Source organism: Spinacia oleracea, chromosome 4 (genome assembly GCF_020520425.1).
Source record: "Spinacia oleracea cultivar Varoflay chromosome 4, BTI_SOV_V1, whole genome shotgun sequence".
Lineage (NCBI taxonomy): Eukaryota > Viridiplantae > Streptophyta > Magnoliopsida > Caryophyllales > Amaranthaceae > Spinacia > Spinacia oleracea.
The window spans coordinates 4048613-4182676 of record NC_079490.1 but is presented as its reverse complement, the minus strand read 5'-3'; the positions used below and the strand labels follow the sequence as shown (position 1 = coordinate 4182676).

Below are 134064 nucleotides of genomic sequence, written 5' to 3'. Positions count from 1 at the left end.
TCCTATATTACCCATTTGTCAAGCCAGAAATAGTAGATTTTCCATTCCCAATTTTTCACCGGATTCCTTTGTGAAGGATTTCTCTCTGATTAAGGATATGCCGCCAAATAGGTGTATCATTCGGTTTAGGTATATATTAAAAAAAGGACGAATTAGAAAGATATTTCTTTCTAATAAGAGAGACCCATAAGCATTGCTGATTTTGTAAAATCTTCCATCCAAGTTTTGCATGGAAGGCTTGGTTTAAGGTCCTGTTTTTCGGAGACCCAAGCCTCCCAAAATCTTAGGCTGACAGATATTGTTCCAAGAAATAAGTAGAGTATTTGTTGATGTAGATGATTGCTTTCAAAAGAAATTGCGATGGATAGAGTATAGATTAGAGCAAAGTCTTCTGAGGAAGGAGGAAGGAAGAACATACATATGATGGCAATGCTTCCAGATTACTTTGAATGACGATTGTTCTACCTGCTTTTGAAAGAAAGTTAGCATGCCATAAATTGATACGAGAGGTATTCTTTTGAAGGATAATACTGTAATAATTTTTTGTTGGTTTGAAGGACGAAAAATGTGCACCAGGATATCTCTCTAATTAAGGAAGTAGATTTAGTCATGGAAAAAATTAGAGGTTTATATTGAGTTTTAGACGTTTGTAGACAAATCTTGCTGCTGTTAGGAAAGTTACAAAACCCAAGGTTATTAAAGAGTAAGTGGTTTGACTTTGCCATGTATGCAAAATATGTTGACTTTCGTTTTTTGTTTTGTTTTTCCTTAAGTACGTTGAATGATCATAGGTATCACTTATAAACCTTTGTATAGGTTTATCTATTGTTGGTAGAAGGTTATTACACTTAAGGTTTTATAAAATGATGACGTGGAATGGAAACAACCTTGTTGAAGTTTCTTCTATTGCTATTCCCTAAAGAATAAACTTGAAAGAAGTAACTCGTACTCACAAGAACCGATTGCGACTCAAATCGAAAATAACATGTTTAGTGTTTCGTATCGATTGTTTTGATCCAAAAATGATAATTACGAAGTACTACGTATATGTTAACTCGTATATAACTCAAATAGGGTCTATTTATTTCAACCTATTTTACTTTCGATTTCTTTTAGAAAAAAAATAAGATGGTTATATGGGGTGACGGGAAACCTTCCTCTTTGCTTTCTGAAGTGTGTAAAGTATGTTATAGAGGATAATAACTCAATGTTAGTTATAATACAAGTAAGAAACTGATGTTAACCAAGAAATATTTATGTAAGTAGCAAATATAGGGAAAATCAAAGATGGATTGAGATTATCAATCAGAAGTCAGAACTACGAATAATTCCTGTAATCAACTTCGATAGCAGATAATGTGATCATCAAATCAGATTGCAAATAAGTCGCAGAGGCCAATAGCTTCTTACATTAGCTATTTTGTACAAATTGTCTGTTGGTTCAGTGGTGATTGAGACTGAACTTAGTAGGGAGGACCATGTGTTCGATCCCCCGCAACAATAATTGGGAGAGGAATGAAACCTATCCACTCAGAACTCGACCCGAATCCGGATTAGCCTGGGTGATACACCAAAAAAAACATTAGCTATTTTGGGTGTATTAAGTCCAGTAGAGCCCAAATAGTTAAAGCCCATTATCTTGCCCAACAAGAGAGAAAGGGCTAATGTTTGTTTTCTTTGTTTTAGCAGTCAAAAAAATAAAAATTAATATTCTTTTTTCGTCTACATAGGATAGGGCCTTAGTGACTATAATGTTGATGGGTTTTCGACCCTTTAAGACTTTAACCAAGTGAGCTAGTTACCACAAGACCTGCAAAACTGATTCTGATTCGATTACTTGGTCAGATTTCTGATTCTGATCCAAAATGACGACTCGAAGTTAACACGAAACCCGAAAATGATCCAAACCGAATTCGAAATAGACGCGAAATTGGATTCACCTGAATCATGTAACCTACTGAATCGATCCGATCCGAATCAACTGACCTCAAATGTTAGCTGGTTTATTACTTCGTATATCATGACTTAATTAAACCCAATAAAATGATCTAACCCGAAAAAAATTGGTCCGATATGAACTGATCTGATATGACCAAACCAAAACTGACCCAAAATCTTGACTCAAACCAAACCTGACATGATCTTGCATAAATAGTACTATACCTGATACCCGAATGAGCCCAATCCAAACCCGTACTCAACCAGAAACAGGAGTGACCTAAAATGACCTCACCTGGATTGATCTGATCCAAAACCAATCCAAACGCCTCGTTTGTAAGGTCTAATTGACACTCACTAACTCAAATTGAGTATTTTTATTGTATTGTATTGTCTTTCTGACTCATCGAACCAAAAATATCTACATTGTGTTTAATCCCAATTAATAACCTACCTAGGTGTGGAGACCCGATATGCAACGCTATATTACGTAGGTTAGCCGCTAAACAGTAAATTAACTTGGCATTTAGCTAATTAATCATGAGGATTACTTGATGAATGTATTATGCACAAGTGCACAGCTCGAACAACCATGTCTTAATGTTTGGTTTGTCTTTTTATCACTGAAAACCTGGGCACATCAACCTGTTTCTTGACTTTATTAATCCCAAGTTCTGTCAATTTTATTAGCACAATGTGAACGTAGGTCAGAAGATACGTTTTATTCATCTGATTTTCATTTATTTGAATTTACTTTAGCATTTATTTTTGATATATAATACTACAAGAATTTGTATTTTTAACGACAACCTAATTACGACGGGTCAAAAATCTCGTCGCAAAAGCCTTTTGCGACGGGGCTAACAACCATACAATGACGGGAATAACCGTCACAAATGTCTTAATTTTACGACGGATTTACGACGGGATTTCTATTAACGACGGCCCCCTTTTATGACGGGTTCGCAACAGGAAATCCCGTCGTTAATGAATGATTATTGACCTTTCGCGAAGGGATTTCCCGTCGTTAATAGTACAATTTTTTGTAGTGTAAGAACACAACTAGACTTGCTATTAGAATTTGGATCATTAATGACAACACAATAATGACATGTCAAAAATTTCGCCGCAAATGTCTTTTTACGACGTGCTAACAACCTAATAAAAACGGGAATAACCGTTGCAAATGCTTTATACAACCCCTTTTATAACGGACTCGCGACATGAAATTTCACAATTTTTGACCTTTAGCGACGGAATTTATGATCTTAATAATACAATTTTTTGTATTGAGCTATTGCCCAAAACAGAACCTAAGCCCAACTGGATTACTATTAATTGGTTAGTAACAAAACTGGTATATAACCCACTTTTGAAATATAAAGTTGAAACTCGTAACCAAGGACGTAGGCGTTAACGAGCTGAGTCTGCTCGTGAACTACTCGGTGCTCGGTTTTGAAAAAATCTTGGTTAAAGTTCAGCTCAAGCAGGCTCGACTTGAGTTCAGGTTCACACTAGATCTTAACGAGTCAACCTTGAGCTATCACGAGCTCGTCTTAAAAGCTTGTGAACAAGCTCATTTTTGGTTATATATTGAAAATATAAAATAATTTTTAATTGAAATTTATTTTTATCCAACAAAGCATGAAAATTTTGATAAACATGTTTGGACCGTTCTTTCTTATATTTTCGAGCGACAGACAACTTTTTGATCGAATATTTGACGACCGAGCCTCGACCGAGCCTATTAAGCTTCGAGTCAAGCTAAGCTTGGTTTAAAAGTTTCGAGCAGCTCAATTTCCTTGGCTCGACGAGCTTCAAGTTCGAGCCGAGTCTGCATTGTATCTGTATGTCTCGGATCGGTTCATTAACACCCATATTTGTAACTTCATCTCCACCTATTGGACAACATATATACTCACATTTGCATCTAACTCGATGCACTATGGACATTATGATCAACATTCAAACAATGCCAAACTTATGATACATCTTAACAAAATTGCACAAAATCAAATTCACAATTATCTCACAAATTAACATTATAATTTGAATTTGATCTCTATGAATGGATAACAAAACTTGGCTTGTAGATTTAATTAGTGGGCAAGCTGCATTATGGAACGGATCTAGCACACGTGATAATCTTTATCTTAAATCACACGCAATTGAATGTATCTAATTAAGCTAATCCCCAATTAAAATTTCTAATAATTAATTAATTAATTAAGTTTGTGGTTCTTGTATATCAAATGATCGCAAATTGCATAGAGAGCTCATATGCCAAGGGAAATCAACTTAGGCCCCGGGATATTCAACAACAACATGTACATATATGTGATACGTAATTACGTAGTATGAAGTATAGTATAGTATAATATAATATAATATAATATAATATGTTGGAGATATACTAGTACAATTGATCTAAGGCTTGCAAGATTCAAGATTTAGGGTTCCTACAACAAATATTTAAAAGTATTGAATTGAAAACCGTATGATCGATATTGTCTTGAATCCCTAAACTTTATGCGCGGTGTTATATTCTCTGTTTCTTAATGATCTTCCTGTTTGAAATCTTACAACTATTCGGAATTTAAGAGAAACTGCAATTATTCTCAATATAAAATGTTTTTATTTTCGGAGGGGGTGCTTGTTTTATTCGTCTCAGAGAGTGAGTGTTTTAATATTATCAAATTTTCATTATTTTTACTAATATGAAACTAAAAGTGTTGTTGGTCAAAGATGGGTACCGACAAAAGTGCACAGTCAAAACAAGACGATCAATAAGAAACAGAGTGATCAATACCATTTTGGAATATACGTAATATATTTTTAGCTTGTTTGTAAATTTAAAAGGAAAAGGATGTTTACTTTGTGCAAAAAACTTCTTAACAAAGTAACGAATTGAAATTTTCCAAAACAAATTGAACTTTAATTAATGGCATGCATACAGTCATACAGAGGAGAGATTGACGACATATAAGTCACATATTTCGTATAATTTATTCTCAAACAAATTGGCAATAGCCATCTATATGCTAGTCATCTACCCTCTTCTCGGTCATCAATGTAGGTTTCCAACAAATATAATTAGGAGAACGTAATTCTTGGGGAAAAGCCCAAGCCTATTTAATTCATGAAAAAACCCTAGTAATTAGGAGGTTTGAATCCCAATTAGTGTTTCCCGTTGGATTAAGAGCATTTCTAGGGCTAAAATGAGAGGGAATGAAGCAAAAAGACAGGCCTAGACAAGCATGAGGCAAAGTGCATGTTATTTGATATTACCAAGAAATTATTAAAATATAAAAAATAGAGCTCTAATCCCACACTAATTTAATTTAATTTAATTTAATTTAATTTAATTTCCTTTAATTAATTTTGTCTCTTTTTATCTTTCATAGAGCCACAAGACAAGACCTACCCTCTATGAATTAAATTACTAATCTTGACCTCAGTAATTAATAAGGGTAATATTATAGTCATTTTATGCCCTTTAAATATTGAAAAATCAAATAAAAAATATTGTATTTTTTGTGATAAACTTTAATTACTTTGTGTCATCTCCAAGTTCTTATACCTTTTTGATAGGATGTGACAGAGATTGTTCTTTTATGTGCAGAAGATTTGGTGTAATTGTTTGACCATACCTTGGCCAGCTCAATACGATCATGTATTTATATGCCATGTTTTCCGAAAGGTGATCGGCCATGTTCCCACCATCCCGCCAATCGAGCATCGAATAGGAGGTAATTAAGTTATAATACGGGTTTTAATTGATAACCAACGTAATTATAAGTTAGTAAGAAATTCACCTTAGATAATAGTATGTTAAGCGCATCAGATACGAAATATTTGGGAGTGACTCAAGCGTTGATTTTGCGTAACTAAGCTGGCTAACATGTGATAGATATTGGTTCAATAAGGTCTCTTTTTCTACCTAATTAAAAAATGCGTCTCGATTATACAAGCGAATCTGTTTTAAGATTTGAACCTTAGCTGGACAACATGTATACATTTCTATTAGGCCCCTTACTCTTTACCTACTGAACTATGTGTTGGGTACTTGGGTGGCTATGTCATGGTTTCATTAACGGTGGTAACTTATTTATCATTAAATATTATGTAGGGACAAACTTAATGTTTGTGGAAATTAAAACTCAAATACTAATGAAAAATGTCAAGGAGCTTATAAATCATTTTGATAGTTTTTTTTTTAAATTATCGACGCATCTATCGGAAAGTCTATCACGCAACATATGTGTTTTCGTTTAGGTCATCACATTCATACCCACCAAAAATTTGATCTATAGATAGTAAAATTTTTAATATTTTTAATTTTATTATCTTTAGATAAATTATAGTACAATTTTTCCCAATATAATTGATAACATAAATTATAATTAAGTAATTAAAACAAAACTATTTACGTACTCTATAAAACTCATAAAATCGACAATCACTACAAGAAATTATATCATTAACGACGAGAAATCCCGTTGCTAAAGGCCAATAATCGTTGATTAAATACGGGATTTTCCGTCGCGAATCCGTCATAAAAGAGGGTCGTCGTTAATATAAAATCCCGTCGTTAACCCGTCGTAAAAGACATTTGCAACGATTATTCCCGTCTTTGTTTGGGTGTTAGCCCCATCGCAAAAGGCTTTTACGACGGGATTTTTAACCCGTCGTAATTAGGTTATCATTAAAAATACAAATTCTTTTACTCCTGAATTAATCAATCGAACTTTAAACACTTTGTTCAAAATTAATTATAAACTCATGATCTACTTTAAGCCGAGCTCAAATATATAGTTCATGATCGAACCAGCTAGCTAGACTCAATAACACCCCTAAGTCTATAATTAACAAATTAAACTTTTTTGTTTGGGAAGCAGAAGCACTTGAGTTATGGAGATTGTGTAGTTTAATTTAATTAATTAATTAATTATGCATGTAATTAAATAATAAAAAAAATTAAGCATGGATATAAGTGTAAAACAAAAGGGGGATTGATGATAATATTCGGTAATATTGTTTCCCAAGAAGGCACGGGTGCTCCGCTGATTTCTCCCATGCAAATCCCACTTCCCACTAGCCTCTCTCTCTCCCTCACTTTTATTCATTCTCTTTCCTTTTTTTTTTCTCCTCTATTTTCCTCCTTTTTTTGACCATATTTCATAGTCTACTTTTATAATTTTAGCTAATATTATCCCCCTTTTATAAAAATATTTACAATTATTATTCATCAAGACAAAAAAGAAGAAAAAAAATGGTTAAATAGTAAAATATTTACAATTTATTTTTCATCAAGACAGTAAGATATAGATAAAGTAAGAGATATGCATAAAAATGAAGTTGAGTGTAAGAAAAAAAGGAATAAAGTAAGAGAAAGTAAGTGGGAAATTGTAAATATTTTAGTGTAAGAAATGTAAGGTAGTAATTTACATGTCTAAAAGTAGAATAAAACAGAGTGCAAATAACATTATGAAACAGATTAAAACGAAAATTGTAAAGATCATTTTGAAAAGGAGGTAAAAAATTTTCAATCCTTTATTCATACGAAGTATAAATTGGCGAAATTTGCCTTAACAACATTAATTATGGCTTGTTTGCATCATATCCAACAACATAATCTTTGATTAATAGGCAAAACAACACCAACTAAAACTATGCATGCATAACACGCCATTAATGACGTTTGAACCCAAAGAAATTTGTCAAAGACACGAGATTCAGTCGGAGACCCAAGATTCCGTCGGAGTTAATGTACTACGGAATTATGTATGATGTCTTAATTAGTTTTTTTCCAGTGTAAATAAACTATAAAGGAAATTACAAATTACAAATGAAGGAAAGAATGCAACTATAATCTATTATACACAAACACTTGATTCAACTATTAGACCAAGATGTTTTAATTAGTTAATGTGCATTCCAAAGCAAACATAGTCAAAATTAATGAAAAAGTCAAAGTGACAGCTAGGTTGTTAATCTGAAAAACAGCGCAAAAATGAATGGCAAACTTTATAATAAGCCAATCCACGTTTAAGTCATGCATGCAATTCCAAAAGTAATGTCCATTGCTTCAGAATTAGGGCTACACAACTAATTATGGTTCATTATACTACTCCACCCCACAATCAAATTAGCACAAAAGTAAATTGAATTACTGATATGAACGATCTCTACAAACAACCAAGTTAATATTTCAAACCCCCCACACACTACAAGAATTTGTATCTTTTATGACAACCTAATAACGACGGGTCAAATATCTCGTCGCAAAAACCTTTTGCGAAAGGGATAACAACCAAGTAAAGACGGGAACAACCGTCGCAAATGTCTTTTATGACGGATTAACGACGGGATTTTTCATTAACGACGGCCACCTTTTATGACGGGTTCGCGACAGGAAATCCCGTCGTTATTCAACGATTATTGGCCTTTCGCGACGGGATTTCACGTCTTTAATGGTACAATATCTTGTAGTGACACCCAACCTCCATTTTAATATAAGTACTTATGGTTGAATTTATAGGTATGTATCATGATACAAGTTTAAAATGCACAAGTCTGTAAATTATTTTCATGACAAAATAAAATTTGTCTCTAGTAAAGTTGTCGAAGTTTCGCAGATAGACTCGGGAATTTAACAATTGCCACACATTTTTCCGTCGGCGACGTTAGCTTCGAAGCGGTGGCTGAATCATATCCGGAGGTGGCGGTGGCCGGACAAGGTGGCACCTGGAGGTGGTGGTGGTCAAAAATGTGGTGGGAAAGTTAGAGGTGGAAGAAGGTAAATGGTGAAAGGAGGATGGCGGTGGCCGGACGAGGTGGCACCTGGAGGAGGTGGTGGTGGTCATAAATGTGGTGGGAAAGTTAGAGGTGGAAGAAGGTAAATGGTGAAAGGAGGGGGGTAAAAATATAGGAGCTGAGGGTATGTGGCCGGGCAACTAAATAGAGAGTAGACCTGGTTATTGGACAGGGTAGTCCAATGGATATAGGGTTAGGGTCAAGTTAATAGGGCTTTTATTGGACAGGGCTCTTATTGGACAGGGCCTTTATTGGATATGGTCATTATAGGGTCAAACTTATACTACAATTATTTTGAAAATTAAAATAGTAATGATACAAAAAATTACGTGTATAGCTTCGTATTTACTTGTACTTGCACATGGCTCTTTTGTTTTTCATTTTTCATTGCTCGTTTATTGACCCGCCCACTAATGACCCGCTAATGACCCGCGACCCGCTTTTGACCCGCCCATTATCGACCCGCTAAAAATGACCCTTTCAATACCCGACCCTCTTTTGACCCGCACCGACCCTGACCCGCCCCGCCCGATAACCAGGTCTAATAGAGAGTAATATGCGGCGGTAAATAGTAACCCCATTTTTTCCCAATCTAATCTAGTATGATCTAATATAAATAAGTACGCGTATTGTTTTCGGATAATCAGAGTGAATAATGTCGTACGTAAGATGATACAATCACCATACAAATGCAAGTCCAGATGTACCGTATGCCTGAAGGTTTATTAATGTATATTCCCCGTATAACCCTTAATAATCCCTCTTATATTTTCTTCCCACATAAGAAAAAAAAAGAGAGGCCAGATGCAAGCGTACACCCGACACTACAAGAAATTGTACTATTAACAACGGGAAATTCCGTCGCTAAAGGCCAATAATTGTTGATTAACGACGGGATTTTCCGTCGCGAACCCGTCATAAAAGGGGGTCGTCGTTAATGAAAATCCCGTCATTAACCCGTCGTAAAAGACATTTGCGACAGTTGTTCCCGTCTTTGTTGGGTTGTTAACCCCGTCACAAAAGCCCTTTTACTATGGGATTTTTAACCGTTGTTATTAGATTGTCATAAAAAATACAAATTTTTGTAGTGCGAGTGAATCTTAGATGTGCTTTTGGCCGGATTGTAAATGGCCTGGGCATGAGGTGGACCTATATCACTGTATGTTAAGTCTGTAAGGCAATCAATATATAACAATAAATCATGCATATATACATTACTTGTATAAGATTATTATTGGGGAAAAAAGGGGGCATGCTGAAATCACATGGCACAATGCATGGAATCAGAAAGTTAGAGCCCCACAATTGTAATATCATCTTCTATCTGGCTTTGATGAGCCGTTTATTTGATTTGACATTCCTTATCCTACCTCCTTTGTACTACTATCGATCATTCAGCTGATCATATATATGCATGATTCACAATATGGGTCTTTATACGCAAAAGGGAATATATATCCATCTTTTAGACTTTAGATCGAGTAGTGTTCTGGTCGCTAACTGTTAGTTACCCAACACTTTAATTTATCACGGAAAAAATGAATTACCCAATGACACGTACTTGTACGTACTAATCAAACACTTGATCATACGTACGGTCGATAATGGCCGATGAACTTGTTGGTGAAATCGTTTTTCATAGGTAGGTGTATGAGCTAAATGCATGTGTTTCTGCGAAGAAATTACAAAGAGTGAATTACGGGGAAGATTCGTCTACTAGGTCATCTGTTTCCTTCAGTCGGGCTGTTGTATTTTCTTACAGAAAGACAAATATTGTAAAATGGCTCAGAAGGGGTTTTCCATAAAACCCTATCTAATGCTCAAGTCAGCTTCTCGTAGAAATTAAGAGTAGTAGAGAGAGATTGTGTTTAATACCTGAGTGATGATTGGGTAGACGTAATTATAGTAGTGCGTGAGAGAACTATAGGTAAACTACGAGTAGTTCTAGGAGTATGAAATCATTAGCCTTCTAAAGGTCGGGATTTAAACCCCGAGATTCCTATGCATGTAAACCCATTTTAGGTTGCTGCGGAGGACATTACAGTAATTTTCCTTAAAAGGTATTTTGGTAATTTCATTGTAAGAGTGGGTACCACCGAAGAACCCGGACAACATGCATTATCATTCGAAAGCAAATTTAATTATCGAATTAGCAAGTCGATCTGCAACACAAGCCGTGCGGCAACAAAATAATATAGCTAGTCGATCACATTCACCTACTACTACTATATATTAGTCGAACATGCAAATAATAAGCAATAATGAAAAATGATGTGCATGCACCTCCCCTCTATCGGCCTCCTTAAAATGGACACACAATTGCGTCGGTGTAAAGCGACATTCAAGCAATAGAACATTATTGGCATGGTACCCGCAAATTAGAAGTGCATTGGAAGATTTAAATGCATTTTCTACTCTAATTATGACATGGAATATTGTCGAGAAACCTAGTTATTATAGAAAATAGAATATCATATGAAATAGAGAGTTAACTATGTTTAATTTGCAAGTTATAAACAAGAATTTTTTCATGAAACTTAAACAACGAGGAAATGGTATAACGTGATCGATATTATAGTATCAGTGGCGGATCTCATTGAACAGTTTAAATAGGTGTGTCAATAGAAGAATTATGTAATACTCCGTATTAATATATAATACGTACGTAGTACTAGTTACATCCGTTCCTTATATTTCTTTACAGTTATTATTTGCACGGACTCCAATGCAATATTTAAATACTAATCACTACAAGAATTTGTATATTTTATGACAACCTAATAACGACGGGGAAAAATTCCGTCGCAAAAGGGCTTTTGCGACGGGGATAACAATCCAACAAAGACGGGAACAACCGTCGCAAATATCTTTTACGACGGATTAACGACGGCCCCCTTTTATGACGGGTTCACGACGGAAAATCCCGTCGTTAATCAACAATTATTGGCCTTTAGCGACGGGAACAATTTCTTGTAGTGAATATATCCAATTTCGTATGTGAAAGATTTATAAAAAGTTGATATTCTGAAGATGTATACCAGGACCTATCTAAAAAGATCTTACATGTAACGTTTTGATGTATATAATAGAGAAAACTTACGGCCAAAGTTTTCATATTTTGAACACATTTTTCAAAGCGTAAAGAACTTTCAGAAACGAATGTAGTATGAGAATTAATTATGCAATAATTATACTCAAATCGTAGGGAAAGCCGAAACTAATACAAAATTAAACCTCTCACAAGTTCGAGGAGGCCTGGCCTGACCTACTTAATCCAGACTAATTAATCCGTCCCTGATATGAACATATACGTATTACGTAGTACTACCTCCGTTTCAAAAAGATATTTACAGTTACTATTTGCACGGACTCCAATGCAATATTTAACTACTAATATATCCAATTTTGTATGTGAAAAAATTATAAAAATTTGATATTCTGAAAATACATCCCGAGACCAATCTAATTAACAAGATCTTACATGTAATGTTAATGTATATAATGGTGAGAATTTACGGTCAAAGTTTTTATATTTTGGACACACTTTCCAAAGTGTAAAGAACTTTCTAAAACGAAGGTAGTATATATGATGATGACCAGTGAAAACATTAAGCACACTTGTTACGGATCGAATCGAGTACGGAGTTAACTAGAGATATTTTACGGTGGCCGGTGCAACCATGTAATTCTATATACTTATTGACTTTTAGTGCCGTTTTATTAAATTACATCAAAATAATTGTCAAGTCACAATATTAACAATTTAACATCAATGAGGACACAAAGAAAAGGGACAACATAGTAGATTCAAAAACCTGCTAACCTTCTCTGTATGAGGACATTATGCATAAATGCTTCATTTCTTTCGTAATACTCGCAACGGTTTGATTGTACACGCTTGTCAATGCACAACTTTGATCATCAATATCTTTAATTATATATTATAGAAACTTATAAAATATTAATTTTTTGAAAATACATATTGAGATGAAGCTATATATTATATGCTAACACTATGAATAAAATAGGGTCAAGTAAATTATGTGAATAGTGCAAACAATCAAACCGTTGCGAGTATTACGGGACGGAGGAAGTACATACCAGGTGACTTGCCATTTTTTACTGCTTAATTATTATTGCCAACTAGGCAACTATCTAATGAAGTAATAATAATGTTAATAGGACAGTGAAAAATAAAATTACCAACGGTAAAAAGTTTAAAAGATAAAATAGGGTGAAAAGAATGGTCAAAAGTTGGTGCAACTGATCTCTTTTTTGTCTATAATGGCAAGCTTCTTTGTTCCCTCCAATAGGCTTAAGTTTTGGGGTGCATGATTACAATGAGATTACCAAGATTTAACTTTAAGTTTCCATATAGTACAGGGGTTACTCGTATTTGTGTTTGTTTGGTTGACATGAAAATTAAAGTTCTATTTTATAGTCACTTATATGTTACGGTCCTTTGGAAAAAAACTGTGTAGTCATTAACGTGTTATTTTCTTCTTATATATTATGGAGATCGAAGTCCTCAATTTGTTTGATTAATGGTATAAAGAAATTTGTAATATTTATGAGAATATTAAGTGATCAAATGAGGTGAACAACTATTTTTACATTTTAATTAATTACTCTTTCCGTCTCAATTCGTTTATTCAATTTGACCAATTTTTGTGAGAGTTTTTTTTGTCATATGGACAATTAAAACGAGACATAGAGAGCATGTGGAATCTATGTGCCCAAAAGTTAAATTTTCTCATCCATTTAACCCTTTTTTTAGGAAATGAAACAATTACCTAATTCACAAATACCTACTTCCTCCGTTCCTAAATAGTTGCACCGTTTTGACTTTCATGTTTGCCAACGCATAACTTTGACCATCAATACTTATAATTATGTATTAATATAAATTATAAAAAGTTGATATATTTAAAATATACATTAAGACAAACCTGATAATACTTTGTATAATAATTTTTAATTTTATTTATTAGTAGAAAATTGAGGTCAAAGCAAGACAAGTGAATAGTGCCAAAAGTCAAAATGGTGCAACTATTTAGAAACGGAGGAAGTATTAAATTTCATTTCTCATACTGTTGAAGTTCAATCAAACAAGCTAAGCAAACGGGGTGCATTTTATTCATCCAGTGTTTTACTTTTTTTTTCTTAAAATTATCTGAACTATAATACGATCTTACCATAATTTATTTTAATAGTAAATTTTATTTATCTGAACTTATTTTTTTAAAAAATATCTAAACAAATTTTTGCCAAAATGAAGAAAAATGAAAGGCAAAGAGGTCCGTCCCATGTGAAATTTACCGTGTGAGTTTCCTTTATTGACGGTCAAACCAAGTGAATTTGAAGGAGAAGAGTGCGGGGTTGGTCTTAGTTTGCTCTCATCGAGGTAAACACCTTTAACTAATGTTTTAAGCCTAATCTACCCCCAAATCAAAACTTTTAATTTTCTTAAAAAAAAACTTAAAAATGCATAACATTAGTGAGAGAGGGAGAGGAAGCTAAGGTTTAAATCCATTTAGAAAGACCAAATTGGTGTAATTAGAAGAATCGATCAAATCAAATCAAATCGGATTGGATCAGATCAGATGATTGTTTTTTCTGCCCTAAATAATACGGGTAAGACATTATTACAATGTTGAATAGTACAATATCAAATTAAAATGCAAGCTTCACATTAAACCGTCTCACATGTTCATTATTCGTTAATTTAAGATTTAATGACATATGTTGCCAAATTCGGCTATATGAAGTTTTAATTTTATGGTAACCACGTAACTCTAGTTAGAGCGAAACCATTGAGTTAAAGTCCTCTATCCCACCAATTTATATATACTACACTATCTATATATGTGTCATTTTTTTTTTCCTATTAGTTGATATTTTTAATTAGTCAACAACTTTTAATTTAATATCTTAAATAATATTAATACCAACTAACAGGAAGATGTGTACATAAATTGCGAAACAGAAAATTCACGCTCATATTTCATAACCAATAATGCATGCTTTGTGGGTTTTAATTTCCCCTTTCATCACTTGTAGAAAAAAGGTATGTAAAAGAAAATACTAAGTTTCATTTACCTTAATATTTAGAAAAATGATATATTCGATCAGCCCTAAAGACTACTTACATATAATTAAGAAGCTAAAAATAAAAATATGAAGTATGTAATATTATTTATTGATCTATGCTCTACGAACATATATGCAATCGAGAAGTATAACTATTTAGCAAATACTAATCGTACTTCATAAAATCAATGAAATTAAGTTAATTATGAAGGCTAGTTACTATAAACCTTAATTCAAGGTTTGATGTTCCAAAATAGGGGCGCAAGCCCCCTGGTTTAATACTCTACATTCAAGTCGTACTTCTAGTTTCCTTCCTTTCCAACTAGCTAGGGTTGTTACTTCTTTTTTTTTTTTTTACTCTTGTCCTAAATAATGAACCTTTTGTCCCCCTGAGAAAAAATACGGATATTTCATGAAATACCCCCTGATAATTGACTTAATGCCCATTAAGTTCCAATAATTCACCAAATACCCCTGACAATTGACTTAATGCCCAACGACTACTTTTTCAAACGAAAAAACTAGCCGTTGGAACATCAGAATAACTATTTTAAAGTTTGGGGCATTTGGTGAAATAAGTTTAATAATAGGGGTATTTGGTGAAATATATTTTAAAAAAGGGGCATTTGGTGAATTATGAAACTATCTAACGGCGGACTAACGGACCGTTATCAGTAAGGGTATTTTGGGAATTAAGTCAATTGTCAGGGGTATTTAGTGAATTATTGGAACTTGATGGGCATTTGGTGAATTACTTCAAAACTCGGGGGTATTTTATGAAATATTCGAAAAAAGATAATATGATCGGATACCTGACTTGTGGAAGTTAACTAGTGTAATTGGTTAAAGTTTTTCAGTATGTTATCTATTTAAAGACATGAAGTCCGATCCGACGTGTTCTTTTCAACTGGTTAAACTTATCTAAACTTGTTAGTTTTAAATTAACTAAAAATTTGCGAATTTACTTCTTTCGAAGAGAGCGTTGTATTTATTTACTACGTACGGGGTATATATTTTTCAAAGTAAGATAAATGGTCTTATTGGGTTGGATTTCTATCGAGTCAACATGTCTAGCTAGGCTCAGCGGATTAGATACCTTAAGGAGTTAAGGGTGAAAGGATCCTACTTTTCAACATGTCCCTAGTGAAAATTGAACCCCAAACCTTGAGCTTGATCTAAAAATTTCCATGGGTTGGGCCAAGATTCGGGTAGAGCCCACGAGCGGTGGGCATGAACGAGTCCGACCCACGCCAATCCATTTTGTATTGACTCGGTCCAGGCCAAAATGTTCAAAATGGGGCCCAGGTCCTTGGTCCGACAGTCGTGCATAAGTCTAGTTTTACCAATTTAGCGTGCTTTGTCGTGCTGTATCAGACCGTGTCGTACCTTGTTGTGCTTTTCTCAAAAAGAGTGGCTCATAGCCCATGACTTTGTACCTATTTTTTTCGTACCCATTCCGAATCGGGCTTTTTTCGTGCCGGGTCGGACCACTACAAGAAATTGTACTATTAACGACGGGATTTCCTGTCGCGAACCCGTCATAAAAGGGGGTCGTCGTTAATAGAAATCCCGTCGTAAACCCGTCGTAAAAGACATTTGCGACTGTTATTCCCGTCATTGTTTGGTTGTTAGCCCCGTCGCAAAAAGCTTTTGCGACGAAATTTTTGACCCGTTGTAATTAGATTGTCGTTAAAGATACAAACTCTTGTAGTGGACCCATCTTTAGCAGAGCATTGTATTTACCTGTTTTGGCAGTACATTTACTAAAAAGAGTATGTACTAGTTGAAGTAGTAAAGTACACGAAGAAAAAGATCAGTTAAGCATAGTGAAGAAGTGTCAGTCATGCATGCATTCTTGATATGCGTGCACCTGGCCAGGCCATGACATATCAAATTACAGGAGAGAGAAAATAGCCCCCCGGTTGAAGCGGGGGAGCCCTGAGCACACTGCAGAGACCCAGATAGCAGGTTGGTTGATGATGATTAGGAATGACAACAACAACAAAAATATAAAAGCATTTATAGAAAGAGATAGATAGAAATGATATGGTATGATATGGGAAAGAATGTGAAAAAGTTATGGGGTTTTTGAAGGCAGTTTCTGTATTTCTGTACTCTTATAATTAGTGTCCATCTTCTGCATGCCCTTCAGGAGAGGGATGGACTCCATGGAGAGAGGTTGGTGGAGAGAGAAAGAGAATGAAATTATTCAGATGCGTTTTATTTATCCGATTTTCACTTATCTGGTTGAATTTGGGGGGATTTATCTTTGCTGGATAAAATCTGAATTTATCCGAACTTATTAATTGGAACACATTAAACTTGATTGTATTGACCTGATCATAGGAGTATAGGACCAGTCAAACCTGGATGATCTGATCATAGGACCTATCAAACCTGATTGTCCTGACCACATGATCTATCAAACCCGATTGACATGATAGAATCTGACCCGACTTGATTGGAAGAGAGTAAATTTCAGATAATCAACTTATAGAGCATGCTTGAAATTCATTAATCTAATAAGAATTTATTGATTGACCTGATAGAATTTGATTGCAACTTATCTTAACTTATATGAAATTATAAAAAGGATCGATAAAACTTAGTTTTATAAGGTAAAGATTACTCACCTTTCACTACAAAAATTTGTATCTTTTATGACAACCTAATAACGACAGGTAAAAATCCCGTCACAAAAGGGCTTTTGCGACGGTGATAACAACCCAACAAAGACGGGAAGAACCGTCGTAAATGTCTTTTACGACGGGTTAATGACGGGATTTTCTTTATTAACGACGGACCCCCTTTATGACGGATTCGCGACGGAAAATCCCGTCGTTAATCAACAATTATTGACCTTTAGCGACGAGATTTCATGTCATTAATAGTACAATTTCTTGTAGTGTTTAGAAATATACGCTCATAATGTGAATTTTTAAACATATTTTAACGAGGAAATAAGGTGAACAAAACATGACCTAAATGTGCACGGAATAGCTAGTATCATCATCAATGAATGCATGCAGATTCCAGAGATTAATCACGATCATGTATGTTGAATTGTTGATGGTATAAGTACTGACAACTGATCCAAAGTAGCTAATTTAAGAGGCTAAGAAATTAATTGATCTTTTCCAATGAAATTTCAATTTAATAGGCGTGGGAAGATTTTGGTTTTTTGCATTTTGCATTCCCCCACCCAACAATCATACTCCATGACCATGACTAATAGAGAGTAGTTATTCTTCTCAGATGTTTAGGATATACTATTACATTTTTTTTTTTTTTTTTAACGACAATCTAATTATGACGGGTCAAAAATTCTGTCGCAAAAGCCTTTTGTGACGGGTCTAACAACCAAATAAAGACGGGAATAACCGTTGCAAATGTTTTTTACGACGGATTAACGACGAAATTTTCCATTAACGACGACCCCCTTTTAGGACGGGTTTGCGACAGATTTTGCGACAGAAAATTCCGTCATTAATCAATAACTCTTATTTATATATTTTATGTAAATTTTCCAAAAAAATAATACGAAGTACATTTTTATGTAAAGATCGATTATCATGCATGTCAGGTTTCCTAATACAATTAATCCCAATAAATTACACAGTAGTATGAAAGCATATGTTTTTTTTCCAGATAAATTAACAGAAAACACAAATTCTTATTTACAAGAGGTGTACAATATTTATTGTACACCGGAGTAAAAGTTGACTCTAAATGTTTAAAAGTTACCTTTATATAGGTAAAAGTTATCTATTTTTTAGTGATAAATTTTTTCATTTTAATAAAAATTATTTCTTCAAAATTACTAATAATGTATAAAATTAATCATTTAACCATTTAAAATGTTTATCTATCAATTTTTTTTTATATAATATAAAAGTTATATAAAACTAGGTTAAAGTTACAAAAAACTGCATAAAAGTTATCTTGGTGTACAATAAACTTATTGTACACCTTATGCGCGCAACATCTTTTAAACAAAAAATACTCTATTCGGTCTATGGATCGAGCATTGCTACCCTTCTCGCCATCATCTCAATTTTCATCAACAAAATACTTCTACGGCGTGCCCTAATCCAACTTGACCCGTCAAGTAAGTTGATCTTGCCGGATCCGTCTAATAGTTGGCCGAGTCTATACTGGAGAGACATAGACCCTCCTCTCGAAGATAACACCTTGCACTATAAGAAGTTGTATCTTTAAAGACAATCTAATTACACCGAGTCAAAAATTCCGTCGTAAAAGTCTTTTGCGATGGGGCTAACAATCAAACAAAGACAGGAACAACCGTCGCAAATGTCTTTTACGACGAGTTAACGACGAGATTTTTCATTTATGATGGGTTCGCGACAGAAAATCCTCCCATTGATCAAAGGTTATTGACCTTTAGCGACGGAAAATCCCCTCATTGATCAACGGTTATTGACCTTTAGTGACGAAATTTCCCGTCGTTAATGGTACAATTTATTGTAGTGTTGCTACTTGCTTCTACGGTTTTAAGGTTTAAGAAATCACAAGATATATGCATGGTTATTGTATAGCTTAATTAAGTTGCATGTTGAGCAGACCCATGACGTGTTAGCTTAGGCTTACTAATTATTAAATTAACCTCACCAAAACATATTCTAAAACGTCTAATACACATACTTAGTATAAATTCGGCATCAGATAAGCTCAAACTTTCTCTTTACACAAAACTAAAATATCTTCAATACATACCTATCTTCAATATCATCGGCATACTTCTCAATCGGACCGTTTTCAATCATATATTTTTCCTGTGATCTGATCTTTTAATGTTCTTTTCACCTGATCTGGTCTGATTCTTTTATTTTTGATCTAATTTTTTTTTTTGAGGGGGGGACAAGTGATTTGATCCTATATGAAGGGTAACAAGTAGCCAAATCACAAAATATTTAATTGGTTTGCAAATGCAATTAGAATGTACCTTGCCTTTTTCCTCATTTTTTTTAGAGTACACGTACCTTATTTTCTGATAGACAGAAAGTCTCGTTGCACTTCTCTCAATATACATATAGTAGTACTTAATTAATTACTTAATTCTTTATCATTTGCCTCCCTTTCCCCAATCTCTCTCTTCAACCTCCTTTTTCTCCCCTTTTATTTTCAAATCCATTGAATTACATGCAATTGACTAATTAAGAGAACACAAGAGTATTAAACATACTACTCCCTCCATTCCTTTTTGTTGTACCCATAAGGAATGTTGGGGGTTTTTTAAGAAAACTGAATCTTGGGTTGTATTGGGATATGAGTAATGATTGGGTGTAAGAATAATGATTGTGTGTAAGAAAAAGAATAAAGTAAAGAGAGAGAAAGTATTAAATTAATTGGGGAAAAAGTAGATATTTATTAAAGTATTGAATTAAATCAACAAACATTTCAGTCACATGGGCTAGGGGACCCAACAGAAATTACATGGACCAATCAGATTACAATGAGTCACGTTTTTTTTGGCTGGAATATTTGCCCAAAAAACAGACTCCCAAATTTCCCTCCAAAATTTCCATGAAATTTTCCCAAAAAATTAAACATTGACTTAGTGTTTCCCTCCAAAATTTTGAGGGGTAGAAAAAGTGATATGCCTTTATAAATAGGCTGACTTTCCCCACAAAACACCAAAATTCTGATCCAACTCAAGTTCAATAAATACAAACACACACCAAAATTTATTCCTCAACTCAGCATTAAATAGCTAAAAAACAGGGGACTTAATGGCTTCAGATCAAGAGGAAGACGATTTCCTCGGTTTTTCTGATGATGAAGGCGACGGCATTAACTCCGATTCTGACTCGGAGGAAGGTGATGATGCTGCTGACTTGGTACAAGCTTCTCAAAATACTGCTGCTGAATTTGGGGACATTGGGTTTAATGAAGATGTACCAAACAGCACTGAATATGTACAGCAAGTACCAGAAGTAGAAGGGGAAGGGCAGCAGCAAACTACCAACTTTCAAGAGGTACCATTTATTTTTGATTTGAACTTTCCACCACCATCAGAAAATGCATCACCTCATCATCATCAAACAGCAACACACACAACAGGTCATCACAAGCCAAGGACTCCAAGAATAAATAATGAATTGAGGCTAGAAATATTGGTGTTCCTGCTCAATAGAAAGATTCCAGATTCAGAAACTTTGTTGTATGGGGCAATAAGGGATGCAGTCATAGAATATGATTACACCAGAAAAACCATAGGCAAAATATGGGACAAAGCAAAGAAACAGAAGGCAGCAATGAATTCATATATTGTGCAAAGCCAATATCACAGATGTGGAAGGAAAAAGGTTCAAGTCTCCTATGACTCAATTGCAAAAATAGGCATGGGGGACAGAACATGCATCGTAGATCTTGCAAGAATGCTGAATTTGGGACCAACAACAGTATGGAGGCTCATCAAGAGGAAAATTATAAAGCCACACTCAAATCCCTTGCATCCAGGCATTTCAGAAGCATGCAAAATGGCAAGGATAAGGTGGGCAATCAGACTGATAATGGACTACACTATACCACAGGAACCAACATATTACAGCATGTATGACTTCATTCATATTGATGAGAAGTGGTTTTATTTGACTCAAAAAAACCAGAGAGTTTATCTTGCAAACAATGAACCCTATCCACACAGAAGTGCAAGTTCAAGAACCAAGATACCAAAATTCATGTTCATGGCAGCAGTAGCCAGACCAAGGTGGGGTGAAAATGGGGAATGTGAATTTGATGGTAAAATAGGCATATTTCCATTCACAAATGCAATTGCAGCCAAGAGGACATCAAAAAACAGACTCAAGGGGACCATTGAAACAAAGCCAGTGAAGTCTGTAAATCAAATAGAGACAAGGGCAATGCTGATCAACAACCTCCTTCCAGCAATCAAGGCCAAGTGGCCACCACATGAAGGGGAAAAGGTCATCTATATCATTCAAGATAATGCAAAGGCACATATATTGCAAAGTGATCCTGAATGGCAACTACACTACAAACAAGATGGGTTCACTTTTGTGTTGACTCAACAGCCAGCAAACAGTCCAGATTGCAACATCTTGGACTTGGGATTTTTCAGGTCAATACAATCACTTATGCACAAGAAAATGCCTAAAACTGTGGAGGACTTAAGTGGAGCAGTGTATGATTCTTTTAATGAGTTGCATCCTAAGACATTGTCTAATGTGTGGATGACATTACAGTTTGTTTCTAATGAGATTCTAAAACACAAAGGCAACAATGATTACCAACTTCCACACAACAAGAAGAAGATTTTAGAAGATGAAGGCAGACTGCCAGAGCAAGTCAAGGCACCTATATGGGCAGTTAATGAATGCATGCAACTCTATGATGAATGGAAAGCAAACCAGTGAAGCAAAGTGAAAACAATTAGATAACTTTTTGTGTTTTGGGGACATGTTTTTAAATTGACAAGTAAAACCAATGTGTCACTTTTGTAAGCTTAAATGCAAGCATAACATGTAGGCAAAACATTTTGTAAGCATATCTTTTGGAAGCATCAATGAATGAATCTCATGTTTAAGTTTAGTAAAGTTTGTTTTCTTCATTCTTATTCACATCAATATAGAGTAATCAAGGCAAGGCAATAAAAAAGGCAGCATTGGCAGAAAAAGTACAAGGCACAAGAGGTAAGGCAGCATTGGCAACACTATAAACAAGGCAGCATTGGGTTCTTAAGAACAAGGCAGCATTTGCAATATCACAACTCTAAACACATCGGCTTCAAAATGGAAATAAATAATAATATCACATCATTTTCAGATGGAAATTATTCCCATTTTGAAACCGATGCGTCAAAAGATGTAATTTTGACAAAAACAATCAATTCATCATTGATAACACATGGAATATGCCTCACATAAACAAAGATTCATAAATATCTCAGAATGTCCCCAAAAATCATTGAATCAAACCCTTTCCAATTAAACTTAGCTCCTGAAAAACATCATGGATGCTAATGGTGCATGAGTTTGATTGAAAAACAAAGGGTTTGACACTCATAAAATGAAGACTCATCACAGATCACAAGGCATAAGTACAAAAACTTTATCACATCACATCTCTAAGCACATCGGCATCCAAATGGAAAGAATGCATATCACATCATTTTCAGATGGAAATTCTTCCCCATTGGATGCCGATGTGCCAAAAGATGTAATGGACAAGGAAACAAGAACAAAGCAGCAAAAACAAGGAAGCAATGAACAAGGCAACATCATTGACTCTCAGTTAAGTTGTTTTACATCATTGACAGATTTGTTTCTAAATGATTTACAACCTCACCACCAATTCACCAAAGGGGATACTAGATCAATCAATGATGTGACATGATCTGTATTCCCTTTGGTGATTGGTGGTGAGGGACATGTTTAGAATCAAATATCTCAGGTTATCAACACATACATCACAGATCAGAAACACTAACTTCATTGAATATCAGAAACACATTATACATGTTTTGCAATACATGAATTGCCTCTCCTGTCTAACCTGACATAAGATCTCAGAATGTCCCCAAGCATCATTGACACAAACCCTATCCCCTAACACTTAGCTCCGGAAGAGCATCAATGATGCTAATGGTGCACAAGTGTTATTGGAACATTGGGTTTGAGTCTCAGCAAATGAAAGACTCATCACAGATCAAGCATAACAATATCAATCAACAATGCATCAGATCACCATGAACTGATCAAAACATAGGGTTTGAACCTCATCAAATGAAAGACTCATCACAGACCTCCACTGATTCATGGGACATGAAGCATTAAACAGATCATTAACATGTAGGGTTTCATTTCTCAGACATATTGACACACATCATTGATCAAGTAGTTTCAATACTATCATATCTTTAACATTCTTCTGCCGAACGGAATGATTGATATTCACATTCCATTGTGTGAAATGACATTCACTCCATTCGACAAAAGAAGTTAAAGGACAATTATCAAAACAAAGATCTCAGAATATCAACAATCACATCATTGAAGATCACAAACCTCCTAATATTGATCTCAGAATGTCCCCAAGCATCATTAAAACAACTCCAAACCACAAACACTTAGCGCCCGAGAAATATCATTACTGATACTAATGGCAGCACGAGCATTTGTGGTTAGTTGGACTTGTTCCTCAGCAAAAAAAAGACTCATCATCGATCACAACAAATAAAGGGACATTATTGTATCCTAAAGGGACATGCTTGGACATTAAGCATTCAACACCAGGCCACACTGAGAGGACTGAAATAACCCAAACCCTATCCCCAAATTATGATCATTTCATGCCCTTACTAATCCAAAACATAGTTATACTGATCAAATCTCATACTCACCAAAGCATCATATTTATCATACACAAAACATACCATAAAACAGGGGACATTAAGCCATCAAATCATGTTCATCACACAGACAACATTCCACAAAATTTCATAACCATATGGAAACACCATCATCCAATCATCATTATCAATATCAATTTCATAACATCATTATCTAACATCAACATCCATACAACTAATCACAACATCATCATCCAAACAACAACACCCCTGGCCAACAACAGATCACAGTTGTTGGCATCCACCTTATGACTCCACAGCTAGCCAGCATTCAATAAAATGAAAAAAGGGAGAAAGGAGACAGACTTATCTAAGCATCATCAGACGCTGAAGCCGATTTTTTTCCCTTCCCTCCTTTCTTTGAGGAGGGATAACCAGATGAAAGTTGTCCTGGAGACCCAACAGCATCACCATTCTCATTTTCACACTCTCCAACATACACCAGATCAAATGAATCAGACCCACTTGGTTCCTTGCAATCAACAGGGGACAAACAACATGATTAGTGCCCTCATAAAATAACAGGGGACCATGAATTAAAATCAGATTTAATCAAACAACTCAAAATAAAGTTCCAAATAATTTCAGATCACCATGGTTACCACATGCAATGAGATAAATGAGAGCAAATCACACAATAATTCCATTAAAATCCAACTAATTATCCGAATACATCCAGATCCCATTTTTACCCAAAAAATGTGAAATAATATCCCAAAAACATCCAGATCCCATTTTTAACCACATGCAATGGGAAATCAGATCAACAAAACACAGGAATATTCCGATTTTCTTCAAATAATTTCCAAATACCTCCAAATAAAATCAGAACTCAATTTTAACAACATGCAATGAAAAAACAGAGCACAAAATACCCATAGAACTCAATTTTAACAACATGCAATGAGAAAACAGAGCAAAGAATAACATAAAAAAGCCCGAATGAATCCAACAGATCTCCAAAAAATTCCCAATCATTTCGAAATAATACCAGATCTGCATTTTTAACACATGCAATGGGAAATCAGACCAACTTATCCAAAAAATAATCCGAGTTTAATGAACAATACTCCAAATAAATCCAACATTTATCAAATCCCACTTTTTTAGACATGCAAACAATCATCAAACCATTTTATTAAAACCGACATCAATAACCCTTAAAAAATCGCAAAAAATCAAAAGTAATACCTCATCGGAATCTCCTTCACCGAAAAAACGCAGATCTGAGGGAGTGGGTTTCCGATCGTCATATTTTGACTCAACCTCCTCTCCTGGCTCCACTTCCCTCTTCCGAAACCATTCTTCCAAATAGTTTCGAGTACTCGTATTTTCTTTTTGGGCCAAATACAGATTGTTTTTATATTCGGCGGAGTAGGAATGCTCGTTATTGGGACAGTTGCACTTGGATCCCCAATCACAGTTGGAATCGGGGATTCTTTGACCAGTAGTTCCCATCCCAGAATCACCTCGAGTTCTAGAAAAAGAAGAACCCATAACGTACCAGAAAAACAAAGATCAGCGACGATTAGGGACCAAAAAGGGGACAAAAATAGAGGGGATCTGATCGGAAAATCAATCCGAGTAATTTGTATGAAAGTTTTTCGGCAAAAACGTTTCAGATTTGTGAGATTTGGAGAGGAAAACCTAGATCAGAGGCGGAAAACCTAGGGTTTTCTCAAGAACAGGGGAGGGATTTTAAGAGAGAGAGAGAGTGAAATAAGAGAGAGAGAGAGATCCGAAGAGGTGAGAGAGAGAAATCAGAATGAGAGAGAGAGAAATCAGAATGAGAGAGTGAAATCAGAGGGATGAAAGGGATGGGTAATAAAGGGAGGGGGGGTAGGGTTAGGTTAAATAATTAAATAAGGTGGGTGGGGTAAAAGTGGGTGGGAAAGGGTAGAATCTTAGGGTATTTTTTGTAAATATTGGGGAATCTTAGGGTAAATTGGTAAAAAAATTATGGCCAAAAATAGTAAAGATTCAGTAGGGGAACAACAAAAAGAAACGCCAAAAAAGGAAATGGGAACAACAAAAAGGAATGGAGGGAGTACTACTACTACTACTACTAATAATAATAATAATAATAATAATAATAATAATAATAATAATAATTAATCAAGTTCAAATCGGCAATTGATAATTTGATATAATATTTCACAAAATAAATAGTCATGTACTTCAATATTTTTCTTCAATAAAATGTACTTCAATATTTAAAACAAAGACGAAATTAATCTTGTACATAGTAAATTAAACTTGGATATATAATCTATTTTTTTTTAATGTCTAAATGATTACCGTTATGGAGCTACATTTGTGAGTTTAATTTAAATAACCGGATAAATCTTGAGCTCGCCAACTCAATATCACAAAATTATGATTAATTGTTTAAATGATTAAAACATATACTCTATATACACGAATTACGTACTTCGTATGTGCCCAAATGACTCAATTATAATGTTCATACATAGACTCTATATTTAGTATCTTCTTCTCTATTATTAGTACTTCTAACCAATAGACAATATCTAGTGATATACTAATCTATATGCTACCACTATAGGGCGAATTTTAGGCTACTACTTGTACATACAAATATCATTTTCAATTACACTTCACTTGTACGGATTCTACACCTTCTTTTAATTTAATTTATTTTCTTTTTGAGGGAATTTCATTAATTTTAATTTTCTTATTAAAAAATCTTTAATTTAATTAAGATACATAGATATTATAAATACTCCGTATATATGTATAAAAAATTGAAGAGAGAGAAAGAGAAAGAGATTATATAAATGCTAGAATTGCTTTGAAACAAACAATTTCTTCTTCATAATTTTGACCATTCCTATTCTTCTCCTCCTCCCCCCTTATATATTATCTCCCCACTTTTTTCTTTCCTTTTTTTTTTATTTCCAAACTTTGTTCAAGTTCAAAATAGTTCATGCATGAACTCTTTCCATCCAAATCTAATCCCTTTTTAAAGACTCTTAACCAAGAAATTAAACCCTAATCAAGTTTTTATTATTATCACAAAAAAAAAAAAAAAATGGGTTCAATGAATTGGTTAGGTTTTTCACTATCTCCACAAGAAATTCCATCTCAAACTCATAATCATCAAGATCATCTTACTAATAATAGTAATAATCCATTTACAAGTACAACGGGAGAGTGTTTCGATCTCGGGTCATCCGACTCAACAACCGATCATTCTTCTCTTAATCATCTTCCTCCTCCCTTTGGCATCCTTGAAGCTTTCCATAGATCAACTAATAACCAATCTCAAGGTATGTAATTTAAATTTTTATCTTGCTTTTTTTTTTTTTATAAAAATAATGTGTTTGTGTCATCAACTTATAACTTCATATATACCCTAACTAGCCAAAAAAAAAAAGAAAAAAGAAAGAAAGATGTTAGATTTGTTGAAAATTGTTTATTACTTCATCCGTCTCATTTTATTTGCTCCACTTTGATCAGAAATCTCTCACAAAAATTAGTCAAATATAAGTAAGTAAAATGAGACCGAAAAAGTATTCTCTATATTGTACTTCTAAAACCCTAAACCAACAAAAAGAAAGTATAAGAAAGCTTAAAATTGGTGTAAAAAAGTTTTGATTTTGATTTTTAGTTGATTTTTTTTTTGTAAAAACTAAAAGAAAGGGATAAAATGAAGATTAAATAAAACTAACATAAAATTTGTGATTTTTTTTCATTTTTGCAGATTGGAATTTGAAGGGAAACTCAGAGATAAGTATGTTTATGGGAGGTCAAGAAGTTGAAGAAGAGCCAAAACTAGAGAACTTTCTAGGGAATAGCCATTCTTTTAGAGAGAATCATCATCATCAACAACATCATCAAACTAGTAATGGAGATCACTACATGTTTAATACTACTAATACTAATATTAATACTACTAATGATAATATTAATATTAATACTAGTAGTATGGCAAACCCTAATAATAAGGATGATACTAATGGTAGTAATAATAATAATGGACTCAATGTTTCAATGATCAAGACATGGTTGAGATCAAACCACCCTCAACAATCAAACATACTCGAAAGCGGTATCGGTGGCGGTAGCGGTGGTGGGGGTGGTGGTGGTGTTGGTCTAACGAATGCGCAAACGTTGTCGCTTTCGATGGGTACCGGTGGAGGCGGGGCTCTCCCCGCCTTACCGTTACTAGCAACAAGCGGCGGTGGCGGTGGTGGTGGTGGTGGTGGTGAGATGGATAGTAGTTTGTCTGAGAATAGTAGTAGTAAAAATCAAAGTGATGCAACTACGACAACGGCGGCGACACCAACAACGGCGGTTGTTGAAGTTCAAAGTAGTGCCGCACTTGAATCTGTTCCTAGGAAATCTATTGATACTTTTGGACAACGCACTTCTATTTACCGTGGTGTAACAAGGTACATTTTTTTTGTTAGCAAATTTCCAAATATCTCCATAAAATATTACTTTTATTTAATTATTATTTGGTGTTTTTAAAAAATTTCTTAAACTTTGCACCTTTGGTATCCAATGTACTCGATAATCGATCACTAAATGTTTGTTTTCGTACTTAATTTCTTCGTTGATTATTAGGTTATTTTCTCCCTAGAACTTTGTTATTTTATCAAATTTTTCGTAAAAAACTATATTTGTCCAATAAATTCGATAATTGATCTCTAAATGTTTAATTTCTTCGTTAATTAGGTTATTTTCTTCCTAGGACTTTGTTATTTTATTTAAATTTTCAAAAAATATTAATCCAATAAATTTGATAATTGATCTCTAAATGTTTGTTTTCGTACTTAATTTCTTCGTTAATTAGGTTATTTTCTTCCTAGGACTTTGTCATTACATCTATATATATATATATATATATATATATATATTTTTGAAAACAATATTAGTTTAATACAATATTATGTAATTTTCAAAATTTCAATTTACTACTCCGTATATGTTATTTATTTATTTGTAACAAATGGTTACAGACATAGGTGGACGGGAAGATATGAAGCTCATCTATGGGACAATAGTTGTAGGAGAGAAGGGCAAACTCGTAAGGGTAGACAAGGTATACTTTTTCCCGATTTATCGTGAATTTGATATTAGAAACGTCTACCCGTACACCTTTTGTAGGTGGCCGGGTAGACAAGGTACAAATTAAATAAAAACACATTAATGTTGATTATTAAGGGATTATAAATTACAATCTCTTTTTGTCTCTACTAATTGGATTTATTTTTTCTGATTAATCAGTATATATAATTAATGAAACTAATACATGTTTCCTTTTTTGGTGTATTACAATCGTGTGTTTATTATTGATGGTGGGCAATCTGCGGAATGTTGCAGTTTATTTGGGTAAGTAATTTATTTAGTGTAGAACAAAAAGTTCCTTTTTGAGCTCTTTTTAATTTATTTAATTTAATTAATTGTTAATTATAGTACTTAGATACTCTTACAAATTTATTTAATTTTATTAAATAAAAATAGAATCTAATAGATTTTATTCTTGTGGTATATTTATTTTTAGGGGGTTATGACAAAGAAGAAAAAGCGGCTAGAGCTTATGATTTGGCTGCATTAAAATACTGGGGTACTACTACCACCACCAATTTCCCCGTAAGTCGCCTAATTTATAACTGTGATATGCTTATTACACGTAATTTGAAGAATACTAAAAACTTGTACAATGATATATTTTGGTATGTGACGTATATCGGGGTTATACTCTTGAATTTACTCGATCTCGTATGGATTGAAGTTTAATCTACTCATACATACTTCGTATACAATATATAATACTCTGTAGTCTGTACTCCTTAAAAAAATACGTATTTGTTTTAAGGAAAAAATACATGCATTATAATTATATTTTGGTAAATGTTAAACTATATTCTAGCATGATTAATAATATTGTTAATTATAATAAATATCCCGGGTTTTTTTTCTTGATGTATAATATAATATAATCTTTCATGAGACAATTTAATGCACAAGCTTTACTCAAAGTGCATGAAATCTTTCATGAGACAATTTTGTACCATAATTAAGGATTTTGTGTCTCTATTATCTTAAACAATAATTAATTTAATGTGATTAGGGAACATGCTCCGGTGCTAATGGTGAATTAAAGTTTAATTAGCACTATAAACTCATTGTTAGTGGAAGCACGGCTCACTAATATTTGCATTTCATGTCTTGTGTTTATATAATCATGTACTTCGTATTATTAATATTGTACTATGTTATACTTCGTATTAATTACTCCGTATAAACTAGTACTTCGTACTACGTATTATATACATTGATTATTGTATTAAACTTTTTTTTTAAATAATTTTCTTGAATAATTCAGATTACTGATTATGAGAAGGAAGTTGAGGATATGAAACATATGACTCGTCAAGAATATGTGGCATCTCTACGAAGGTAAGCTCGTCTATTTATGTACTCCCTCCGTCTCAATTTAGAGTATTTTTTTAATCACTTTTTCATAGGGGCAAAAACTGTATTAATTAATTGGTGAATAATGGTTATTAAATCTTACTAAATTCTCTTTCCCTCAAAAAAAAAAAATCTTACTCTTAATGCAGGAAAAGTAGTGGATTTTCTCGTGGTGCATCTATTTACCGAGGTGTAACAAGGTACGTATTGTGACTTTTATTAATATACTCGAGTTAGAAGGAGATCAAATTAAAGTCGGTAATTTATTTGAAGTTCTTTTTTTCATACTTGTTTTACTTAAAAAAAAAATACCTGTATTTTCTAGAAACATTGAGCATATACAAATGTACGTAGTGTGTTGGTATAACGATATAAAGTACTCCGTATGAGTAAGTTCAAACATGTTAGATAAGTTCAGATAAGTACTATTTTTTTTTTTTTTTTAAAGTTTGGAGGTACTTCAAATAAAGAGATAAAGAAGCCATAGTATTTCTTCTCCCTTTAAAATTTGTGGTTAGTGTATAATATAATTAAAGGCTAATGATACGTAACACTTAAATGCTACTAATGAAACTTCTACAATTAATCTTCTGATATCGTTTCTTGTTTTTAGTTTTTCGGAAAACTAAAGACAAAATTAATAAAAACACAAAATATAATTTCTATTTTTTAAAATCAATACGGTTATAATAGGCGGAGTATGACTTATTTCAAATTCATTATTCACGATCATGAGTTCAAGATTATAAACCCAAAAACTAAAAACCAGCGAGGAACATATATGTTTTCACTTGAGACTATTAATCGAGAGTGAGGGATAGCTCAGTTGGTTAGGTTTTCCATCTCGATTTCAGGTGATACTGTGATCGATTCTCATCCCAACCCTTGTGGCTCATTCGCACCCAAAAAAAAACCTGAGACTATTAATCCATGTTACAACTTGCAATTAATTAAAAGAAGTACCATAAAGTGTGAATATTCCAGAATTAGTAAGCAATTCATTAAATTTAATAAACAATGGGATCAAAATGATTAAAGAAAATCTAATGACCCAATCAGAAGCTTCATCTTCATCTTTAAGTTATATAAATAAATTGATCGAATTTAATTTCTTCAAATTTTGACCACATTCTGCAAAATGCAATCTTAAGTTGGATGTATGCATATAAGAATGTCATACCCCCCTTATATCCAAATCTTAGTTAATATATTCCTAAAATTAAAAATAATTATTAAAATGAATGACCAAATCTTAAAGTTCACATTATTTTAAATAATTAAGGTTGTTTGTATTCTACTCTACAACAAAAATACGTGTGGATAGGACATAATTTATTCACTTCTTCACATGTATTTATTTCAATAATTTATTCTCCCACTTAAATAGTTGCATCCATTTGACTGATACATGTACATAATTTGGACCTGCAATATCTCATATTAGAAAAAGTTATAAAATTTAATATTACGGAGTATGAAAATATATATCGTGACTAATCAAACAACATACTTCGTGTTACATAATACATGTGTTTCATATACCAGAAAAATATAAAGTCCATATGAATAATGTAAAAGTCCAAGTGATGTATCTGTTCAGAAATAATTTATTATTTTAATGTGAAGTATAATCTAATTAAAATTTAATTTTTGTAATATAATTAATATGAAATTCTGAATTGACTGGAATAAAAAGACCAAGTTAAAAGGATACAGTCTCATGTGCCCATGTGAACTCTGCCTGCAACTGTTGCAGGAATTTTGTAACCTAATGTGCCTACTTTTAGCACCAAACATGCACATAAATATGTTTAATATCATGTTTTTTATATTTAATGAATCAGTACAAAGTTAATTAATGTCATTTTAAACCATAGTTAATAATTTATGATAAGATTATGCATGTCATGACTAATTAATCAAATTTATTTTGTTTAATGAAATAGGCATCATCAGCATGGTCGTTGGCAGGCAAGGATTGGTAGGGTTGCTGGTAACAAAGATCTTTACTTGGGCACTTTCAGTAAGTCACAATTATCTTTTCCTTTTTTTTCTCTATCGTAAATAGGTAACGGGTCAGGAATAAAGTTTTACATATCCGAACCTTTTAAATTTATACGTAAACAAACACAAAAACGGGTTGAGATAGAAAATGGCAACGCGCGACGGTGTGAGGGAACTCGGGGAAGTATGCTGCGATGTGTTTGTTTGGTCGAGTTTTCGGATCTTCACATCCGGGTTCAAGTTTTTAGGACCATTAACACGAAACTCTTACCACTAGTTAAGTGTTAAGATCCTCTCCATTTCTTTTCAACTAATTAGTTAAAATTCTTTAAGCTTAGGTTTATTTGTAATGATATGCAAGATTAACCATGCTTTATGTACTAATTACACTATTAAATAATAGCTGATCACATAATTAAGGGTGGCAGACTGTCTGTTTCAAACTAGACTTTTCCTATATTCTCTGCATGTAAAAAGACAAAACCTAAGTAATCAAAAGTAACACCAAAACATAGTACAATGATTCTGCAACATTATGCTAAGGTTTAAATCGCGTTACCTAATTCTCTAATCACTCCCACGAACAGACAAAACCAGATCATAGTACAATGATTCTGCAACATTATGCTAAGGTTTAAATCAGTGTTACCTGATTCTCTAATCACCCCACAAACCGGAAAAAAAAGAAAAAGAAAAGAGACACAGTTTTGGCCTAATTAAGCAAATTAGGTAGCTAATTGCAACCATATCCATCTCATACTAGCAGACTGGCATGTAAATAGACAACCTAAGTAATCAAAAGTAACACCAAAACATGTTAAAATGATTCTGCAACATTATGATAACGTTTAAATCCGTGTTACCTAATTCTTTGATCACCCCAAGAAACCAAAAAGGTGAAATGTAACACGAAAGAGTCACAATCTCGGCCTAATTAAGCAAATAGATAGCTAATTGTGAATCTGGTAAGTAACAGTTTCACTTTTACAGGCACACAGGAAGAAGCAGCAGAAGCATATGACATAGCAGCAATAAAATTCAGAGGATTAAATGCAGTAACAAACTTTGAGATTAACAGATATGATGTCAAAGCCATACTAGATAGCACAACACTTCCCATTGGTGGAGCTGCAAAGAGGTTAAAAGATGTTGAAGATTTAACCACAGCACCAGATAAACAGATAATCAGAGCAATTGCTGCTGCTGAAGATCATGCAAATTCTCATCAGCTAATTACTAATAATCTTTATGGTAGTAATAATAATGGGACTCCTAACTTCCATTCGTGGCCTGGGATCGCGTTTGCGACTCCGGCGGCTCAGCCACTTGCAATGCACTACCCTTATGCTACCACCACCGCTCCCCACCAGCAACAGCAGCAGCAGCAGCAAAGGGTGTGGTGTAAGCAAGAGGTGGAGGATAGTAGTGATTACCAAGATCATCTTAATCAGCAGCTTCAGTTGAATAGTGGGACTCATAATTTCTTTCAGATGCATAACTTGATGGGGTTGGAGAATAATAATTCCGGCGTGTATGGGAATGGAAACGGGAATGAGAGCGTTGGTGGTGGTGGTGGTGGCGTCAATGGTGGTGGTTATGGGTTGCCGTTCGGGATGTCAACAGTTATAGCTAATGATGGGAATGGGACAGGAAATGAGCAGCAAAGTGGATATGAGAATTACTACTATTTCTCAAACCAAGGAAATGCTAACAATGCTTCTTCTGCTAGTGTGAGGGGGGCAGTTGGGACTTATGATCAAGGGTCAGCTTGTAACAACTGGGTCCCAACCGCGATCCCGGCACTAGTTCCCAGGCCTAGTACGATGGCGGCGGCTGCTGGTGGTGGTCACGGAGGAGGTTCAATTCCTACTTTTACTGTCTGGAACGACACTTAAAATCCTGGGTACAAAGATGGAAGGAAATTAAAGAAGGTTTGGGATATTTTTACCAGTATTTGTTTATGATTCCTACCATTTTGTTATAGTACTCAATTTAACAGAATTAACTAACTAGGAGGATCGAGGTTAGGGTTCTTTATTTTCAGTTTATATGATAAGGAAATTGCACAGGGATCTAGCCTGGAGTTCATTAATAGCAAAGGATTTGAGTGGTTTGCTCACTTTTGCTATGATTTTGGGAACTTTGGGTGAATTAGATCCTCGGAAAGGTTCTTTTTTTTTTAATTTTTTTCTCTCTCACTAGTTGACTACACCAGACTTTGTAATTTTGGAATCACTAACATTATGATACAAAGAATGGGAGTTCTTGTTTATGTATACATTCTTATTTTAGTAACTTATTTTTGTTGTCTTTGTTGAAAATGGTAATGTTCTGCAGTTCAGAGATTATTTTAGCAGAAAGAATTTATAGCAACCTGAAGTAAATTTCTACTGTTATTCTGATTTCTGACAATCTGAAACAAAAGGTGTAAAATAAGGTTAAAACATTCTTCAATCATGTAAGGTTCTTAGAAGAATGTCTTTCACAATTCATTTAAACTTCTAATTCCTAAACTAGCCTGTTCCTACATGCTACAACAACTCCTACTTCAGGTCAGTGGGCACTGACTCGACGTACCACATGGGCTATGCCTATGCTGCACGTAACATACACAGTCGTTGTGCCGTGCCCCAGCCCACCCATGGTCAGGCCTAGTCCTTTTGCCTACTTTTGTAGTTTCTATTTTTGGTTCTTTTGTATAAGTATGATCAATTGATCACGACTGACAGCTAACATCTAACAGCCGTGTCCATGTTGATTTCTGCAAAACCCAGCACTAGGCTTGCCCTGGGGCCTCAGGCCGAGCCAACCTACCTGCCAACACGGCTAAATATGGCTGTGGGCCGGGCCGGGTCAGGCTTCGGTCGAGCCTATAGGCTGCCTGAACGATACTGGTCCACGCAAAGCCCATGTTGTACTGGGCCGGGCCAAACTTTTCAAAATAGGACCCCGGGCCGGTCGGTCCGTCCTAAGCCTAATTATACTATAGTTAGCGTGTGTCGAGTCAAGTCTTGCCGTGCCTTGTCGTGCTTTTTCAAAAAAAAATGGGGACCAGGCCCGGCCAACGACTTCATGCTCATGTCGGGCCGTGCTTTTTTCCGTGCCGGGTTGGGCCTCAGGCTGGCCCGGCCCACAACCATCATTAAACATGTCCCAATCCGATCCCTACTACTGCAGTCTGCAGGTGTTACAATATAACTAATTTGCTGAGTTTATTTGAGTATTAAGGAACTATAATATTAATTGGACCATTAACACTTAGCATTGACAAAGGTCAAAGTTTAAGGCTATATCAGGTTTTCAAGCTATTGATAATCTTTTATCACAATAATAAACCTCCAAGATACATGATAATCTTTCACAAAGCTTCCCATTAGAGCTTGTCAAATACAGAACAGGGTCAATAAACCAAGTTTAACGCGTAATCTATACGTTTCACTACATATGCTCATAATAAACTAGACGACTCAAGCCGATATAAATTGTGCAATAATCTCACAAAGCACTACAATCAAGTCAATAGTGGTACAACTTGAAGAGCCAGGTTCTAGTTTTTTTACAAATCTCTCAACTTGTTTTTCTTCCTAAAATACCCTCTTTGGTTACTACGCGATAAATAATGGGAAACAAAATAAATAAATCTGTGGATGGACCATTATGTGTAATCAACTTGCTTTCTGTTTCATTTTTATACCAAAAAAGAAGATCAAAGCTTATGATAAGAACTAAAAAGGGTGACATACAAAATAGACCTGGACCAGATATCATATGTCCACATCTTAAGCAATCTTCAACGGATCTGCGTCAGCCCGGCCGCCTAGCCCGACTTATTATGACGAGGGAGCCCAAAAGTACCATTAGAGTAGGAGTGTAGGACCCCCCACTATAATCTCACATTCCCACCTGCAGCATGATATAGAAGACGATTAGATTAATATGTAGTGCCATTTTAAACAAAAAAAGGCCCAAGATAAGATGTCATGATTCCATACCTACTACACTAAATTAAGCCATACAATAGCTAAAAAACACATGAAACTCATTATTAAACAAAAGGGACAAAAAGAATAGAATTTGGAAAGGTCTTTGTTGAATCATGAAACAGGGTTGAATTTCTAGGAATATAAGCATTTAATTGAACAGCAGAAGAAATTCCAAATCCCAAGAAAACAACAGATACAGGAGGACAGGAGGTTCTTCTTTCCTACAATGAGAAGTGAGTGAAGGTTCTCCAAATTCCAGGTAAAAGTTGCTTCTTCTGTTTTCCTGCAACTTTTAAAATTTTAACCTGCCATGGAAAACAATAGGAACTTTACCATCTTGCTATTGTTCTGTGTTACCACTGTTTTGTTCAGTAATTTATCTGCTTTGAGCTCTGATGGGTTGGCTTTAGTATCACTTTTAAGCGAATGGGCGGTACCGAAAACTGTAAAACATAGCTGGAACTCTTCCCAACTTACCCCTTGTTCATGGGAAGGTATTGAATGTGATAAAAAGCAGAATGTAATTTACCTGAACTTGTCCAATTATGGCATTTCTGGTCATTTGGGGCCTGAAATTGGTAAATTGGGTTATTTACAGACCCTTGATCTCAGTTTAAACGCACTATCTGGTTCAATTCCTGTTGAGATCTCCAACTGTATCCTTCTTCAGCAGTTGGACCTTTCAGGAAACAATCTCACTGGTGAAATCCCATCAAATTTGGGAAACCTGCAAAATCTGCTGGCCCTTAGCCTTTATGAGAATTCATTAGTGGGTCAGATTCCTGAGTCTTTGTTTCAGATCCCAGAACTTCAGTATGTTTACCTCAATAATAACCAGCTTAATGGGTCCATCCCTTCAAATATAGGGAATGCAACTGAACTGGTGAGCTTTTGGGTTCACGAAAACCAGTTGTCTGGTTCAATACCGCCTTCGATTGGAAAATGTTCAGCACTCCAAGAAGTGTATCTAGAAGAAAACCTCTTAACCGGTTTGTTACCTTCGAGTCTGATCAACCTCGAAAATTTAGTTGTTCTAGATGTAAGCACAAACAATCTGAACGGTACAATTCCTTCTCTGAATTCAGGTAGCTGCAGGAATTTGCAGAGTTTAGTCTTGTCAGAAAACCATTTTACTGGTGTTATTCCACAAGGGCTGAGCCACTGTACAAACCTGTCAATCTTCGCCGCCATGACTAACAAACTAGTAGGGACAATCCCATCTTATTTTGGTCTGCTCACTGAACTGTCACTTCTTTACCTAGCTGAAAACTCGTTGTCTGGAAATATACCCTCAGAACTCGGAAACTGCAAGTTTTTGACGGAGTTGCTACTTAACGACAACAAACTCGAGGGTGAAGTTCCAACAGAACTCGGGATGTTAACTAGTTTAACCCGCCTTCAGTTACATAATAACCGCCTAACAGGTGAGTTTCCACAAGTTATTTGGAAGATACAGACTCTTGAGCTGATTCTTATTTATAATAACAGCTTATCAGGGGAGTTGCCTGTTGAACTAACAGAGCTCAAAAACCTGAAAAATCTTTCAATATATGACAACCTGTTTTCTGGGATCATACCTCATGGCTTGGGGGTGAATAGCACCAGTTTGGTGATGATTGATGTCACAAACAATAAGTTTACAGGGGATATTCCGCCTCACCTTTGCCTCAATAAACAACTACAGCAGCTGGAAATGGGGTACAATATGCTGAGTGGAAACATACCGTCTGACGTTGGAACTTGCTCGAGTTTGTTAAGGTTAAGGTTTGAACAAAATAACCTTACAGGGGTAATTCCGGAGTTTAAAGAAGATCATAGTCTCTCTTTCATTGACTTGAGCGGAAATAAGATTCATGGAAAAGTCCCTTTAACCCTTGGCAACTGTCAGAGTCTCACCTGGATCAATTTCACCAACAATAACCTTTCTGGTTCTCTACCTCCAGAGCTCGGAAACTTGACAGAACTCCGTTATATTTTCATGTCTCGCAATAATTTAGAGGGTCTGTTACCCTCTGAACTTGGGAAGTGGAATAAGTTACTTAAGTTGGACCTGTCTTTCAACTCATTGAACGGAACAATTCCGTCAAGTTTTGGAAGTTTAACATCCTTATCTTACTTAGATTTGAGCGAGAATCATCTCATTGGAGGAGTTCCATCATTTTTGTCTGAACTTCAGATGCTTCAAGAACTTCATCTTGGTGGGAATTCGCTAGACGGACCAATTCCTTCCTCGATCACTGCATCGGAGAATTTGATACTGTCTGCCTTGAATCTTAGTAACAACAGGTTAACAGCTCATTTACCCACTGATTTTCAGAGATTGGCCAGTTTACAGCGGATAGATGTTTCTCACAACCATCTGACAGGTTCGTTGGAGTCTCTTGGTGAAATGCCGGGTTTAGATACCGTGAACATCTCATATAATCTCTTCACCGGTCCAATTCCTCCATCTCTGGTGAAGCTGTTTGACATATCGCCGTCATCCTTTCTTGGGAATCCCGAGCTTTGTGTCGACTGTAATCACTCTGGTGGGTCCACCTGTGTAGGGAATGGGCGAATCAGAATGTGTAAAGCTAAAAAACAGGATAATAATCAAAAGGAAAGACTTCGTGGCATTCAGATAGCAATGATAGTTCTTGGATCATCACTCTTCACATTACTCGTTGCACTTTCTCTATGTTACGTGCTTGTCAAGTGGCGAAAACAACAGAAAAAAGACGTTGAAGCTTCAACCACGGGAAAATCTGCTTACTCATTTAGCAAGATAATGGAGTGTACAGGAAATCTTGATGACCAGTACATCATAGGAAGGGGAGGCCATGGAACCGTTTACAGGGCTGTATTAGGCCCGAATGAAGTTTATGCTGTCAAGAGAATCGAAATTGGAGAAGAAAGAGGCACGAGTATGAGCATGATGAGAGAAATTGAGACATTGGGGCAGATCAAGCATAGGAATCTAGTGAAACTGAAGAACTTTTGGTTGACAAAGAATTATGGGTTAATACTGTATGAATTCATGGAAAATGGTAGCCTTGGGGATGTTCTTCACAGGAGGAGTCCTCTGTCAGTAATAAGGTGGGATGTTAGGTACAATATAGCTCTTGGAATAGCACATGGATTATCTTACCTCCACTTCGATTGTGATCCTCCTATTTTACACCGTGATATAAAGCCTGAGAACATACTCCTTGACTCAGAAATGGAATCACACATCTCGGACTTTGGCATTGCGAAGCTTCTACATCAAAGTTCTATTTCAACACAGTCCTTTGCTCTTCCTGGGACAATAGGCTACATTGCTCCAGGTAATACTTCATTTTTTTATGTAATTATTTTTTTGATAAATTGTTTTTTACCCCCTATAAAAATCGATTTTCTTTTTTACCACCTAAAAAACTAAAATCGCATTTTACCTTATGAAAAAAAGAAGTTAAAACGTTTTTTACCACCTGAAAACGGGAAAATAGAAAAAACCGTTATGTGGGGGCCCACTAATTCAATTTCCCTCCGACTTTTTACACTTCCTCTGCGGTTTTTTTTTAAAATTCTTGCATCCTCTACTCTTTAGAGCCATTGAATTTGTCAATTTTGGAAATTAATGGGAGGAAAAATTATGTGAATGCATGGAAGAGAAAGAGGTAGGGGGCGAGAAGGGAATTAAATACATGAAATCATGGAAAAAAAGAAAATATCATAAATATTACCGTTATTTTGGCCCCCCACATAACGGTTTCATCTATTTTCCCATTCTCCTTCTCCTTTTATCCTAGCGCTCTCAAGCTCAGGTAGAGGTGTTAAAATACAAGTTTTAGTTTTTTAGGTGGTAATAAACAAATTTCCGGTTTTTTTAGGTGGTAAAAAATAATTTTTCCTTAATTTTGTCAAGAAAATCCCCTCCCCCCTTGCTTGTGAAAATCAACTTAGTTAACTTATTTCAACAATTTAAACGGTACAGAAACTGCCTATAAGACAACATCAAGTAAGGAGTCGGATGTGTACAGCTATGGAGTGGTTTTGCTCGAAGTGTTAACAAGAAAGAAAGTTGTGGATCCATCTTTTCCAGAAGGGATGGATTTAGTAGGATGGACAAGATCAGTGTGGCACTGTTCTGAACAGATCGAAAAGGTGATCGATGCCACCCTTCTAGAAGAGTTTCAGGACTCGAAAGTCATGGAACAAGTATACGATGTATTGTTCATAGCCTTAAGATGCACTGAAAGGGAGCCAAGAAAAAGGCCAACCATGAGAGATGTTGTGAAGCAGTTAGAAGATGCAAATCCTGCAGCAAGGATGAAAAAAGAGTCCCAGCAGTCCTTCACCCTTTCCTAAACTGTAATTAATGTCCTTCCACTTCTTTTTTCCTAGCATCTTTGTATATTTACATACATAGTGATGATAATGTGTCTGAATATAAATGACTTAACAAGAAAACTGACATGGCAATATGAATACATGATGGTGACTAGAAAGTAGAAATAATTATGATGAATATCTCCGTTCCTATTTACTCCATAAACCATCAAACTGATCCGATTTTAGTAAATATTGTTGTGGCCTGGCCCGGCCCAACCCGACAGAGCACGAAGTTGTGGGCCACATTTTTTGGAAAAGACACGACAAGGTACGGCACAACATTTAAATTAGGTTTAAGCACGACGGCCCGTGGATCTGGGCCCTATTTTGCAACTTTTGGCCCGTCCCGACACGATGCAGAGTGGCTTGGTGTGGGCGGGCCCGTTCAGGCCCACAGGCTGTGGGCTCGTCCGGAAGACCGACCGACCCACAACCATCATTAGATTTTAGTCAAATTTCTCCACAGAAAATAGTTGTCACAATAAAGGTATTGGTAAGGTAATTTGCTGAAGTTTCACTTTTACTACCCACTCATAAACATCTCTGCACCAAGCGTCATTGACACCAGCCACTATATTATCTATGGTTCTTATGTCATCAACGTCTTGGTATAATAGGGCACGTATCTGTCCTTGAAAGAAGCAAATGAAACGGCGAGTCTAAGACTTACAATCTTGTTGAGGAACAACAATATTCACTCTACATTGACAGTTGTGGTGTTCATAGGACAAAGTTGTTCCGCCCTTTCTCACAAAGTCACAAAGAAGCACATTTGACAACGAATGTTTGGAGACAAGCATTCAATCAAAGTAGGAATGTTCTTTTAAATCAAAAATATTGACAATGGAAATCAGCATAACATTTTTAAGGTAAAGTAATACCTCCGAAAAGACATGATAGCAGTCTTCCACAAAACTTCCAGTTAGAGCTTGTTGATTGCACAACGGGACCAGTCAGTCATAACTACATAACATTCCAAATCCATAAGCCTGTTCGAATTCATAAACTGGATTAGATAAGAACTTGAAAAACATTACAATAATTCAATAAAAATTAAGTGGTACATATTGAAGATCTAGGTTGTCTTACACTTTTCTTCAAGTGACTAAACAAATATTACTCGTTAGTCATTATATCGTTCGACTGCAATAAAATCTTATAAGAACCAGTTAATGTATATACATGCTCTCAAATGTACAGTCAACAATTGGTGCGGGAAACAATTTTAATATAAAATCCCCCAGAACTTAATGTAGATTCAATCTCACGACCACGAAAACCGGGGGTAAGCTTCTACCAACTGAGCTCCCCCTCCCCATGACCGAGAACGGAGAGGCGGCACACAACTATGTTTTTATAAACACATCACATGGGTATGCTGGTAATTTCGCATCACACAAACACGCCATTTTCACATTAAAACGTCATTTTTCACATAAAAACACCATTGTTCGATATACCATTGTTCTTGTTTTTTATACAATTGTTCTTTTTTTATACCATTGTTCTTATTTTATACCATTTTTTCATTTCCATACCATTTTTGATACATAACCGCTATGGACTTTTACTTCCTCTCCCCATGATCAAGCTATATACGTACAAACTCCATAAACTAAAAGTTAATGAACCAAGTTTAACAACAGGTCAATAGGTTGCAACAGATACAGAAATTTCAGCTTTGGGTTTACCATACTTTAAACATAAATTTCAGTTCCACTCAATCTAATCTACTTATTCAACCCCAATTTAGAAAAACCAATCCCTAAAACCTGACCATATATTGAATGTAATAGTACAATCAATTCCATTCAATCTAATCCACTTACTCAATCCAATTCAGAAAAAACAATCACGAAAAGCCTAAAATTTTTCAATTTAAGCATATAATTCAATTCCATTCACCCTAATCTACTTGCTCAACCAATTTACAAATCAATCGCCGAAAACCCTAACCGTATATTGAATGTAATTGTATAATTCAATTCCATTCAATATAATCCATCCACTTACTCAGTCCAATTCAGAAAAATCAATCACGAAAACCCTAAAATTTTCAATTTAAGCGTATGATTCAATTCCGTTCACCCTAATCGACTAATTCAATCCGATTAAGAAAGATCAAACGCAAAAACCCTAATTTTACAAATCGAATTCCAATTGGTTAACGACAACCTTAAAGGATAAAGAAAATCATCAGCATTCAATGAAAATAAGCACAAAATGATTCAATTCCATAAACAAAATAAGAAAACCTTAGGCGTTTCGACGTTACCTAGGGTTTGAAGAGCAGGAAACGTTTCGTTGACAGCTTCGTGTTTGTTTGTTTTTTTGGCGGGTAAACTGTTTTGATCAGTTGAGCAGAAACGCGAACTCTTGAATTACCGCCACAAATCGCACAACTCTTTCTTTTTTGTCCCAATGAGCCTAGCATTATAAATTAGAAAGGAGATTCGAACCTGTAACTTAATGAACACATTGATTATTAATGGGGTCCTTGTGGCCTCGTCCTTTAATATTTGCCAAGACCTCGATCATTTGTATTATTGTTAAGGAGTTAAAAAGGACCTTATCCATTTTAGCCTAAAGTAACTATATTTAACTGGTTGTCAAATCGGTTATAATCGAATAACTTTTTGTGCGCGGTTATTGTGCTCATGAGTATTAAAGAGTCCCAGCATTCCTTGTCCCTTTCCTAAGCTGTCATATCCTTCCACTTCTGTTTTCTAGCTAGCATCTTTGTATATACATACTAGAGGTGATCCAAATTCGGGGCGGGCCGGACTTTGACACAAAAATCATGCCCAAGCCCATAAATTTGGTGCGGGCTTTGCGGGCGGAAAAAGACTTTTTCCGGACCTGCCTCGGCTTTTGGTCTACAACATATTTTATGCTACCCAAACCCGTTCTTTTTCGGGTAGGGTCGGACCAGCGGGGCAGCTATAGTTGATCAGGTCGAATGCATACATAGCCTATGTTACTTGGACTCGGGTACTAGCTAGTGTTGGACATGGGTTGTCCAAGTGTCCGACTCGACTTGAATCTGAATTTTCCCCATGATTTAAGTCAAAAAAAGAAGTGTCAAAGTATGTGTCCATGCCCATGTTAAAGGGTCGATGATCCGACACATGTACTTGAGGTGAAATAAAAAGTCCAAATAACATAATACATAGCGAGTATAATTTGTTTGGATATAAATGACCTAACTAGAAAGTAGAAACAATTAGGATCACTCATTTCCTATGTTTGGAGTACTCCATAAACAATTCCAAATTATTTTCTAGATTTTAGTCAAATGTTACCACATGAAAGAGTTGAAACAGGAAAAGGTTATGATTTTGTAAGGTAAATTACTGTTTTTTACTTTTACTTCCCACTCATAAACATCTCTGCACCTAATCCCACCTTCCCAAAACATGTTCACAAAATTATGTGTTAGAGTTCAAAACTTGAAATGTTAAGGAAGTTTACGAATTCACAGTTTCACACAATTGAGGAGACCTATATAACATTTTCATGATCCCACTTTGAGTCTTTTCTATACCCACGTTCACATTACCTTGAGGAGACCTAAAGTATATATACCACGTTCACATTATAGCTTGAGGAGCTAAGAATAGTACACTAGCTAAGATTGTTATTAACTTTATTTTCCCTAATATTCCAATTTTGTGTATAATTTAGGGTTCAAGCCCGTTTATTAAATAAAATAACATGAGTGAGATTTTATGGAGCGATTTCCTTTAATATTGCATAAAGATTCAATAATTCCCTAAATACGCTACTTTCTAAGTTATTTCCTACCATACCGTCCACGTAAGCAAAGGAGAAAGAGAAGTAATTTTTTTTTCCTGGTTCAGCATTGAACCGCCATATGAGATAGCGGTTTCGTTTTAAAGCAAAGATGGCGGTTCAATGTTATAAACCGCTATCTGAGATAGCAGTTTGCTTTAAAACAAAACCGCTATCTCAGATGGTGGTTTGCTTTGTAAATTATTTTTAACATGAATTACGGTTTAAATAGAAATATAACTTAGAGGTAACCTCTTGTGACATCAATTGTGTCTGTAGCTCAGTGGTGGATAGATTGTGTTTCTAAGCAGAAGGTCTTGGGTTCGATCCCAACCTAGCGCGCTTATTTCTTTTACCAAATTTAACTTATCAATATAATCGTCTGTAGCTCAATGGATAGAGCGTTTATTGCCTACGCAGGAGATCCTAGGTTTGACCCCTACCTGGCGCACTTGTTTTTTTTACCATTTGTAAATAGTGATTATAAACCGCTATCTTAGATAGCGGTTTACTTAAGTCAACCGCTACCTGGATTGGTTCCTTAGGAGTGCTCTCATCACTAGACCTCACCGCCCCTGCTACTGGAGGTGGGGTTTGTGAAGGAAATAATGCCCTTGGTCCAAGTATGCATTCTATGTTAAGTCTAATAAATGCGGTTCAGTATTAATTAACAAGTTAATAATTCAGTGAGATCAAGTGAGCTGAATGCCTAGCTAGAGGCCGCTTCAGTTCAAGTGGAATTAATGATATTAATCCACAGCTTACTCTTGACTGAACCCGTAGGGTCACACAAATAGTACGTAAACGGATCAAGTATTTAATGGTATTAAATACTCCATCTATGAATATTCGGAACCAACGGATCTTGGTTTCAGTGGGAGCTAAGATCGTCACAGGCAAGAAATGAATACTCCGGAAACGATGATATTGCCGGAAACGGAAATATGGATCGTATCGGAAATATAAATATTATCCAAGTCGTAGATGTTGCCGGAAACGGAAACATGGTACGTATCGGAAAATATTATCGGAAATGGAAATATTGCCAGAATCGGAAATATTGCCGGAAACGGAAATATTGTCAGAATCGGAAATATTACCGGAATCGGAAAAAATTCCGGAAACGGAAATATTAAATATTTGTTCGAAACGGAAATTAATTCCGGAATCGGAAATATTAAATATTGTTCGTATCGGAAATGAATTCCGGAATCGGAAAATTTAATCGGAAGCGCATCGTACGAATAAGCATCGGACGAGGCCTGCCGGACGAGGCCCAGCACGAAGCCAGGCCATTGCCCAGCAAGCCAAGCGCGCCGCACAAACAGCCTCGCCAGGCCCAGCGCAAGGCCAGGCCCAGCAGGCTGCGCAGCGCGCACAGCGCGCACAGCACGCGCAGCGCGCAGCGCGCGCGGGCGCTGCGTGGGCTGCTGCTCGCGCGCACGCATGGGGGCCCATCGTGGCTACCGTGCGTGTGTGTGCAAGTGTTTGTGTTCGTGCACGTTTCCTAAAACATGCAGAGTTCGGTTAATGATTAAATTCCTAATTCTATTTGATAAATTAATTAAATTAGAGTTCTTGTAGGATTCTAGGTTTAATTAATTTGTATCTGAGTAGGATTTCGATTCCCTTTCCATACCCCTATAAATATGAGGCTAGGGCTCACAATTTATAACAAGTTTAAAAGTATTCAAAGTGAGTTTTTGAGAGAAAAATTCAGTCACACATTTGCCTATAAAGTGCCGAAAATAATAGTACCTTAAGGGCGATTCTAGTTGGTCAATCTTAAGGCGGATCCGGACGTGCTGTGGACTATCTACGGAGGGACGACACTTGGAGTCCTAAAGACTTGTTCTTGTTCGGTTCGGGCGCAGCTAGGGAAGGCACGCAACAAAGAGTATGCATCTAAACTATGCTAAATGATTATGTGTAAATAATATGTTTTCCTGGCTTTATGGTTTTTCCGCATGATTTATGAATTGTCATATGTATCATAACCTAACAGTGGTATCAGAGCCCCTTATTATTTTCATAATCTAAATTGCATGAACATGGTTAAATATTACAAATTTGCAAAAATTAAAAGGGGTGATTAATTTTCGTAATTGTTAATTAATTGCAAATTGCGTTTATTTAATTATACGTACGCAGTTTTTCGGCAGTTTCTTCGTTACTCATCCGAATTGAGTGATTTTTGTATCAATTCCGCATGTAAAAGGCATTCTAAAATTTTGACAAAAGTAGTATTTTTCTGCCGAACCCAGAATTCTCAAATTCGAAGCCTAACTATGACTTTTCGAAGGTTTTAGTTTTTCGAATGCAAAATTTCGTAAATTTAAGATGTTAAATTAAATATTTGCGATTCTTATTGATAAATCTTGAATCTTTGATTGACCTACTGCATATATTTAACAAGTTTGAATGCCTAGTCTTGTTAATTATGCAATCTAATTTGTAATTATGATTAATTTGTTGAAAATTAGAATAATTTAGAATTAATTTGATTTTCATAATTAATTGTAATTTAATTAGAAACCTATGATTAAAAACCACCATAAAAATTGTAAATTTATGATAAATTTTAAATTTTTATGACCTAGACTTGAATCCATAACAATCGGAAATCAATTGGATAATAAATTTTCGATTTTTCGATTTTTCGCCCTAAAATTATGAAATTAATAATATTTATTAATTTGTCATTAATTTTATAAATTTTAAATTTTTTTTATGCGATTCGTTCATATAACTTGCACGCACAAAGCAATGGACGCTTCGTGTTACCCTTAAGGGGTGTTGTATAATGCGGGCATGCGACGACGAGCAAGGGAGCTCGTCGCCCGTGCGGCACGAATGCAATGAGCAAGGGCGTAGTGCACGAGCACAAGGCAGCAGCCCTGCCTTGTGTCGTGTGCCACGAGCAATGGACGAATGGGCATGGGCGAAGGGCGAGCAAGGCAGTCGCGTGTGGGCAGCAAGCGAGCTGCGCCACAACGCGCGCTGCCTCGCACAAGAGCGCGCAGCCTCGCGCGCAGCGAGCGCAAGCTCGCGTGCCACGAGCGCTGCGCCCAGCATTGCTCGCGCGCACAGCGAGCGATGTCGCGCGCCCAACAAGCGATGTCGCGCGCCCAGCGAGCGATGGCTCGCGCGCCCAGCGAGCGATGGCTCGCGCGCCCAGCGAGCGATGTCGCGCGCCCAGCGAGCGTTGGCTCGCGCGACCAGCGAGCGATGTCGCGCGCCCAGCGAGCGATGTCGCGCGCGCACTGCGAGTGATAGCTCGCGTGCGATGAGCGCTGGCGCGCGCACTGCGAGCGATAGCTCGCGTGCGATGAGCGCTGGCGCGCGCACTGCGAGCGATAGCTCGCGTGCGATGAGCGCTGGCGCGCGCAGCGAGCACCAATGCGTGCGGAGGCTTGCGATGGGGATGCAGCAGCTATGCGACGAGCGCATGGGTTGCGCGCACATGGCCAACAATGGCTGTGTGCGTGCGGCCCATGGGCGTGCAACGCGTAGGGTGTTTGCGTTACGATTAAAGATCGTTTTGAATGTTTAATTTGAAAATTCCAGTTCACGTAATTTTAATTAATTTTAAAATTAATAATTTAAATTATTTTCTTGGATTTTAATTTTGAATATTGTAATTATAATAAATTTTATTTATTCTAATTATTTTACTAAAATTAAAATCATGAATTAATTTAAATACGACTGAAATTAAATTAAACTTTTTGGATTCAATTATAAGTTTATATGAGCTTTAAATTTTAATTAAATTTGTATGTTTCCGGTTAGACTAGAAATACATTTTTATGTTTAAAATTAGTAAAGCATATGAATTTATTGGTTTAAGTGGGAGCGTATTTTAGTCATAAACTCTTGATTAGGTCTACAAATCCTTAAGGTTAAAACAACTTGATTAGAATTAATAAGGACTGAATAATTGGTAGATTATTGGTGCCCTTGATTAATTGCTGCAAATGTTTACGTGATGCATAATGTGTTTTACTAACCAGCTATGTGGGCCATTCATGATAATGAATGGGTGAATGGTATATATTGTATATGTACTGTTTTGCAGGTTATGAAGTGACTAGTATGGCCCAAATAGGATAGAAAATATGGTCTGCGTGCCATTAATTTGAATGTAATTGGTCTAAAGTACCAAAGTTATTTTTCAATTCAAATATGGTCTGCGAACCATCAAATAGTTGTAATTAGTTATAGCTTATTCTATTTGAAGAAAATGGTGCCTCCCACGGAGATTTTCAAGACGGACTTTGAAGTCAAAGCTTCAAGATGAAGTCGGGCCATACTAGATCACAAATATCTTATGCATGTTTTAAGTTATTTATTGTTTTAAATATGTCTTAAAATGCATGAGATCAAAAGCTTGATTATGTTGCATGATTAAGGATTTTAGTTCACTTAAAATCTAACCAACATAGTAAGAGCCTTAAGTTCCAAACTTAAAAATTGAGTTAAAAGGTGCCATGCCAAAATATACACTTGCTTGGATATCCTTTACATCAATCTAGTAATAGTTTTCGCTCAGCGAGGTGTTACTTATTGGTCCTAAAGGGGCAAGGTACACAAATAATTGTGAGTACATGTTAGTTTTGGTGAAACTCAACGATATAAGTAAGGAGTCCTTTTATGTCGTGGCAAATTCGATAGGTTTACCTAATAAGTTCTTAGACGTACCTATCAACCAAGAATAGTTTCTAGACTATTAGCAAAAGGCTTTTGCTTACCTAAGATGTTCTAGGATTAAGTCGACAAACTGTGCTTAGTTCTTCAATGATTTTAGGATCTTGGAATCATTTTATTCACACCTGCCGGAACACATAATTTGAATAAAATGCTTAATAAACATTGAATTATGCATGTATGCTAGAATTTAAGTTTATTAAGAGAAACTGTAAATGGTTATTTATTTGTTTATTCTTTTCAATTGTAGTTTTTAATATGGCAAACAACAATTCATTCAACATTCGATCAATTCTCGAAAAGGAGAAGTTGAACGGGAAAAACTTCCTTGACTGGAAAAGGAACTTGCAAATAGTTCTTATGCAGGAAGAAAAGGAGTATGTCCTAGATGAGGCGATGCCCGAAGCTGCAGGCGACGGGGTCACTCAGGCAGCCCTCAATCGTTGGATTGATGCCAACAAGGATGTGAAATGTCTAATGCTCGCCACCATGAGTGCGGATCTGCAGAAAACGTTCATCAACTCAGATGCTTTCACAATCATCAGTGAGTTGAAGAACATGTTCCAAGATCTGGCTCGAGTCGAAAGATTCGAGACTCATAGGCAAATTCTTGAGACCAAGCTTAAGAAAGGCGAGCCCGTAAGTCCACATGTTCTCAAAATGATTGGACTCATTGAGAATATGAGTCGGCTGGATCAGCAATTTTCTCAGGAAATGGCTATAGACACCATCCTCCATTCTCTTCATAGCAGGTATGATCAGTTCAAACTGAACTACAGTATGAATAGTCTGGACAAAACGCTCACTGAGCTTCACGGTATGCTGAAGACCGCTGAAAAGACGCTCAAAAGTGATAAGCAGGATGTGCTTATGGTGCGTGGGGGCAAGTTCAAGAAATCTGGAAAGAAGAGGAATGCTAAGAAAGGTGGCAACAAGGCCAGCCCAACTAAGCAAACTGGCGCCAAATCTGCAAAGAGGAAGGTCAGTCAACCCACTTCTGAATCCGAATGCTTCTACTGCAAGAAGAAGGGGCATTGGAAGAGAGATTGCTTGAAGCTAAAGGAAGATCAGAAGAACGGAACAGTCGTTCCATCTTCAGGTATTTTCGTTATAGACTGTATACTTGCTAATTCAACTTCTTGGGTATTAGATACAGGTTGTGGCTCACACTTATGTTCCAATCCACAGGGACTAAGAAGAAGTAGAAAGTTAAGCAAGGGTGAAGTCGACCTACGAGTGGGAAATGGAGCACGGATTGCTGCATTAGCCGTAGGAACTTACTATTTGTCGTTGCCCTCCGGGCTAGTTTTGGAACTGGAAGAATGTTTCCATGTTCCAAGTCTTACTAAAAACATCATTTCAGTTTCTTGCTTAGATGCTAAGGGATTTTCCTTTTTAATAAAAGACAATAGTTGTTCGTTTTATTTTAAAGAGATGTTTTATGGATCTGCTAGATTAGTCAATGGACTTTATTTATTAGATCACGACAAACAAGTATATAACATAAATACCAAAAAGGCCAAAAAGGATGATTCAGATCTCACCTATCTGTGGCATTGTCGATTAGGCCATATAAACTTGAAACGCTTAGAAAGACTTCAAAGAGAAGGAATTCTAGAACCATTTGACTTAGAGGATTATGGTAAATGCGAATCATGTTTACTTGGCAAAATGACAAAGCAACCTTTCTCTAAAGTTGGAGAAAGAGCAAATGAACTATTGGGTTTAATCCATACAGATGTATGTGGACCAATGAGTACAAATGCTAGAGGTGGTTTCAGCTACTTTATCACTTTCACTGATGACTTCAGTAGGTATGGTTATGTCTACCTAATGAAGCATAAGTCTGAATCCTTTGACAAATTCAAGGAATTTCAGAGTGAAGTAGAGAATCAATTAGGCAAGAAGATTAAGGCACTGCGGTCTGATAGAGGCGGTGAATATCTGAGCTATGAATTTGATGACCATCTGAAAGAATGTGGAATTCTATCAGAATTGACTCCTCCTGGAACACCACAATGGAACGGTGTGTCGGAACGGAGGAACAGAACCTTGCTAGACATGGTCAGGTCAATGATGGGTCAGGCCGAACTTCCATTAGAATTTTGGGGACATGCACTAAATACAGCTGCACTCACTATAAATAGAGCTCCGTCTAAAGCTGTCGAAAAGACTCCATACGAATTATGGTTTGGAAAGCCTCCAAATGTGTCTTTTCTTAAGATTTGGGGATGTGAAGTATACGTCAAACGATTAATTTCAGACAAACTTCATCCAAAATCTGACAAATGTATCCTTGTGGGCTATCCAAAGGAAACAAAGGGGTATTACTTCTACAATACATCTGAGAACAAAGTGTTTGTTGCTCGAGATGGTGTCTTTTTGGAGAAGGATCACATTTCCAAAATGACAAGTGGGAGAAAAGTAGACCTCGAAGAAATTCGAGTCGAACAACAAACTCTAGAGAATGCTCAAGATGACATTCAGGATGAAACTCATAGATCTTTAGAAGAATCTGGTGAGAATCATGGTCAATCTAGAAATGTTACCCCGCGTAGATCGCAAAGATATAGATCTCAACCGGAAAGATACTTAGGTATTTTGACGAACGAGAGCTATGACGTTCTATTACTTGAAAGTGATGAACCTGCGACTTACAAGCAAGCTATGACGAGCCCTAGCTCCAAGCAGTGGCAAGAAGCCATGCAATCTGAATTAGACTCCATGTCTGAAAACCAAGTATGGGATTTGGTCGATTTGCCAGATGGCTACCAAGCCATTGGAAGCAAATGGGTTTTCAAACTGAAAAAGGACAAGGATGGGAAACTTGAAGTTTACAAAGCTAGATTGGTCGCAAAAGGTTACAGGCAAGTCCACGGTGTGGATTACGATGAAACCTTTTCACCAGTTGCAATGCTAAAGTCTATTCGGATAATGTTAGCAATCGCTGCATATTACGATTACGAAATATGGCAGATGGATGTCAAAACTGCTTTCTTAAACGGCGTTTTAACAGAAACTGTGTTTATGACACAGCCTGAAGGTTTTGAGGATCCAAAGAATGCTAAAAAGGTATGCAAGCTAAAGAAGTCAATCTACGGATTGAAGCAGGCATCCAGGAGCTGGAATATACGTTTTGATGAAGCAGTCAGTGACTTTGGTTTCATCAAGAACGCGGACGAATCTTGTGTATACAAGAAGGTCAGTGGGAGCAAAATTGCTTTCCTAGTATTATATGTCGACGACATATTGCTTATCGGAAATGACATTCCTATGTTGAACTCTGTCAAGATTTGGCTTGGGAAATGTTTTTCGATGAAGGATCTAGGAGAAGCACAGTACATATTGGGCATCAAGATTTACAGAGATAGATCTAAAAAGATGATTGGACTTAGTCAAAGCACTTATATCAATAAGGTGCTTGATAGGTTCAAGATGGCGGACTCCAAGCGAGGCTACCTACCCATGTCTCATGGAATGACTCTAAGCAAGACTCAGTGCCCAAAAACACTTGATGAGCGTAGACGAATGAATGGGATTCCATATGCATCATTGATTGGTTCAATAATGTATGCTATGATATGTACACGCCCGGATGTTGCGTACGCACTCAGTGCTACGAGCAGATACCAGTCAGACCCAGGAGAGGCGCATTGGACTGCTGCCAAAAATATTCTGAAGTACCTGAAAAGGCACAAAGATGACTTCCTGGTCTATGGTGGAGATGATGAATTAATTGTTAAAGGCTATACGGACGCAAGTTTCCAAACCGACAAAGATGATTTTAGATCACAGTCTGGGTTTGTCTTCTGCCTCAACGGAGGAGCAGTAAGCTGGAAAAGTGCTAAGCAAAGCACCATTGCGGATTCTACAACTGAAGCGGAGTACATTGCTGCACATGAAGCAGCAAAGGAAGCTATATGGCTAAGGAAGTTCATAGGAGAACTTGGTGTAGTCCCCTCCATTAAAGGACCAATAGCCCTGTATTGTGATAATAACGGAGCTATTGCACAGGCAAAAGAGCCTAGACACCACCAGAGAGTCAAGCATGTACTTCGTAGATTTCACCTTCTACGAGAGTTCGTTGAAAGAAAAGAAGTCGAGATAAGCAAAATTGGAACTGATGACAACATATCAGATCCATTAACTAAACCTCTGCCGCAGGCGAAGCACAACTCGCACACTGCAGCTATGGGAATCAAGCATATTGGAGAATGGCTTTGATGTCTCTGTTTAATGTTTTAAAGTTTTAGAGTTTAAATATTTGTAAAACATTATTGGTTAATCATTCACAATAAATGAAATGAATTCATTTTTCCATTTAATTTATGGTTTATTAAATGATGAGTCCCTTCAATTTGACGATATATTCAAGATAGACTGTCAGGACCAGTCCTGTGACTAAGAAATGTCTATCAAGTGAACTTGAATGTCAAAGGTTGAAAATGGTCCCTAATCGGAGTTTTCTATAAAATTGGACGCATAGAAAACGTTAGACGATTAGAATGCAAGATGACTAGTAGTTCTGTTTCTTGAACTATGTGGACATGGCAATGTCATAATCATTTGCATAGATACTTACTTTGGGAAGACTAGTATCGGACAAGACCTATGAAACTTTACTGTAAGAGATGAAAATCTGTCATAAGTAAATTTCATTAAATTATTAGACACTAAATCCTCAATACCTGAGTGATTTGAGATTACTTGTTTGAGAACTGGTTGCTTTGACGTTGACCAACCGTCGCACCGTAAAAGGAGGCTATAAAGGCAACGCTCAGGTAATCACCTATCAAACGAAGTCTAATCTCAAGATCGCAAGATTGGGATTGTCCTCCCATAAATCGGGATGAGATGCTTAAAAGTTGTACAAGGCCACTCGGAGAGCTAGAAACTGTGAAATGCATGGCCGTGCTCGGATGAATCATAGGCTATGATTATCTGTTTATTTGATCAGTTGAACTCTGAAACCGAGGAACACCTCTGGACGTAATAAGGATGACAACTCTTACCTTATGTTCAAGAGCAAGCATCGAGCGACAAAGGAAATAGGAAATGCACACTTGTCCCTAAGGACAAGTGGGAGACTGAAGGAAATAATGCCCTTGGTCCAAGTATGCATTCTATGTTAAGTCTAATAAATGCGGTTCAGTATTAATTAACAAGTTAATAATTCAGTGAGATCAAGTGAGCTGAATGCCTAGCTAGAGGCCGCTTCAGTTCAAGTGGAATTAATGATATTAATCCACAGCTTACTCTTGACTGAACCCGTAGGGTCACACAAATAGTACGTAAACGGATCAAGTATTTAATGGCATTAAATACTCCATCTATGAATATTCGGAACCAACGGATCTTGGTTTCAGTGGGAGCTAAGATCGTCACAGGCAAGAAATGAATACTCCGGAAACGATGATATTGCCGGAAACGGAAATATGGATCGTATCGGAAATATAAATATTATCCAAGTCGTAGATGTTGCCGGAAACGGAAACATGGTACGTATCGGAAAATATTATCGGAAATGGAAATATTGCCAGAATCGGAAATATTGCCGGAAACGGAAATATTGTCAGAATCGGAAATATTACCGGAATCGGAAAAAATTCCGGAAACGGAAATATTAAATATTTGTTCGAAACGGAAATTAATTCCGGAATCGGAAATATTAAATATTGTTCGTATCGGAAATGAATTCCGGAATCGGAAAATTTAATCGGAAGCGCATCGTACGAATAAGCATCGGACGAGGCCTGCCGGACGAGGCCCAGCACGAAGCCAGGCCATTGCCCAGCAAGCCAAGCGCGCCGCACAAACAGCCTCGCCAGGCCCAGCGCAAGGCCAGGCCCAGCAGGCTGCGCAGCGCGCACAGCGCGCACAGCACGCGCAGCGCGCAGCGCGCGCGGGCGCTGCGTGGGCTGCTGCTCGCGCGCACGCATGGGGGCCCATCGTGGCTACCGTGCGTGTGTGTGCAAGTGTTTGTGTTCGTGCACGTTTCCTAAAACATGCAGAGTTCGGTTAATGATTAAATTCCTAATTCTATTTGATAAATTAATTAAATTAGAGTTCTTGTAGGATTCTAGGTTTAATTAATTTGTATCTGAGTAGGATTTCGATTCCCTTTCCATACCCCTATAAATATGAGGCTAGGGCTCACAATTTATAACAAGTTTAAAAGTATTCAAAGTGAGTTTTTGAGAGAAAAATTCAGTCACACATTTGCCTATAAAGTGCCGAAAATAATAGTACCTTAAGGGCGATTCTAGTTGGTCAATCTTAAGGCGGATCCGGACGTGCTGTGGACTATCTACGGAGGGACGACACTTGGAGTCCTAAAGACTTGTTCTTGTTCGGTTCGGGCGCAGTTAGGGAAGGCACGCAACAAAGAGTATGCATCTAAACTATGCTAAATGATTATGTGTAAATAATATGTTTTCCTGGCTTTATGGTTTTTCCGCATGATTTATGAATTGTCATATGTATCATAACCTAACAGTTTGCACCGTGGTGGTTTTGGTTTGGCGTGGTCTTACAGCAGGGGATAGAGATACCACCTGCAGCTTTTCCACCACTTCTCGGACACTCTTCCTGGCTTCCGCATTCTCCTTCTTTGTTACGAACAATTTTTTGGCACATGCATCCTTCTTGCCCGCTGGACTTGCATTGACCGCTTCTCCTTTATTCGCCTTCCACGGAGAAGCACGGAGATTGTCATTGAAGGACCTCTCTACCTCATTTTCATCTGTGTTCAAATCGCAATCTTTTTCGCCATGCCCTAGCTTGCCGCAAACGTAGCAAAACACTGGTAGCTTTTCAAACTTTACCGACAGTTCCACCATACCTCCCTTCATCTTCAAACGCACATTGGTAGGCAAAGGTTTGCGAACATCCACACGAACCCTAATCCTGAGGGATTTATTTATACCAATCACGTCCGTTTTGTCCATGCTAACAAAAACCCCCCAACTTGTTTCCGATTGCTACCGCGTTCACTTCATTATTCCTCCCCTTCAAAGGCAAATCATAGACCCTAGTCCACAGAGGGAGATGGAACAAGGGCAATTCAGAAGGTCTAGAATCACCTTGAACATCCCCTAAAATCAAGGCATGGTGGTCGAAATGCCATGGTTGGGCATCCATGACAAAGGCTTTATCTCTCCAGTGGTGAAACTGGAAAAAGAAGAGGTTTTTATCTATGCAATTTGCGTCCATTCCATGCCTGGGATTCCATATCCTCCTCATGGTTGAGATTAGGGCATTTACGTTCACGTTCCGTTCCGTCCACATCCTCCCAACGACACCCAAAGAGATTTTTGCTTCTTCCTCCTCCGCGCCGTCCTCTACCCATTCTACCTCCTCCTCAGTCACAATCTTCCCAATGGCCTCATCACTGGAAGCCATGAGGACTCACAATCTTCCTTCGAGAATGAAGAACAAAGGCTAGCAAGGAGCTAGAGCGAAAACCCTCCCAAGAGAAACCCTAGAGAAACCCTAGAGGGAACAACTTCAATGTTATGTACTTTTATTAGTTCTTTATGTGTTTTCGTGTCTCTCTTCCACCTATTACCACTACGTACATACTGGTCATTGTGTTAGTGGAGGAGAACTAATTCAGTAATTCCCACATTTCCCAACTATGACAAGGGTGAAATTTATCGGGTATTGATTTATGCAAATATGTGTAGACAATATATTTCTAAAATCATTTTAATAGTTTTGTTATATAAAATGATATAATTCTATAATGTAGATAATCTCTAAAACTCAGTGACGGATCTAGGAATTTGAGTATGGGGTAAGAAATTAGAGTAAAAAAACAAAACATTATTGAGCTTTTTTTTTTTTTTTTTTTTTGCCCACTAAAACTTGAGTTTTTTTTTTTTTTTTTTAGGGGAACTAAAACTTAAGTTATTAATTAATTTCAATATCGACCTTTTAACCTTAAACTCGGTTGGAGATGAAATTTATAAAAATTATAAATGATATGTATTTCAAGTAGCAGTGGAAAGAATTAATAAGTCAAGTTAATAGATCAGGCGTCTCATACAACCGGACTCTTAGTGTTTAAATTTTAAATACCAGGCCTCCGATGAATATAAGAGACCACTTGTCCCAAATTACTGGTCTCTTACTATTATTAGGAATTTCACAGTTGCACACTGTGTTGTGTTAGGTTTTTCTAGTGCTACCTAAGAGAGCGTTGTTTGACAAAACAGGTCTCTTACTTTGCAGTTTTTATTTTTATTTTTTGAGAATAGGGGTACAATGTACCCCCAACGTACCCCTTAGATCCGTCCCTGGTAATGCTAGTTACACATTTGGACTTAATAGGATATCATTTATCGTCGACTTACAAGTTACTAAAGTAGCCATTGTGTTATGTTAATAAGGTACTAGTCTTATATGCACGCATGCGTGCGAAGATAAAAAACATATTTGTGTTATTACCTTTAAACTTAAAATAACATGTAAAAAATATAATATAAATGCGATGCGTGCAAATATAAGAAACATATAAGTTAGATAGAGCCGAATTCATATAAACAAATTGATTTAAATGGTAAGATTTTTTTTTAAGAGGCTAGATTGATTAAAATGCTTCTTTGGGCTTTTCTTATTGGGTAGTTTGTCATTATATTCTCTATTCTATAAGTGTGAAGGTATTTTAGTAACCTAAGGGGATGCCAAAAGTGGATTTACTAAAATAAACTCAGTTCTTCACTTATATAATAGAGATTTATTCAGTTATATGTCATTATTAAAGCCGATTGATTTTTTTTTTTTAAACAGGCTAATGCTTCGTTACATATGAATAACGACAATTTCTCCATGAACTTTCTCCCAATGAATGTTCCTTAAGGCATCCACAACAGCAACCAATACACATATTGGTGATCATCCCTCATTGCATACAAATGATGATATTCCTTTCAATCCTGAACAAGATGTGATTGGTGATAATTTAACATTGCATACATCTGATGATATTCCCGGTCCACCACCGCGTAGGAAGAGGGGGAGGCCTCCCCTCGCGGAGGGACAAAGTAAGTCGAAGAGAAAGCCGGGAAAGCCTTGGGTTCCCGGCGGATCAGGAAGACCACCAAATTCAGTGAGGGGTGGGGGTACGCCAAGAGTGAAGGTATGTCAGTCAATAGTTGTTTATTTGAAATAGGCAAATTTGTCAAAAAAATACCTTATAAAATTGAGTTTTTATGAAAAACTACTTTATAAAAAAATATGTGGTAAGATACTACCTATTGACCAATTTTGAACATTGATTCTAGATTCCGGGATTGACTTTCCTAGGTGTATTGCACGTGGTATCTAACGGAAAATAGGGTAAATAAATGATACGTAAGATGCACATGGTAAAGTCAATCTCGGGAAAAGGTAGTATCTTACAACATAATTTTTTTATAAGGTAGTTTATCACAACATTTTTTTATAAGTTAGTTTTTCACAAAGTAATTTTATAAGGTAGTTTTTGACAAATTTGTCTTTGAAATAAGTTTAGTCGAATGTCATCACAAACTGTAATGTTTAAATTTGGCCTTGTAGCACACCTCACCGAGGACATATCCGGGTCTTGTCGTCGAATTGGTTAATGAGTTGTGTCCTATACGGCGTGAGTGGGTGGAAAAGGCTGGTTTTGGGTCCATTCTGAATCTTAAAATCCAGAAGGTGGATAGATTATTTTTGGCATGGTTAGAGAAAAGGTGGGACTGCAAAAGGCAGGTATTGCGTATACGTGATGACTATGAGATAACCATTGACGAGAATATGATTTCCTGGATAACTGGTGTTCCACTTGGGATGTATAAGTTCCATAATCTTAAAAAAAATGACAAGGAGGTGCAGAAATATTACGATGAATACGTCATTGGTAGCGCAATTGGTTATGTCACCGTTTACAACAAATGTTTGTTGGAAGAGGACCCTACAGTTTTCCTCCGACATTTCATACTACTAACATTTGGATGTCTATTTTGCATGAATACATACAATTCCATCACCCCAAAGTTGTTGCCTATCCTTAAGAGAACATATATATTTGAACCATACCCTATAGGAACACCACTGGCACCGCCTCCGTGGGCATTGCCAAAGGTTCAATTGGGTCAGCCTAGGGTTGATAAACCAATTTTGCCATCTGATGATGCAAAGAAGTCAGACCTCCGCTGCAGGGCTTTTAAGTTAAGACGTCCCAAGAAAACAACGGTAAGCCTTGTTGCAATTGGGCCCAAATTTATTATTCACATTGATATATACTTCCTCTGTTTTGCACCATTTTGACTTTCACGTTTGCCAACGCACATCTTTGATCGTTAATATCTCTAAGTATCTATTAGTAAATATAATTCTTTTTGATAATTTGAAAAGTAGACATCGAGACTATATGATAACATTTATATTTGGGTAAAAAGAGAGTTAATTTTTTTTTTTTTACGCCAGGGTCAAACACCAGGGAGCAAAGAGGTCCCAGAGTCAACCCACACTACTGAAACGGCATCTGAGCATGTGACTCAGTCATCAAAAGAAGATGTTGGTAAAAACCAGAAGAGGAGGGCAAAAGGAGATGGCGTAGATCGTGTTGATGAAACGAGTTCTGATGATGAAACGGATTCTGACAAGGAAACATTGAATTACAAAACAAAGGTTGATCCTACGGAGAAGAACATTTCTGAAATTATTCTTAGAAGGAAAATATTTGGAGATCAAGTACTTTTCACAAGTGATTCCGTTTCACTTAGTCGAGATATGCTCTACAATTCATTTAAGAAGAAGGGAGAGATTTCAATGGAGGTACTAATTTTTCGGATTTTTTTTATGAAATGCCCTCGAGTTTTTGCCATAATTCATCAACTACCTCTCGGGTTTCAATATTACATAAAATACCCCTAAAATAATATGTTATTAAATTTTGTTTTAGGAGTATTTTATGTAGTTTGTGAATTATGACAAAACTTGGTGGCATTTCATGAAAAAAACCGTTTTTTTTTTTTTTGCAAGTTGGTGTGTTTCATCTAGAGCTGATCAACATGAGCCCGGCCCGGAAATTAGCGAGTTTTGGGCAGAATATTAGGCCCGTTTTCGGGCAATTTTGAATATTATGGGCAACGTAAAATTATACTTTTACTTATAAATTTGTCTTGGCCTGAAAAGCCCGCTATTTTGACCCGAATTAGCAGGTTTTGGGCACACATAATCGTCCCGATGCTTGACCCGACCTGACATAATGGGCAGATTTTTAAGGGCAGAACCCGGCCCGACACACCTTTTGATCAGGTCTAGTTTCATCTAATAAACGTACATACATGCATGATGCATATTTAATATATTGGATTAGGTTATGGCTGCTTGGTGCAGATGTTTGAACAAACACATCCTTGAGATTTCTGGATTGAAGACTTACGTTGTCCTCCCCGAAATGATGGTAATACGCTTAACTCTTTCCCACCAAACATTAGACACATCATTGCGTAGGCAGGATAAGTACGTACTCCGTAATTCATTTCATTATGTCATTGCAGGCTGAATTGTTGGGTGTTGGTGTGGACAAGAAGCAATTTAACGTTATCATGAACAAACGAAAAAGGCAGTTCATAGATGACATGAAGAAGGGATTTGATTTTGTGGAAGTAGAAAAGGTGATTAATTAATCCCAACCACAAATTATTAGGTACACTCGGTTGTACGTAGCTCTACATACACATTTTTCAGTTTAAAAGCACATTTTCAGTTTAAAAGCACATTTTTAAGTTTAAAAGCACATTTTTACAATTTTAATGCACATATGTTTTTCAAATATTATGATGTTGAATATCTTCTTCCAATTGGGAAAAACCCTAAACTTAAAAGGTGAGCAACCAACATTAGTTTACATATCCTCTCAAATTCTTCGCGCTCGAATGTTCTTTTGTACTAACAATGTGTTCCTTTGAAATGTATCTGCTTTTAAGCTATAAAAATGTACTTTAACCTGTAAAAATGTGCTTTAAACTATAAAATTGTGCTTTTTGATGGGTTAAAAACCAAAACTACCCGGTTGCGTGTAGAGCTACGTACAACCGGGTGTACCTTTTACCAATTGAATCCCAACATATACTAAACTATCCATGATACGTAGTTGTTTATTTCTAAGTGCCTAAATGATTTGTGACTATTATTTTTTTCCAGTTATTCATACCTGTTTATTACAAAGGGTGTTGGATTGTCATGAAAACAAGGAAAGGGAAAAAAAATTCGATGCTGGTTTATGACCCAAGAACTAAACCTTCCACGGTTAATGGTATCAGCCACATTATTACAACACTGGTAAGTTATGAAATGGTTAATATTACATGCATCATTGTTTTATGGATTATTTGTCAAAAAAAAAACTTTTTAAAGTCCAAAAATTGTGACAAATTACCTTATAAAACAAATTGTTGTGAGATTGGTCCTAAAGTTGTTTTTTTTGTTGTGAGATGGAACCTTTTTTCCATTTTTTGACGGTTGACTCCAATTTTCCAGCGTTGACCCACGCGTGCGGGTCATGTGATGATTAAAAATTGAATATTTTTATACTTTCTTTGCGAAAAAATTTAGAGGAACCCTAACTTCCAAAAAAACTCAAATTGGACGAATTGATGCAAAAACGTTGGGTTTTTTCTCTTACCTTGTTCTAATAGCAAGAAATAGTTAAGGGAAGCAACAATTTTTTGTAAGGTATCCTGCACGAATTGATGAAATGGTCGAAGAAGAAAAGGAGAGGGAACAAAGCTGGGGGATATTTTTTTTTAGGTTTGTTAAAAGGGTGGGAGGGTAAGTTAAGGGGGGAAAATCATCTTTAATCATCATGTGACCGGCAGGCGCGGGTCAACGCCGTGGGTCAACGCCAGAAGATTGAAGTCAACTGTCGAAAAATGGGAAAAGGTCTCGTCTCACAACAAAAAAAATCAATTTTAGGTCCCATCTCACAACAATTTTTTATGAGGTCCTTTATCACATTTTTTGGATTTTAAAAGGTCATTTCTGACAAAAATACTTGTTTTATACGAGCCCTTGTTTAATGCGAAAACTAAAACTACCATATTTGCAGAATGTTGTGTTACACGAAATCAGTGAATTAATCGGATTGGAAATCCCTAGCTGGAACATAAGGCAGTATGAAATTCATATGTATGATGGAGAGGCAAAGCAGAAGCACAAAGAAGACGGGGGTTTACTATGTATGGTTTTTTTGATGTCATCCATAGAAAATGTCGGAGAGTGGTTGGAGGTATATATAGTTATGTTTTAGGTATGTGGCTAAAGATGGACATGGGCCTAAACGGGCTGGGCCCACTCTTCATCGTGTCGGGCCGAGCCATACTGAAAAGTTCAAAACAAGGCCCAGGCCCACGGGCTGTCGTGCCTAGCCTAATTTTACTAAATTTAGCGTGTTTTGTCGTGTCAGGTTGAGTCGTGCCGTGTCTTGTTGTGCTTTTTTCCAAAAAATGTGGCCCACGCCCGGCCCACAACTTCGTGCTCGTGTCGGGCTTTTTTCGCGCCGGGTTGGATGGGGCCTTGGGCCGGCCCACATCCATCTTTAGAAAATGTGGCTAGTATAATAATGTAAACATGTAGGTAAATAATACGCTTGCATTTGGTTAACCCTTGCAGATTTATCAGACGAATGACAAGGAGATCCGCAAGTACATGCTTGGACGTCTGGTTGCCAACTCCTACAACAAGATCAATGCCAAAGAGGTTTTAAGAACAATTTCAAATGGTAGGGAATAAGTAGTATGCACATTAATGTTCCAAAAACAATGTTTAACGTATCTGTTGTGGCTCGTTTGGTATGTAATGGAGATAGGGATAGAGATAGAGATAGGGGTAGGGACAAGAATTGGGACAAGACTCATTTGGTAGGTAATGGGGATAGGGATAGGGATAGGGAAGGGATTGAGATAGGGATAGGGACAAGATGGGAAATTCATTGCATTTATCCTATTCCTTGTTAGGTATAGTATTTGATATATATTCAGGATAACATAACAATTTTACTATATTGTCCCTTTAAAATGGTAAAGTTAAACAAGACTTATATTATTAACAGAATAGGATGTATAAGGGTAAAATTGTATTTTCTCACTTTAATGAAAAATCCTCATTCCTATACCTGCCTCCCCCAGGTACAAAATATGAGGGATAAATGATTATTTTATCCCTATCTTTATCCCTCATTAATCATGGTTTTCTACTTTTCTTGTAAATAAATACGGGATAAGAGTGAGAAGGGATTAGAAATCCTTATCCCCACCCTTTATCCCTCTAAACAAACGACCGGTTGTATGAATTTGGGATATTTGTTACATTTACACATAAAAAGATGTTTTCTCGTCTCTACAATGAATTGGCTTATACGATTACTAAACCCAAAATCTCGATCGAGACGTACTAACAGGGTTGTTTGAGGAGAAGAAACGGCGTACCTTTTTAGAGAGATCTTAATTACCACTAAGCATTCTTTTCATTTGTTGAGAATGCAATGGTAGTGAATGAACAGCGCGTCTCCTGTGAGACCAGTCACACCATCAACTTGATGGTGTGATGAGCGCGAAACCAATAGCGTACCTTCCCTAAAACTATATAAAAAAAAAGTAACAGATCTAAACTATAGAAGTAACATACATAAACTAAAAAAGTACCTCCTCTAAAATTATTCCGTATAAAAAAAAAGTAACATGTCTAAACTATAGAAGTAACATACCTAAATTAAAAATGTACATCCCCTAAAATTATTCCGTATAAAAAAAAAGTAACATGTCTAAACTATAGAAGTAACATACCTAAACTGAAAAAGTACCTCATCTAAAATTATATATATAAAAAAAAGTAACATGTCTAAACTATAGAAGTAACATACTTAAACTAAAAATGTACATCCCCTAAAACTATTCCGTATAAAAAAAAGTAACATGTCTAAACTATAGAAGTAACATACCTAAACTAAAAAACTACCTCATCTAAAATTATATAAAAAAAAAGTAACATGTCTAAACTATAGAAGTAACATACCTAAACTAAAATCATCTGCATCAGAAATTAAGCAATTTGTATAACTTTTGAATCATTGACACATTGTTGATTAGTTTAACTTTATTAGCAATTTCACAAACATGCCATACATACGCATACTCATTACTCCAAAAACATGTCATTTTGCACAAATTAACAAACTCGGATTATCACATAATCACAAATATTAATGGGAAAAAACTCCACAAAAGCACTCATTCAGGCATTAACACAAACACCTAATGTGAGAGTGATGGATAACTCAGTTGGTTAGAGCTTCCAATTCGATTCCAGCTGATCTTGAGATCGATTTTCATCTCCGCTCTTGTGGCTCATTCGCACACAAAAAAAATAAAAAAATAACACCTAACGTGCAACCTCGAACACCACAAAACTACGCCGACTTTTTCCATATGTAGGCATTCTTTTCATCCGTTGAGCATTCGGTTCTAGACCTAGTTAAAGATGGCCGTGGGCCTAACGGGCTGGCCCCACTCTGCATTGTGTCGAGTCGGGCCGAAAAGTTCAAAACAGGGTTCAGGCCCATCCACAAGCCATCAGACCTAAGCCTAATTTTACTAAATTTAGCGTGTCGGGTCAAGCCGTGCCTTGCTTTTTCCAAACAAATACGGTCCAGCCCCACAACTCCGTGCTTGTGCCAGTCTATGTTTTTTCGTGTCAGGCCTCGGTCCAGCTCGGCCCACGGCTATCTTTTAATGAAATAACCCAGTGTTGGACAGTTGGACTTCATTGGTAAAACTTTGTTTTTTATTTTTTATTTTTTAAATAGTATTTTACGGCGTATGACATTAACCTTTTCATTAAAACTGAAGTCAAAAACATCACAAACGACTTAACGAGGAGTCAAATCAGGAACTCCGGCAGGAAAGGTTAGCCAGAGGAGAGAGAAAATTGAAGAAAAAATGGCAGCCATCGTCGTTGAAATCCTCACCATCTTCCTGATAATGGCGGTGGCAGCAGTTTCTGGGCAAGAAAACTCAATTTCAAACAGATTGATACAAGTGAATGGAGGCCCTGATTCAGTGGTTTGGGTTGTTCAATTCTCTGATCTTCACTTTAGTGTTCATCACCCCGAAAGAGCTCTCGATTTCAAGGAGTTGGTGGGTCCATTTCTTTCCATCATCAACCCTTCTCTTGTTCTAATCACCGGCGATCTCACAGGTTTTCGCCGTCTTTTTCTCTTCATTTTGGTAATTTCATCTTTTTTTTCGAGATTTTTTTCAATTACTCGCTTTAATTTTGATGGGTTTTGTTGGATTTTGGTTGGTGTTAAGTTTTGGGGAGGTGGGGTTTTGTCATTTTTTCTGAAATTAGATGAATTGATTTGTGTATTCAAATAGTGTGTGTGAGTGAACTGCTATGATTTGCTTTTGAAAATGGAAGCATTGGATATGGACTGGTCATGGTTCCGTGAGGCGTTGACATTGTTAGTTGATCATACATTGTGATTGAGGCAAAATCATGTTTGATAGTTACAACCTTACAATCTTAATGTGAGAATTTGAAAATAGAAGAGTTGTTGAATTTGTTGTCGAAGATGGATTGATCATGGTTTCGTGAGGCGTTGACATTGTTAGTTTTGGACTTTTGGTTGATTTAGTGTTGATCATACATTATGATTAAGGCAAAATCATGTTTGATAGATAAAAAATTACAATCTTGGTGAATAGATTGTAAGAATTGTTGAATTTGTTGTCGAAGATGGATTGATCATGGTTTCATGAGGCGTTGACATTGGTAGTTTTGGTTGATTCAGTGTTGATCATACATTATGATTGAGGCAAAATCATGTTTGATTGATAGTTACAAACTTACAATCTGAATTTGAGAATTTGGATAGATTCAAATATATATAATGGACTATGGCTTTCAGCTTGAATAGATGCATTCACTAGCTATGTTAATCAGTTTAGGGTATGTGGTCGGTTGTGGTGAAGGTGTATCTCATTTTATTTTGTAGTTTACGATATGTGAGCTTGGTGAATCGAGTATAGGAAGTTCGTCTTGACCTGGATACAAAAACGGGGAAGGATAGTGATGTATTAATGAATCTTAGGTAATTGTTTTCTTGCCTATTGTGTTATTGTTATAAGGTTATCTTGGTTGGTGATCGTGATTCCTTAGGTTAGCTGGAATGTTCTTAGAGGGACCTTAAACTTTCTGATACTTATTGTTTTTATTTGCAACTAGATGGGAAGAGCAAAGATCACTTAACCATGAAACAGAATGAGCAAGAGTGGGTTGAATACCGGGATGTGATGGAAGATGTAGTGAAAAAGAGTGGACTTGACAAGAGCATCTTTTATGACCTTAGAGGCAATCATGATAATTTCGGTGTGCCAGCCGTTGGTGGCACCTTTGATTTCTTTTCAAACTATAGTTTAAATGCTCAAGCAGGAAGAACTGGGCATGTAAACAGTGTCACACTTCAGGTTAACTTCAATCTATTACTTTCTGAGATTATTAGGAAGATGTTGCATTTTCTTTCGCTTGGATAATGATAAGAACACAGTTGTTGACCATTTATCTAGTTGATTTTAGATGAATCATTAAAACAAACTATAAAATTGTCACTGATGATTTTGATTATGACAGAACTATAATATAAAAGCATCTCCAATGGTTGTAGCTAGGGGTTTGCTTGCAATTTGCAAAAATCTCAAGCTATTAGCTTAACCATTGGAGTGATTTTGAGAAAAATAGCTTGGTAAAAATCTGCCCAGTTAGAATGCAAAATTTTAATTAAACAACAACAACAAAGCCTTAGTTCCAAAATGATTTGGGGTCGGCTAACATGAATCGTCGTAGGAGATCGTTATTGTCACCAATCAAACCAGAAAGGAGCAGGAAGTAAAAAAGAAAAAACAAGGAAGAGAAAGTGGAATTAATGAAAGTAAGATAAGGGAAAAATGTATATATAATTGTTCCGGGGTTGAAACGATGGAAGGAGCGTCCTTGATGTCTTGAGTTCCGATCACGTACGGTGCCTGCAAGATGAACTCCGGGCCAAGGGGGGTCCCCGAGGCGGAGCCTCCGACGCTCAAGTCAGTACAATTGATGTATAAAATGAGGTGTTTAGGGGAGAGAGAGTAGGGTGGCTTCTCTAGGGTTAGAGAATGACCTCTTTTACCTTGCCCCTTGAGGGGTATATATAGTGCCTTGTTGGGCCTTTTGAGGCCTTGTTGGTGGTATTGGGCTTGAGTGGGTTTTATTGGCTTTTGGGTTAAAATGGTAGGCCCATTTTAACACCCCAACAAATGCCCCCCAGACCCAATTCTATTTGAAAAATGGGTTGGGTTTTGATTTTGATCACTTGGCAGTGAAAGTTAATTTTACCTTCGGATTTTACCTTCGGATTTTACCTTCGGATTTTACCTTCGGATTTTACTTTCGGCTCGGATTTTAACGTCGATTCGAGTTGTAATCTCGGAGTGATTTTTAACCTCGCTCTTCAAATCCGAAGATCTGTTTAAGAACGTGCTTCTAAAATCGGCTCGGATTGTAACATCGGTTCGAGTTGTAATCTCGGAGCGATTTCTTTACTTCGGCTCGGATTGTAACGTCGATTCGAGTTGTAATCTCGGAGCGATTTTTAACCTCGCTCTTCAAATCCGAAGATCTGTTCAAGAACGTGCTTCTAAAATCGGCTCGGATTGTAACATCGGTTCGAGTTGTAATCTCGGAGCGATTTCTTAGTCTTCTTTCAAATCCGTAGACTTGGTCGGAGACTTGCTACACAATTTTGATCTTCAAAATTTGATGTATTTATGTTTGTCAAACATGAATTTATAATTCGTTTTGAACATGATGAACAATTTGAGGTGCATGCTCTTGCAAAATGACTTATTGTTAGACAATGTCTGTCAAATTAAGTTTCCAAGAACACTAGCATTTTACCAAATTTATCAAGTCAAGTAAATTATATGTTGACAAAATATAAAGTACAAAGCTTAAATAAATAGAAGACTTAGCTTTGAAGTCGGATGGTGAACTTCGGCTACTGTCGCTTGAGCTTAGTATTTTTTCCTTTGCTACCTTTGACTTATCTCCACATTTATTTACTTGCTGAGATAAATATGACAAAGGTTTGTATACTGCCACACCTAGAGATGCTCGGCAAAACTCCGAAATTGCTGTTTATGCTCGGCGATGACCCCGTCACTAACTTCGGCGGGTGACCTTCGGGAGCTGAGCTTTACATGTTCAGTACTGAGATTTTATTTTTGGTATTACTCTTCGGCACTGAGCACGATTCTGATGTTGATTTTAGTGATTTGGTAACTTGGCAGTTGGCAGCGAGCTAGAATGCTTGAGAACCACCTAGTAAGTTGTAGAGCTCCAACTCAGAGAGCTTTTTGGATCCTTTGAAACATTACCCATGATGAACTCGGCACAGCTCGGAAGCTTCGGCACTAACCTCGGCTCGGGAGCTGATAAGCTCGGGAGGTTAACTTCGAGAGTTTGGCTCTGGAGGCCTCTTCGGATCTTAGATTCGTATCTTAGCTTCCGTGATGAGCTTCAATGATGTGCTTCGGCTTGCTTTCACTCAATTTACCTCGGCATCGAGCTTCAGAGCTGCTATGCTCAGAACTGAGCCGCTATCCTCGGAACTACTTTGTTCTACTCCGGGAGATCAATTATAACCTCTCACTGAAGAATGGTAGCATAAATGTGAGTCTGGCTTCATTGAAGCATTTTATCAAACACCTTGTGGGCACAACTGAATTGATGATGATGGAGTTTCCTTCGTAAATTGTAGGAGCTGATTTTCTACTTGGCATAATATTTCCAAACACCTTGTTGGCACCAACTTGATATTTTCAAATTGCCTGACCTCGGTGCGGTGCTTTAGACCACTAATATGAAGCTATGCTCGACACTGACTTGGGCGGTAATAACCCAATGAGCTAGGCTTGACTCGAATCTCCGAAGGTGGTGATGCTCTGCACTGAGTTTCAGTAATGAGCTTCGGCCATGCGTTTCAGCAACGAGCTTCGGCTATGAGTTTCAACAACGAGCTTCGGCTATGAGCCTCGGGAGCTGAACTTCGGCGTGCTTTTCCTTACTCAATTTACCTGAGCTGAACTTCGGCACTGAGCTCGGCATAGACCTCGGCACATACCTCGGCCAGGGGGCTTCAGTACAGAGCTCGGCACTGACCTTGGTGGTCGACCTTGGCGGAAAACCTCGGCGGGTTAGCCACAGCGGTAAGACCCAATGAGCTAGGCTTGACTCGAACCTCGGAAGGTGGCAGTGCTCCGTACTGAGTTTAAGTAGTGAGCTTCGGCACTGCTTGGGGTTGCTGACCTTCGTTTGGGCATTTTAACAAACACCTTGTGGGCACGATCTGAAGTTTTAGTACTGTAGTTTCTTTGGTGTAGCTTTCACGACCAAGTTGATGAACTCAACTATGAGGTCTGCCAAATAACAGTGTATCAAACAACATAGATGTGCCAGTTTATAATTTTTCAAAAATCAATAAATAGAGGGAGAAACTTAGCTCTTAGGTTGTGACTGATTATGGAGCTCGGCGGGTCAACCTCGGTAGCCCGAAGAGACTGAGCTCGGGAGCAGCATGACCAACTGGCTGACCTCGGGAAGCTTTTCCACCTTGGGAGATCGACTTCAAGTCATTAGAGCTGCTTTGTTTCAGCTACGTCTCAATGCTCAGATAACTTTGAAACTGAGGATGCCTATCTCTTCGGCACTCTTCGGAGGAACGAAGATTCTGCTGCTGCAAATTTAGTCTACTTTAGAGGATGTTGGGCATCTTGCTTAGCTCAGGAGTTTTGGCTACGAGCTTCGGGAGTTGCCATGGAGATGAGCTTCGGGAGCTTTGATTCGGTACCGAACTCGGCGCTGGCGTCTTCAGCTCCGTATCGACCACTCAAGGTGATGAGGTGAGCTGCTAGACTGCTAGGCTTCGTAGCTTTGTCAAGTAATGACTTCTTTTTTTATCAAGTAGAGAGCAACTCAGTGGCAAAGGAGTATTAGATTGGCAAATTTGTACCTCTTTTCTTTGTCTTTCGTATGCCGTTGTTTAAGCTGGCTGCTCCTTTGATTATATGTGACATCATTTGTCATCCAATAATTATTTACAGAGTATTTATGAGCTGCTTGTTTTTATCTACTACAGTAATCAGATCTACTTCTCCAATTTGAATGCTCATCTTATTGTCGCGACCCATCGGTGTTGTACAGTCGAGCAAATTGGATCTGGACACAATTATATGATTATTGTGCCCGTTTTCCAGTTGAGCATAGTAGCCATGAAAGAGTGGATCTTCATGGGTTTTTGTACTCTCCCCACAGACGGCGCCAAATTGTTCCGGGGTTGAAACGATGGAAGGAGCGTCCTTGATGTCTTGAGTTCCGATCACGTACGGTGCCTGCAAGATGAACTCCGGGCCAAGGGGGGTCCCCGAGGCGGAGCCTCCGACGCTCAAGTCAGTACAATTGATGTATAAAATGAGGTGTTTAGGGGAGAGAGAGTAGGGTGGCTTCTCTAGGGTTAGAGAATGACCTCTTTTACCTTGCCCCTTGAGGGGTATATATAGTGCCTTGTTGGGCCTTTTGAGGCCTTGTTGGTGGTATTGGGCTTGAGTGGGTTTTATTGGCTTTTGGGTTAAAATGGTAGGCCCATTTTAACACCCCAACAATAATTATTATAGAAGAAATATTGTAAGAGATAATAAAAAATAAGTAAAGTTTAAAATAAATGAATAAGTAAAATAAGTACATTTCAAAATAGCATGTAAACTTTAAAAAAATTGAAAGAATTTTAAAAATAAACAAAATTTTAATTAAAATAAAGTTAAAATGAAATGGTTAATTGAAAAGTGAACCTAATTTAATACCAAGCTAGTTTGGTAAATTAGTTTGCCATTGGAACATAAACTACCTAAAACATAAATTAGCTTAAAATCTTAGTTGGCATGACAACTAATTTAACAATTAGCTTACCATTTAGGACGCTCTAAGAGCATCTCCAACAGTAAGCTAATTTGACAATTAGCTTGTTATGCCACATAAGATTTCAAGCTATTTCATTGTTTAGCTAATTTATGCTCCAATTGCTAACAATAAGCTTGTCATTTAAATTTGTCCCACTTGTCAATTAATTATTTGGCAACTTTGGGAGCTAATTGGCCAAGCTAATTTTTTTATTTTCACTCCAATGGTCTAGCTATTAGCTTAAAACTTTTATAAATATCAAGCTAGTCCCTAGCTACAGCCATTGGAGATGCTCTAAGTATCTTGTGGCTCGTTCAAGTTTGATGACAAAGTGACATTTAAACAGAAGTCTGCTTCACTTTGATATACTCCCTCCGTCTCTTTTTGTTTTTTACATTTTTCTTTTTGAGGATTTCAAAATGTTCTTTACATTTCCTTTTATATAATCACATAAATGACTTAGTATTCTATCAAAATTTGTGTCCAATTATTATTTTAACCAATTAAATTCATTGAGTCATTTAATCTCTCACACTTTTCCATTGGGACATTAAAATTTTCTCATTTCCCAATATCAGAATTTTGATAAAAGTGAAAACTTTATAAATAAACGTAATTTATCTTGTTTAAATAAAAAAATTGAGGAATCTCAATGCAAATTAATTAATCGTTAAAGCGCGTGAAAATTGACAAACGTAAAAAACAAAAAGAGACGGAGGGAGTACCTTTTAAAATCTTGAATGCTGTAAATTTACAGTTCTTTGTATGATAAAAATTTGTGTTGCATCATGCAGACAGGAATCAGAAGGCATCTATTTGTTGGGATTGATAGCACCATGGCTGTCGGCCTCAGAGGTCCAACCAATCTTTTTGGGCATCCAACTGATAAATTATTAGCTGAGCTGGATTCTGAGCTGTCAAAATGGGGTGCTGAGCCAAAGAACCCAGTGATAAAGATCTCATTTGGACATTTTCCTCTTTCATTCTCAGCAGCCTCTGAATCTGGAAGAACCCTGAAAGATGTTTTTCTCAAACATTCAATATCTTCTTACCTATGTGGACATCTCCACTTGAGATTTGGCACGAATTTGAAACGGCTTCACCGACCAGGTAATGATCTGATGCAGCTAAATATGCAACAGAAATCCTCCAAGAAAAATTTGAATGGATCATCTCATGTCCAGGAATTCTGGGAGTGGGAGATGGGTGACTGGAGGAAAAGTAGAGCCATGCGTATTTTGGCCGTTGATAGAGGTCATTCTTCATTTGTTGATATCAACTTGAAATCGGGTGCTAAAAAAACTATCATCTTACCCACTTTTCCACTGGACTCACGCTTCACTTTAACATCATCTCAACTAACTGAATTTGAACATCAATCGTTGGACCCCTCACACTACATGACCATAAGAGCTTTGGTCTTCTCATCATCTTCAATCGTCACAGTAGTGGCTCGAGCTTATGACTCTCATCTTGGAAATCTTGTTCTGGTTTTGGAGGATTCAATGACGAAGATCAAGGATAGTTCCTCTAGAGGAGCTCTTTATGCAGCACCTTGGAATTTCAAAGCATTTCAGGATTCATCTCCAGAAAGGTACTGGCTACAGATAGAAGCAATTGATGTAAAAGGTAGATCAACCTTAACCGAATTGAGGCCATTCTCAATAAATGGTCTTTCTAGTTCGATATCTTGGACATGGAAGGAGTTTATGGTCATGGGTTTCCAATGGGCTGCTTTATATTTCCCAATACTCATGATTTCTCTTGGGTTTTTCTTCTTTATTCTTCTTCTCCCTGTAGCATTGCTACTTTTCTCCAAGAGACAGTACACATTACAAAATTTCACCACAGATAAAAGTGTCAAGAATTGTGTTGGATGGGTCTTGACAGAGTTGTATAAGCTGCGTTCGGTGTGGCTCGGATTTCTAGGTTACTTGTTCTACCTTGTTTTATGTCCTTGGTTGTCCGGACAATTATTTACTGATGGTGGTGAAAGAGGATATATGACTTACCGGGGGTGGGTAGTGAAACATCCTGATACGGGTAAAAAATTGGAGTACCTTGGGTTTCCAGATATAATGGTGATAGTTATTCCTCATCTGGTATTTGTGGTTTTCCCTTCTCTTCTGGTGGCCTTAGGTTTGGCCGTGGAAAGTGAAATGTATAGAGTACACCTTCTAGTACTTTCAGGAAAGAAGGAAGATGATCATTGTAAGGAGACCCCAAAATCTAGACACAATAACAATCAAAATCATAGACCTTCCAAGTTCCATATTGGTACACGCTGGATCAGGAAAGTTCTTATGGTAGTTTGTCTGGTGATCTTCTACAAGCATTTTAAGGTAACTTTTCATTAATTCTTCCGAAGTTTCTTCTTATTTTTTCATGCACTCTTTGATTAGTTGGTCTATGCAGTATTTTCTGCAATATTAATTACAAGGTATATGTATTGTAGTTAGTAATCGGTATTAACCCCTTTCTTCTTACTCTAATTCTTCTCTCACCTGCATCCTTTGGAAAGTTGCCTTTGGTTGTGTTCTCTTCACCTTTTTCTGAACTTACGTAAACTCATTAAAACACGTTGTAGTTGTGAACTGAATGTGTGTAGCCTTCACTGGCCCCGTAGTTAACTTATCTAACGTAATGGCTTCAACTTAACTGTTGTAAACTTATTTCTCCTGAAACAAGTGAAAAATGGTGAGGAGAACAAAGCCATAAATCCTCCCTCCAAAAAAATTCTGAACTGCTGTCTGAATTTCTTTAGCACTGCTTAATAAACTGAAATATGAAAAAAAAGAAAAGGAGCAAAGGGGAAGAAAAATAGTAACGAAAGCCATCATTTCAATTATGAGTGTCTCTAATAGAATTGCCTTAAATTGATTCAGTGCTCGTATGTATGGGGTGTAGTTGGTTGCTATTAAGATAATAAGATATACAAAGTATACCTAATGTTTTCCACATCATTTTTTCGCGAGCTTTTGCACCTTTCATTCCCACATATAATTAACCCTTTCGATTTTCTGAACTTATTTCGTGCTGCAGAGTTGCAAATTGCTGGTGAAAGCTTATGAAATGAATCCGTTGTTACATTTCCCAGTGTATACTTTCTCAATCCCACTGCTGCTGTCATATGCTATCTACAAAACCAACAGACACTAGCATTATCAGCAGACTTCTGTGTGTTGCAGCTTGTAGCTGGTTTTTGATAGATAGGGGCTTAACTGTAACTTTGTTATTTGTTTACGGACAACCAGTGGATCGACTCGGATGTTTTTTAGCAGCAGAGCATGCCGAGCATCAGTTGTTCTTTTTTTTTTTTTTTTGGGTGTAGAGAGAGCCACAAAAGGCAAAGGCGACATATGTTATAGGCGGGATTCGATCGCAGGTCTTTGGTTCTAACCCCTCAGGACTTTACCAGCTAAACAAGTTGACATCCACAACATCAGGTATTGATTGGAGGTGAAATATTCATGGTCGTTGAAGATACGTGTGTTTAGAAAGGGTATGAGAAGAACTTTGAAAACGAGAGTTGAAACATTGTAGAAACTGTCGCCATTGCAGAAGCAGGACTGCAGTCATCGAGATTACGATACTCCGAAAACGGTTATGGAGAAATGTATTTTCTGCAAGAATGTCAGTTGGTAGATACTAACATGCTGTAATACTGTAGTGTAACATGCTGGGTTACTGGCTTGGTTGTTGGTTCGAAATATTTACCATTGTATCAAAAATTCAAAACTGTAATTTAAACACAGAAAATGTTACTGAAATACAAAAGAGAATACGACAGATGTTTGAGTCACGCTCCCAGTCTCCAAACTTATCCAAATAGGGATTACACTTAACATTTTTTTCAACTTATCGAGCTAGGCTTTTTCGAGCTCGAGCCGAGTTTTGAGCTTTTTCGAGCCTTAGACCCGATTAGCGAATAGACCACATTCCAACAACCAGTACAATAATTTATTAATAATTTTCTTAATCAACATTATAACAACACTTTTCTTGGACAAGTTATGTAAAATATTATCCCTTCTTTGTCATTCAATTAATAGTTTAGGCATTATCTCTATGCATTTATATTATTATTCGTAATAACGAGTTCACGAGACGAACACCATTGAGTTTGAGTTTGGTTCGTTTAGTTACCGAACAATAAATTTAAGCTCAAACTTAGTTCATTTATAAATGAATCGATTTTAAACTGTCTATAGACAATTTTGTTCGCGCCCATTCCTAACAGTTTTGTTCGTATCCACCCCTAACAGTTATGTTCGTATCTTACGGTAACTGTCATGCTCGGGCCGCGCTTTTCGGGCCGGCCCGGCCCACAGCCATCCTTAATCTTACCCCTAATAACTCAAGGTCCCAAAACGGAAACAAAAAAAAGGGTTCCCCAATTGCTCTTGCTTTCCACACAAATCAAAACTTGAACAAGAGCAAAAACTGGCGGGTTAATGAGACCAATTACAAAATTCAGAAAAATAAGCGAAAAAAGACCTTTTTTCTTCACTTCTTCACTCTCACTCACTTTTTCTCACTCATACAGAAATATCTGAGAAGAAAGGAATCGGCGATCTTCGATTTTTTTTGAAAAATGGAGTCGAATTCTTCAGTAATTGCACCGACTACTCCTCGGTGGAATTCAGATAGACCATTTCTTACTGGCCGATTTCATCAGGTTTGCCCTAATTTCTCATAATTTCGCTCAATTTCTTCATTTTTGTGTGCATTAAGTGATTAATTTTGTTTGAAAAACCTAGGAAACGAAGGCATCATCTCTTAATTCCGAAACCAAGGGTTTCTCCATGGATTTCTTCAGGTGCTGCTCGAATTTCTTCGATTTTTAAGTTTTACTGTGACATTTCGAGTTCTGGAATTTATTTTCTGTGAATTTTGTTTTTGATTATAGTTTTAATTGAATAATTATATTTTTTTGTTTTTTTAATGTTTAAGCAGTCCTGAAGTGGAAAAAGCCATTGGATGTTACCATGCTTCTGTTCAGGTATTATAGCTTTTGCTATATTTTCTGTGTTTATCAGTTTATGTTTACATCGATTTATAGTCGGTTATGGTAATGTTATGAATCAATGCACTGTAAGATAGAGTTGTTTCATTTTTTGAAGAAATTACTTTTAGAATCGTGCTATTTCGAAAAGATTAGGGCCTATTAGTCTATTACTAGACACTGTTTAATTTCTTTTACTTATATTGATTTGTTGTTGACGCGGTGTTGTTATGGGTCAGTGCACTGTAAGAGAGACCTTAGTAATTTATTATATGCCTAATCTATTACTAGTACAACAAAGATATTAATGTAATAATATTCTAGAGTTGTACTACTACTATTTTTGCTGTTTTTCCAGCATTGTGCTATTTCGAATATATTAGAGCTATTTTGATTAGGGGTGGATATTGTTTTGTTTTTTATTGTTGTAAATCACGGTAGGGATTGAGGTAATGCAACATTTGTTACTTAGTTTTCAAAATAGTTAAGGGTGAAATGGTTGATATTGTTAGTGATTTTGTTGATTTTATAATTTCCTTGCTCTGGTGTAGGAGCTCATTGTTATCGATGATCTTCTTTCTGCGTTGGTTGGAATTGAAGGACGTTACACTTCGATTAGAAGAATTGACGGGAAGGAGGCTAAACTGACCTTCCAGGTTGATGCATCAATGGATTTAGCTCTTCAGGTCAGATTTTGTTGCTCCCTGCGAATCTTTTTTATCCTTTAGCTGAGCAATGTAGTTTTAGTATTACTAGTGAGTTTAGACTATTTATAGAACTCTGATCACAATGTGCAACTCCTGATTAGTGTCTGCCTTTTTTGAGAATTGCTAGATTGTTGAGCACTGAAACAAATCACTTTAAATGCCGCAGGAGTTGGCAAAACGTATATTTCCATTGTGTGAGAGTTATTTATTGATCGACCAGTTCGTTGAGTCAAGATCACAGTTCAAGAAGGGGCTGGTTAATCATGCATTTGCAGCTGCAGTAAGAGCACTTCTTCTGGTATGTTTTATGGTCATCTTTTGCTATTCATACCATTATTTATTTTGCTGTCACTTACCCCTCCCCCCAAAATAGGAATACTTTTTATAATATGTCGGAGTATTTCTTCGGCATGTGTGTTTTGTTAGGACACACTTGGTTCTAGGTAATCAGGAAAGAGAAAGGGTTTCAACGTTCTATGAGAACTTATTCCTTTTTCATGTGTTACTTTCACCTTATTTTTCCATTCCCTTCCACCAACTTCCCTAATAATACATCAAAATTCTTTATGCTGATTCCCTTCACCGAGTTCATCCCTTGAGTTTTAAAGCCACCCCAACATTATGAGGATCATTCTTCAACCGTGGCTTCTATTTGCAAGTTCCGGCAGTGTATACATGCATTAGAAGCTGCAAATATTTCCTTGATCATGTTTAAATGGCTGACATTCAGCTTCTGATACCTTATCAGGACTATCAGGCTATGGTGGCTCAGCTTGAACACCAATTTCGCCTTGGAAGACTTTCTATGCAAGGATTGTGGTTTTACTGTCAGGTCTGAGCCTTCTATAATTTGAGCTGTGAATAATTTTTATAATGATTTTTGGTAAAAGAATGTTAAAGAATTCACTGTTCTAAATACCCTACCTCTTCATCTGTTTGTAGCCAATGATGGGGTCGATGAAAGCTTTATCCTCTGTGATCCAGAAAGCTTCTTCAAATGATTATGCTGGTGTAGATGTTCTTAACCTCTTGCAAAGCCAGGTTAGGATTTAATCTCAGCTCCAATTCGAAGAGAGATTGTGAAGTGCTGTTAGATTTCTCTCTGAGATTGATTCTGATCTTTCACTGCTTCAACCAGTTAGATAGACACGTAATCCTCTTGATTCATATTCATTTTTCTATTTGCAGGCTAAAGCTATGGCTGGTGATCATGTTGTAAGATCACTGCTAGAAAAGATGTCACATTGTGCAAGTTCTGCATATCTCGTGATGCTAGAAAGGTAAGACTTTAACTTTTAGTATAACCATCATCATGTTCTGTTCCTTATATCATGCAAGCACATACTAGCCCATTCCTCTAGATTTGTAAGATTGGGGAAACATCGGGACCCTTTTGTGTATAACAGTGCCACTTTTCTTTTTTGATACTTGGTAGTGATCAACTTCTCCCATTACATATATTAATTTGCCGCATATGACTATGACCTTATTAATAATCTGCTTGATCCTAATGGTGGCTTCCAGAGTTTGTTTTCTTAGTATTTAGCTGCTTTTTTATCCACCAATTGGATTTGTAATCACCATACATTATACATCTATACCGTTTCTCCAGAACTGGGGAACTTTGTGACTGAAAGTCCACCTGTACGTTTGTTTAATGTTCAGTATTATGATATCTGAATGTCTATCCTGGCTAAGATTGTTTCTTTCACTGAAACCCTGTGTACTAGGTGGGTTTATGAAGGGGTGATTGATGATCCATATGGTGAGTTCTTCATTGCAGAGAACAGATCTCTGCAAAAGGTATGCCCTACATGGAGAAAGTGTGAGTAGTGAAATTGCTTCCTTGAATACTCAGATCTTCAACTCTTTCCTTGTTTCAGGAAAGTCTCACACTGGATTATGATGCTAAGTATTGGCGACAACGATACAGCCTCAAGAACAGCATTCCTAGCTTCCTAGCTGATGTTGCTGGGACAATTTTGACAACAGGGAAATATTTAAATGTCATGAGGGAGTGCGGACATAATGTTCAGGTTATTTTGTTATCATATTTGTATGGTTGTTTTTATTTTTATTTTTATTTTTATGTATGCTGATTTCAAGAAGTGTATAATATTTTAATATACTGCCTTCAACAATCATTGGTTTTGTAGGTTCGAGTTTCAGAAAATTCTAAATTGCAGAACTTTGGTTCAAACCATCACTATCTTGAATGTATAAAAACTGCATATGATTTTGCCAGTGGCGAGCTGTTAACTCTCATCCGAGAAAAGGTGCATCCTTCAGTCTTTTGCATTATTTAGCTAGCCCTTCTTTCTCTTTCTCTTTCTCTTTCTCTTTCTCTTTCTCTTTCTCTTTCTCTTTCTCTTTCTCTTTCTCTTTCTCTTTCTCTTTCTCTTTCTCTTTCTCTTTCTCTTTCTCTTTCTCTTTCTCTTGTGTGTTTGTGTGAGTTGGAAGGTAAAAATCTTTGCAACTTATGTTAGCAATTTAACTGTGTTATGTCAGAATTTCAAGTTTCTCAGATTTTTTTTCTCCATTCCTTTGCTGCATGCAGTACGATCTGATGGGGAAGCTGCGATCTATAAAGCATTATCTTCTGCTGGACCAGGTACTTGTACATTTAACATTTGAAACGAGATTGGTGCAATTTGATTGCCTCCTAACTGTTAGCTGTCTGCCTCCCTAAACAATCTCATATTTTGCCTGTCAGTTTATTCTTGCCAGAACAAACTAACTCCTTGATCCGTAATGTGGTAAAATCATAAGCATTTAGAACAGAAACTTAAATCTCGCACCTGTTTTCGTCCCAAATACTTGCTCCAGATTTTTTTAGAAAAGTTTGTTCGCCTGGAAAGGGACACCGTGAGGACAGAAGGAGTGCAGAATTCTATCAGTCCCACACATCGCCACTCCAGCAACTGTGTTTGTTAAGCAGTTGCGCTTGTTACTTGCTACCAGAAGACCATGGATCCTATGGGTTATTTTCCGGGTCTGAGATGATTTTCTTCTATTCTGTCTAACTAAGGGCTGTTGCCCAAGCCTCTCGTGTTGGGGACTGAAAATTTTGGCCTTGTCCACTAGGACACACAGTCACGTAGCGTTGCAGGGGTAGTAGATATTATGTAGATGTTAAAACTCTAGATAAACCTTGTCTTTCTTCTGAGCATCCAAAGTAATTTAATACTTCCTCGTTTAGAAATAGTTGCACTACTTTCACTTTATGCACTATTCATATATTAACTTTGATTCTCTTTTTACACATATATAAAATATAAATGTTATCATATAGAAAAGTTGTTGGATAACTCAATGTCTACTTTTCAAATTATCAAAAGAAATATATTATTTTTACTAATAGATAACTACAGATATTAACGGTCAAAGGTGTGCGTTGGCAACGTGAAAGTCAAAGTGGTGCAACTATTTCTAAACGGAGGAAGTACATATTAAACTTCACATCCTAATTCTGTTGTTTTGTCCTGAACTAAGCTCAGATAGATCAATATTTCAAGAAAGCCATACATTTGTATGTATTAACAATTTAGAATGGCAGTAACAAGTACCCAGTACCAATTCCCATGTTAGTGTTTGGAAGGGGGTGTTCTTACTTCTCATTTCAGATGTCTGCTGCCTCATCCTCTGATGATTAAATTGCAAAGAGACTCTTTATTAGACCTTTTATTGAAAGAACATCAATTGTTCTACAAATTCTCAACTAGTGAGCTGACAATTTAGTGAGAAATTTGATTAGATCTCTTATAATCTAAGGATAAATGTGACTTCTGATGTTGCTTTCAGCTTAGTTTTGAAATGGACTGTCCTGTGTACTGTGGTTAATTATTTCTTCCAGATTTATATCATATACCAGTGAAATTACTTAATCATTGCAGGGGGATTTCCTCGTCCACTTCATGGATATAGCTCGAGAGGAGCTGATAAAAAAGACCGAGGAGATCTCAGTTGAGAAACTGCAGGTCTCTTGACTTTTTATTCTCTATCAGTTCTTTCTGCGTTTTTCTTCCTGGTTGTGTACTTTTTTTTCCTCTTCTGTATTCTTTGTATACAGATGATTCTGGAACTATCTTGTCATCTTATAGTCTCTCTTGGACCTTGCTTTGCGATCCACGGCAGCTGCAGCAGATCCTTGTCATGAAGATTTGACGTGTTGTGTTGTAAGCTACTAAACTGTTTATTTATTTATTTACTAATCCCCTTTAGAAAAACTTGCATGAACAAATACTATCAGCAGTGCTATTTGGCAACCTGACTTTCTTGTTGGTGTTGTACTTTAATACTCTGCAGGAAAGATCTACTTTGCTTAAAAGATTAAGCATGCTCAAAGATCTTGAAATTAGTAAAGCTATATCTGATATTGATCTTGAGGAACCGGCAAGCATCACTGGCCTGGAGACATTTTCCTTGAGTTACAAGGTATAAAGATTATCTTTCCTGATTATTTTCCTTGTTCAAATACCCGCTTATGTGCCTACTTGTCAATGAACTAGGTAAGTGTGAGGTGCATGCTTTTCCACATGTTTGATACCATAGACCTCGTACGTTATCAACCTGTGTTTCTGCCCTGTTGAAAGTTGGAAGGCGTAAATCATATACTTCATATTTTATTGTCCATTACTCCATGAGACCATGTCAACCCCAAGCCCGCAAATAAGTCCAGGATAGTGCCATTGACAAGGACCACAAGGTCATGTACAGGGTTGTTGATCGGTCAGCAAGGCCAATAACAAAGCTATGACAAGGTTCTGTACCCAACGAAGCTAAGGAAAACTTAATGATGTGACAATTCATTGAATTTAAAGTTTATAGAAGAAGGCTCGCTTTTGTTATTCCCTGCTAGATCATTTTATAGCATCTTAATGTTACTGTAAATTGCTGCATTGCCCATGAAAAGCCCATTTCGAAGGCTAGAACTTATATCTTTGAAATCCTCTGAGGCTCGGCTGGAAATCTAGGTAAAACACGAGAGTAGATGTCACTGGGCAGTGGGCACTGAGATTCTTCCTCTGAAATCCTCAGGTCACTAGCACTCCTCCCGTGATAGTATCAACGGCATGTCGGCCTGTTAAGCCAGTTCATATTCTAAAAACTACCATTGCTAACTGCTAATCCTATAATTCTATAATGTGCTTAGCTGCAGGCCAACTGGCCCTTAACAGTTGACAGGGCTACTGAATGTACTGACCATGCTTCTGTCCACTAGGGATGAGGCTCTATTGCGAACCTAGGCTACACAAATCTTGCCTGGTACATACATTTGTGTGTATGTAAATCCATAACCATCCACCCATACATAATAGGGTCATATTTTCATGTAAACTATCTACTACAATTCCATTGGTCAAGCGTCCTCCTAGCAGTCATATTATTGCCTCTGTAAGCATTCTTGAGACCACTTCTAGAATTTAGGTGACATTGAAACCAACACTGATTGTTCCTAGCTAAAGCTGTAGTAGAAAAATTCCCTTGTAAGACATTGGTGGGAAATCTCGAGGGAAAAAGGGCCTCCTAGCTTAAGGTAAGAGCGTAAGATACTCGTGTTTGACTTGGGTCCACATTAGAAATTTAAATTTTAAGCCATATACAAGTATAAATAGGGCAAAGAAGTAGCTTCAAATATCCCATTTTCAGTTTGCAAGATCCTTTTAGATTTTCTCAAATCTCAAGACATATGTCACTACTCCGCGTACTCCCGAGTCCCAACCATATTCCTACAAACAATATTGGCCTATGTAATCCTTCTTTACTGTGAATTACACCACCTGACACCCGCAACAAAGAAGGGAAAATCTTAGGGCTCCACGCGATCTATTAAGTTTTCCTTGTCACTACTTAGTCGTATAAATCCTCCTTAACACCAAGTAATGGTTTCCTGAACTTTTTTTTACGCAGAATTACACCACCTGACAGTTCCTCCCCTAACAAAGAACGGAAAATCAAAAGGAAGGTGTTCTATCTCCCGAGCAACCTAATAGTGAAACTTGGTGTCCTTGTGGAGCATATATGAAATTATACAAAAATTAGCACCTGGGAAGACCATTTTGAAGCCCTAACTTACTGTTGAGAGACCTTGTCCAGGGTTGGCTAAAGCTCATATTTTTCCGTTCTTTTCTTCTCATAGTGAACTTATCTATTGGATCAAATAGTTATTTAAGATACGAAAATATTCGGAATATGTATGAATGATATATTCTTGATTGTTTTCTTGATTATCCACTAGTTTTTATCTTTTATTGTATAATAAATATAGCTCCTGTCGCCTTAGATACCCCTGTTAATATTGTCAAGACTCTAGATGTGGCATTCAAATTTAATTTCTCGCTTAAAAGTGGCTCTGTTCCACCATATTTTACTGACGTTTTAACCTATCGCTTTGTGCTCAGGTACAGTGGCCACTGTCCCTTGTTATATCGAGAAACGCCTTGACAAAGTATCAGTTAATTTTTCGGTTTCTGTTTCACTGTAAACACGTCAGCAGCCAGCTTTGTGGAGCCTGGCAAGTGCATCAAGTATGTTGTTGAAGTCTTCTACATGCTGTCATGCTTTACAGATGATGCTCGTTTTCTGTTTGTTCTTAGTAATGATTGGAATTCATGTTGCAGGGAGTTCGTGCTGCTAATTTAAAGGGAACCTCTATATCTCGTTCTTCCCTTCTTTGTAGAAGCATGCTGAAGTTTATCAATAGCCTTTTACATTACCTAACTTTTGAGGTAAAAAAAAAAACTGGAGTTCTATGTGCTTGATTTTACCGGAGTTTTACTTTTATCACCCTTTTGCTGCTTTTTGGAATTTACTGCATCACATTCTGAGCATTATGTACCCCATATCAATTATTCCTTTTGCATTATGTTTCACCCAAAGAATGTTTATGAGTTGTAGCTAGACTTGTCTGTAGTTTAATCCTTCTTGATAATAATAATCAGCATTCTGTTATTTCTTTGTTCGCCTTCAGGTTCTTGAACCCAATTGGCATGTGATGAATAATAGGCTGCAGTCAGCAAAGAGTATAGATGAGGTATGAATTAATTATTATTCACTTGTTAATGCTCTTCAATATCGCAATCTTATTTTGGCAGTTAATGATTGATTATTACTCCCTCCATACCTAAAAGATTGCCCCATATCTTAATTTCACTTTATTAAGAATTGGGTGTGAAATGTGCACATGGTTTGGTAAAGTTGGCCCATGAGGAGAGAGAGAGAAAGCAAATGGAAAAGTTTACCATTAAGGTATGGGGCAAACTTAAAGGGACACCCAAAAAAGGAATTCGGGGCAATATTTTAGGGACGGAGGGAGTAGCTTGAGGTTTCATCTATGTTGCATAGAAATAAAACAGGAAGCTGATATGTTTAAACGGGAGAAGGCTAAGTTTAAGAAGGTAGGAAACGTTTAAGCGTCCAAAGAGTGGCCATAAAAATAAAATATGACAGACATTAATACAACTTAACCAGAGGCAACGGTATGACTGTTGTAGAAGTCCCATAACATTTTAATAAATAAAAGATAGATCATGGAAGCTGGAGTTATGAGTAACTGGAGGTCCAAATGATCAATAGGTTGAACACTCAATAGTCTAAAAAAAAGGTTCCGGCCAAGTTTCTCAAGCATTCGAGAAACTTTCGTTTTTCGATTCGGAAATGTGGCCTTATCGCCCTCATGAAGATGTTGTGCAGCAACGTTTCTTAACTTCTTAAGGGAGGTGAGGAGAGACAAATTGTTGGGCGAACGGACTTGTTTATTACCAAGTACTTCATACATCTTTATCTTCTTATTTCATACTTGGTTTGCTGATTTTGATGAACAGGTTATCCAGTATCATGATTTATTCCTTGAGAAGTGTCTCAGAGAATGTATGCTGCTACTGCCTGAACTTCTCAAGGTTAAGTTCATCTACTTTTAAAGTTGTTAGATATGATCTTTTCACTTGAAAAAACATCCATCAAAGCATTAACTCGAAGACCCGGAAGTAATACGTAAATACTCCCTCCGTCCCATTTTTATAGTCTTGTTTCTATTTCGGGCATCCAAAATTATAGTCCTATTTCTATTTTTGATAATTGCATTTCCCACTTTCCCATGTGCTATACTAATTAAAAATGCATTGAAAACACAACAAATCAAAAACATGTACTCCCTCCGTCCCATAATATAGTGCCCGTTTGACCAAAATCACGGTTATTAAGGTTAAGGATAACATTGATAATAAAAACAATAATGATTTGTACTTTCAAGATAAAGTACATGTTAGTTGGCAAAAATGGAGAGATAAATTATAGATTAAAGGTGTATACATAATAAATAGGCCTAAAAAGGACAAAAATCAAGCATATGGGTTGAATAAAAGTCAAAAAGTACAATTTTCAAAGTAAAAATTAATGGTTTAAAATAGAAATAGGCACATCATTTAGGGACACCATTTTAGGAAAACAGGCACTATATTATGGGACGGAGGGAGTACTACATTACAATTCCTTATGTACTATATTCCACTTTTCAATATACTATATTCCACTTTCCCATACATATCAATTACTAATGTATTATATTCCCCTTTTCAATGTACTATATTCAACTTTTCTTAAAATCCGCAAAAATGATCAAACAGGGCTATAAAAATGGGAGGGAAGGAGTAGCTTCTTGTTGATGAAAATCTAAAATGCAACTTCTATTATTTGAGGGTGTATCCGATTATTATAACTGGCTTTGAAAATGCAGAAAATGGAGAAATTGAAGCTTATTTGTCTTCAGTACGCCGCAGCTACTCAATGGTTAATATCTTCTTCCATTGAAATTGTTGAGCCTCAATCAGGTTCTGGTAAAGAATTGAAGTGTAGGACTTCATCCAAGGCGCTAAAGTTCACCAAAAATGCATCAGTTACAGATTCTATTTTGTAAGTCAACTTTAGTAACATCTACCAAAAGTCAACTTAGTAACATCTCCCAAGTCAACGTAACTCATTGTGAATGAAAATGGTTGCAGGAAATTTGAAAAAGAATTCAATGCTGAACTCCAGAGCCTTGGGCCAATCTTGAGTAGCCGTTCGCAAGCGGAACCGTTTCTGACTCATTTAGCACAGTGGATTCTCGGTGTTGGAAACGAATAGTGATTTGTAAATAGAAAAATCAGGTTCGTTTTAATGTTTGATTTAAAATGTAATTTGACCAATGGAGTTTGTGTAAAGATTTCTGGTGGTGCAATTTTAAAATTTTGTATCAAAATACTGTGCGCTTGTTCGACATAGTTGACGATTAAAATAGTAGAATACACATCGATGTAAAATGGTGAGATTTACATCATGCAAACACAACAGATGGAGCTATATAACACAATTGACTTTAAAAATGAAGGTGATGGTTGGGCCGGGCTGTGGTCTAACAAGCAACCTGGCCCAAACCCAGGTTTGTCAGGAATAGACAAATTTCAAGGCGATTGTGTCTAAAAACTGGTATTTCAGGCCAAAATAGCAGGCTTATGGGCCATGCCAAGTTGTTTGCCCAATTTAAAAAAAACCCCAGGCTGGTACAGGACCAGGACAGCGGGCCTATAACTGCTGTGAATCCTACATTTTTCGGGCCGGGCAAATGGGTTCAGGCTGAGTTACTGCAGCCTAAAACTCAGCCTAATATGTCAGGCCCAGCCAACTTGGACGATTTTGGCATTTTGCCATGCCAAAATAGCAGAAAATATGTCCAAATATTTAAAATCGAGCTGGTACAGGACCAGGCCTCAAAATCTGTTCTAAACCCTATATGTTCGGGCCGGGTCGGGTCAACACCCCCCCCCCCAAACATCTCATATATTTTGTGACTTGGAGTTGGAGCCAGATCTCAAGAACACTACATTTAACACAATTAGTGATAGAATGAGAAACTTTATTGACAATGACCTAACAAGGATCGTCAAAGCAGCTTGTTACAAGTACTTTTTTTTTCCACCACTATAACCTGGCTTAAAAGGAACATGCTATTGTACAAATTTTATCCGCTGTTACAAATCTGGCTGAATGGCTCGGGCCGTTGAACAAATTACGGACACAGCTAGGTAATACAGTGTTTAAATTGAACCCGATTAGGATCCAAACGTAGACACAAACATATGGAACTTATATACAGCTCAATTGATATTGAAACATACAAACACGGTTACACGGCACCTCCCCCGACCATTATCACTTTCGTTATTTCTATATGAAACTCGGGTTTACCACCACATACGCGCAGAATGACGGGAAACAAGTGAGATGCAAAGAGAGATCTTTACCATCGACGAGTTTTTTGGCCGCAACAATTTTGTCTTTCGCGACCTTCGGGTGGGGTCCTGGTATAGGAGAGTGTGGTGGTGTGGTCATCTTCTATTATGACACATCTGACAAATGGTAGCGGATCTAACATTAGCAAATGTACAATGTTCACATGACCAGTGGCTTGAATCATCAATATTCCTACTGGAACTACCAGATTTTGATGAGGTGGTGCCTTTGCCCCTTCCACTTTTGCTCCTGCTTCCACCTAGGGTTTTGGAACTCGTGCTTCGGCTGCATGCACCGTGCGAGTCCACGTCTGCCAAACCATTTTCTAAAGCGCGCACGAGGTTCTCGAAATAATTTCTCGTTACGCTGTCACGTATCAGATAGACATTCATCAGGGCACATGAAATACATATGAAATATACTACCTCCGTTTCAGAATGATATTTACAGTACTATTTACCCAAATATTAAAACAAAATAGAGAAAGTGGGTAAATATAGCAAAATATGGATAATGTATGATAAATGGGTTGATAAAGTAGAGAAAGTTAGTGGAAAGCTGTAAATATCGTTGGGTAAGAGGGGTAAGATTGTGAATTTTCATGTCCTAAAACAGAATAAAACGGAAAGTGTAAAGATCATTTTGAAACGGACGTAGTATATCATTATTCCTTAAGTGGCCCACAAGGAATCAGACACAAAGCACAAAGTCGAAATAACAAAAACAACGATTTCAGTTATCATTAATTGGCTGACAGGCTGCAAAGGTAGACATATATTTCGTATGTTTTAGCTACCCAAGTCAGTATTAAGCATCAAACAATTTCATGTAAACAACAGGAAATCGTCCAATCTCAATCCAGTAATTGCAATACCTTGTAAGACCAGCCAGCTTTGTACGGAACTCGTTGAATTCTTTTGATGGGCCTTCTGCAGTAAGGTACACTTGCAGCTCCTTCTCTGCACATTGATGAAGTCGCTCCAAACCAGCCTCTGCTTCTCCTGCAAAACAGACAGATAGAAGGCTTTATCAACAGCAACAAGGCTTATCAATCATCTATACTAATATATTAAAAGGCGTGTCACGTATACCCCCTCCTTATTACGCCATGTCACCACTAATAAGCATCATGGCATGTTATTGACAACCAAAAATATTGTAGCAAGGTTCGAACATCAAACCTCATGGATTAAAGTTTCACCACCTACCATCTTAACTAGCTACAATGTATGTTATATTTTCCCATATAAATGTAAAATACAATCTTTTGAAAATGGGCACATTTTTACAAAAGTAAACCCCACTAAAAGTAAAACCCGGAGCAACGCCCGGACCACACACTAGTTAATGTCCTGAAACCTAAAACCAGTCTAGATGGCATACCCTGCATATACTCGAAAAACCGTCTCTTAGCGTGCTCGTGTTCAGGCAAGTAATAGCCATAAGCATATGTCCATTTTAGGACACGTCTACATTCAACAATCTGCAAGCACAACAAATTTCGTAAGAGAGGCTCGAAATTCAGGAAAGCTAAAAAAGAACAATAATCTACTACCTACCTGAGTCCATGCTTCAATGATAAACTTCAGTTGTGATTCTGGTTGACATTGTATGTCACTCAGCTTCTCTAACTACAATGTGCAAAAAAAACATCAACATTTTTGTAGAAATTCCATTTCAAAGCCATGTATAAGATAAAGAAACAAATCGTCATTGTGTTATTGTATGAAAAATAAAATTACTAACAGATCTTCACTGTGTTATTGTAATAAAATAAAATGACCAACAAATCGTCATTGTGTTATTGTAATAAATATTACTAACAGATTTTAGGAGACATGGGCAGACGTCAGTTTATATCACACAGCAAGTGTGGTCTTTCCTCGATGTTTTGAAGAGGAAAAGTGAAGAGTATTTTTTAAAAATTGTGATTAAAAAGGAGAGGGAATTGTATTGGAGCAATAATAGCATACAAGCTCATGCCTATATAGCGAACCATTGGCATTGAAAAAGAGGAGAATAAAGCCATTTGAAACCAGTGGATTAATGTTTGTTTTACCTCAATTTTAAAACAAGTAACAGCAAATATATAGATCCGGTCTTCCCCCGAACACAACTATATACAGAACCCGTCTTCCCCTAAACACAACTATATACAACCAGAAAGATAATGATGACTGAAAGATTCATATCTTCTTTTTCCCTCCCCATAACTTCATATGGAGATCTCTAATACATCCAGCAATAGTTTCAGGGATACGACCCACTTGCAATTAATAAGTAAACATGAATAAAGATTGACATACATGTGCTTATAGGAAGCGAAGGGGTTATCATTGCGACTAAGAATGCAGCTCTACATGAATTATTAATATCTTCAGTCACTTTCATTTCCAAATAAACGAAAAGTATACACTTTTACGATACAAGACATTAATGTTTGGAAGTGTATCATATATCTATCCCAAAGCCTGGTCCTACTTTACCACTAACATTTTTTTTCTATCACATTTCACAACCAAATGACAAGCCCTGCAAGGAAGCAAGCATGCATAGAAAGAAAGGATACTTACATGCACACTTTGCATCTGCTGAAGGTCTTGAAGAGCTTTCTGTCTAGACTGCACAAGCAAACCAAACGTGAATTAGAGACCTGCAAAAAAAAAACGACAGCTAAAACAGACCAACTAGTAAGACCTTGATTGACGAAAGATGAAACTCGGGAAGTAATATTGAGTGACAAGGTGAGAATGACCATTACAGGAGGTAAGAACACTAAGAAGTAAGAAAGGATATCTGGGTTCATTACATGCCAAGAGAATGAACACTAATAAGCCATCAAGGAGGTATGAAAAGATCGCATTCACATCCAACAAAAGGAGAAGAGGTGGACCAATAAGAACAAGAAGGAAGTGATCACTGATCAGGCAAGGACTAGGCCCATGCCCCATCGTTACCTTCAATTAAAAGAAAAAATTGGGCCTTAGCAAACCCCTAAAATAGGGGCCTCCATCCCACTATTGTTATGTTCAGTTTCTGTCCATCGGGCTTCTACTTTTGTTGTCTAATTTCTTAAATTGTTCTTCCCCCGTGGTGTACCAAATGGGGGTATATGATTCCTGTTTGTTTTTGAAAAATTACTAGATGATGAGATACTGTGTAGTTCCCTTCCGCTTCAGTAAGTTTGGTATGTGAAATTGCAACTTGCCTATAACAATTTTCATGATCAAAATGTGTGACAGAAGATAGTGGGTCCAAAAGGAAAGGAAGAGATAATAAAGATTGGCGGGACCTTGAGGAAAAAGGAAGTGTTCAAACTATTTCGGGGTAAAAATAACACTTCTGAAAATACCCATGAAATCCATTCCAGCAACAAACACCAGATGATTTCCATAAAAGCGTTGCACCCCAACGACTTCTATCTTCTCCTTACTCTAAGCAAACCAACGAAACCTTATCTACAACCAATCCACAAACTTATAAGCTAAAACCTATGAGTCCTTGTAAAGTTAACAACCTCCTTTAGATATAGTTTGCCACGTCACAACACAGAGATACATGTGAAAAAGATAGATCAAAAGACTCACTAGCAACTCAACAAAGCAAACAGAAATGTGATGAAATAACCAACCCCAGCTCTTGCTCCTGGAACATGTCACTAATACTGATCCTATTTTCCTACCCAACACTAAGGCATACAAAATCCCTCACTTTAAGAGGAACACTCGCCTTCGAAATAAAGTTTGCTACCAGAAAAGCTGGAAACTGGGTTGAGTCGAGCAAAGAATAAACTATTTACATGTATAAGACCTTGATGAGTTCACTATCCACACCCTGGAATCCGCCACTATTCTTAATTGAAAACTTAAAATAAAAATTAAAGAAGATAACTCCTATGATCACGAAGACAAATGGAGTAACTGAGAGAAACAAACACTAAAACGCTGACATATTCTCCAAATATCTTCCCAAAAAGGAATGCAACAACCATATGCATCTTGTGCCACTCTTGCAGGAACATCCCACCCATTTTGACGTAACCCATAACACTCCGTGCTATAGGGGCTCGAAACCACAAGGAAAACACAACAAGCATTTTCTCACACAGAAAGGACTGATCCCAGCCAAATGCGTGAGACAATAACCACAAAGAAACAGAAGAATAATAATTTGAATCAGCTACTACATACCGATTGGTTGCTCGCCCAACGTTCATAATAATGAGTATATCTCTCTAAAGAATTCTTCGCCATCTCTCTACGTTTCTCAGTCTCGTCATACTGCGAAAAAACAGGAAGTATCTCATCAACATATATATGCATGCCACATGAATAGACTCAAAAAGAATGTGCATCACAGAAATTAGAAATCAGGTCATCTTACCACTCCTTCCTGCTTTGCGGTTTCGTAGCGATTACATGCATAGAAACCACCTGTCCTCTCACCATGTTCAGACCAAGCACCAAGACAAAGCCTGCAAGGTAGAAAATCAAAAATTTGTCAAATGGCATGCTTATTAAATCCACAATTTCTTCTCTTCGTCATTTCTTCCATTGGGAGGGTGTGGGGGAATTAAATTCACAACTCTGTCAACAACGTAGACAAAGAACATAAGTACAAAGGCAATAAGATAAAACAGAATAGCACAGTTTGTACTAGAATATAGGCCATGCAAGTACCGTAAGCTTACCAGCAAAATTCAAATTTACAGGGAGGCGTACACGTGATATGCATACATCCTTGATTTTTCTCAATGGGTCGCTTGCACTTTGGACATGGCTTGGAGTTGGCCAATATCCTATCAGAGAAACATTATTTCAGAATCGGTTACAAGATTTATTTACTTTTGATAGAGAAGAAGCAACTCCAACAATAATACATAAAGGTAGGCAAGGAATCATTATACCAGTCTAAGCACAAATCAACTGGAATTATACACTAATCCGGCTGCATGCATAAACAAGAGAAGATAAACAGACAAACACCTGCAACTCGCCAAGAAACCAAAGACCTTAACAACATAATGAAAAGAGAACCTATTAAAATATGTATGTTTCACAACTAATCATTTTCTAGTTTTGCTAAATTCCATTTCCCAGAAGTACCTTTAGCCTTCAGGACAAGCTAGCTGTACCAAAATGAAGAACATTCCAATCTTTCTTCCCACAAGAAAAAGCATGGTGAGTTGACCCTTACAAACTTTCCTAATTAATGAAAACAAGAAGCAAATTTGGTGGCTCGAGGAATTTGGTTTCCAAAATAAGAGCTTGGTTGATTTTCACTAAAATGCAAAAGGGTGAACCAAAAGGCTTCATTGCAAATGTCACCACAAGATTGCACGTCTGTATCTCATTCCATGGGGCAAAGCTGATTCCTACCCAGCAAGGTCAAAGGCTTGTACTAAAGCTTGATTTTCTATCTACAACTGTCAAGGAAAAGAATCCTACTCAGATTCTCCTGAATATAAAGAAATGCACTTTTTAACTATACACGGTCCCTGTAGAAGATGTGAGCAAGTTGGCCACCTCTATGTGCATTGTCCTTCAGTAATATTGTCTCTAGCATTTATGTATTCCTTGGTTTAAGATTTTGTTGGGCAAACAAGTCAGCAAAGAAATTTGCGTTACTAAACGGAAGGACAAAACCTAAATTGCCCAAGTGTGGGAGTTAGCGCCAATGGAAACAGTTGTGTGGAAGTACTGAAAAAAGCACATAATTAATATTCGCCGGAAATTTCAAAACTTCACAAAAAAAGACCCGGAACCCTTCTGGGATTCAATCTTGCTAACGTAAAAACACTAAAGATAAAAAGCAATAGCAGCACCACAGATAACAAGTGTTCAAAGCTTTTACGCATCCATAACTAATCAATTCACAGACATAAATTTCATGTATAATCAGTTGCCACAAAAAAAAATTAAAGCTTCAACATTTGTTTCTAGGACAAAATAACAAGCCATAAGCACAGAACACTAGTTTCATTAAACTTCATTAATTACTGTTCAGCAATAGCTTTATGCTATTAGCTTGATAGGATGATATAAACAAGAAAACAATATCAAACTGTATGCCACTGTCTTAAAGCCCCATTATAGACAATCCCCAAAAAAAAGACACTACTAACCACGTAGAAATCTTGTGATGCCATACCAGTTCATGTTTTCAGACTCTGCACTATTTTTCATTATCCACTTGCACACTGTACCACAATCGACAGGTCGATGAGCTTCTTCAGTACACTGCACATCAGAAATACATTACTCGAATTTTAAATCCTTCCCCCCAACCCAACAATATATAACGGGCCAGAGAAGTATTGACTAGATGTTCAGAGAACTTTGTGATGGATGAAAAAAAAATCTGAAACGTAATCTTTGTAAAGCCAGCTTCATCCATGTAATTAAAACACTGATTCACTGATCATTCCAAGACAAAGCAACAAAAAGATAAGAAAAGGTCAAGGACAGCTTACACTCCAACAAAAGCCATGTGAGCAACGGCAAGACACATCGTAGTGTGCACTGCCAACAACAAAATCAACTGCATAGTCGCAGCCAGGAGCAGGGCACCATTTGGCCTGTAGTATTCCGAAATTAGCAATGAACAAATGTGACAGGAAAAAAATACTGGAAATCGGGAGATAAGAACAGTAGGGAAACAATAAGGAGGTATTTGTGAGCTGGGAACTATGAAACAATAACGCATAGCAAGTGAACCAATAAAGAAAATGGGACTAGCAAACCTCAAAAAACAAAGTTCAACAAAGATGCAACAGCCCTGCCAACTACATGGAATAATCTGTTTCAATTATTTGCCTTTAAAACTCTAAAACAGAAGTGGTAGCTACACAGGAAAGAAAATTTGTTGAAGAATGTTTAATCAATCTCATATAAGTATCTATCCCTCGCCATATAACAGAGAAGATGGTAATTACAAAAATAGAAGTATGGAATATTATGTTAAGAGGCAAGCTAACGTTAAATGGGGATTCTTATCAGAAGATGGTATTATCAAGTAAAAGAATGGAGCAAAATGATAGTGGGAAGCTAACTCAGGCTTCTCACCAAAAGCTGGTTAAAAGAATGTAGCGTATAGTCGCATTTAACCAGGCCTACTTCCAAATTCATTGACCTCTGTATGTAGACTCATATAGATTATAGATACGTCTATTTATCTAGCTATCAATTTTACTCTTTATCTGTAACCATTCTTGAGAACCGAAACTCTTAAGAATCCAGCAAAATATCTTAACAGAAAAAATTAAAAAAACCTGCATCCGCAGAAACAAACGAGGATATAAAGTGCCATTGTTTTCACCACTATACAGAACTTAATTAAATGTACCTTCCTATTGTCTTCAATGTAGGACCGAAGAAAGTAGCGTGCATACTTCTGCTTGTCCTCTTCACAAGCCAGCATATTTATCATGTCCTGACCCACAGCAGCAGCACATGATGGATCAGGACATCGCAATGTCAGACATCCAGGGCCATCATTAATGGACGTACCCAAGTAACCTGACCCAAAGACACGTAAGAAAATCAGGGTAAATTTTGGAACAGACCAAGGGATGAACGAGGATGTAATTGGTATAAATGTTTGAACGCTTGAAGAGAAAATGAAACATTCCTAATCAATTAACTTAGATCATACCAGCTAATGAGCTAACAAATATTAAAAATATTGTACAGCTAAATGTTATTTAAAACTATGTAATATAAACATAGAAGTTTTCTTTTTTTTTTGTAAAATTAACAATCCAAAATGTAATACCTTATTGGAAAATTATCTATAAACAATAAAACATCATTACTCAAATATATGGCCAGTACACATTCTACCAAAAACTGACTTATAGTTCCAAAAAAAAATTATTACTTAAAGCTATTAGTACAGACAGAAAATAATGCATGCCACACAAAAAATGCATTTTAAGTTACCCAATCCCATCTTATTATTATATTTTTCCCTTTAGGGTTAAGGAGGGCATGAAAATCTGATGAGATTGACAGTCAAAATATTGTTTAGGAACAAAGAACAAAGTTCAGAACACAAGAATTCAGAACTAACCAGCCCAACATGTGTTACAAAACGGGTGGCCACACGCAACTGTACTCATCATATCACTTGGAAAGTCCTCAAAACAAATCCCGCAAGTCATCTGTTCCATTTAGCACATAGATATAAGGAACATTAAATGACTAGTGAAAACACGCATGTTGACCATCAATCCCGGAGTTCTTACATCATACAACAATTTATTTATGTACAACACAGTATCTCTAAAGCTTTAAATGCTGGAAAAGAAAATCTTGTTGTACACATTACATACTTCTCTTGCATTTGGGAATTCGACAACAGGTCTTTCCAATAGACCAACTGTGTTGCGGACCTTCTCTTCATCAGCAAACCATTCATCATTTACTTTACTGACACTCCTGCAAGGTCACACAAACAACATTTTGTCAGGACATCCAGGTACGCATAACCCAAAAGATTCTCTCAAACAGTCAAGCTTAATACGATAATACCATAGTCAAGATGAAATCCAGATACATAAACTGATAAGTTAACAGCTCAGAAACAAAATAAAATAACTAATATAACTATTAGAAACAGCAATAAGTTCTGCAAGCCTGAAACACAAAAAGACATAGAAAATAGCAAAACGCTCTACTCATAAGTTGATTGCTTCTTCAACAGCCTAAGAACCATATCATCACTTACCAACTATAGTGGCGTAAAAGAATGCTCGCTTCGATCTTTGAAATTGAAAGCACGGTTGATATCTTCAAAATGTCATTTTCTTGCCATTGACGAATATCAGCTTCACTCAAAATGGTATAGTTTTGCTGTATAAAAGTGGTAATTCAATTAATGACAAAGGAGATGGAGGCTGTCATAATAACAAAAATATTGGACAGATAAAGTAACTCTATATACAAGAACAACACAAAAATAAAACACACTTTCAAGTCAAATGATTTCAGAAATGTAACAGGAAGAGCACCACAAATATAAAATATTTGCAAACTAAACAAACATACAAATAATATGAACATTTTATTCAGTGTGGAACAGAGGGGCAGAGAACAACAAAAGCTCGCATTAATCAGAGTTCTCTGCAGGAAATAAATTACTAGTACAATTATAGAAAACTTATTCTACGCTGGACCCATGTAAAACGGGATGCACAGTCACGGTTATAAATCATAAGAAAGATTTAAGATTATGGAACTACTTTCCTGTTTCTCAATCACAAATAACGCTCCGTACTCAGAAAAAAGTTGCTTCTGAAAGCCCCTATGTCAAATATCAAACTAGGTTTATGCCAAGTTCAGAAACAACAGTTGCTTCTCTGTTCTAACCTGGCCCAGATCAAGGAACCACAGCCTTGGAGATGGTAAAAGGAAATGACTGTCCAAATCAAGCATTTGACGCCATTATTTACTGAGCTCAGTGAATCAATTTTCCCATATAATTGCCTCAAGCCAAAGGAATATTCAATATTAATCACTTTTATGGTTAATTGATAAGCATCATTCCGCAACATAGCAATGCAAAGTTCCAAATGCATCCTACTAAGGAAAAACCAGGACGTCTGAAAGTCTACATTCTACAGCAACAAGGCCAGATCTGCTTTACCTTTTAGAGAGGCAGCTTACAAGTTTACCCCATATTTACAAAAGAATCCTGTGATGATAAGTAGACTACATCATTACTCGCGTTCCCTCCTTTACATCTCTACAAAATTCTAACATTGCAAATGGGGGACAGCAGAAATAAATTAAAAATATACAGACAAGTGAAGACTTACTGACCTCTCTTACCTCACAACTAGCAGCCTAGCACATGCACTATTTTACGTCCAAAGCATCCTTCCGCTCTCCCCCCACCCCCATCTCCTTTTAGGTTTTAGTTTGCAGATACATGTTTTCTATGTTTAAACTCCAAATTCAAATAATATATTGTTAGTCCCATAGCCAAGTACAAAATATACATCCCTCCATTTACTAATAGCAACGGGTTACAGGTGTTAACCCCTTCTGCGTTTAAACCACTCTTTTCTTTTATAAAAGAGATCCTCTAAAATATCAAATACAAACTCAAGAAATACAGAAAAGTGGCGCTCAGTTTTTTGTGAAATATCCTATTAAAATTACATAAGTAACCAGTCGCTGACGAAAACTCTGGACATTGAACTCATAAAAAACTTATCGTACAGACTCCCTCTGTTCCTTGGATGATCTTATTGACAATTTTTCACACTGCATACCTTCGGCCATTAATACCTTCATAGTTGTTAGTAAATACTATTATGAAAAGTTGATGATTGGAAATTCACAACGAAACGAATCTAACTAGATCCCACATGATTGTGTTTTTTTCTAATGAATAAATAACAAGTTGGAGTCGGGTTTTTTAAACTTGAACTACATGAGCATAAATAGGAAGATCTTCGTGAACAAAAAGCACTTTATTGAACATAATAAATTAATCAATTAATATATGTTATCTAAAGAAGAGTGTATTACTTGATACATTCTGAATTCACTTCTCTAGGGTAATTAACATTTTAGTTAGATAATTTGATACCACAATAACACACACACACAAAAAAAACTAAACATGTACAATTACGACAATAACTTGAGGTGTTCATTTTATGACAACTATGAACTAAAATGACACATACATGCCGGCCACATGGTCCATAGGTAAACCACGTATGTTTAAGAGGGTTCGGCAGGGCAATTATAATGAGAGGAGATACCATTCAGCTGTGAGATATGAAATGAAGTGAATGGAGAAAAGGAACCTGGTATATATACAAACTAAAACTATAAACATATCCATTATTCACTAGCACCAAGAGTAGTCTAAATTTTATTACAACTATACTAGTAATGTCTCCTATTTATACACTACAGGTGATTGAGATAGAGAAGATACGATGATAATATCTAAATTATTCTAAACCAGAACGATAAGTCACAGAATCAAAAAATGTGACCTTGATCTAGCTGCTAAAAGCTCATAATAGGAGATTCCTACCTAATCACATGCCCTAAATTCTAAATAGTCATACAAAAAGCTTTAAGCAAAACGACCAAAAACATGAAGACAAATAAAATGCTCCACATTGAAAAGGATGTCACTGCATATAGCCATTTATCCTAAGTGGTCCCAATAAGAATGTCACTTTCCAAGGGCAGCTATAGAAATTCTATTTCCAAACCATCGTTAATTCAGGTGAAAACTACTAAAGAAAAAAACAAAAAAATTGCTTTTTCCATACATTAATTTGTAGTTATTGAATATTGATACAGATATCCATCATACATTCCTACAACTACAACTGTGTTAAGACCTCTATTGTTAATACACTCCAAACTGATCCCGCTCTCTTTAAATATTACAAATACGGAAATACCTTAATAATACACTCAGCTGATATCAAGCTGTTCCAATCTCAATTTAAACATCAAACAGTATTAGACTCCTAGAAGAAGAAGAAACATCTTCAATTCTATTCAATCTGCCACAACTCCACACTCCATAACAAAGGCCAAAGGCATAACGTCAATTCTTAAATGCGGACATGGAATCGACCTAATCAACCCATACAAGATACAACCAACACTACCAATCTAGGTGTCAACCTTGACCATACCAATTACCACCGTTGAGATAACTAAAGATTCTGAAATTGAAGGTGGTGCTACTCAGCCAACTCCCATTCAATTCTAGCCTCACACCCGAAAACAAACGTTACCACTGTCAATGCCGAGGATCAAAAACCTTCAAGAAAAATATAATATGATCCTACCGCAGCACAAACCAACTGATTTTCTCTATGTTCACCCCAAAGCTTTTCCACCACCAAATTCAAAATATATACCACTGAAAGTACCACAAAGTATTCTTAATTACTTTCACCATAAAAACCCAAAATACCGTATACTCCAGCAAGAAAGGATGTGAATAAAAAAACAAATGAGCACATTCAATTCTCTTCCACTTGTCCATAACAGAACTCATCTGCAGACTGCGGTACCCGGGACAGGTACTGGAACCGTGGAACGTAATTGGTAATTCACTGCCTAGTTTTACAAAACTAGTCTAAAGTGTACCATTCTTGCATGTATCAAGTCCCAATTCACATGTTTCATGTCGTGGTTCATAGCGGTTTAGTGAATTAGGCAACACTACTCCAGAACAATGTGCAAGATGTACAATGTCAACCAATTGTTGAACACAGACATGGATGAGACAGATAATTAACCAACACTGCCAAGCGTAGGTGTCACACTTGACCAGTTAATTAACACTGTAGGAAATTAATTAACACTGTAGGAAATTAATGATTTTGAAATGTAGACTGTGCTACCCAGCCAACTCCCCATTCAATTCTAGCCTCACACTCAAAAATGCGGCCGCTATAATGAAGACAAGGAAACATAGCATATCATCCTAATCTAGCCCAAATCAGCTGATCAAATGAGCTTTTCCACACCAAATTCGAACTTTGTACCACTTTCAATTCCACAACTGTAAGAGCTCCCATCCAACTCTAGCCTCACACTCAAAAATACAGCCGCTATCAATCTAGAAGATTAAAGACAAGGAAAATAGCATGTGATCCTAATCCAGCCCAAAACAACTGATCAAATGAGCCTTTCCACCACCAAATTCAAACTTTATACCACTTACAATTCCACAATAGTAAGAGCGATCTCGATAATTTAAGTTTTCACTGATAATTTTCACCATAAATCCAATTCTTTTCGCGACAAAGTGACATGAACAATAAACAATCGAAACACTTATACATAACACTCAAAATCATCATAATCAAACATAAATTTTAAAAATGCATTGATAATAATTCCAAATGACAAGAGATTCCAGAAAACAATAATTCAGACGAAAATGAAACAACCTAACCTGATTACGATGAGAAGTGAAATCATCATACTCGTCTTCGGAATCATTATCAATGAATTCATAATCTCCATCGGCAGCATCATCAGAATCGATAGCGGTGTCACCACTGTAAAAATCTTCTAGCGATTCCACATCGTTCGCATCATGCATGTCATCCTCTGAATCCATTTTATGCCACACACAAAAAAAAAAATCAACCAAATTTCCTCTAACCTAAACCACAAAAATCCTGTGTTTCTGTAAATTAATGATACAAATTAATCAAGTTTTCGAAAAAAGTTAAATTAAGAGATGAAACCCTAGAATTTAGGGATGAGAGAATCGAGCTAGTAAAATCGAATCCCTTTGAGTTTGAGCAGATTAGAGTATGGAAATGGAAGAAATTGGTGGAGAAATTGGGGAAAAGTGTTGAGATCGCAAGAGATTGAGGAGAGAGAAAATGATTGTTTGGTGTGGAAATGAGGGAAATGAAAATGGGGGAAATTGAATGTAGGAAAAGGAAAACCAAACTACTTGCTCTTGTCTGAAGAAGAGAGAGGTGACTTGAATTTTGCCTTTTTACGGAGGAAAAGAAAAGAATAATAAAATTAAAAAGGAAGTTAAAACAAATACATTATGGTTTTGCCCATTTTTAACGGTGATCTGATTTATGTTGTCTGATGATTCTCTTGTCCTTTTAAGGTTGGGAATTAAAATTTTGGTTTTTTTTTGTTTTTTTTTTTTTAGGGAAAAGTTAGGCCGGCATTTTATTGCAAATCAAGATCCGCCAAAGTTGTTATATTTTGGGGGAATAAATCCATACATATAAGCTCATTACTACTCTTAGTATTCCCTTGTCACTAGGTGGGCTACCGTATTGTTGGGCCTCTAGACTACAAAGACAGAAATAAGTTATAGAAGGAAAAAAATCATATATTTTCACATATTTATTTCCGATAAAATTAGTTTTTTTTTCCAGAAAATATAATACAGTAAAATTTTAGATAATATAATTTTGACTAAGTCGAATAAAACATAACCTTTGTTATTTTAGTTGAACTTTGTTTGTTTAAATGCTCGGAGTATGCAAAATATTAGAGGTTAAATAAATACGTTGAACAAAATTAAAATGAATATCGTTATCAATTCCCTTGTTTTTCTTCTTTACTTTTGAGTTTTGACAATATATCTGTCCATCAAAACGGAAGATTTCGGTAAAACGTTAAAGCGCAATGTGCTAAGTCCGGCTTAATGTGTTGGTTGACCCTGAAACGTCCGCAAACAACCAACTTGTATGATGGCCTCTATGCACAAAGCATGTTATGAATATTTGGTAGCTCGGTTTCAAATCAATTTTCCCCTATAATCTAATTTTTCCATTTGCATAAATATGACCAAAACATACAATCATTTAACACGATTTCTAACCATTAAAACCTACAAATTTCAATATAGAAAAACCTTGTGTTCCTCTCTCTACAGTCTACACCCAAACACTTCACATATACATTTCACATATACGGATATACCATATTCTCAACACAATGTACTGCAAGTCCATTTAAAGACCTAGACAAACAAACAAAATTAGTGGTTTCTTATCCTAATAGGTATTTGAAATAAAATGTGATTATTATAAAAGATTATTGGAGTTCAAAACAAAAAGAGTGCTTACACCAACTTGCAATTTAGCAAACCTCTTTCCAATTGATTTCGAGTGTCGAACAAAACAACCTTTCGGACAAGTTTATACAACAATCCCCCCGATCTATAATAGATTAAATGTGGTTTATTTACCAAAATCCGCCAATGGATTAGGTTGTGAACAATGAAGAAGATGTTGAACATACAAGTGAAAATGAAAAAAAATAGTAACAATTGACTGGTAAACTACACTGCTAGACTTTGAGCAGCTTTCCCCTGGAATGTGGAATGTGGAATGTGGAATGTGGAAACCTCCTGTGCCTGAAAATTCAGCTGGAAGTCTCGAACCATATATGATGCGCAATTTCACCTATATATATTTCTTATACGTCGGTTTTTTTGGTGTTCACTTATTGCTCCTAAACCTGCATCACTTGATAAAACAAACCCCACAATGATGCTGCTGAAGAAAAGGGAAATTGAAAATCAATAACCGGTATTTGTGATTTGTGAATAGTGCAAACATGGCATTTTCGTAATTAAATAGCTAAAAAAAAGAGATGGAAAGAAAAAAATATGAATATATAGAATTAGATGAATACAATTTGAGCATAAATGAATAAATTTTGAGCTTAAATGAATAAAATTGGAGCTTAACTGAATAAAAGCGGGTCATGAATGAATAATTTGGTCTCACTTAAAAGTCAATTTATTTGCGGTTATGATATGTGATTTGTACTATTCACAAATAACGGTTATCGGTTTGGAAGCCCCCTGAAGAAAAGGAGATACCTCACAACAGAGTTTTGTTTTGTTACAGAAGTATACCAAACAGTTTCGGAAACTTACATGCTCATACACTTGCAGCTTTAAGTGAAAGGAAATCCGATATCTTGTTAGTGAAGAAATCTGGTTGGATAGAGTTGTTGGGGCTTTGAAGCGTTTCCAAACTAGTCACACCTTTATTCCAAAACAACCAAGGAGATTTAGTTATGCATATAAGGAATTGACAAGTTCACAAAACATGAGTAATACTGTGACTGTTAGTCTGTTACCTGATAAAACAAGGAGCGTTTTGCAGCCACCGTTCTGGCCGAACAGTATGTCAGTATCCAATCTGTCCCCGACCATGCATATTTGGGACTTGGAAATCCCAAACCTATCATTTGGGTAAAGATAAAGAAGTTAGTATTAGAGGTTTCAGAATCTGATTATGGTGATATTTTTACACCAGAAATTTGATACAAGGGATTAGACTAAATAATTCAAAAAAAGGTGTATGCCTTACATTTTGACATGAATGATTCGAATGAATATAAGTAGATGAAGGGTGCATTCTCTTTACCTTAAAAAAATAAGTTTCAGGTCTAATAAGTTCAGATAAGTTTCAATTAGGTCCTATCAGGCCTATAGGTTTCAATCAGGTTCTATAAGTGGATTCTCTCCGGTTTACTCTCTTGCAATCAGGTATGATCATCAGGTCAATAAGTTTTAATCATGTCCTATCAGGTCAATCGGGGGGTTGAATCAGTTCCAATAAGTTCAGAAGTCCAGTTTTCAGATAAGTGCAGGTTTCATCCGGCCAAGAGAATGCACCCGAAATTGAAAATTGCATGAACCGTAGATAAAGTACTTTAATTAGCAAATACTTGGCAAAATTAAAGAGAAAAAAAAAATGCAAGGCACCATACTCTTTTGCTACATAGTCCATCATAAATGTGGAGGGCTTCCCTACAACAAGGGGCTCTCGTTGAGTAGATCCGCAAAGAGCACCAACCATTGAACCACCACCTGAAACATAAGAAGTTTAAGAAACAAGGAAGCTCAACATCAGTGAATATCATCAACTGTTGCAGGATAGAGGGGACATGTTAAACACAGTGTGTTTGGGTGAAATATATAACACCATATATTCAAAACCATCCCAGTAAACTGTATGTATGTATTAATAAGCGATTGGAGAAAGGAATAAACCTGCCCATTCCTGAGCATCTGTAAGATGAGTAACAGCATCACGGTTTGTAGCAATGAAGAGACACCCAGGATTTTCACGGATACATAGTGTTCCATATCTGAAGACAATAAAAAGAGACAATATATGAATAAACAGCAGAACTTCGGTAGCAAATAACATTAAAGCATTGTTAAATTACTGAGCCAAAGGGAGTTATTGCAAAGTTGCATCAGTCATTTATAGGAGTCCGAGACGATTAAGGCAGCAAATAAGCTCTAACAATAGAGAAGAAAGAATAACGCTTCCCTGGCTAAGGTAGCATTGTGGAGGTTCTACAGTTTGAACTTAACAAAAGAACAGTTTGCAACATGGGAGCATTATTTCTCCAGGTAACAGAACTCAGATTCTCGGGCTAACTAAAAGTTCCCCTGTTTTCATATGATGGAGGAATTAATTCAACTTATTTCAGACAAAATAAGTTCAGAAGTTTTTTTCAGACATTTTCACACACAAAGACAAAATAAGTTTTTTCAGATAAAATAAGTTTTTTCAGATAAAATAAGTTCAGATAAATTCAGATATACGTTCAGTCAAAATAAGTCGAATAGAATGGAGCATTTTTCTGATTTCACTCTGAGTTATAGTAAGAGTTGTGCAAATACCAGGAGACTTTTCAAGCAGCACAGCAAGAAAGACACTGCGTTTCTGATGAAGTTTTCCTTGTTGTCTACTTTCTAACTTTGAACCACTATATTTTACTGTCGTTATTTGGGGATTTCCCCAGAAAAGTAGTGACAAAACAATTCTGGATACAAGGAAAACTATACAAAGCACAAGTATTAACCCAAAGAAACTTACTGGACTTTGTAGTAATTGAAGTATCGATCAAATCCAACCACAACTGCACCAACCTACATTGCGTGGAAGAGTTCATGTATAAGCAAGACTTCAAGAACAAAATCAACCAACATTTGTGAATACAACTGGTCATGAAAAATATGAGTAGGATATTACACTTTCATCGTGCTCCATCAAGTAACCAGGCTTCAGTTCTATTTTCTTACTGCCATCTTCCTGCACAATTTAGTACATATATACAACAGTCATTTTAACATTCGTGAGGGAAATTATAAACAAACAAGACTTGTTAAGAACATACCGAGCGTGTTCTTATAAAAATTCTCAATACTGGTTTTTGATTTAAAAAGTTTTTCACGAAGCCATTGGATGCATAAAGGGTGCAAAGGAGTAGTTGTCTTTTTCTTACAAAGCAAGGTCACCCTGTCCCCAAGTACGACAAAGGACAGGCTCGATCATTGATGTCAACTTAGTACAGGTTGAACTTTGACAAGTTATAAAGGATATATTACAGGAACTAGTGGTAAAAATAGCAAACCCCTATGGCTATGTTGCTTTTGTCTAATAATACCGGAGAATGAAGCAAGTTCAATCCTTAATGCCGACCTAGTACAAGTTGAACTATGACAAGCTACAACAAGGTTATCGTCCTTGAAGCCTTGAACTATAAAAAACCTGAACCTCTTTGGCTTAGTTGCATTTGTCCATACTAGTACTAGGTAACAAAATGACTATATTATCTGTAGACCTTCTACACTAGCTCAATGTATAGCCCATTCTGTCTAATGAATACCTGAAGCATAACATATCAGATCAAAGGATGATAAGAGGAAAAACCTAAACTGTTATGCATAAAACATCATAGGCTGTTGAGCATGTTATGCAACGTCCAAAAGTTCATGCTACACAGAATGAATTTATACCGGACCACCAACGGATTGAAATCCAGCAAGCTCAAGCTCAATCAGGATGCCTTCTTCACCAATTACATAGACCTGTGAAGTAATGGTTATTAGTAATCGGCCAAGATATTAACTTCAAGTTACTGATGATAAGAGGATATTATTAGTGAAATGCAAAGTCATGAGCAAGTAAAGGAGATTGAATACATTGTAAAAAAATAGGGCAGAAGGTATTGGACTGATAGTTAGCATTACAGACAGAAGTTGGATTGTAGATTTGTAATCCATATAGCCATAGGTTCTTTTTTGTGGCCTTGGTTTTAGGCCTGTTTGGTTTGTTTTGGTTCTCTCCTTTAGGCTTAGGGTCCTACCTATGAGATTCATATACCTTTAAAGGAAGAATTGTAAATAACTTGAAGTTTGGTGATAAAAAAATTCATTAATTTACCAGGAAAACATGAGCCAGACCTGGTTATGTACCAGAAACAACAGACCACAAGCAGTGATGACTAAAAATAGCATCCCAACGAAATCGATTAGAGATATTTGTACTTTGTGATACTAAATAGAAACATATCATCCTATAGTATTTTGTAATAAACTAAATACATCTACCGCAAAGTTGAAGTGAAATCTAACTTAAAAACTCTTTTAAGCCTTTAGCTATCAGCCAATGACAATGGCACATGCATTCAAGTCATATCTTTTGGAAAATATCATATGCTCAAAACAGAAAGCCTTCCTTGCATTAATCAGAAAGTCATCTCAAAGGCATACCTTCTTATCTTTCGGGAAATCAATCGATTTGAGGTATGCAGCAGCAGCAAAAGAAGACGCGAAAATTTCCTCCTGAAACAAGTGAATTATGAATTAAGTAGACAAGTTATCAAAGAATTCAATACAACATATCGAGAACACACCTCACTGACACTAAGCCCAAGTGACTCGAACTTCTTTCCATATTGCTTTCTAGACTTGGTTGAATTGTTGGTAACAAATATCAGTCTTTTTCCCTGCAGAAAGAGGAAAGCCATTGGAGTTTGCTAACAAAATACAGAAAGAACTGGTCTATGGTCTACCTCAAACTCACAGTATACCTCAATAATACAAAGCAACTAGATTAAAGAAATTTTAAATAGTCAGGCTTAATAATTGGGATATGCAAACCTTTGACCGAAGCATATCGAGTGTTTCTGGGACACCATCAATCAGCTTATCCCCTTTCCATATAACACCTACAAGCATAGAGATACATTAACATCTTCCACAAGAAGCTAATTTTTTTGTTAACTTTCCAATATTCGTAAGATGGGCTTGGGTTGTCAATCTGCCATGAACGACGAGAAGAATAGGAGCACTTATAAACCCCTCCATTGTAAAATCGATTGGCAATGGTAGGAGTAACTCCTCGGATTTTTTAAGGTGGCTAATGACTCTATGTTTCTCCATTTTACCCCACATTGCAAAGAGCCGACAACAAGGTGTGCCAAACCTTACCGGACATATCACATTTGCACACATAATGTAGTAGGTCTCAACATTTCACCACTTGCATGCACCACCACCATCAAAACCAAAATCATAACAAAAGAAGGAAATACATAACCGGCAAGGCGGGAACATTATGGTTCGATTATCAAGATCAATTTGGGCAATCCAAGATTGGGATGAGGAAAGTTCGGTCCATTTATAAGCCAATAGAGATTCCACACTAAACTCATTTGGCAGTAGTGGCGGTAACTCCTCAAGCTTATAAGTTAGTACGTATTTTTTCTCCTCTTTCTCCAATGTGGACAACTCACACGTGGGTAACATTGGGTTCAAGTTTCAACATGTTTAACAAGATATGCATGATACACTAGCATAAAACAGTTGATGATGATCTCTAGAAGTAAAGGGTACTATTAATCAAGCTATCATGATGTTTAACTCTAGAAGAAAAGGGTACCATTAATCTAGCCATTGAGTTATCAAAATATCTCATTTTTCCCATTATCTAGCCTCTACGAGTTATCTATCATTCCTCATCCTAATGTCACCTCGTTTAGCTGGTAAAGTGTTAAAGTCTACGATAAATCTTCTCAAAACCCTAATCAAAATGTCTAGCCATTGAATAATCAAAATATCTCATTTTTCCCACTATCTAGCCTCTAAGAGTTATCTATCATTCCTCGTCTTTTAGTGTCGGGAACTAGTTTAGTTGGTAAAGGGTTACAGTCTACGGTAAATGTTACGATAGACATACGGCGTACGGAGTTTATATGTTAATATATATTGTAATATCCTAGATATGTTAGGTTACCAAATTAGCCTTCCATTAGCCTTCCCTCTGTAATATATATACGATGTGAATTAATGAGAAAGGACGAGATTGAACATTATTTGTCATGGTATCACGAGCCTAGGTTGAAAAACCCTTATTTTTTTTTCCGCCACTTTTGGAGTGCGTGAGTTGTTCATCACTCAATGGACGATGATGGGGGGAATAACACGAAGATGGTGATCGACCTTGATTACCATCTAGGGTCAGGAGATGGCCCTGGGATCGTTATTACGCCTATCAAATTGAGAGGGGCAGTGAATTATGACGAATGGGCTAAGGCCATCCGACGTTCGATGATTTCGAAATTCAAGTATGGTTTTATTGATGGTTCCATTCAAGAACCGACGAAGGATGTGACAAAGATGAAGCACTGGATCGCGGTAAATTCAATGGTTGTGTCGTGGATAACCAACACCATTGACGAGCAGTTACGGTCCACCCTTGAAGATTTCGATGTCGCGCAGGAGTTGTGGAATCACCTGAGGACACGTTTCTCGGTGGTTACAGGTGTTAGGGTCTGCCACATTAAGATGGCCTTGAGTGGATGTACACAGACTGTGACTGAGAGTGTCACTGACTACTATGGGCGTCTGTCCAAACTGTGGAAGGAGTACGTCCAGTATGCTAGAGTGCCGCGGTGCACGTGTTCGGGTTGTTCATGTAACATTGCCAAACAGGTGGGAGATATTCGTGCCGAGGACCATCTACACTTATTCCTGATTGGCCTTGAGGACCACTATGAGGCCATTCGGGCGCAGTTATTGGCTCAAACTCCATTGCCTTCGTTGGATGAGGCGTATCAAACGGTCATCAACACCGAGAACATGCGTGCCAAAGGAGGTAAAGTGAAGGAAAGTGTGATGGCTTTCAAGGTTGAGTCCAAGGTACGATCGAGGTACGGGGATACGAGTGAGAAATTTTGTCACCACTGTAATCGTGAGGGGCATGAGGAGGCAAGTTGCTACCAGTTGATAGGATTTCCGGACTAGTGGGATGAGAAGAGGCGCGGGGGAAGGGGTCCTGGCAGAGGTGGTCGTGCTCCTGTACGGGGAGGTAGGGGGGGACGATCGGCATCAGCTTCTACGGGGACAGTAGCCCGTGCAAACGCTGTGAGTAGCACTGCTGTGGGCAGTAGCAGTGTTTCTGGAGTAGGCGCAGGAAGTGAGGGGGCTGCCACAGTAGCAGCACATGGCCTGGTGGGTGTGTCAAGCGAACAAGTACAGCAGATTGTTGATATATTGTCTAAACCCACACCTAAGTTACAAGGTAATATAGATATGAGATGGATTATTGATACCGGAGCTTCTAACCATGTGACGGGTGATATTTCGATTTTGAAAAATATCAAAACATCAGGAAATTGTCAAGTTGTGTTACCGGATGGTCAGCCGGCAAATTCAAATCAATATGGTTCCGTAATATTGGAGGGTGGTTTAATTCTAGATAATGTTTTATTTGTGCCTAAATTGACCTGTAATTTAATTTCCGTGACCCAATTAAGTGACGAATTAAATTGTTCTGCTCAGTTTACTAACAAAATATGTGTTATTCAGGACCGCACGACGAGGATGGTGATTGGCGTGGGTGACCGACATGACGGACTATATTTTTTCCGGGGCGTTCCGCGAGTACGGGTGTTTGCTGTCGAATGTGTGGTTGATTTGTGGCATCAACGAATGGGACATCCGTCGGAGAAAATATTGCATTTACTCCCTCCTGTGAGTAATACTAGTAGGAAGAATAATAAAGTTTGCGATGTATGTCCGCGTGCAAAGCAGTGTAGGGATAGTTTTCCAATTAGTGATAGTTGTGCTAGCAGAATGTTTGAATTAATTCATGTTGATTTATGGGGACCTTATAAGACACCATCGTCTTGTGGAGCAAAGTATTTTTTGACTATTGTTGATGATTTTTCTAGGGGTGTTTGGATTTATTTAATTAGAAATAAAACAGAAGTTGAGTTCATGTTTCTTAATTTTGTTGCTATGATCAAACGCCAATTTAATCACGTCATCAAGATTGTGCGAAGTGATAATGGGACTGAATTCAATTGTTTGCAAGGCTATTTTTTTAAACATGGCATGTTATTTGAGTCGTCGTGTGTTGGAACCCCTCAACAGAATGGGAGAGTCGAGCGTAAACACCAACATATTTTAAACATTGCCCGCGCATTGCGTTTTCAAGGAAACTTGCCTAAAAGATTTTGGGGGGAGTGTGTGATGGCGGCTTGCTATTTGATAAATCGTACACCCACTCCGATTCTCAATAATAAGACGCCCTATGAAATGTTGTTTGGGAAACCGCCTTCTTATGTGCCCATTCGTGTTTTTGGATGTTTGTGTTATGCTTATAATCAAAGGAGTAAAGGCGACAAATTTGAGTCCCGGAGTAGAAAATGTATCTTTCTTGGTTATCCGTTCGGCCAAAAAGGGTGGACATTATTTGATTTGGAGTCCCGTGAGTTTTTTGTCTCCCGTGATGTGAAATTTCATGAGCACGTTTTTCCTTATGCGGTTGCTTCACATGGTTTGGTTGATGTGGAGTATACTAGTGGCGTGCTTGAGGGTGTATGGGATGATGAGAGTAGCTATGATCATTGGGGTTTGGGGGTTGGGGCTGCTGTTCCTGCAGGGAGCACAATGCAGCAGCAGCAGGACCACGCAGCAACAACAGTAGGGCAGAGTGAGGGAGTGCAGGGTGAGGCGCAGGGCGCTGGGAATGAGGCGCTGCATGATGCGCTGGGCGAGGCGCAGGGAGAGGCGCATGGGGCGCTGCATGATGCGATGGGCGAGGCTCATGTGTCTGCTTCCTCTCTTCCTGCTGTCGTAGTTGATTCTGCACTTGGGCAGCCTGCTGCTACTGCAGTTATGGAGCAGTTACCGCAGTATGTTCCGAGTGTTGTGCGGACAGAAGTGGTTGGGTCCAAGAATGTGGAGTCGAGTGATGGTACGGGAGGTACGAAGATGACGGAGGAGAGTACGGAGTTGGGGAGGGGGAAGCGTACAAAGTTTCCGTCTTCAAAGTTAACAAACTTCGTAACGCACACAATAAGAAAAAAATATAGTCCTCCTGAAGGCTCAGCTACAACAACATCCTCCTCAGGTACTCCTTATCCTATCACATATTTTGTTAATTATGAACGTTTTTCGTCAAAACACAGAAATTTTATTGCAGCATTACAGGAAGAAAAGGCACCTAAAACATTCAAACAGGCTATGCAACATGAGGGTTGGAGGAAAGCAATGGCAGCTGAGATTGAGGCACTTGAAGAACAAGGTACTTGGACATTAGAGAATTTGCCTGCAGGAAAGAAGGCGCTTGGTAGTAAATGGGTTTATACTGAGAAAAGAGATGAGGACGGTAATCTGCTTCGTTTAAAGGCCAGGTTAGTTTGTCTGGGTAATCATCAAGAGGAAGGGTTGGATTATAATGAGACATTTGCACCAGTGGCAAAAATGGCGACAGTTCGGACTTTCTTAGCAGTTGCAGCTGTTAAAGATTGGGAGGTGCATCAGATGGATGTACATAACGCATTTTTGCATGGAGACTTAGAGGAAGAGATTTATATGAAGATCCCCCCTGGATTTCAGAAGAATAATTCTGAGAAAGTGTGCAGGATGCGAAAATCATTGTATGGTTTGAAACAGGCTCCTCGGTGTTGGTTTGAGAAGTTGTCTACGGCACTGAAGCACTATGGATTTCAACAATCATTGTCCGATTATTCATTGTTTACTCTTTCCAGGGGTAAGTTGCAGTTGAGTGTGCTTATTTATGTTGATGATATGATTATCGCAGGGAATAATAAATTTGCACTTGAAAGTTTTAAAGCATACTTAAGTGAATGCTTTAAAATGAAAGATCTTGGTGCTTTAAAATATTTTCTAGGCTTGGAGGTGGCTCGTAGTAGTCATGGATTTTACATTTGCCAGAGAAAATATGCTCTGGACATTATTTCAGAGACTGGTTTGTTGGGTGCAAAGCCTGCTGATTTCCCGATGGAGCAAAATCATAAACTAGGGCTGGCAGACGGAGCAGACTTAGCAGATGGTGAGAAATATAGGCGCTTGATTGGGCGTTTGATTTATTTGGCTGTTACTCGGCCAGATTTGGCATATTCCGTACATATTTTGTCACAGTTCATGCAGGCACCGAAAGAGGAGCATTGGGAAGCGGCTCTAAGAGTGGTACGGTACTTGAAAAAGTGTCCGGGCCAAGGTATTTTACTTCGTTCTGATAGTGCCTTGCAGTTGGAGGGATGGTGTGACTCGGACTGGGCAAGTTGTCCGTTGACTCGTAGGTCGTTAACTGGTTGGTTTGTCCTACTCGGTATGTCTCCGGTGTCTTGGAAGACCAAGAAACAACATACAGTTTCTCGCTCGTCTGCAGAGGCAGAATATCGTTCCATGGCTGCATTGACTTGTGAATTAAAGTGGTTGAAGCAACTACTACTGGATTTGGGAGTCTCACACAAACAAGGTATGAGTATGTTCTGTGATAGTCAGTCTGCGTTACATATTGCACAGAATCCAGTGTTCCATGAGCGGACGAAGCATATTGAGTCGGATTGTCATTTTATTAGGGATGCAATCAAGGAAGGGATTATCTGCCCTTCGTATGTGTCAACGAAGGTTCAGTTAGCAGATATTTTCACTAAAGCGTTGGGGAAGGCACAATTTGAGTGGTTTCTGAACAAGATGGGCATTCGAGATCTTCATGCTCCACCTTGAGGGGGATGTTACGATAGACATACGGCGTACGGAGTTTATATGTTAACATATATTGTAATATCCTAGATATGTTAGGTTACCAAATTAGCCTTCCATTAGCCTTCCCTCTGTAATATATATACGATGTGAATTAATGAGAAAGGACGAGATTGAACATTATTTGTCAGTAAATCATTCTCGAAAACCTAATCAATTTTATAACATCAATTGGCATCATTGACACGATTCTTCCCCTTCCTCCCAATTTCTCCACACTAAGTTCCCAGCAAAATCAACAACAAAAAAAACAAATTAATAAACTAATCACAAATTTTAAACTCCATTGGACCGATTCGTCCATGTCCTCCCCAATTTCTCCACAATAATTTCCCAGAAAAATCAACACAAAAAAAAAAAAAAACAAATTAATAAACTAAAAAAAAGATAGAGATTAAGTAAAGCATCAAACCATCGCAATCGAAAATGAAGGTTTCAACGGAATCAATGAGCTCATCAGGATTCTTCAATTGCTGAGCCGAAGCACGAACAGAGAAATTCGACGACATTTTCCGAGTATTAAAGTTAGAATTCCTGCTGCTGTAACATCTGAGGGCGAGAAAACTGAGAGATTGGCGGGAAAAGGAGGAGAGATTTCTTGAATTGGTGATGAAATTGGAAGAAATTAGGGTTTTGGAGAGAGAATTTGAAGCGAAAGAAATGGCGGCGGCGGCTCTGGTAGTGGTACTACTAGTAATGGTTGTAGCACTCAGCATCTTGAAGAAGATGATCCAGTTGTTCAGTTGTTGATGTCAGAGGAAGGTTTTGTGGCCGTTATGTTTGTTGGGGAAAAGAGCGGGGATGAGTTGGGGATGACGTGGTTTATGTGAGTGGCTAGAGCTTGTTTTATCTTTGATGAGTGTGGGTCTACAAAATCCATGGCCACTTAAAGCTCATTTCACTTCGTTTAATCTGGTTTGGTCTGATTTTTCAAATTTTGATATTACTCCGTATTACGAAATGTGATAAATGGATCAAATTGTGTTGAACTTTGGTTGTTCATGTTCGGGTCAGGTTCAGTTGAGTTGTTTTAGATGGGTCAAGTTTACGTTTTGTTATTCAATATTTTAATGATAGGAGATAGAGAGTTTAAGATTAGATGATACACCGAAGAAGAAGAAAAACTAAAGTCGGGTGGAATATTTTTTGTATGAAAGAAATTATACGTAGTATTAAATATGGAGTACGACGTACATCTATTTTGATTTAAGAATGATATTTTACGGAGTAAGCATTTCAAAATACTGTGTGACAAATGACAGTGTGATTTGGATTTTTAAGGTGAAAGAGACCTAATTAAATGTTCGCTGAATAAATTTAATTTAGAAAAATGTATTCTCAATAAATTTGTTTGAATATGTATTACTTTCAAACTATTTAATATATGAATTCTTACTAATGCGAACAATAATAATCACAGTAGGTTTCTCAAGTTAATTAGATGGTATTAGTGGTTTAGGTCTCTTTCGACTTGCATTTTTGTACTCCTTTTAAAGTGGGCAGATAACCTGATCGAAGTCTCGTAGAGTCACAAATCTGAGTCATAGTAGCAATTTGAATAGAACTGGTATCGTGAAGGGAAGAAATACAATAAAAATTGTTTGGGCTCCCAATTGATTCTCAATTGGGCCACTAAGTCCAAAGCCTAATGGCTCTAAACAAACAGCATCAAACCCACCAATGGCTAGTCAGCCATCCATCAAGGCCCAAGGCCCAAAAGCAATAAATGACCTATGGGCATTTATTATGCAAACACTATAAATAGGCCGCCAAGGCTCACACCTCAAGGTACGTCCAATTTACCGCCTTAAGACTACTCTTCTAGAGAACTTCTCTCTAGAATCCGAGCATCATTCTTACTTAGGCATCAGAGGGGCTTTCCTCGGAAACACCCCCGAGGCTAGTGACTTTGCTCTTGTGCAGGTGAATTCGGACTCCACTCATTCAAACAAGCAAGATCTTCAACACATACAAAGGGGCCTTCATTCGAAGCCCATTGTTTCCATCTTTACAACACCGGAACAATTTGGCGCCGTCTGTGGGGAAGAACACTTCAAAGCCTTTGAAAGACATCAATCACCTCTTTCCGCGAAAATGGTGAATGATGCTGTTAACAACAATAACGACGATATGATGGTGCGGTCAGATTCAGAATCTGACCAAGAGGGGCACCCTCAATCGATGGCGAGGTCACAGCCAAGCAGAGCTACGACCGCCACGAATGCAGGACCTCCGATTCCAACTAGGGAAGAGCTCACTGCGGCCATGACCATCATGCAAAACTTCCTCTTCAATGAGAAGCAGCAAGGACTGGCAAATGACCGCAGAGAAGAGAGGAGGACCAGGCGAAGGCTGAACGAGCCACCCAGTGCGGAAGTGTCCAGACCCGAACGAGAACTCCTTCCCTTGACAGGTACACACTTGACGTCGAGGTGGATGGAAAGCACGTGGGACACCCAAAAAAGGGCACAACAGCAACCAGATTGGTTTGCGAGACCATCGCCTACTCCAACAGCTCTCCAAAGCGAATCAACTACTCGTAACACTCGGATCCGAAGCTCGGTGCTCAGCAGGTTGAGGCCCTCGGTCCACTCAAGGTTAAGACCTTCGATCCATACGAGACTCGGGGTAGGTGAGTCGAGCAGGTCTGGCGAACGACCCGAGGTCAGTAGCCGAGAAAGAAGAAGAGACAGGAGGCATGATCGAACCCCTAGCCCCCATCGTACGCCCGAGCGTTCTAATCACAGAACCTCGGCAAACGAAGGCATCAGGGCTAGACTCGGGAAAAGAATCATGACTCCTACGTCATCCCCTTTCTCGGACGAGCTGATCATGGAAGAAATACCGAAGGTAAGACTGCCAGCGCACCTAACCTACAGCGGAATCACAGATCCGAGGGATCATGTCATCTCCTACGAGCAGCAAATGTTCTTGAGTCCCTACTCCGAAGCATGTTGGTGTAAATACTTCCCAACCACGCTAACCGGAGTGGCGGGAGAGTGGTTTAGATCGCTGCCGAAGGGATCGATCAAGAGCTGGAAAAAGCTGAAAAAGAGATTCTGCACACAGTTCGTGAGCAACAATCGCCCCGAGCGAACCACAGCAGAACTGACCTCAATCCAACAAGAAAGAGACGAAAGTCTGAGAGAATTCATGGCCAGATTCATGAAGGAATCAACAAACATACCAAACTTGCAGCCAGACGTGGCCATCTTCGCCTTGAAGCACGCGCTCCAGGAAGGGAAGTTCCGTGACGAACTCTCAATGAAGAACCCCTCCAAAATAGCTGACGTGCTCCAAATGGCTGATGCGTTCATCAGAACCGAAGAGTTCAACAAGGCCGCTGCAAGATTGAAGGGATCGTCAGATCCGAGAGACACAAAGAATACCCAGAGCAAGCCCGAGGGCGGCTCAAGGAAGGGGAAAGAGAAAGTAGGAGCTAGAGAGATGAGCCCGAAGAAAGACGGGAGAAGGGGTGAACTTCAACCCAAATACACCAACTACACTCCACTAGCTCTGCCCCGAAAAGAGATATTTAGCCTCAACAGAAATGATGAAAAGTGGAAACTACCGGGGAAGCTCAAGTCCAACCCAGCTCGGAGAAACAAGAACAAGTGGTGCGAGTTCCATGATGACTTCGGTCACCATACCGAAGAGTGCAACTCGCTGAAAGACAACATTGAGGACCTCGTTCGCCGAGGCTACCTGAAACAGTACTTGTTAGACCGAAGGGAGGAAAAAGAAAAGGCCGCCAGTGGCAAACAGCATGAGCAACCCCAGAAGAGGGTCTACGAAACAACAGGACATAAGAAAAACGACATCCTGGTGGTGTTCGGGGGGCAGAAGTCTGGCCAGGCCAGCAAGAAACACCTAAGAGCCCTCTCCCATCGGGTCAACTTCAGCGCGGTTGGAGACAACCAACCACACCCCCCGAACATGACCTTCACTGCTGATGATTGCTTCGGAGTCCAGTACAAACATGACGATCCTCTGGTCATTTCCATGGACCTCAACAACCATAACGTACATCGAGTGTTAGTCGACGGAGGAAGTGCCGTCAATATCATCTTCAGAAACTGCTTCGAGCAGCTGATCCTCGAAGAGCCAGAGGAAGCACTGATGAAAGTCAGTTATCCTCTGATCGGATTCAACGGATCCGCAGCTATCCCCCGAGGAAAGATCACCCTACCAGTCACAGTGGGCGAAGGCCAGGCAGCAAAAACCCTTCGGGACGAATTCTTGGTGATGGACTGCGACTCCGTATACAACGTAATCATGGGGAGAACCATGATTCACAAGATGCAAGCAGTCCCCTCCACATACCACCAGCTGATGATATACGTCTCGGATGCAGGATTCGCCGAACGAATCAGAGGTGATCAAGAAGTGGCGAGAAGAACCTGCCACACTGCTGTCCGAAAGCCCAAACTAGGGGACGGCCCCGAGGAAGAAAAAGGAGCTACGGGAGAGGAAAGCGAGGCAAAAAGGAGAAGAGCAAGCACGAGCAGCTTGTCTCCCGCAGAAGTTGATGCCCGCCCCGAAACCCTATCTCCCGAACCAGATCAAGAAATGGAGGATATCTTCCTCGAAGAGGATTCAGACAGGAGCGTCCGAATAGGCAAGGGCCTAAGCTCGGGGCTCCGAATCGATTTGATCCGATTACTCAGGGATCATAAAGACATCTTTGCATGGTCAGCAGCAGATATGCCAGGGATAAATCCGAAGCTGATTTGTCACAAGCTGGACGTCAACGCTGAAGCTCGGCCAGTCAAGCAAAAAAAGAGGAACTACTCCTCGGAGAAAAACAAAGCCATCGCCGAGGAGGTGAAAAAGTTGCAGGAGGCCGGATTCATTGAGCCATGCATGTATCCGAAATGGCTGGCCAACGTGGTGATGGTCAAAAAAGCGAATGGCTCCTGGCGAATGTGCGTGGATTTCACAGACCTGAACCGAGCCTGCCCCAAAGACTGCTATCCCCTGCCAAGGATAGATCAATTGGTTGACTCCACCAGCGGCCATGCACTGCTCAGCTTCATGGATGCCTTTTCAGGCTACCACCAAGTATTCATGCACCCCGATGACAGGGCAAAGACAGCGTTCATCACAAGCGCAGGAGTGTTCAACTACAAAATGATGCCTTTCGGCTTGAAAAATGCCGGAGCCACCTACCAGAGACTAGTTGATCACGTCTTCGCCGACCAGAAAGGGAGGAATGTGGAGGTCTATGTGGATGACTCCATCGTAAAAAGCATCAAGGAGGAAGACCACGTCAAAGACTTGGCAGAGACCTTCGGAAACCTGAGGAAGCACAGCATGAAGCTGAACCCAAAAAAATGCGTCTTCGGGGTGAAGTCAGGTAAATTCCTCGGATTCATGGTGAGCGAAAGAGGAATTGATGCGAACCCGGACAAAGTCCAAGCGGCATTGGATTTACCCGAGCCGAAGACCAAGAGAGATGTGCAGAGGCTAACCGGCAGGTTAGCCGCACTAACAAGGTTCATATCAAAGGCCTCGGATAAGGGAGCCCCCTTCTTCAAAGCACTGAAACCAAAGAACCTCCCCGGAGGAGAAGCAGAACCAGTCAAGAAAAAAGGGGTCCCGAGGAAAGTGGATCCCGAACTGATATGGGAACAGGAGCAAAAAGAAGCTTTTCAGCAACTCAGAGCCCACCTAGCTCAACTGCCGACACTGGCCAGACCAAAGGAGGGGGAAACCCTGTACCTATATGTCGCAGTTAGCCCTGGAACCGTCAGCGCAGTGCTTCTTCGGGAAGAAGAAAAGAAGCAACAGCCAATCTACTTCACCAGCCGAACACTCACAGGGGCCGAAACCCGGTACCCACTCATCGAGAAAGTCGCATATGCAGTAGTGGTAGCTGCACGAAAACTGAGGCCATACTTCGACTCCCACCAGATCACAGTGCTAACTGACCAACCGCTCGAAAAAGTACTCGACAAAATAGAGAGGTCAGGAAGATTGGCTGCCTGGGCCTTCGAACTATCAGAGTTCGGCATCAAATATCAGCCGAGGACAGCAATCAAAGCACAAGCATTGGCAGACTTCTTGGCCGAGTGCTCATACCAGGAAATGTTGGATGATACGAAAAGCACTTGGGAAGTCTTCACTGACGGATCTTCCACAATAAACGGCTCAGGGGCAGGAGTTGTACTGATCCCCCCGACGGGGAAAAGCATAGAGTATGCATTGAAGTTCGGCTTCAAAGCAACCAACAACGAGGCCGAATACGAGGCCGCAATCGCAGGGATAGAGCTTTGTTTATCCCTGGAGGCCGAACATGTTCGCCTCAAAACTGATTCCCAGCTTGTAGCCAACCAGATCCGAGGGGAGTATGAGGCCAAATGGCCCAGCATGACAGCCTATTTAGCAAAAATTAAATCCTTAACGTCAAAGTTAAGATCCTTTGAAGTCATCCTCATTCCCCGAGGACAGAACACGCAAGCAGACGCACTGTCAAAACTCGCAAGCTCAACACTCATCGACCTAAACAGGTCGGTCCACGTGGAAGTTCACCAAGAGAGAAGCATCGACTTGCTACCCACCACAGTATGCAGCTTACGTACCGAACCTAGCTGGATGGACGCAGTAGTTGCATACAAAGAAAGGGGAGAACTTCCCGAAGATAAGCTGCAAGCGAGAAAACTGAAAAGATTCAACAGATGGTTCATCATCAGCGCCGAAGGAGAGCTCATGAGGAAATCATTCTCTGCTCCGCTGCTAAAATGTGTGGGTCCAACAGACGCTGACTACATCCTAAGGGAAATCCACCTCGGGATATGCGGAAACCACATTGGAGGTAGGACATTAGCACATAAAGCCCTTCGGGCTGGGTACTGGTGGCCCACTATGGTTTCCGAGGCAAAGCAGATGGCAAGGAAATGCGAGAAATGCCAAAAGTTCGCACCAGCCATCCATCAACCAGCTCAAACCCTACAATCAACACTGTATCCCTTACCATTCGCACAGTGGGGGTTAGACATCATTGGTCCCTTCCCCTCAGCGACGAACCAGAAGAAGTGGTTGATTGTAGGAGTCGACTATTTTAGCAAATGGATCGAAGCCGAAGCTGTCTCCTCCATCACCGAACCTCAGGTCCGCAAGTTCATATGGCAGAACATCATCACAAGGTTCGGCATACCAAGACTGATGGTCTTCGACCACGGGAAACAGTTCGACAACACCCCGTTGCAAAAGTGGTGCAAACAGTTCGGCATACACCTAGCGTACTCGGCAGTCTGTCACCCACAAAGCAACGGGCAAGCCGAAGCTGCTAACAAACTCATCCTCAACGCACTCAAGAAAAGAGTCGAGGATGACAAAAACAAATGGTTAGAAGAGCTACCCGGAACGCTATGGTCCCTTCGGACCACTGAAAAAGAAGCTACCGGACAAACACCGTTCCACCTTGTATACGGATCCGAAGCTGTAATTCCTGTGGAAATCGGAACAGAAAGCCTGAGGATCCAGGCATACAACAGGTATGATGGGCTCCAAGGAGAAAGCAACAATCAACTTCTATCCGAAGCTCTCGATCTACTGGACGAAGCTCGGAACGATGCAAGGACACTCAACGCAGCCTATTTGCAGAGGGTCAACAAGCATTACAACCGAAGAGTCAACGCCAGACCCCTAAAAGTCGGTGATCTAGTACTCAGAAACGCCGCCTCGGTTCAGAAAGGACGGATCCATGGCAAACTCTCAGCCACTTGGGAAGGACCATACATCATCCATTCCGAAAAAAGGCCAGGCACGTATATGCTGAAACAGTTAGATGGAACAATTCTGAAGAACCATTGGAATACCGATGTTCTCAAGAAATATTTTGTATGATCTCTGTCTGTAAACCAAGTAAGTTGTTTAATGAGAAGAGGAAAGCCATTGGCACCATGTGTTTCATTAAACTTATCTCTATAATTATTGTCCCTTTATATATATATGCAGCCTCGGATCTGATCAATCCGAGACTAAAAACAGGTTGACTTTGCCCATTCCTTGATAAAATGCAAGAAATGACCAAATCATACACTTCAGGGAATCGTCCAGAATCCTCGGATTCGCGGTACCCTAATAAAATTTGTTCGCAACAAACAGTCGCTCGAATCAAGTTATAAAACTCCGGCTCAGATCCACGGATCGCCGAAGGCATAACTAAAGAGGCAGACTAGCGATCTCTTGCCCAGGTTTCCGAACCACAAGAGATCGGAAGAACAATCCAAACCTCTGAGCAGATCGACGGATTTGAAGAGTCTGGAAACTAAAGAGTCTCTTAGCAGATCTACGGATTTGAAGAACTCGCAAAACTAAAGAGTCTCTTAGCAGATCTACGGATTTGAAGAACTCGCAAAACTAAAGAGTCTCTTAGCAGATCTACGGATTTGAAGAACTCGCAAAACTAAAGAGTCTCTTAGCAGATCTACGGATTTGAAGAACTCACAAAGTCAAAGAGTCTCTTAGCAGATCTACGGATTTGAAGAACTCGCAAAAGTTAAAAAGTCTCTTAACCGATCTACGGATTTAAAGAGCTCGCAAGATCAAAAGGTTTTTAGCAAGTCTACAGAAAGAGGAGCTCGAGAAATCTACGGATTTAAAGACCTAAAATTGCGAAAGAACAAGTTGAAAAGAAGCAGCCAAGTAACAAACATTCATTTTTTATTCAATATTTGGGGGAAGTACAAATACATTGAAAACCTCAAAAATTGAAAACAAAATGAAACAGTTAAAATCGGCAGCCATCAACAGACAATACCGGCCTACCGAAGTACTAAGAAAGCAAAAAGAAATGAGTACAACGCAGCGCCGAGGCAAAAGGGGGAAAGGCAAGCACATGTTCGGAAGTCCTCAACTGGAACCGACCGACTCTGAAGAAGACGACTGCCCGAATCCCTAACTCTTGGGAGTCTCAGGAGCATCCCCCAGGGGAGCATCCTTCGAAGAACCCCCAGCAGTAGTATCACCTTCGGAAGTCGCCTTCTGGGCCCGAGCCTCTGCAAGAGCAGCTTGGCGCTCAGCTTCAGCTTCGTCTCGATCGGCCTGGCACTCCACCAAGTGATCCTGGGCCCTCATCCAGAGCGGAACCTTCTCATTCCAAGGGAAATGAGGCATATGCTTCGCGAACATCCGCCGAGCGCCCAGGATGCCATTCCAGTATTGCTCCCTACACTGATCAGCAGTGTAGAGGTCAACTCTCTCTTGCTCCAGTTTCCGAATGGCAGCATCCTTCTCTCGGATCTTCAGCTGGAGAACGGGCACCTTGTCAGCTTGGTTCTGAACAATCTCCCGATGCTTGACAAACTACTGAAGCCTCGCCTCCGCTTCCTGGCTCTGCTTAATGGCCGCCTCAAATTTAGAAGTCATCTCCTTGAGAAGACTGTCTTTTTCTTCAAGTTCGCTCGCAAACTTGGCAGCCATTTCTTTCCTCTCCTTGTCGAAGGAAGCTATCTTTTCAGCATCCTCCTCGACTCGGAAAGTAAGCTTCCCAACTTCGGCCCCGATCTGCTCAGCCGATTCCCTAGCCTCACGACTGTACTGAAGGTACAGTAGCTTGAGGTCCACCATCTCGGCCATGAGCTGCCCAGCCTTCTGGTCCAAGACAGGGATATCACGAGCATAAGCCTCCTGATACCTCCTCAATTGCCTCTCCTCAACCGAGCTACACTCGGAAGCGAACGAGGACCAGAAAACAGCCTGGGAAAGAAGAAAAGACAAGAAAAGATGAGGAAAGAAGAAAACAACAAACCAAAAACGGAACTCAAAACAAAATTTCCAACACTTACCTCATTCAGATAATACTGAGCCATCATAGCTGGGTTCCTCTCCTCAGCTCCAGGAACCCTCCACTGCGGGTTGGCCCGAAGAAGATTCTCCCGTGCAGCTTCGGGACCCACCAAAGATCCCACGTGAGCCATGGGGTTCTCCCCCAAAACCGGAGCCCTAGCATAGCGAGCCATCGCCTCCCTTACCTCCTCGGGGATCCGTTTCAGCGGAACATCCGAGCAAGGGTCAGCGTGGATCAGTCTATCCAGGGCCGAGGTCGAAGTAGAGCCCAAGGTCGAGTGGCGCCTCTTCCTCGTCAGACCCTGCTCGGGTTGCTCCTCCTCAGCAGAAGGGACCTCCTTCTCAGCTTCGGGAACCTCCATGTGAGCCTCGGTGAGATCCACCATCTCCTTATCTGGACTTCTCTCCCTTTCGAGAGAAACGTCAGCAGATTCTTCCTTCCGCTCGGCCACAGTAGGGACATCCGAGCCAGGAACAAGGTCGGCTTCAATTGCCTCCATCACCTTGGTTATATCCTGGATCTCGATCCCCAAAGCAGCAGACGGCTTCAGCGGAGAGGGGATGGTATCTTCCTCGGCCAACGGTTGGTCCACGGGCGGCGGTTCCGCAACCACCACACTCTTCAACTTCTGCCCTGGCAAGGGCATGAAGTGAAGGAGATTTTTGGGAGGAGGCATGACTTCCGAAACTTCTTCCTACAGGGCAAACGCTCAAAGGTCAGTTTCAGAAAAAGAGAGAACGGACCACAAAGGCTCCAAGTCAGAACAAATACCTTCTCCGAAGACTGAGAAGCTTTCGCTTTCTTCGGATGCGCAGAAGGCCTCAAAAGAGTGCTGCCCTTCCTTTTGCGCTGATCCTAAACAGAGGAGACCAAGGGTCAATAAATGTAAAAGAAGACAAAGGAAGGAATAAAGAAAAAACGCGAAGTACCCGGTTCCTAGATAAAGAGATATCTATCCGAGCCGGAGATGAAACCGAAGGAACGGCACGCGGCACAGCGTCAGTCCCAGGACCCTAAAAAGATGGTCCAGGACCAAGACGTTAGCCGACGGCCAACCAGAAAGAAAGACAAACAAAAGACTTCGAGAAATAGAAACACTCACCGGATCCGAGGTCGTCCTCAAATCAGGGAGCACGACTTTCACTGGAACAGCTTCGGGAGAAGAGGCAGAATCCCACGGATCAGCTCGAACTTCAGATATCCGAGCGACACCCGACGGAGACAGCACGTAATCCTTCAAGCGAGGATTACGAGGATTCTCCTTCCCGAACTTGTAATCAGGGGCCGAGTCGTGAATGGTCTTCAGATCCAAAGAAATGCCCAAGACCACAGGATCAACGCAGCTAAAGCCGTACTCTGCAGAAACAAAGCACAAAGCAAAGTCAATAAAACGAGACAAAAAGGAGGAGGACAAACTTACTAAAGCACGGTCCCAGCCGAAAGACACCTACCCCTGTCAAAAATCCTACTGAGACCGGCAACAGCAAGAATGTCCTCCCGCAAGATATAGTTGAGGTTCGGGAGCCAGTTGGACGGCAGTTTGTAGTTGTCCTCCCGAGCCAAAAACCACTGGAGGAGATCCACGTAGTGGTGATGGTTCCGATCCGGAGCAGCCACGCTTCGCATATCAGGATCAGGAGTCACAAACCACTTCGGAGGGCGGTAAAAATGTGGATGCTTCAGATCTGTCGGCACACGAACAAACAACCACTCCGTCTTCCAATTATGATCAGAGCTGAGGTAAGGGTAGGCCGTAATATAGTTCGGCTCCCCCTTCCTTCGGGATCTTTTGTTGATGATGGTCCACCAACCATACCCATCTCCCTTGGAAGCATGGTTGAAAGACAGATCGTGCAGATCCCGAAACACGGCAACAGAGCATGGAAAGTTAATAAAATCGCACACCCATCTAAATCCGATGATGTGCCTCATAGATTTGGGGGTAAGCTGGGCCAAACTGATGTTGTACGACACCAGGAGCTCGGAAACGAAGGGATCCAAAGGAAAGCGGAGACCGTTCTCCAAATGATGAGTATACACAGAGATGAACCCCCTCGGCGGATGAGTCACCCGAGGACGCTCCTGGTCGGGAAGCTCGCACCAGTACCCCAAGGCGTGCTGGATTCCGTATAACTCTTCGGCTCTCCGATGGTAGTTCCCCAGCTTCGCCTCCACCAACCAGTCACCACTGACCGATTTTTCCAAGGGACCATCGATCTTAGTGGTCTCATGCAGAATCGGGGCATACTTGCCCTGCGGATCAGCTTCAGTCCAATGAACTGGAAACTCAGGGTAAGAACGGCGCACACCCGAAGAACCAGCTTTCTTACCAGAAGTTGCGCGTTCAGACACGCTAGACCCGCCAACAACATCATCTTTTGAAGCATCCCAACCAGTCGAACGCCTCTCCACCGGCCTCTCCGAAGGCCGACCCCTCGAAGTTTTCGGTAACCTTCCCGAAGGCACGTTCTCCCTCTCACTAGAGGAACCAACGACGAACTTGCTCTTGCCCCTATTCTTTGCCATGGCCGCGAATTCTCGGTCTAGGGTTGAGATTGAGGGGTAGAAGGGAAAACGAAGAAAAAAAGGAGAATTCAGAAACAAATTACCTTTTTCCGAAGCGGAATTCGCCGATAAAACGAACAACACAAGTTCCCGAAGTCTAAAGTTGGCCGAATTTCGTAGATCTGAAGAAGCAAATTGCACTGCGATCGCCGGAATTTAGAGAGATAATGGGTTTGAAAGAAGGAATAAAAAGTTCAAAAAGAGCAAAGCACCCAGTATTTATAGAAAAGAAAAGGGCGCATCAACTTCCTCAACCCACGATCTCCACGACACGGTACAACTCCCAACACTTGTCATCAATGCAAATCATCTCTTTTCAAAAAAGAGAGAGAACTTTCGGACTTCTGACAGCTGGAAACCCACCCATTTAATTCTAAATGGACCGGGTCTGGGGGGCATGTTGTTTGGGCTCCCAATTGATTCTCAATTGGGCCACTAAGTCCAAAGCCCAATGGCTCTAAACAAACAGCATCAAACCCACCAATGGCTAGTCAGCCATCCATCAAGGCCCAAGGCCCAAAAGCAATAAATGACCTATGGGCATTTATTATGCAAACATTATAAATAGGCCGCCAAGGCTCACACCTCAAGGTACGTCCAATTTACCGCCTTAAGACTACTCTTCTAGAGAACTTCTCTCTAGAATCCGAGCATCATTCTTACTTAGGCATCGGAGGGGCTTTCCTCGGAAACACCCCCGAGGCTAGTGACTTTGCTCTTGTGCAGGTGAATTCGGACTCCACTCATTCAAACAAGCAAGATCTTCAACACATACAAAGGGGCCTTCATTCGAAGCCCATTGTTTCCATCTTTACAACACCGGAACAAAAATTATCCCAATGAAATTTTGTGAGTACGGAAGATTGGTAGAATAGGCAAAATCAATACTAGTCTATTATTTAAAAACTAAAACCTTAAAGCCAACTGTCTTTCAATTAGACCATTACTAGACTAGGTCCCGTGTACGCACGGCTATTTAAAAATTATTATTTGACCATCTTTTTTATGAAATTTTTAATTGAATTATTTATCCCTTAAATCTATTGCGTAATTAATAATCTCGAATGTACTCATTTTATCATATTTTAACATACTACGTATTATATATTTTATATGTTTAATATGATGATCTGACTAAAATATTTGATATATTTAATATGCTAATTTGACCAAAATATCGAGTAAGAATATTTTCTATTATTGACATGACAATTTGACTAAAATTTTACCAAAATTTTAATAATGGCATATTCCATAATCCTATATTTTTTTTCCATGTATAAACATTTATACAAAAGGAGAGAAAATAAAAAAAGAATAAAATAAATATGTGTTTTTAGGAAAGAGTTTTTGGCGGGAAAATTTTTCACCAGGAAATGACACGTGTCATTCCTGGTGTCTCTTTTAATATATAGCAATAGATTAACATGTGGAAATCCTATGAATGTTTAACATAAAAAACGAGATTATAGTGATAAACTACTTAAATCAAAGTATCTTACATCACTTTCGTAAAGTGCAAAAGTGCTACCACTTATAGGATCGAAATCATACGAAAGAGCGGGAAACAAAGCCCACCCAAAAAACACCTTGTTCCAAATTCTAAAACCTTGTACCTTCATAGTTATCCCTACTAGTTAAACTACTATCGTTCTTTTATTAAAAAGCCTTGTGAAAAATATCTATGTGTCACGTAGTACTCTCCACTTTACGCCATATTATCCACTTACCAAGTGTTATGTTATGTCATGGACAACCCAAAATCAATACAACGAGGTTCGAACACGAGACCTCAAATGTAGATGATAACTCTCATTACCATCTTAACCAACCACCAATTGTGTTTTATCTCTTCACATTAATTTATAAATAAATGTTCATGTGAAGTCTATAACAAATAAATTTTATGTGACATTTTATTTACTATGGACCATTTTGATAATAAAAGAATAATATCTATACTAATATATTAAAAGGCGTTGCGAAAAATGTTTATGTGCCACGTAGAACTCTCCTGTTTACGCCACGTCATTCACTCGCCAAGGTTATGGGATGTTGTTGACAATTAAAAATCAATACAATAAGGTTCGAACACAAGACCTCAAGTTTGGAGAATAACTCTCATTACCATCTTAACCAACCTCTAATTGTTGTTTATCAATGCACGTTGATTTATAAATACTACGTACATGTTAACATGAAGTCTAAAACAACTAAATTTCTATGTTACCTCTTATTTCTTATGGACTATATTGGAATAAAAATAAAAATTAAAATATTAGAAAAACCATGAATTAAACAATTAAAACATTAAGAAAATTACTTGGCATTATAAAGGTAATGTACATGTGTAATTGATGAACTTAATGAATCTTTTCACTTTTATGGTCTACATGTATTTTAGTCAAATATTGAGTTGAAAAAGAATTTCGAATTTTAATTATTCAAGGTAGCAACCGGGGCATCGCCCGGGCTACACACTAGTTTAAAGCATTATATTAGGACAACCATGAAGAAACATGATGTTGTAAGTCTCATAAACATCAACTATAGAAACTCCCCCTAATTTGGGGTTTATTAATTTGAAACAATTAGTTCCACTAGAAAACAAATTATACAAATTGTAAGATGATCTAATTGAAAAATTATTTGACATGATAAATGACATAGTGTATCTTTATAGTTGATGAACTTAATGGATATTTTCCACTCTATGAAATACATGTATTTTGGTCAAATATTAAACTCAAGAAAAATCTACAATTTAATTATTCAATGTAGCAACCGGGGCATCGCCCGGGCCACACACTAGTTATAGAATTAAATGCTGAATTGACAAAGGGAGAAGGTGAATAAGAAGAGTCGATGTAAAAGTTGAATAAAAAAACCACCTCAAATCAATATATTTACTGATTCATAAGTGAAAATGGTTCAAGTATTAAAAACAGGAGAAAAGGGGATTACGAATCTTACTTGTTAGAGTAAGGACAGTCATCGCATGGACAAACTCGCCCTGCCTACGGACCTTAATTAACTTCACTTTCTAGCCCCAAGAAACCCTGCTCAAGGAAAGAAATTCACTCCACTCGATGAACCGATGAGTTTCATTTGTGAGCGACTACCAAAGCATCAGTGTACTCTGAGACTCCCTCATGCGTCTTATATTAGTATAGATGATAACGATAATACATAGTAATATATAAAAGAAAGAGAGAGTGGGAGTAGGATTAAGAGACAACGTAATATCAACCTTATCGTCAATTTCAATTCATCTTCGTGGTTTTTCTTAAAACTCTCCATGGTATTTTTCAAGAGTTGTTGACGGGGAAGAAAAACAATTGTGAAATTATCAAAAATGAGGTATACAATAAATTTCTTTTCTTTAATCAATCTAAAACTTCTTAATATCGTTCAAATATGCTCAAATTGAGTATGAAGATGGAAATTAAAAAAATAATACAAACTCATCGTTCAACCATAGTTGCTTCCTAGATTATTAGCTGGAATTTCGATGTCATTTTAATTTCATGCATTATTGGTAATTGATAACAATTGGATGAATATGAATGCATGTGTATGAAATTGGGAATGGAAATTTTCAACTTCATAAGTGAAAACCATTAGTACATTCTTTTTTACATGAATTACTAATCTTTTATTTTCAAGCGATACAAGAAAGTTCACTTCATATTCATTCTCTCTTCTTTAATATTGATTTTGCGCCACTGTCTAATATTATGTAAAAAGCAGGATATAACATTACTACCTCCAATACATGAGAGAATGTTGCAATGTCATTCCTCGTTATATAAAATGGTTTAACACGGTCCATACGTACAAGTCGTGCAATCATAATGTTATTTCTCATTTTGTGAAATTGTTGACCATATGTACAACATTTGAGTTGCACGGGCCAAACAACTACTCAGTAGTTGAATTTAAAAGCAACTTACCAAGTTACCAACGGAAACCATATATTTGATCTGATGTTATTGCCTTGTTTGGTCTAAATCCTTTTGGTTAAATGTAGCAAGAATGAAATTATTAATTACGGAATAAATGAGATCAAAGAAAATATATAAGTGTCTAATAAGTGTGTAACGTTAACGTACACATGCAAATTCTTATTTAAAGGTGGTGTATAATAAATATTATACATCGGGGTAAAAAGTAAGTCAAAATGTTTTAAAAGGTTACCCTGGTATAATGTAAAAAGTTATCTATTTTTTAATGATAATTTTTTTCGATTTAATAAAAAATATCCTTTTAAATCACTAACAATATATAAAAACAATGGCGAATCTTAGTTTGTGTTGGGGTTGGCCTAGCCCCTCCGGCTGGAAAATTTTATAGTTTATTTTTAGTTATAGCCCTCCCTAAAATCTGTGTATAATTGTATAATTATATAGCACATGGCTAATTTTTTTTTCTACCGGCCCCCTCGTAAAACTGTTCAAGATCCGCCCTTTTATAAAAATAATTATGTAACCCTTTAAAATGTTTATCTATCAAAGAAATATAACATAAAAGTTAATCAATACATGAAAGTTACCAAAAACTGGCCGAATTAAAGTTACCCTAATATATAATAAATTTATTGTACACACCAGTACATGCAAGACCTTTTATAAGTATAGACGTATACTACAAAGTACTCATAATTAAATTTCTTTTCTATGTTATTGCCAAAAAAAAAAAAACTATATATGTTGGAAACAATAATGCATTAAAAGATTTTGGAGTTGGGCCTGATCAGGTTAGATGGCTCCTTTGTTTTGGTTTGCTTTCTTTTCTCATGAAGCATATAAATACTTCCCTTTTATGGTTTGTTTGGAGATGTATTATTCAGGTTTATGGAGAGTGATAAAAACCTAAAATGCAAACCCTAAATTTATATCCAACATTTGAGTTCGAGGTATAGAATTTAAAGGTTTTGTGTTAGCATTGAGGGGGCGTTCGTCACTATAAATCTGCACTGGTAGGGTGGCGAATTTAAATTCGTTTCTAATTCAGTGTCCTTCATGGTTTTATACCACAAAACCACTATGTTCCTGAGATTGTTAATATGTTCTTTAAATTTGTAAACTACGAAGTACTCTTTATTTTTATCTTATTTATATTTCGGTATAGTTATATTACCAATATATTCTATGAAGGGACACTTTGAGTTGTTTGACTATTTCCCCCATATGAAAGGTTTAACCTTCATGAATTATCTACACTATCTATGTCCGATTCATTATATATTTACATTAAAGAAAACTTTAATCAAAACATTAAGGAGTATAATATTATTATTAATACGCATATAAAGTACATACCAAATATTAGTAAACACAATTACTACTGATACTGTATTTATACTAATATTTTAAAATAAAATAATTTACATATCAAAATGCCACATGTCCTTCTCTCCTTGTATTTTTTTATATTTTTTATTCAAACATTTTTCTTAGTGGTTTTTAATTTTATTTTTATTAACCATTTATTTTTTCATTCTTATATTTATTCGTTTCACATACCAATTTTTGAATTGAATAATTTTCATTTAAATTTCATCATTGTTTCAACATTTTTATGTTTCATTTATCATGTCCTTTGGTATAAAAAATTAGGAATAACTTTTATAATTAAGAAAACACGTATATAAAACACTGAGTAATTTAAGCACGTATCAGATAATTATTTTGGATAATCTTCTTTATTTTAGTTACGAGAGGAGGAGAAGTATATAATTTAATTTAATTTAAAAAGGTGGAGAAAATAATAATATTATTTTTTACTTTTAAAAAATTATATCCACCGACTTTACCGAATAAAAGTATTTATATTCCCCAAAAATAAAAAGAAAAAAGAAAAGAAAGCTGGCATCTGACTGTTTCTCTCTCACTCCCCAAAAACCACCCGTAAAACCTCCCCAAAATTCTCACCTACCCACCCGAAAACCCCGCACCAAAGAAACCCCAAACTCGACCGAGTCGACTCAGCCATGGAAGGACCTTCTGGTTCTGGAGCACCAATGGCCGATCCAGATGGAGACGACTCGCTCTTAGCGAACTCGGAGTTCTTAACTCGGCAGGAAGTAATGCAACGGCGAGAGCGCAAATTGAGGAAACTCGCCGATTGTTACAGGGATCATTACTGGTCGTTAATGGAGGAGGTGAGGCGAAAACATAGGGAGTACTACTGGACGTACGGAAAGAGTCCTTGCAAGGAAGAAGGGGATGAAGGTGAGGAGAGAGAAAACGGCGTCGCTAATGGAAGTCTGGTGAACGGCAATGGTGTCTCTAACGGTGGAAATGGTGTCGTTAATGGTAGCAATGATGATGACGTTGGTGGTGGTAATAAATTAGAGGTAGGTTTCAAGCATTGTTCTTATAATGGGTGTGAAGGGAAAGCTATGGCGTTAACGCAGTTTTGTATATTGCATATCATGCATGATAAAAAGCAGGTGCTCTACATAAAATGCAAATATCCGAAATTGAGGTCTTCCTCTTTCTCTCTCGTTTTATTTTCGCATTAATTAGGTCTTGATTGATGATTGAAATTGTTGGATTGTTGAACTTATTGATTAATTTGTTATTTCTTTTCCTCTCTCGTTTGATTTTCGCATATTTAGGTCTTGATTGATGGTTGAGATGGTTTGATTGTTGAACTTATTGATTAATTTGTTTACTTTTTTTTGGCTGTTTGTAGTTGATTAATTGTTTTTCTTTAGGGATTTGTCACTGTTTTCCCGTTGTTCATGTGGTTGTGATTTCTGTGAACTGTTGATAGATGGTGTTGCATTACAACGCTAGTTGATTCCAATCCTATGGCGATTTCTTAACAATTAGGACTATGCGAGTTTCATAAACAATCTATTGTGATGTGAAAGATGATTAGGAAGGAAAGGAAAGGAAAAAGGAAAGGAGAAGGGTGTGAGTGAATAGAAAAGAAAGGAAGGGCACTAATGTTTTCCTGAGGAACTTCAAAGACTCTATTATTTGGTCAGTAATTATTGGCTTTCTTTACATTCCGATCCAAACAATTTGGGGGCAAAGAAAAGATTACAAAAGTGACAGTTTAGTAAAGGAGGCTTTCATGTCATTCCTTTCCTTCCACACGAATTCCCTTACAATTATAAGTAAAAGTAAATTCTGCATAGTTGCTTAATTCCACTCCTTTTGCCTAAGCTGCTAATGTATATGTGTCATGTTCGACTGTGAAGATTTCGGGAAGTAATATAATAACGGGCCTTTCTGATGTATAGTTAAGTCTGCAAATTAGTGGCTTTTAGATTCTCTGAGAATTAGGGTTGCCCATCGTTTTGTGTATGGAGATTCACGTGCATAGGAATAAGACGTGCATTTAGATCAACGTGGTGTCAATGAGAAGTTACAATATCACGTAAAACAAGAAAATTACCTATACTGAGAGGGAATCTGCGAGGTTTAAAGTTTAATTATGAATATTGATTAGAAAACAGCCTTAGAAGCATAGTTGAAAGGAATGACGGGGTTTATAGCAGACTATTTGGCAAGCTGTGCAGTTGTTAAAGGAATAAAAGCTAAAGACTGCCGCCTTTTGTAATTTGGAAGTCCTATCCCGCTGAGTTTGTTAGGGTAGTTTCGGAGTGAAGTTTAAAGGACCTTTACACAAAACCGGGAGTAATGTGCAATTATGGTGCATTGGTTGCTGACAAACAGCTCTGGAATTGTAATTTAGCCACTGTGGAAGTGCATTTGTGCTGGGTTTATAATTTTAAATGCATGTGCTGTTTTCTGTCTCATACCTTATAAACTGATTATCAGGTATTCTGCCTTAAGAGTGCGAAGATTTGGTTTCACGTTGCAGAATAAGACAATAGTATTTTCTGACTTGTGGCTTGTTTGATGTTTCAAGGGTGCCAAATCTGATGTATTCTTTACTATTTTGTTGTATGATGAAGGAATTGCCTTCTGTTTCTTGTAATTGATGCCTCACACAACATAGAGATTTTTCATGATCCACCCTCTCGGCCCAGCTTATCTTTCACCCAAACTGGAGGTCATCCGGCCAATCTGGTCAATAAACTAGACTAGCAAATTGTGTCTATCTGGTCAATAAACTAGACTAGCAAATTGTCATCTCTCCTTTCTTCTAATCGTTGGCGATTTGCCTCCACGATGGGATCAAGTATGGAACAATTATCTGGACAACATACCAATCATGTTTGTTACATCACCATTTCATGCTTATCCAATGGGCATCACCAGCAACTTCTGTCAGTCTTACTCATCAGTTGCCCGTATGCTAATCATGAGGGTATCAATTCAGTTTATGAACTTAATTTTGAACTTACAGCAATGAAGGGGGTATAGTTGAAATGGAAGGCGAGGTATGATGGGTAATAGGGATGTTAGAGGAGAGGGTGGTGGAGATATCCCGTTGTGCATACAGTGTGGTGTGCAGTTTTTCTTGTAGCAGGAGTTTTCTTCTCATACCGCAAGCCTTTTGAGTTCAGGTATAAGAAAGCCCAATGTAATGTAGGTGGCAGAAAAAAAGGCATGCATGTTGTAGTCCCTATTTATCGATATGTCTGGAGACTGTGTGGATATCAAGGCATGCTCTATAGTGTAGGGCCTTACTTTCATATCATCACCATTGCTTTGCATATGGGTTTATACTCGTACGCGATAGCTTGAAGTTCCTAATCAGCCATATAGCTTTAAAACTCATCACCCCCCCCCCCCCCTCTCATGCTTGTCTTACCTACTGGGCCCCTTTTGTTTCTCCTTTGTCCTGTAGTATGAATAAACATCTCCATTGGGTCGCTGTCTTTTCAATTTAAG

General features: G+C 37.8%; 8 protein-coding genes and 1 long non-coding RNA gene across 19 annotated transcripts in view; 6 read left to right on the top strand and 3 right to left on the bottom strand.

Annotated features, from left to right (window-relative positions):
• The first annotated feature begins 27069 nt into the window (after positions 1-27069).
• Positions 27070-34855, top strand: LOC110783260 (AP2-like ethylene-responsive transcription factor AIL1). Its single transcript, XM_021987570.2, has 9 exons — positions 27070-27525; positions 27960-28650; positions 29221-29303; positions 29585-29593; positions 29766-29854; positions 30591-30664; positions 30829-30879; positions 32626-32702; positions 33674-34855. The coding sequence occupies exons 1-9, from the start codon at positions 27288-27290 to the stop codon at positions 34576-34578; spliced, it is 2217 nt and encodes a 738-aa protein (XP_021843262.1). The 5' UTR covers positions 27070-27287; the 3' UTR covers positions 34579-34855.
• Positions 34856-36069: 1214 nt separating this feature from the next.
• LOC130472481 (uncharacterized) lies at positions 36070-43453 on the bottom strand. The gene is made up of 4 exons (XR_008932865.1): positions 43295-43453; positions 41901-42008; positions 37196-39204; positions 36070-36586 (listed from the first exon to the last, which is right to left on the bottom strand). It is a non-coding gene; the product is annotated as an uncharacterized lncRNA (long non-coding RNA).
• Positions 36656-41155, top strand: LOC110783416 (receptor-like protein kinase). Of its 2 annotated transcripts, XM_021987764.2 has the most exons (3): positions 36656-37655; positions 37752-39971; positions 40622-41155. In XM_021987764.2, the coding sequence occupies exons 1-3, from the start codon at positions 36977-36979 to the stop codon at positions 40993-40995; spliced, it is 3273 nt and encodes a 1090-aa protein (XP_021843456.1). In that variant the 5' UTR covers positions 36656-36976; the 3' UTR covers positions 40996-41155. The 2 variants fall into 2 exon arrangements, with proteins under 2 accessions (XP_021843456.1, XP_021843455.1); XM_021987763.2 differs by having other exon boundaries at positions 36656-39971.
• Positions 43454-58033: 14580 nt separating the features above from the next.
• Positions 58034-63663, top strand: LOC110783415 (uncharacterized). 3 transcript variants are annotated; one of them, XM_021987761.2, is made up of 8 exons: positions 58053-58657; positions 59077-59736; positions 59971-60321; positions 60866-60952; positions 61050-61166; positions 61696-61833; positions 62600-62729; positions 63163-63663. In XM_021987761.2, the coding sequence occupies exons 1-8, from the start codon at positions 58367-58369 to the stop codon at positions 63177-63179; spliced, it is 1791 nt and encodes a 596-aa protein (XP_021843453.2). In that variant the 5' UTR covers positions 58053-58366; the 3' UTR covers positions 63180-63663. The 3 variants fall into 3 exon arrangements, with proteins under 3 accessions (XP_021843454.2, XP_021843453.2, XP_021843452.2); XM_021987760.2 differs by having other exon boundaries at positions 58094-58657; positions 62600-62779; XM_021987762.2 differs by lacking the exon at positions 62600-62729 and having other exon boundaries at positions 58034-58657.
• A 1723-nt stretch (positions 63664-65386) lies between these two features.
• Positions 65387-75340, top strand: LOC110783414 (putative metallophosphoesterase At3g03305). 3 transcript variants are annotated; one of them, XM_021987759.2, is made up of 4 exons: positions 65387-65745; positions 66775-67016; positions 72333-73880; positions 74581-75340. In XM_021987759.2, the coding sequence occupies exons 1-4, from the start codon at positions 65487-65489 to the stop codon at positions 74695-74697; spliced, it is 2166 nt and encodes a 721-aa protein (XP_021843451.2). In that variant the 5' UTR covers positions 65387-65486; the 3' UTR covers positions 74698-75340. The 3 variants fall into 3 exon arrangements, with proteins under 3 accessions (XP_021843451.2, XP_056683707.1, XP_056683708.1); XM_056827729.1 differs by having other exon boundaries at positions 65634-65774; XM_056827730.1 differs by lacking the exon at positions 65387-65745 and adding an exon at positions 65857-66640.
• Positions 75341-75930: 590 nt separating this feature from the next.
• Positions 75931-86549, top strand: LOC110783413 (gamma-tubulin complex component 2). 2 transcript variants are annotated; one of them, XM_021987757.2, is made up of 21 exons: positions 75931-76216; positions 76299-76357; positions 76495-76540; positions 77095-77229; positions 77417-77548; positions 77999-78082; positions 78193-78291; positions 78439-78530; positions 78981-79053; positions 79134-79286; positions 79407-79526; positions 79808-79861; positions 81144-81227; positions 81351-81425; positions 81556-81684; positions 83652-83777; positions 83871-83978; positions 84221-84283; positions 85074-85148; positions 85985-86160; positions 86250-86549. In XM_021987757.2, exons 1-21 carry the CDS (start codon positions 76133-76135, stop codon positions 86371-86373), a joined length of 2091 nt encoding a protein of 696 aa, XP_021843449.1. In that variant the 5' UTR covers positions 75931-76132; the 3' UTR covers positions 86374-86549. The 2 variants fall into 2 exon arrangements, with proteins under 2 accessions (XP_021843449.1, XP_021843448.1); XM_021987756.2 differs by having other exon boundaries at positions 75935-76216; positions 76492-76540.
• A 576-nt stretch (positions 86550-87125) lies between these two features.
• LOC110783411 (probable E3 ubiquitin-protein ligase ARI8) lies at positions 87126-101111 on the bottom strand. 2 transcript variants are annotated; one of them, XM_021987755.2, is made up of 16 exons: positions 100468-101025; positions 96247-96371; positions 95852-95957; positions 95590-95680; positions 94864-95036; positions 93992-94096; positions 93670-93758; positions 92210-92317; positions 91903-91993; positions 91710-91799; positions 90093-90140; positions 89079-89150; positions 88903-89002; positions 88394-88520; positions 87725-87885; positions 87126-87635 (listed from the first exon to the last, which is right to left on the bottom strand). In XM_021987755.2, exons 1-16 carry the CDS (start codon positions 100633-100635, stop codon positions 87625-87627), a joined length of 1665 nt encoding a protein of 554 aa, XP_021843447.1. In that variant the 5' UTR covers positions 100636-101025; the 3' UTR covers positions 87126-87624. The 2 variants fall into 2 exon arrangements, with proteins under 2 accessions (XP_021843447.1, XP_021843446.1); XM_021987754.2 differs by having other exon boundaries at positions 87126-87885; positions 100468-101111.
• Positions 101112-102059: 948 nt separating this feature from the next.
• Positions 102060-113715, bottom strand: LOC110783410 (phosphoglycolate phosphatase 1A, chloroplastic). Of its 3 annotated transcripts, none has more exons than XM_056843613.1 (12): positions 113303-113715; positions 106972-107039; positions 106725-106817; positions 106582-106653; positions 105826-105897; positions 105059-105118; positions 104903-104955; positions 104065-104162; positions 103782-103881; positions 103146-103249; positions 102940-103050; positions 102060-102553 (listed from the first exon to the last, which is right to left on the bottom strand). In XM_056843613.1, exons 1-11 carry the CDS (start codon positions 113604-113606, stop codon positions 102944-102946), a joined length of 1131 nt encoding a protein of 376 aa, XP_056699591.1. In that variant the 5' UTR covers positions 113607-113715; the 3' UTR covers positions 102060-102553; positions 102940-102943. The 3 variants fall into 3 exon arrangements, with proteins under 3 accessions (XP_056699591.1, XP_056699589.1, XP_056699590.1); XM_056843611.1 differs by having other exon boundaries at positions 102060-102523; XM_056843612.1 differs by having other exon boundaries at positions 102060-102515.
• A 17377-nt stretch (positions 113716-131092) lies between these two features.
• LOC110783408 (uncharacterized) overlaps positions 131093-134064 on the top strand; it is a 4783-nt gene continuing 1811 nt past the window's right edge. The window contains exon 1 of one of the 2 annotated variants that reach the window (XM_021987749.2): positions 131093-131737. In XM_021987749.2, the coding sequence (XP_021843441.1) occupies positions 131241-131737 (497 nt within the window). In that variant the 5' untranslated portion in view covers positions 131093-131240. The remainder of the gene's footprint in view (positions 131738-134064) is intronic. The other variant, XM_021987750.2, reaches the window with a different exon arrangement.

Excerpts from the sequence above, each read along its gene's own strand:
- LOC110783410 (XM_056843613.1), bottom strand. The coding sequence starts at position 113,606 with ATGCTGAGTGCTACAACCATTACTAGTAGTACCACTACCAGAGCCGCC. Across the intron at positions 106,654-106,724 it reads TTGGGCTTAGTGTCAGTGAG|GAGGAAATTTTCGCGTCTTC; the intron begins GTGTGTTCTCGA and ends CACTTGTTTCAG. Across the intron at positions 105,119-105,825 it reads TTCAATCCGTTGGTGGTCCG|GAAGATGGCAGTAAGAAAAT; the intron begins GTATAAATTCAT and ends TAAATTGTGCAG.
- LOC110783260 (XM_021987570.2), top strand. The coding sequence starts at position 27,288 with ATGGGTTCAATGAATTGGTTAGGTTTTTCACTATCTCCACAAGAAATT. Across the intron at positions 27,526-27,959 it reads AACTAATAACCAATCTCAAG|ATTGGAATTTGAAGGGAAAC; the intron begins GTATGTAATTTA and ends TCATTTTTGCAG. Across the intron at positions 29,855-30,590 it reads CTACCACCACCAATTTCCCC|ATTACTGATTATGAGAAGGA; the intron begins GTAAGTCGCCTA and ends TGAATAATTCAG.
- LOC110783411 (XM_021987754.2), bottom strand. The coding sequence starts at position 100,635 with ATGGATTCAGAGGATGACATGCATGATGCGAACGATGTGGAATCGCTA. Across the intron at positions 95,681-95,851 it reads AATTCCCAAATGCAAGAGAA|ATGACTTGCGGGATTTGTTT; the intron begins GTATGTAATGTG and ends TAAATGGAACAG. Across the intron at positions 91,994-92,209 it reads TGTAAATTTGAATTTTGCTG|GCTTTGTCTTGGTGCTTGGT; the intron begins GTAAGCTTACGG and ends TCTACCTTGCAG.
- LOC110783413 (XM_021987756.2), top strand. The coding sequence starts at position 76,133 with ATGGAGTCGAATTCTTCAGTAATTGCACCGACTACTCCTCGGTGGAAT. Across the intron at positions 79,862-81,143 it reads ATTATCTTCTGCTGGACCAG|GGGGATTTCCTCGTCCACTT; the intron begins GTACTTGTACAT and ends TAATCATTGCAG. Across the intron at positions 81,228-81,350 it reads TCTCAGTTGAGAAACTGCAG|TCTCTCTTGGACCTTGCTTT; the intron begins GTCTCTTGACTT and ends GTCATCTTATAG.
- LOC110783415 (XM_021987760.2), top strand. The coding sequence starts at position 58,367 with ATGTTCCTTAAGGCATCCACAACAGCAACCAATACACATATTGGTGAT. Across the intron at positions 58,658-59,076 it reads GGGGTACGCCAAGAGTGAAG|CACACCTCACCGAGGACATA; the intron begins GTATGTCAGTCA and ends TTGGCCTTGTAG. Across the intron at positions 60,953-61,049 it reads TTGTCCTCCCCGAAATGATG|GCTGAATTGTTGGGTGTTGG; the intron begins GTAATACGCTTA and ends ATGTCATTGCAG.
- LOC110783416 (XM_021987763.2), top strand. The coding sequence starts at position 36,977 with ATGGAAAACAATAGGAACTTTACCATCTTGCTATTGTTCTGTGTTACC. Across the intron at positions 39,972-40,621 it reads AATAGGCTACATTGCTCCAG|AAACTGCCTATAAGACAACA; the intron begins GTAATACTTCAT and ends TAAACGGTACAG.
- LOC110783414 (XM_021987759.2), top strand. The coding sequence starts at position 65,487 with ATGGCAGCCATCGTCGTTGAAATCCTCACCATCTTCCTGATAATGGCG. Across the intron at positions 67,017-72,332 it reads TAAACAGTGTCACACTTCAG|ACAGGAATCAGAAGGCATCT; the intron begins GTTAACTTCAAT and ends TGCATCATGCAG. Across the intron at positions 73,881-74,580 it reads TCTTCTACAAGCATTTTAAG|AGTTGCAAATTGCTGGTGAA; the intron begins GTAACTTTTCAT and ends TTCGTGCTGCAG.